Source organism: Rousettus aegyptiacus, unplaced genomic scaffold (genome assembly GCF_014176215.1).
Source record: "Rousettus aegyptiacus isolate mRouAeg1 unplaced genomic scaffold, mRouAeg1.p scaffold_m13_p_10, whole genome shotgun sequence".
Taxonomy (NCBI): Eukaryota; Metazoa; Chordata; class Mammalia; order Chiroptera; family Pteropodidae; genus Rousettus; species Rousettus aegyptiacus.
In genome coordinates this window covers 53,647,506-53,791,684 of record NW_023416285.1, presented here as the reverse complement: position 1 = coordinate 53,791,684, position 144,179 = coordinate 53,647,506, and the positions used below count along the sequence as shown (strand labels likewise).

The following is a 144,179-nucleotide window of genomic DNA, read 5'->3' as shown; positions in this document are numbered from 1 at the left end:
ATCCATGTTGTCGCGAATAGCAATATTTCATCTCTTCTTATATAGCTAAGTAATATTCTATTGTATATATGTACCATAGCTTCTTTATCCAATCATCTAGGACACTTTGGTTGCTTCCATCTCCTGGCCACCGTGAGTAATGCTGCTATGAACATTTTACACCCTTCTCACTTGCTTACAGGACATCTTACTTACTTTTCTAATTCTCTCTTAGTTAACTAAATATTTCTTAAGAATTGCAAGCCCTACGTGATCTGTCCCTGTCTAGTTGTCAATTGTTTTGTATCTCACTTTTTCCTTCTTTTATTGTTATTGCAGTTGTTGGCTATTGTAGTAGCTTTTAGTCCCTGGACTACATCGATGTCTTTTCTGAATCTAGACCTTTATAACAAATACTTTACCTTCCTGAAATGTGCTTTCTCCAACTATGTGCATGGCCATAGGTCTCAGTTCAGAGAAGATATCCTTAATTGTCAATCTAAAGTAAACTCTCCTATTGTTCTCTGTCATAGAGCCCTGTTCTTGGATACATAAGACTAATAATATTATATATTGTTAGCTTATTTACTTAGTTAATGTTGCAACATTATTGTAAGCAACTTGAAGATAGGACATCTAATTTACTAATCATTTTACATCTCGCTTGTTATTCTTAAAATTTTTTTTTTAATTTTCAGTTACAGTTGACATTCAGTATTGTTTTATATTAGTTTCAGATGTCCAGCATAGTGGTTAGAAATTTATATAATTTACCAAGTGATCCCTCCAATTACTCTAGTACCCACCTGGCACTATAAATAGTAATTACAATATTATTTACTGTATTCCTTATGCTCTATTGTATATAATCTTGACTATTTTATAACTACCAATTTGGAGTACATCACTTTTAGAACACTAAATAATTATTTGTGGAATAAAATATGAATCGTATTAATAATAAGTTTTATGTTTTAAGAGAAGTTGGTACTTTTTTACTTATGTATTTCTCTATAGTAATGTCCTAAATTAAGAGCTTATTGCTCTATCTAATCTGTCAAATTTTACACCAAGAAAGTCAATAAAAGATAAGGATGATTTTTTTATGTTATCAGTCAAATTTTTATGTTATCAGCCAATTTTGTTGTTTTCTCTAAAATTCTTCTGTTTTCGATTATACCTGTATATGTAATGTTCTAAAATTCCAGTTTCTCTATATACCTTAGTTATTGTACTTTCAAACTTCCATTTTATGTTACCAAATCTATTCTATTTTCTTTGAATGAAAATCACAAATATAATAATTAATATGCTGTGTGAATAATATTATAAAATTATAATTCCCAGATAGTTTAAAATTACCTGAAATTGTTAGTCCAGGGATAGCCATTTCCAACATTGGAACTTTAACAGTTATAACATCTCTCTTACATTTTTCAACATCTCCATCATTTAGAACCATGTCCACAATTTCACTTAGCCAAGTGGTACCTGTGGCAAAAGGCAACATTTTTTATAACAATCACCTGGATCTGAGGGAAAAAGTACTCTTTGGAAGTCTGCCATCTCAATACATTCTGTTGCAAACTTAATTCTGCAGTTTCCCTATCTATGTTCCAAGTGCTCATTCTAATGTACTTGAAGTAGATGGCTAGACTGGCTAATAGAAATACTAATTTTATTTAGGATGATAATGATTTTATAAGGAAGTCGATTTATAGGAAACAAAGGTAGAAGTCAGACCTGCATTTTCAGGCCACAAACTCACCTGATTTGGGGTAGGTGGCTATCACAATGTCATCTGGTCTGCTGTGGAACTGTTCACACTTTTCCAAGTTGTTTGCAAAAGCATAGGTAATGGGATAACCGTGGACCATCTTCAAATTTTTTCTCAGCACATCTTTTGGTGAAATCATTTTTGTATTAGATTGTGCAAGTAGTTAATAGAATATTTATTGACAATCAAATCATGGAGAAATAAGGAGGATAAAAATCAGAAGCCGAGTAATTTTCTTCTTAAGACACTGCAACTTGACACAAAGTAAATTTAGCCTTTAACACACTGAGCACATAGAGATCTAAATACAAAGGGCATTTTTGTGGTTTTAAAGCCCTACTTTACAAGAGCAGCAACTGGCTCAGCTACAAGCAGAACAAAGGTCATTAGTGGAAGTTTGGAAAGAAATGGAACTGTATATTCTACTTAGAATTAAAAATCACATGTCACAGAAATATGCCAAAAAGTATCTGGACTTAAGACAAAATAAAGCCATCACTTACCATTACATTTCAGTTTACCTAATTTTTCCTCATGGGAAATCTATCTTTCTTCCATTGTTTTTCCGTACGTCATGCACCTTTTTTCTCTGTCTGCTTGTAAGATTTTTTTTTATCACTGATTTTGAGCAATTGAATTATGACGTGCCTAGGTGTGGTTATTTCCATGAGTGTGTGTATGTATGTGTGAGCTTCAGGATTACCAAGCTTCTTAGATTTGTGGGTTTACAGTCATTGTTTTTTCAAATGTATTTTCTGTCTCTCCTTCTTCCTTCTGAGACTCCAGGTCCCATATAGTTGTCTATAGAACACTGATGCACTATTCATTTTTTTAAATCTTTTTTCTCACTTTGTATTTCTTTTTAGATAACATCTATTACTATACTTTCTTATTCACTAATCTTTTCTTCTACAGTGTGTAATCTAATGTTAATTCCATTCAATAACACAATAACATTTTTTTTTTCTCAGACATTGTAGTTTTCATCTCTAGAAGATCATTTTGGGAATGATTATATTTTTTCTGTGTCAACTTTTTGAACATATTTAATACAGTTACAATGACTGTATGCAGAGTCTGCTTAAAGACACAAAACAAGTAAGTGGCAACTCAGAAACAGATTTAGTTCTCTCAGCTCTACTCACTTGATCATAATGTAAGCGCACCATGAGTGGGCTTGACTCAGAGTCACAAAAAGTATCTCTAATTTATCTTAGTCACAGTTCGTAAGGAACTTTTTCTTTGAAAAACAAACTTCCTTCTGACAAAAAGCTCAAGCTCTCACACTGCAAAAATATCAGAAAAGAATGGCTATGAGTAACAATATAAAAATAAGGCAGCTGATTCTGGATGTAATCAATTCAGGAACTCGGAGGATTAGTCCTGAATTAGTATTGTTTCATTGTGACCAATGGATGACGACAAGTTCAGAATTATATGGGGAGATGAGTGTAAGGGGGAGAGCTGGAAGACATAAGATAACTAGTGTCATTGAACCAGATACCTTGGAAGATGGTTTATAAATGATATTTACTTTCCAATATAAAATTAGTTCATAAAAATCTTTTAAATCTTACAAGGAAGTAATAATTTATGTGGTTATATATTATAACCTACATGGCACAGCTAGTCTTGCTATTTAAGTTAAGTCACAGACTGAAAGTTAAAATGTTGAAAACTTGATTTTAAATAAGATTAATGGAAAAAGAGAGAAAAGTGAAATACAATGGATCTCTTAGGGAAAACCAAGTCATCTGACATTAAAATTGAATGATCCTTCTAATGAGAAAAAAATAATTCTTTTATTTTACCTTATACAATGTCCAGCTTTATTTGGTACATATCAAACCCCAGCTACTTAAATAAATATAATAAATAATATAGTCTATATTCTCAAAAGTGCCTTAAAGTAGAGTGTGTGTGTGTGTGTGTGTGTGTGTGTGTGTGTGTGTGTGTGTGTGAAGGGGTGCAGGGAAGATGGGAGCAGAGCAGTGAGGACTTGAAGTAGATTCTTTCCTCCTTATAAGGCTTAGTGTTTCACTAGAAGACAATCGGGCATGTTTTAGAAAAATAAAAGTGGTCATTGAGAGCTCTGAGAGATTCTGCATAGCATAAACAATATCTGAGTTTCCTGTGGGAAAATTGGAATTAGGCAAAAACATACTCAAAACTCAATTATAAACATACTCAAAACAGAAATCATTCACAGGGCATAATCTTTTGTAATGCAAGACAAAAACTTTAAGAAAAGAGATTTGAAAAGTAAATTTTATCTGACAATTTAATCCCCTTTTAAAATTTTCAGTTGATAGTGCTGTCACTTGCTGAAAGAAACCTGGGAGCTGGTTGTAGTCCTGGAAGAGCAGGGCTGGGGAGCCTAGGGAGGGGAAAACAGTAAGTTCAAGGGTATGATCTGAATGTAGTTAGTGACTTCACAGGCAATTAAGGTATCAAAAGTTTGAGCTACACGCACATATATACACATAGAGGTAAGCTCTGCTTAGACCCAGGAAGCACTGAGAAGGAAATGGATCAGGGTAGTAGCCACAAGGAAACAAAATTAGTGATTGCCTAGATTTGAAGGTTCCCATGAGGCTTTCGAAAGATCTGAGAGAAATGAATAGAGAAAGAACGTGAAAGGTCAGTGGGTGGAAAATTGTTGCTTCTTTACAGTGTAGAAGAATATCTTCTATTAATTTTGATCATGATGAAAAGTCATGGTGTGTGTGTGTGTTTTCATCTGAAATAACATGAGTTCTCAATATCATGGAAAGAGCAAACATATACTAAAGACGAAATAAAAATTTTGGCAGCAGGAACAGAGAGTGTAGAACTAATGGTCTTGGAATGTACTAGCTTTCTATCACTTTAATCATTTCTACAACTTCTCAGCATTTTTTTTTTTAAGCTGAGGCACAGATACACAGAGAAGGAGTAAACAAGAAGCTTGTGTGTGGAAGAGAAGAAATATGCTTCTATTCTCCCCCCCACACACACTCAACCACCCTATAAGATTCTCTTATGATCTAGTTTCTGGTATCGAACCTTTTGTTAATGTCATTTGTCACAAACTCAGATACATCTACAACAATCAAGTCTTTGTTGTGGTGGTCATACCTGTGTAGGCCGGGGGAAGTCAGAAAACTCAGAAAGAAATGAGCACATTCTTTTAGAACCTCCATTTTAATTACATATTTTTAAGAAGTTTTAAAGACATATTGTGTTTCTAAAAGACCTTGTGATTGCCAACAGATTTTTTATATATATATTTTGCCAACCAGCATTCAATTTTTAATTTGTATGGAGGGTAGAAGTGTGTGAGAGAGAACACAAAGGAAAAGTATTTACGTATACCTGGCTGATATAGTGGTATTTTGTTTCAGTTGTGGGGATCCACAGTTCTCAGGATGTCTGGTACAATCTGGAGAGCATACAAATCCATAATGTAAATATCAGTCTGACTTTCTTTGAGAATTTGGAATATCTGATTTTTCCGAGATATTCTCTAAGCTAGTTTGTTCATTCTTTGTATGATTTTGTGACTCTGTAGACTAAGGTAGTCTTTTTTCTTCCTTTTGATGACACTTAAAGACATTGGTTCCCACAAATCACTTCACCTTCCTGCTACCCATACAATCAGATAAGATGTTCCAAAGACACTGGGTCAGTATAGTTCTACCACCTGTAGCAGTGGACTGCCAAAAACAAAAGTTCAGGAAATTATATTTTCAATTGGGTATACAAATCTGTGATTGAAAGTTAATCTTTTCAGTGTTAGTTAAAAACAAATTGAAATAGGCAAGGTATTAATGGACATCTAGACAACCTGATATCAGGCAGAGTTTGGAGACCTGTGGATTCTCTTAAATTTATCAGTGTAACAGACAATGGTACATTCCAGCCACTATTAGTGAAGCTATCCAAAACCACAGCAGGCACACTGAAAGCAGCAGGAAGGGCCTAGTGGGCAAGAGTATGGGCTCTAGAACCAGACTTTATGGGTTTTAAATCCCAAACTCAATAATTTATCAGTTTTGTTAATTGGAGTTGCAAATTTAACCTCTGTGAGCCTGCACAAGAAAAAGCAAATTCTAACAAAAATACTTAAAACTCACTTATCTTAGTTGAAGTCAACTTTAAAATTATCTTGTGATATGAGTTTATGCATCTTAAGATCATAAGGGAAAAATGACAAAGCCCCCATGTTGTAGATATGAGTCATGCTGTTTGGGCAACAAAGAGAAAGGTGTGTCCATTAACTCAATTTGTTGTGTCAGATATATGAAAGGTAAAGAAGCCCTGATAAGGAAATTTTCCATACAATAATTAGTCTCTTGTTATTCTTATTTGTTTTCATAAATGTACACACTGATAAATGTGTGTGCATATGTACTAATGTAATGATATTTTGTACAGAAACAAAATACCGTGAATGACTATATCAAAGCAGTACACACAATGTACCAGTATCCATTGGACGGCCTACTTCTAAATATTGGTCTTATTATGTTTAACAGATTTGTTTAAAAGGAAATGCCCCTTTCTCTTCCTGACCCTGGCACTTCAGGAGCCATGAGCTTTGACCAGAGCAGCAAAGATAGGGCTGGCCTATAAGCCCAGTTTGGTCTTCCACATGCAGATACATCCAAGTCCAAGAACCATACCATGTCAACCAGTCCTGAACACAGCACAGAAATGGCATCAAAAATCCTCAATTACAAACATACGAATCTCTTAAGGGGGTGCGTATGTGTGCTGAATCACATACAGCTATGTCTGTTTGGCTCTAGCTGCACCATCAGGCCTTTCACGTAGTCTTTCCAAGCTTCACCATCTGCCTATATACCATTCTTAACTGTCCTTTGTCTTACCTGACCTACTCAAAGCCCACAATTTTTTCTCTACCCAGCCAGCTTTTGCCTAAACTTGAGGCTTTGCCAGACCTATAATAAAGCTTTATTTGGCCTTTTCCAGCCTAGAATGCAAACCCCTGGTCAGGTGTAACCTGCCTCCTGAAGGCAGTTTGTCTGACTATCTCCTTTGCTCACTCATAGCACTTCAAGGGAAGGAATGGCCTTGTCTGTGTGTATTGGGGACCCTTTGAGCCTTCCATTCCACATTGACCAGCCACCGGGCCTTGATTTTACCTGTTAATGGCCTTGAGAACAGCATCCCTTCTAGTACCAGGCAATTGTAAAGATCAGCTGGGAAGGCTATAGGGTCTGAGTAGAACTGAGCTCTGTTTCCAATCTACTCCTTCTCTGTACCCTTAATCTCTGATCTGTGGAGTGAATCATTAAATCTCTGATCCTTGGGAAAATAAATAAATAAAATAAAAAGAAATACGTCATAGAAAGGATTCTTTCTTTCTTTCTTTCTTTCTTTCTTTCTTTCTTTCTTTCTTTCTTTCTTTCTTTTTTTTATAGTACAAATAGCCTTTATTGGTTGCAGCAGGAAGTGGCGGAGAGAAAGGGACATGACAGCTACCCCTCTTGAGGCAGCTCCATAGATTGTCACATCCTCTCAAAAGCAAAACCCTGTTTTGTTTTTTTTTTAAGGAGAAAAATAGTGAATATTTACCGTACTATACCAATATTAATTTGGTGAAATTTCTTTATTTGGGTTGAATTGTCAGTTTTTTCCCCATGAGGAAAAATAATGTTCCAAACAAAGAATAAATCTCTGAAACAATAAATTAATTCATCTTTAGAAAATATACTAATGACCTTTTATTTTTTTAAAAGACAAAATCTCAAGCAACTACTTCAATATGAACCTAACTTTTTTTCCCATGGGAAAATTACAGCGAAACAAATTAAGTTAGTGGTTTGGAAGAAACTGTGGACATTACGAGAAGTTTAAGATTAAATTTAGAGTACCATGCAAAATAATAATTTAAAAAATGTTATCATCAACAATATTCCCTCCCTAAAAAATCCTTATATTTATAAAGAAAGTAAAAACCGACCCATGGATAATTTTTATTACCATCACCAATTTATGTCTTCTTTTCTCTTCCCATGCCAAGGGTCACATTTACTTTCATCTCTTATTAGAGGATCTGCAACCATAACTTTAAGAAGCGTTGATGTGTGTCTCGAGTTGCAAAAGCAAATACCTATGAACAGGGTGACTTATAATTCATCACCGAAACCAAGACACTTTGGAAATAAACAAGGTGCTATGAATGATTATGTCCCAGACAAACTGGAAAAATGAATCAATCATGCATTAGTAGACTGTTCATGAAACAGCTTGATATTAAGAAAGACAATATCATAAGCAAGATGATAAACTAATATATAGTTTATGAATTAAGAAAATAGTGTGATGATGATGCTACAGGGGCTGTGGTCTAGCGTATTCTTACCATGCAGAAAATCGGATAAACATTGTTAGAGATCTAAATTATTTTTGTGAAATGCTCAAATTTTAAATATTTAAGTACTAACAACCAACTGTAGCCTCAAACAACATAAACATTTTTGTAAGGCACATGCCAAGAAATGTAATTTGCAAACTTTTCTACATTAATTAATTTCAGAAAAACCTATTTAGATATTCACGGTTGCCCAGCAAGCACATTTTCAATTAACTTATCAAACTATCAATCAGCATATACAATGGAAACAATCTAAAAAAGAGATTCTTATATATTAGTATGCTTAAGAATCATTTTGAGGGCTCGATAAACACAGATTACTGGGCACCAATCCCTGGTGTTTCTGATTCAGTTGGCCTGGGATGGAACCTCAGAATTTACAATTCAAACAAGCTCCCGGGTGGTGCTGATGCTACTGATTTGAGGACCATACTTAGAGAACTGCAAATGAAAATTTGCTCTTGCTTTAAGGGAGATACTAATATATTATGGTTAATTCATTTATTAATACATATGTCCATTTATTATTTATTCAGTTATCTAACCTATCATGTCCCCAACACTACACTAGGAAAATAAAAAGGTGTTGTTTGTCTTGCTGATTATTTATTGAAGGCATTCTCGATCTGTTAATAGATCAAGTTTTGCCCATGAGATTCTGAGATTCTAAATGATTTGTTAAGATCTTATAACTATTAGGTAATGAATAAGAAAACCACTCATGACTTCCAAGTCATGTAGCCTTAACAGTGAATAATAGAGATGGAAGAGAAACTAAAACTTAACAGAAGAGATTAACTTTTTTCCCCTGAAATGCGTGCTGCATGCATATTAACCAGTATTTAAGAAGTTTGGTTCTTTCAATGTCATTAAGTGTAGAGTAAAATAAATAAATAAATAAATAGATAGATAGATAGATAGATAGATAGATAGATAGATAGATAGATAGATTCAATGAGGAGTTAAATAAAAATTACAAAGTTATTTTGTGGTAGGTGGAAAAGATAAAGTTTTAGAGACATTCAAAATTTTTAAATATTTGCTTTTTCCATTTATAAAGATCATATTGGCATGGTGCTAGATAATTCTAGAAAATGCGAAAGATATAGATTTAATATTTTTCTAAATTTTACCCACAGAAACGACCACAATTAATAATTGAGAATTTACAGAATATTCTAAAAGATTTTACACATATTTTCACAAAAAAGATATTTTATTATACATACTAGTTATAAGCTGGATTTCACTATTAAGAAAACTTATTTCCTACTTCTGAAAAAAATTTTAGAAGCAGAATTGCTAAATCAGAAGTATGTACTTTTTAAATTTGTACTAATTTAAATTCTCATCAGCAGAATACCAATGCACATTTTATTCATCCTAGTGACTAACATTTGATTTGGAAACTTTTGTGATGTTGTATAATCTTAGAGACAAAAATTGTCATCTCATTGTATTGGTTGATAGTTCTTTAATTATATCAGAGCTTGACATTTTTTATGCTATTCCACTTTAATAGTGTTTTTTCTTTTACTGTTATTAATCTTTTGCTATTTTGGTATTGAAATATTTACATTCTTATGATTTTAAGCACTCTTTCTACATTAAGGACCACTGAAATTTTTCTTCCATAAATGGGATAACCATTTCCCCAAGTCGCCATTTTAATTTTTTTATTTTTCTCACAGGGATTGTGGTATGCAACTTAGCTTTGCATAATAACCTGATATTTACAGGTGTATTTTTATTTTTTATTATTTATTTCATAAGAAGATAAATTCTTTGAAGACAGAAACCATGTCTTATGTTTTTAAATAATTCCATATTCAAAACAAATACAAAAAATGCTAAATTCATATTTTTATAAATGTGTTGGTGAGGAAAAGGGCCTTTAAATTATAGCCACACATGCTTATAATGAATACAGTACATATTATTTTCACTGCATTTTTATAAAAATAGTACCCTCAAGTTGTGAACCTAGTACTACTGAATAAATGTTCTAAATTTTTTTAAGAGCAAGTTGAAAAATGGGAAGTGAGAAGAAAGGTTGGAACTGGAAATGCTATTTTTGTCTATATTTAACACAAGACAAAAGTGATGACAGTTTTTCTCAGATTATGATGCTTTTTCTAGTTCCCTTTTACATTTTGAGGACAATTTGTTTTTATTTACTTTATTCAGGAGTATGCATTAACCAATGTCACTCCAATAAATTTAATAAAAATATATCCTAATACATACCTATTTATGCTCTCCAAATTTTTTTGGTCTTCTGCCAGAGGCTTCTGCACATATAATATTTTTCTGTTACCCTTCTTATGAGTCCAAAGAAGAAACCAGTCTTCCTTGCAACTATTTACTTCCCTTTAAATTCCTGAGCACTGGGTCACCCTATTCCACCTGTAATAGAAATAACGGTAAGAGTCGCTTCCCTGAAATTTTTTGTGTCATCGTAACTTATCTATTTGAGAAGGCAGGAATTAAGATGGAGATGAATCTACTTCCCTCCCTAAAGGAGGGATACACTGACGGTAGTCCCAGAATGCTTTTTCCTCACTTCCCCTTCAGATTTAGAGAAGTCCCTTATCTGAACATTGACATCCCTGTATAAATTCAGTTATTTGTAATGACAAAAGATGATAACAGTGAAGGAATACTATTAGATAAAGAAATATCCATCAGAAATAAAAAAATATATATATTGACTTTGGAAAATAGATGAAAATATCCAAAAGTAGCCTGACAGAATCTGATATTCTTTCCTTAGATACCTTCAAAAGCAAAGGAATCCACTGTTCAACACTATTTTGAAGTCCCTTGATGGTGAAACTTGAGGATTATTTCTTTTTATAAAGTAGTTGTCTTTCAAGGTTCAGTCATAACACTGGGTTGTGTAGCACAATATGAATGGTACTTCCTAGAATTGTGGAGTGCACAACATGGGCAACTGAACTCACTGGTGCTATAGAATAGCATTAATCCTGACCCTTAGAATGCATTTGATAAATGTTTTGATGAACAAAAATCTTTAGCTTTATATAATAATCTTTAAGTTATACAATGTGTTAGTGAGATACTTTAGTCCTAGTACAGTAAATAGATTAATTTTATTTAGTCAATTGTGCTTGGTAAATATTAGGATACAATTAATCTCATATTGTTTTATTTCTAACTATTAATTTGACCTGTAGTCTAAGTAATCCACCTTCAAAGAGGAGATCATGAATTTTGTATCTGTGAGACAAACTTGAGTTCCAGTTTCTCCCAGTTGTTCCTTGTTGGGTAAACACTATTAAAACCAAAATGAGCACAAATGTCAAGTTCTCATATACAATTGCCACCAACCAAATATAGTTTCTTCTTCCTCAAGAAAGGGAGGATTGTTTGTTTAGGCAAGACAAGGTTCTTGGGACTGTGGATATGGGTGTATAGTCTTATTTCTGTATTACTCACTAATAAAAGTAAGTTTATAGAACAATAGACACTGACTATCTCAGCACCAAAGTTGTAATCTTGGGTGCTATAAGAGTGCTTATTTTTTTGGCTATCAAAGACAAGAGCTGTGGTTTTTGTATATACAGGTATTGCATATTTTTTGAAAGTTTATTTTAGACCACTTCACTTTTATAAAACACCAGCATTTGTACCTGTTCTCGCTAACTGAAAGATATCCAAAGAGGCATTCTGCTTTTGTGAAAAAAGATGAAAATAGTTTTAAGCATTTGTTCTCAGCCTTTACAGAGTCAGCAGGCATCCTGAGCAGCAAAAGTGGTCCCGCCAAGCTCCATCCCTATGAACTACACTTAGCATCTCAGTATTGAGCCATCGGAAATTTGAAATGTGTCTGTGAGGATCTGTACTTTGTCTCAGTTTATTTTGTGTATCCATTAACAAAGTCCTCCTTTGCTTTATGTCATTTCAGTTTATAAAAGTTTTCATAGGAAGGTTCTACTTTAGCATAGCAAGGGAAACCTCTACTCTTAACTTTATCTTGCCCCTGGGGAAAGAAATAACAAACAAAATCTGTAACCTGATGTCTAATCTCCTTCCCATTTATACCTATCCCACTCTCAAAACACACACACACACACACAGACACACACACACAGAGACACACACACACATGCACGCACGCACGCACGCACGCACACACATATACACACACCCTTTCCAGGAAGGAAAACAGGACAAGCCTTACCTTCCTGGGAACCAGACCTACATGCACTCCGAATCACAAAAGTATAGGGACGGTAACCCCACACTTGTTCACCATAGAGTCAAAGTGCTTGAATTAAAGACCTTCCCTTGTGTTTTCCAAGATGAGGGAAGAAGTAGAAGCAGCAGAAATACAAGAAGGTGCTTTCTTTCCTTTAATAGCCTTGGGAAAGGTGAGCAGCTGCCTGTACTACCTATACTTCTGCCTGGCATCTCCATTTTCTGAAAACAAATAGGCAAATGAAAAAACGAACAAAATTTATCTCTCTTAAAAAAAGCTGTCTTTGGCCTAAGACCTCATAAACTGCCTTAGCAAAACATAAAAATGATATTTTCTATTATCATGTAATTTGCACATTATCCTCTCAACCTTTATCCCATCACTCCTCCCTCCCTGACCTTTACAACTTTGCAGATACCTGCCCATATCTGAACTTCCTCCAACCTCAACTCGATAAAATATATGGCTGGGCAAGAGTTCCTGTGGAATATAGTGTTTGGAATAAGTCTTAAAAGATAATATTTAATGGTTTGTTTTTCCGATTGAGTAGTAGCTCTTTGTGCAGATATCAACAATGGAGTCAAAGTACAATATAACTAATTTTTAAAATATATCTTTAAACATTGTGATTTTATAACTGAATTAGTCTTTAGAAGAGTTTTTTGCTATCTTTTAACTACCTACCTTCTAGACTTTTACCCAAATTGCTTCTGCAGATAATTGCTGTCATTTACTGTTTTAGAAGTTATGTTCTCAATGCCTTTGAGATTTTTGACATTTAGAGCTGGATAAGGTGAATACATATCAAAGAACAACTAGTCAAGATGGCTGTTTAATGACCACTTGAAATATAAATAATTGTTTTGATTTTAATTGCATTGTGGTGGCTGAAAAATTGACTCTTACTGGAAATTACTGTTTGACTATTGCTATGGGCACGTAGGCCTTTGATTATAGGAAATAACATTCTAAATAAGCTTGCTGCTTCTGTAACTCTGCTTACGTACCTGACCTGTGAGTTGACAGGTAGTGAGTGAATAGAAGAAAGATAGCCCTTTGTGTTTAGACAGAATGAAGAATGAGATTTTGGGCTCAAAAACCTTGTACCTCTACATTTCGGGGCTGCTTAATTTAGGGTCTGCGTACCCCTGGTAGACCCAGCTCGCTAAATAAAGTGTGTTTCCTATAACTCACTCACTGAGTTCTGGTGGTCCGTGTGTCTTTCGGGGGCTGGTGGCTACACTAGCATAAAATAAAATAGATTTTTCAAGAAATAATAATATTTTTATTCTGGTTTTAGTAAAATTAAGGCGCTATTATACTTTATAGTTATTGAACTTTCCCACGTTTATATTAACTTGAGATCTGTGAGGTCTTTTAAGCTTTTATATATTTTACATGTTGCAGAGTTTAGGATTTAAATTCATGTCACCTGGCTATACAATATTTTAATTGGCATAGTTAGGTGAATGCACACCCTCTAAATATCTCAATATACTAACAAATAATTAAGAACTTTAACCAGGAAATAAATACAGATTGATGATTCAGAATTCTAGAAATACAGGTGGTTTGTGTATTTGCTATTCTGGCTATCATTTTAACCTTTCCTGAAGAATTATAACTTCCTGAAACAGGCTGAATGCACTGAAAATCCATAAGGGGTAAAGCTAAAGAATGCACAGAATGATATATTACAATACACCTTTACCTCATGCACAGAGGTCTTTTGCCCAGGATGTAGTGATTTTATTTTTAAATCCCCTTCACTTTCTGGTTTGCATTTTCTAATTTATAAAGCACTGACTTTGGTCAGGATGACAAAGCAAAATTGATTAGATCCAAGTTCAATTTCTTTTATGTTTAACATTGATTAAACATTTACATAGTTTATGAAACGATTCCCCTGATTACTCTTTCTCTCTGGCTCTACACATAGCCATTACGTTACTGCTGACTACATTCCCTATGCCATGCTCTGCATCTTGTATTTCAGTTTTATACTACATAAAATAGAGATAATTCTGTAACAAATTAATAAAGGCAATATGTGCATTTAAAGAGGTGTCTGTGAAGCACTCAGTACAACACTCCATTGGTAGTGCTACGCAGGTGTGGACTTTTATCATTAGTATTCCTGCATTGCCTTTGTAATTTAACAGCAGAATAAGCTAGAAAAATGGATATGGTTTATGCACAGTAATCAGGCAGAAATGGGCTATTTAGTTAAATTTTTAATGAGCCAGATGTAGTTATGCCTACAAAGAGTTTTGCCCACAACAGTAGTGACTTTATCCCCCAGGAACTGCCTTTGAGAGCTGGCTTCCCCCTCAACTAAACTAAATCTTTTCTTTAGAGGGCATCCCTAGAAAGAGTATTTGACCTTTCCTTTCCATTTCCTCAGAAAGCTCTATTAGGATTCCCACTACTGCTACTGTATGCTTATATTTATATGTGTAAAACTCTCATGCATGTCTGTGATCCTTCTCTTCTTTAGCTGTCTTACTATCCTCTTTTTTTTATAATCCCTCGAAACCCAAAACTCAGACACCATAAATATCCACAGGCTCCATTGCTCACTACACTGTTTACATTTGTTTTTACCAAATTTATTCTCAGGAATTTCTAAGCCATCATAGAGTCTTGGTCATGGAAGCTTTTACTACAGACACAGAAAATTGTAACTTCTGTTTTATTGAGAATTTATTTGCTTTTCAAAGAAAAGAATTCCTTGGATTATTGAGTCAAACCATGGTTTTGATTTGTTAGACCTCATTATTACAGCCTTTAGCAGATACCTGACAAAGGGGTATAAGTAGAACACACATATTGTTGGAAATTATTTGACTGTCAAAACCATAATGACACAAATGTTATTCTTTTCTGACACTGTCTTAAATGAGGAGTGTTGGTGGTCTGACAGTAAAGCAGAATGCGTAACTTCATAATTATTAGAGAGAATGCACAATTATTTGAACTTGCTTCATATAAAACTGTTTCTTTTCTTTTCTGAATTTTGTTCCAGCTAAATACTAATTGAGTCCGGTTTCATGGGTACATTTTGGGGAGTTTTGCTTGTAATAAAATTCACCATAATCAATCAGGAAGTTCTGCAATGCCGAAGCCAGGGCTGTTTCATATTTTGTTTCTAAAACTTTGCGTGGTCCCTGCTTTTTAAGTTTTTTGGTAAAATATGCCTAAAATCTTTTATTTTGTGCCAGTCACCAGCAGTTCCTAAAAATCAGAAAGAAAAAGTGAAAACACAAAACAGATTTTTAAGTGTGACAAACAAAATGTTTAAAACATCTTTCCATGATAAAATAGAATTTATTACAACAAATATTACAAAGCTATTGAAATCAATAAAACCACAGAATGAAAGCTTTCTTTCCCTGAGTTGATAATATTAATAATAACAGTACATATGAAAAGATGTTTCTCACCATATGTCATCAGGGAAATGCAAGTTACATCAATGAGACGCCACTACACACATATTTGAATGACCAAAATTCAAAATACTAACAACATCAAATTCTAGCAAGCTATGGAGTTATAGGAATGCTGTTCATTGCTGTTGGGAATGCAAAATAGTGGAGCCACTTTGGAAGTCAGTTTGACAGTTACTTACAAAAGCAAACATACTTTTACCATATAATCTAGCAATCGTACTCCTTGATATTTAACTTATTACTAAGGGAACGAAGAAAATCTGGAAAGGCTACATACTATATGATTACAACTATATGACATTTTGAAAGAGGCGAACTGTGGAGACAGTAAAAATATCAGTGGTTTTCTGAGATTAGGAAAAGAAGGGCTAAATAGGCAAAACGCAGAACTTTTAGGGCAGTGAAATGATTCTATATGATACATAACGGATATATTATATATAAAGATATATACGCAATATATATAATATGTAAGTGTATATATATATACTAAAATATTTATATACATTACATATATACATAATATACATATACATTTTATGTATATAAATGTCATTATGTTAGGTAGTTAGGTAGCCATGAGCAATGGGAACAAAGACCTGGCTCTGTAACCATAGAAATGACAATATCAATAGCTCAACTCAAGAGATTGCCCCTTAGCCCTACCAGAGAAAAACTCATTTTCAAATAACAATGCCCCTACATCCTGGAGTACAAGGAAATAAATGACCAGAGCATAGCAACCAGTTTAGGCCAGCAACAAACACTTGTAGAGTAAGTAATACTCTGACTTTTTTCACTTCAGCTTCATTATACCATCATTATAATGTCATGCATATTCCCGGAATTTCATCAATCTAACTATAACAGACTGAATTCAGGTAAGGAACAGGCACTGTTAACAATAGGCCATATAACAGTCAACCGTCAAACAAAACGACCTCACATATTGATCTGCTAGCAACACCCTTGTAACCACCTGTCACTGCCCAAATATGACAGACCTCCCCACCTCCACAAGGCTACAGACCTCTCTGGTGTAGCTAGTTTCTTTCTTGAAATGTACTTCAATAAATCTTGTTTTTCCTATTTATCACTGATCCATAATTCTTTACTGTGTTGGTGGAAAGTACTGAGGTCCTCAGCACCATTGGAGGAACAATCGACTTAGATCACCCCCAATCGTGACAATTATACCAAGTTTATACATAAAATACAATCCATTGTTTCTTAAATAACAAATTTGACCATGTCTATATACTATTTAAATTTTTCAGAGATCCTCCATAACTTTTAGTTGAAGTTATGAATCTTTATATATATACATAAATAGGGTCTTTCTTAAAGTCCTAGGTTGAGATTAAAAAAAAAAAAGTAAAATATTTTATTTCTTCAGCATAGTATTCTTAAGTTAATTCCACTTTAAGAAATAGAAACACAGACCATACTAATGAGCAGGACTCATAAAGTTAGTTTATTTGGGGTTTAAACTGTTCAAGGACTGATATATAATTTCAAAACTTGTTAAGAAGGCTTTATTTTGATTTCTAGTGTAATAAATTTTATCTCCCTAAGAAAGATAAGGAATAAGAAGAAACGGGATATAAGTTTCACCTTCCCACTTTCCATGCAGGAGTCTTGAGGGACACAGACCACATGTATTAAATAAAATGGAATCTCTCTCATATCTCTCTCTGTCCCCTCTTTCTCTCCTTCCTTCCTCTTACCTCTTACTAATTCTTTAAAATTATTTTCATAATATTTCTTTCAGTTTTGCTACTTAACATTTAATGTAGAAATCTTGATTTATATAAAATTATTGTTTTGATTTTAATAATTTTCCCCAAATTTTCTTAGTCCCTATCTTTTGACATAAAGAGCAATGAGAGTTTAATGTTTTAGAAAATTAATTTATAAAGTCCTAAAGAAAATGCCCCTCTCTCTCCTTACAGAGACAAAAGGTAATATGTAATCTGTCTCTTCTAGCTGATATAAATAACATATCGGAATTCCAGAGACATTTAATGTCTAAAGAAGGCAATTAAATACATAACTTGCAGTCTCACATTTCTCTTTGATTTATTCATTTGTAAGCTCCCCAAAGACAGAAAGGAGCCATGTTTTGTTTTGTTTTTTAATTTGTTTCTAACTTTGACTAGTATAGTGATAGAACGTAGATCTACACATTCATTAATTGGTTGATAGAAACAAGGAACCAACTCTAGGAAAGTATAGTTTAGCAAAACAGTCTCTTTTAATGATTTCTTAAGAATTCTGTTTATTTATATGGCTTTAATTTTTCAAGTGTTGCCATTATAAACAGAATATGAATGGATTTAAATCATAAGTATTTATATTTATATTTTTCTTCCCTAGTAACAACTCCAATTTTTGTCTTTCTTTCCTTGGGTTCTGTAAAAACAATAAATATTCTAAGATATATCACCTAGGGTTGCTGTAGTGTGTGTGTGTGAACAAATATGTGTATTTATAATATTGTATCATTACTGAATTTGTGAAAGATTATACACATTTTATAAAGTTATTTAAACACTACAAATGGGTCATTTAAAATTATGTATCAGTAGGTTATTGCTTTGCTAAATTAATATCACAAGAAAAATGACTACATATCATTCACTGTAACATGAGACTACTGTTGCTTTGAGCAACGACTTAGTCTTAATCTTGAATATCTATTCCTTATATCTTCATTTTAGCTTTAAAAATGTCATGTGGTTGTATTTAGAATGGTATCTGACTACTGTCTTATAATTTGTTTTAAGTGAATGTGAGACATGCAAAGTAAAACTATCACATTTCTTAATAAAGATCAGAAACATGCCATGCTCAATTATTCAATGCTTAATTTCAATAAATTGAGATTTCTTATCTTTGATGGTTATTAATAAAATTAGAATAGCTGGGAGATAAAAGGATCTGTGGTCGAAATCACCTGAGATTACAGCGTTTATCAATATCCTTCACATCATCTGTACATCAAATGTACATTTTAGATAAGTCCATTTGAATTCTTCCATTTCAATTGAGTGCTGTAAATAGACAACATAGTTTTAAAGCTGAAAGTGGTGTTTTTATGCTGATTAAATCAAGAATTACAAGTGCAGTGCCAATGTTTTCTGAATCAAAATACTGGCAATGTGATCTGAAAATTACTTGTCTGTATATGAGAAAAAGAAGGCAAATATCTGAAATGAGAGCTATTATAGAAAATTCACTGTGTGTGGTTATTGTTGTTCATGGCATCGCTTTCCTTATCAGCACATGATGTGTTTCCAGTTGCAGCACTAATATTGAATGGGAGTTATTTTCGTCCATAGCTACATGTTTGGCTATATTTTCTATAAATATGAAATGTGTTTGATTCTCCACTATTGTATAAAAACAAAACAAAACAAATAAACCTGAAAGTTAGCATACTTTAATCCAAAAATAATATCTTGATGTATTCAAAATACAATTTTAAATCTTAATTGAATAAAAGAAGGGACAGGGCATAGAAGATGTTACTAGAAAATTTAGGATGTCCTCTGGTTCGATTCAATGACTTGAACTGGAAAAGCAGGAGTCAGTTATTTGTATTATAGAACACATCTCATTGCTTTCTAAATATTTAATTTTGAAAAATCATTTACCTTTTTTTGTGATACATTTTCTCTAATTGTAAAATACTAATTGTTAAGAATATCGATAGTGTGAAAAAAAGTGAGGGATTCTTCAAGATGTAAGGTAAGTCAAAAAAGGAAATAAATGTGGATTAAAAGAAGTTTGAAGACTCACTTTTAACACTTAATATGGATTCCATTATCATTAAATTTCTACTGTGTATATTTATCAAAGAGAAGAAAAGATAAAATCCAAAAATAATATTTATTCTGACTTGAAAAATTATAAAACAAATTAATTTTTTTCTTATTGTTTCAAGATTTGTGTGTTCCACAAGAAATCCATTTTCTTAGTAGCAAAGCTCTGCAATGCAAATGGTATCTTTCTTATCTGTCAATATATAAAGTTTAGTGCTGGCTCATTACCAATTATGTCTTAAGAACAAGAACAAAAGTTACAGTTCAGTATCAAAGAAAGTTCTTTTGGAGAAACAACATCCTGGTATTGTCACATATTTAAATGAGGATTTCCATTAAGTAATTATTAAGTAAACCTTAGATTTTATTAAATAATTGTAAAATAAGCATTAAATTACTCATTAATTGGTTATGAAATTTTCTTATTTCCAGTAAATGCAAACATAGCTTTCTCACTTCAAAACATTTTTTTCTATATTGAAAGAATGAATTTCTTATTTGTATATTTTATTTGAATAGATGAACACAGTTGAACAAATCAAAGACAATAAAAAAATATAATGGATGTAATTAAACTAAGGTAGATAGAGAACTAGCCTAAATTATTTTTGAAATATTATTTTTAAAATGTGGCATTCTAAAATTTTAGAATTTGATGCAAAAACAGCACTTTTGAAATAGGTAGAATATTTTATTTCACTTTGTAGAATGCCTTGGGAACCTGAAAAGCATTTATTTAATGAGTGGCAAAAGTGTAAGTAATTGAGAAGAACAAATAAACAATGAATCTTGCCCCAGGAAAGGAAAGATTGACCTTCTGGTTTAAAAGACTCAGTCTCAAATCTACAACATGGATATATTTCTTCTCCTTTTTAAATGGTCTGAGTGTAGATTTTTTTTTCTTCCTGGAAACTCAATCTCTTTAATCAGCTTGCATTAAACTGACTTCCTGTTTTGAGATTAACAGATAAATCATTGGATCACTACTTTGCATATAATTAAGTAACATGGGGCCATTATTTAAAAACCACCAGAATGCCAATTGGCATCATTTTTCTATATTTGTTAGTCTACAACAACTGAGGAGTCAAACTATTAAGAAAAATATTTGACCCAACCTTACTTCAGTCAAGGTCATCATAGCAGTTATAACAAATTTTGATGTTTATTCTTTAATATGTGTCTGTGAATATCATAAGACTATTAATCTTCTATGACAAGGGCATATTTACCTCTGTATCCCAGAGCTCAGAGCTAAGAGAGCCCTGTGAAGAGGTAGCCAAGTGCCCAGTAACTAGCAGATGACTTCCTTTTTGGAGATTCTCTTCATCGCCACTTAATCGAACCTTAGAATCTTCTTAAACTGCACAATAATTGGTTTACTATAAGTAAGTTTTATGTCAGGCTGTATTTTCCACAATTTTCTTAATTATGATATTTAAACTTTAAGATAATTGTAGAATCGCATGAAGTTAAAAGAAATAAACAATCCTAAATGCCCTTTACCTAGTTCTCCCCAATGGTAACATTTTGCGAAACTATGGTATAATATCAACACCAGGATATTAATAAGATACAGAATATTTTGATCACCACAAGTTCCCTCAGGTTGCCCTTTTATAGCTTCATCTACTTCACTGCAGTCCCTTCCTTAAATTCTGTCAACCACTAATCAGGTCTCCATCCATTTCAGAAATTTTGTCATTTCAAGAATTTTATATTTTTAACTTTAAAATAAAAAAGCCAAAGTGAGAGACAATAACAATTTATTTGAAATCAAAGGATTGCAATCCTAAAAGCACTAATTCAGGCAGAAACCTAAACAGGGTTCTGATTTCACGGTGAAAGCAAAGAGTTTTTATGAGAAAAGGGAAGGTAAATAATTAAATGAATAAAAGAAAGGAATTTATGTTTATGTTAACAAGCTAAGTTTCTCTTGAGCTATGTATGTCTGGTTACTGATTCTAAAAAATGTCCATAATCATTTTACCTTGAGGTCAGAATGTTTGCTTTCTTGTTAGCTTTACAAACAATTGTTTATAAGATAATGCTTGTTTGACCTGGTCCAAAGATTATTTTGCCCCAAATATTCCTAAGGGTTCAAGGAATAAGACACGCAAGGTGTTTCCTTTGGGATAGTGGCTCCAACTCCATTTTGACATGGCTTTGTTTATGTCATCCTCCACAATATAAATAAAATCATGTAGTCTTTGACCTTCAGAGATTAGATGTTTTTACTCCACATAAGTCTCTGAAGAGTCTTCCAAGTTGTTTCATGTATCATCGGCTATTTGCTTCTATTGTTCAGTAGTGAATCTTGAATAAAACGTTTTGTACTACGACTAAGAATAGTTAATGTGAGAGGAAGAAATGTTGTAGCTGAGTACTCTGATGTAGACCAGAAGCCAGGTAAAGAAGAGAAGCAGTCCGACTGAAAGCTGATTCACTGTACATGAAAATCCTGACAGAAGTGATCCAAATATGACTAAATATTGCAACAAAATGTTGGTCATTGCCAGGAATATTTTGAGCAAATATCACCAGTTGCAGCAGCAGAATTTCACAATAGCTTCGATATAAGACATGAAAACTAAAAATGATTGGATCATTTCTAAACTTCCTTGCTTTAGATGTGACAGTATCAGAATAAATCAGTGAGTTATTGTAACCCTTGTCTAGATGGTGACTTAAATTCTGGAGTCAAAAGAGCATCCTTAAAAAACATGAGTTCTAAGAGCATGAGAAACTAAGTAGAGTTATGGGAAATTCTCAGTTAGTGAAAGATAGTTTTATGTGGAGTCTCTGAAAATAATATATCGATGATAAAGAAATGTGGAAGAAACTAGTTAACAATTCTTCTTCTAAGGCAGTGAACAAGTAGAGGATTAATATCTTTGAATTATAAGAATGGTCTCCGAAGTAGCATGTATGAACTACACAGAGCACCAAAGTCAATGAAACGCGATTCAAGAAAAAATATTTGTATATACTTTTTTATTAATTTATATATGGGGTGTGTGTGTGTGTGTGTGTGTGTGTGTGTGTGTGTGTAGCGATTACATATGTATATATTATGTATAATTATATAAGGACAAAATTTTAAAATATTGAGCTTTAATTCAATACAATTTTTAGGTTCACATTGGCATTCTTACTTTGTCCTTATATCAGATAACCATGATATGTTAGTACCATAAATATTATGAGGAAACGGGAATTCTAGGAAGACAGAGGAGTTAACAATGGTACTCTCAGTTGTTTTTAAAACTGAGATATAATTGACATATAATATTATATTAGTTTCAGGTACAACATAATGATTTGACGTATGTATATATTGTGAAATCATTATCATAATGAGTCATGTTATCATCCACCACCACACATAGTTATCATTCTAAGCATATAAAGAAGAGAAATTAAAGCCTTTTAAGGGGATATTTTGGTTCTAATTGATTAATCTTGAATATCCCCTAAACATCTTCTTTACAAGTCCAAAGACAAAGAACTTGAGTTTAAAAAATAAAGCAGATAAATTTACGGCATTTAAACTTTCTTTTATTATTTAGTTTTTAAGAATAGTAAAAACATTGTGGATAGTAGCTAAAATCATAAAGATAGTATTGATTTTTCATACTTAGACTTTGAAATTATTTGAATATTCTATTACAAACCACTAGTATTAATAAACAAGGAAATATCACACAGAGAGTTTTCTTTTCTAAATATTTGAAGAGGTTTCTTTCTTCAAATTTAAGCTCCAGTCAATGAGTTGGACAGAGCAGGTATTTCTGAGATCTCTGAATGAAACGGCAGTGCAGACCCTCTCATTTTCTTTTCACAATCTTCTTCAAATTGGGCTACAGTGAAATGATTCTTCTAGTTTCCTAAAATACCTGAAAAGAAAGATAAAATGGTAAATTTGAGTCTACTTTAAATTTCCTTCTAAAATTAGTTTTAATTTGGATCATCACAGTTATATTTTGAGCCTTTAACTTTAGAAAATCTACTCTATAACTTTTTCCTTACCTCCTATTACCATTCCCAGACTCCTAGATCTTCTTAGTTTTTCAAAAATTTTCATTCTTATATAAAGAAATAATTTTTTAAGTAGCCTCAAAAAATGTCACAGGGAAAAAATCCAATGTCTCAAAATATTTACCCTTTGGCTTTAAAAGCTTTGTAAACAAAGGAAACAGAGAATTTTTCTGTCCTTTTAAAACTATATTTTCCAATACCAAATGATAATTTATGAAAAATGTTCTATGATCAAGTAAGATTTGGAAATTACTGGGTTAAATGTAATTAAATATATGTCTTAATTATAAGATTAATCAATCTTCAAAATACTAACCATATTTAAAATCTTGAAAGAAGGATACAGGACACAGCATTTGTAATGCGTATATAATAAAAATGCCATATTTGTAGATTGTCTCATAGGGTAACTTAGAAGGGACATCTGGAAGCCCAATCTTCAAGGAAAAAAGAGAAGAAAACATGCCAAAATAACTGTCAATCTGGCTCAGGAGTTCTTAACTTTGGCATTTTATTTTATTTATATCTCCACTGTTGACATCTGAAGCCAGACAATTGTTTGCTGGCAGGCGATGGGGGGCGGGGTACCCTGTGTGTTATAGGATGTTTATCTGAATCCTTGGCCTTTACATGTTAGATACCAGAGCATACCCCCATCATGACTGTCAAAAATGTGTCTGGATGTTGCTAAATGTTTTCTGGGAGGTGAAATTATAACGAGATGAGATCCAGATGTGCCAAGAAGGACTTATCAATGATATACTTCCAAGCTTTCTTTGAAAAAAATCCTCTAGAATACATGAAAATACATTATAATTAAAATTACCATTAATAGTTTCTTTACAAGCTCTTAACAAAACACTTCATTTCATTGTATTTCACTCTCTCCTTACATCTTTGCTAATTGTCATGTGCTATGTGATTCCTACTAGCCTCATTAACTTTGGGCTTAGATTTTTGGTATGTATTGGCCAACGGAATTTGAATAAAATATCTCATTAGAAGATTTACATGTTAGGCTTACAACAATGATAGAGTTTCTTTGCACAAATTATTTCCTCTAATGTTTTTTGTTTTCCTAAATTTTTCTCTACCAGCATACTGAATTTCTTTTCATTTCTTATAATATTGCTCTTATTTACCCACCTACACTCTCCATAATGTGACAAGCAAACTGTACAGAAACTATTATATAATATTCTCATTCTTTCTCATGAAGGGAGACACAGAATGATCTATTTCTATTTTTGGTTGAGTAGTATAATTTGCATTAGGATTCTGCTTTATCACATCAAAAGAGTAATGATAGAAGTTTTTATTTACAGTTTCTTCTGGCAAGTCTTTACCTAGAAATTTTAACAACATCTGAATTTCACACTTTAGATCCTAAATAAATTATAAAGAAAAGGAATTAGTTCAGGTAGATATAGTCATGAAGTAAGCAATATATTTAATAAGATTCTACATATGTCAATGTGGTGAAGGAAATTATTGCACTTTTTATTTTCCTTTCCCAAATACTTGTCCTACTCTTGGTTATACCAGGTAACCATCTGCTAAAAGAAAGATTAAATTTTGTTTCAAAAATAGAATTAATAATAAATAGTAATTAAGCAAACTACTATTATCATAAGGTATAATTTTCACATCCCTTAGTCTGTGTTTTTTGTTTTTGTTTTTGGCATGTCTAACATCAAGAATAGATTATCTACTAAACATTTTTAGAAAGAATTAATATGTCTTTCTCAAAGTTTTAAAAAATGTAGGAGGTAATACTATTAAATTCATTTTACAAGGCTAGCATTACCCTGATACCAAAGCCAAACGAGGGCAGTATAAAGAAAGAAAATTACAGACTAATACTCTTAATGAACATTAAGGACAAATACAAGACAAGCAAAATTCAACAGCACTTTAAAAGGATCATACACCATGTTCAAGTGTGATTTATTCCAGTGATGCAAGACGGATCAATATCTGTAAATTGAAGTAACATACCACATTAACAAAATGAAGAAGAAAAATCGTATGATCATTTCAATAGATGAAGAAAAAGCATTTAACAAAACTCAACATCCATTTATGATAAAAGCTCTCAACAAAGTAAGTATAGAGGGAACATGCTTCAACACAATAAAGATCATATGTGACAGGCCTACAGTTTAACATACGCAATGATGAAAAGCTGAAAGTGTTGCTGCTAAGATCAGGAAACACTGTTAACCATAGTTAGTAATAAGTGTATTGGATATATGAAAATTGTTAAGAGAATAGATCTTAAAAGTTCTCACCACAAGGAAAAAATTTGTAATTATGTGTGATGATGGATGTCAGTTACACTTATTCTGGTGATCGTTTCACAATATATACATATGTTAAATCATTATGTAGTATACCTGAAACTAATATTATGTTATATGTCAATTATGTGCCAATTATACCTCTCTCAGAAAGTTCTTACAATGTAAAGATCACCTTGAAGAGATGGTTGGTAGAACTATGATGCTAAAGGTGATTCTGGTGAGGACTCAGAAAAAAACAGAGCTGTAGACAAAGTTCCTATTATCTTATGATACATATGTCATTATGAGCAGAATGTTGACAGAGATATAAACATTAAAGGCATTTCTGGTGACATCTCAGTGGAAATGAGAAACATGTTATTAGAAACTTGAGGAAAGGTTATTTTTCTTATAAAATATCAGAGAACTTGACAAAATTATATTTTAGTGTTTTGGTGGAAAGTAGCACTTATAAGTAATAAACTTGGATATTTAACTGGGGAGATTTCTAAGCAAAGTGTTGAAGGCATGGCCTGGTTTCTCCTTGCTTGTTATTGTAAATATAAGACAAGAGAGATACATTGAAGAAGAAATCATTAAGTAAAAAGAAGCCAGGACATGAACATTTAGAAAATTCTCAGTGTATTCATATTGAAAGAAGGAAAGAAGGAAGAAAGAGAGAGAGAGGTGGGGGGGGGGGGAGGGAGAGAGGCGTAGGACATGCAGTAGGAAGGACTTAGTGGCATACGTCCTCCTGCACTTCCGTCACTCTGTAGTATTTCTCTCCTTTGCTTCCTTCCCCACCCCCGCCTCTCATTCGCCGCTTGTTTTTTTTCTTGCCGCTCCCTACTTATAGAAAGAAAGAAAAAAGAGAGAGAAAGAAAAAGAAAAAATATGCCTAGAAAAAACACCAAGAATGTGGCTGGACAATATTTATTTAACAGATTAGGTGTGTAACTTGTGGCTCCAATCTTCAGTCTCAGCAAAAACACTGTCAGTTTGGACTGAAGGAAATAAATGGCTGGAGGAAATGGAGGAAGATTGTCAGAATTCTGAGGTTCTACCAGCAAGAAATGTCCCAAAAGAGGTATCTGTTTTCAAACATGTTTTGTCCTTCAAGGAAAGGGACATTAGATCTTGAATAAGTTCAGAGGTTGGCAGGGCTGCCACTGCCTGCATGGACCCCAGAGAACATGAATCTGGGGTCAGGGCCATGCCAGTGGGCCCAGAGGACAGAGCATCCAGCCAAAGATGACTACTCTCAAGCCTTAAAATCTAATGGAATCTGCCCTGCTGGGTATCAGGCTTTCTTCTTTCTGATTTCTCTTTTTCATATGGGAATGTCTATCCTATGCCTGTCCTGCCCTTGTATTTTGGAAGGAGATTATCTGGTTTCACAGGTTCACAGCTGAAGAGGAATTTTGTCTCAGGATAAATCATACTTTAACTCTCACCTATATCTGATTCACATAATATTCAGATGAGATTTTAGATTCAGAGTTGATGCTGAAATATTTTAAGACTTTTGGGGCTGTTGAGATGGAATGAATGTATTTTGCATGTTGAAGACATGAATTTGGGAGGTGCAGAAAGCAGAGTGTTATAGCTAAATCGTGTCCGCCCTAAAATCCATGTGTTAAAGTCCTAAGATCAGAATGCAACCATATTTGAAGATAGTGTCTTTAAAGAGACAATTAAGTTAAAATGAGGTTATTAAGATGGGTTTAGAATAAGTGTCCCCAAGATGTGCCACTCAGGCATGTAGATTATTTCAAGCTCAAAACACTCAAAGCTCAAGAAGAAATTTTGGTCTTCCTCTTTACTGCCTCAAGGGAGAGATAGTGTAGATAACTATAGTTTAATCTGAATTAGGTACGGTAAACAGGAAGGAACCTAGCAAAGCCCATTGATCTAAGTCCTCCTTCTGTCCCATTGTTTCAAGATGGCCCATAAACATTTACTTACTAAACATTAACTCTTTTCATTCTTTTGTACATTTGCCTTACTTCCTTTTCCCCCATTCTTGATCCGGAATGACATATATACCTCATTTTGCCTTACTGCCTTTGGAATTTTCATGCTTATGTGAATCTCCCCATGTGCACATGTAAAAATTTGATTTTCTCTTGTTAATCTGCCTTATGTTATTTTAATAATTCTACTAGCCAGAACTAAGAGGAAAAAAGATTAGTTTTCCTACTCCAAACAGGTCCTAATCCAATGTGATTGGTCTTATAAGAAATAATTACAACCCAGACATTTGTAGAGAGAAGACCATGTGAAGACAGAGAGAAGATGGCTATCTAAAAGCCAAGGAAAAAGGCCTCAGAAGGAATAGACTCTGAAGACACCTTGATCTAGGACTTTTAGATTCCAAAATTGTGAGAAAATAAATTTCTGTTGTTTAAGCCACTTAGTTTGTGGTACTTTGTTGTGGCAGCCTGAGTAAATGAATACAACTTCCAATAAACAAAACTAAAACTATAAGAGCAAGATGACAGATAGAAATGCAGACAATGAGTGGTACAGAAGTTCCCAGGAGAGAGAAAGAGGGAGAGAAAACAGTAGGGATGTTGAAGTTAGAAAGGGCCAAGGAGGAAGTAAGTTCTAAGAAGAGTTGGGCTTTGATAACAATGAGTAGACATTGTAAAGACAGAGAATAGTCCAAGCAATGACAGGAGTAGAAATCTGTAAGATACTATTGAGATGTATTTGTCTTGAAAAGAGACTTTTTATAGGAGAGTGTTTATACGAGAATTTTAAATACAGTTACTACCATAGGTATGAGTATGTTTCTCTGAAAGAGCGGATGCACAGATAGAGAAATAAAGCCTTGAGGATACAATCTTCATTCAAGAAATTTTAGTTAATGGAATAAAAATAAAGAAATGGTAGAGAAAAGAGAGTATAAGAAATACGTATAAAATCAAACAATACAATGACATAGAGGGCATGAGAAGAAAGAACCTAGCAGTAGTCACCAAGTACTAATGAAACAATGGGACTAAGGGCTGAAAAATCTGTGTGTCACATAATCCCCAAAAGTCCTTAAAGTAGGAGATGACTATGTATTCTGCTTCTCCTATTGTCTTCCCAATGCATTAGTAGAGTGCTGGGTTTATTATAAATACAAAATTTATATCCAGAGTTTATATCTCCTTGCAAAAAAAGACTTTTCATTATGGGAATCCATGATTAAAGAAAGAGTTGGACTCACCTTTCCCTGTCATAAATTTATCCAGGAACTCTTTCCAGGTACCAGACTCTGGGTGAATTTTTACCATTTGGTAGAACTAATAGTAAGAAACAGTCACATCTTTAGCATTCCATACCACATAAACCATCTGTGGGAAGATACTGAAAATTAAAATTTGTTTCTACTTTTTAATAGTTTGTGAACTTTTCCTTGCCTTGACAGAATGCTTATTTTCTTTCTTATTTCCTGATCTGGGTGTTTATATCTATATCCTGACATAGGATATTCACAACTATATATTATTTTAACACAAAAACTTCTCATCTCTCACACTCTTGTGTTCTCTTTAACTTTTGAAAAGAACATCTTTTGAAACATGGAAAGTCAAGTATAATAAAAATTACAGTAAATATTAAATTAATAAAAATGAATACTATTCTCAAATTTAAATGTTTTCCTGTATTATCACCTATTAAAACTAATAAAAAGAAACAGCACTTTTTAAAGCTGAAAAATGTCTTATTTTTATTCAAAATAAACTATTTATTATAAATAAATAAATTTATTAAAAATTATTATTTGGGTAAATTTTGTCAATAAAGATTAAACATTCTCTCCATGATCATGGCTACATAACAATTATTGTGATTTTAATGATTGATATGAGATTAAAATTTATTTTATGTTAAAGCCTTCAAGTCTGCACAAAGGCAGACATTTTGAACATATTTTCCAATAGAAATAACATTGTTATTCCTCATTGGTAATTAGGTTTTTAGTCAAGTCCACTGAAATCCATTAAGCTTACTTTTCCCCTGAAGCACACCTAATAATACTGAGGCTCCAATCACCCATGCAGTAAATACATTTATAAGGGAAAATGCATTCAGGAAGAAATCTCCTTTTAAATAAAGTAAGAGTTTCCTTCTTCCTTCCAACTCAAGGGAAAGGGAAATTAGAACTTTTGTATTCTTAAGTTACTGGTAATAGTTCTCACATACTGGGACCAGAATGGAGGGATGAAAGGAATGACTGGAAAGGAGTTTTTCAAAAGATTGATTAGAGTTCCAAGAAATGAGTCTCAACTCTTATTACTAATTACAAAAAAAAGAAGTAATTGGTAATAAGAACATACAAATTACTTCTTATTTTGATATTGAGGCTATATAATAAACCAACTTTTTTTTTTCTTTTATCATCACCTCTAAATTCCTTAGTGTGGTCTGCTGCCACTTGCCTCAGTGTGGACAGAAGGCTATACTGAAGCTATTTCCCAGTTCTCTTAATAGAAAGTCCATGTGTTTCTGGGGCCATCTATGAATTTTTATTTCTGGAATTAAGATGAAGCTTATTAATTAGACTTTGAATGAAAAAGGAAGTCACACACAAACACATGTACATAGACTTTTTGAACAACAAGTTTGAAAGTATAATCAATCAATTTTTCAAAAGGAAAACAACAGCTGTTTTGGTCATTCTGTTAAAAGTGCTGTGGTAAAGGCATACTACCAAACATCTTTCTCAGATCTAGTGTTGGCGACGGCCTACCTTCCAGATTCATTTTTAATTATAGTGAACCACTTGTAAAATTTGACACAATCTTGCTGTTTCACGTTAGCCTACTTACATGTAGTTTTCTCTCTGTAAATAGCCCTTGCACATCTGAAAAAACTCCTATGCTTTCTTTAGGATGCTGATTTAATTTTTCTTTATCTATGAGCTGTCATCCCATGGAATCTTTTTACTTCATGTATTAGTACTTACTAACATGTAATTATTCACATATATATTTTTCCTGCTATTTAAGGCAATGTTATTTTTTCATATATCAACACTTATCTTACTAATATGTAATTATTTTTCATATATGTGTATTTTTTCCCCCAGCTACTTGAGGTATTCTACAGGGTCATATGCTATATAGGGCAGAGGTCCCTGACTATTTAAACCAGTGCATAATATAGCATAGAAAAGTGATTGGCAAGCAGACAAAGCTTAAAGTATTTGTAGAAATTAAATATAATAACATACTTTAAATGACAGAGAATATCTTATTTGTATTTTCCTTTATAATGAAAATCATAATATCTGGTACATGTATGGCAGGACTTCCAAAAATATTACTGATTATATAATTTTTGAATGATTTTACTTATAAAAAACTAAAAAAATTCCAAGGAGAAATAAAGATATAGTCAGACTTCAATATCTTTCTCTTAAAAATTGGTAGAAAAATATGAAAAATGAGAAAGGTGATACAGTACAAAGACTACAAATATAAGTATATTAAAGAAATAGCATGAACATCTTTATTATAAAAATTTGACTATTTAAATTACATGAACCAATTTCTTGAAAGACATACATTACCAAAGACCACGTAAAGAAAAATGTATAATCGGAATAATGCAATTTCTATTAAGTACATTGAATTTGCAGTAAAAATTTGTTTCAGATAAAAAAGTTCCAGGCCTAAATAGCTTCAATGGTGAATTGTACAAAACATTTAAAAATGAAATAATACCAGTTCCAATAAAACTTCCAGAAAATTGAAAAAGAGTAAATACCTCTTAACTCATCTTATGAAGTCAGCGTTACAGTAATACCAAAGGGATTATACCCTAATGATGAATACAATTAAAAAAAAAAAACCCTACAGACCAATATCTCTCATGTTCAAAGATGTAATTTTCTTTTAAATTAGTAAATTGAAACCAATAATATCGTCATTAAATATAAGGTATGCAAGGTATTTTAACATTTGAAAATCAATTGATGTAATTAATCATATTAACAGACTAAAATAATAGAATGTAATATGATGTCTTAATAGACACAGAAAGAAACAATCCAAAATGCATTCCTGATGAAAATTCAACAAATTGAACTTCCTCAGCTGGGTAAATGGTACATACAAAAAACATATAGATAACATCATACTTAATAGTGACATATTCATGTATTTTACATAAGGTCAACAGTAAGACAAAGGCTTCTACTCTTACTACTTCTTTTCAGTGTTATTTATAGTAAAGGTTATGCCCAGTTCAATAGATTAAGAAAAAGAAGTAAAAGTCATTTGGATTGGGGGAAAGGAATATTTTTTTCATTTACTGACAGCATGAGTATCTGTATAGGAAAATGAATAGAGTCTGCAAAAAAAAAAGGTACTTAATCTATTAGGTGAATTTAGCAAGGTGTTAGGATAAAAAAATTATGTCCATATACTAGCAATGAACATTGAAAAACTAATGTGGGTGTGGTTGTGTATGTGCGTAGGTATGTGTGAGGAGAGAGTGAGAGAGAATGTCAATTACTATTATATCAGAAATTTTAAAAAATCCACTTATATTATAGATACTAAATAGATATTTAGATGTAAATGTGATAAATGAAACAATAAAGTCTATAGCAGTAAACAAAATAGAGACTGTCTTTATGATTTTGGGGATGATTTTTTTTTAAATGAATACAAAAGGCTATAACCATAAAGAAAAAAATGACATGTTTACCAGCCTCAAAATTAAGAACTTTAAAAGATATTATTAAGATATTGAAAAAGGAAAAAGCAGAGTGAATTAAGATATAAAGAAACTGAATTATATAATCAAAGGACTTATATTCAGAGTATATGGAGAATTTCTACTTTAATAATAAAAAGAAAGAAGCCCCTTTAGGAACAAAAGCAAAAGACTTGAATTGATAGCTCAGAAAAGAAGATATCTAAGCTGTGTAAAGGTTCTCCACCTAATTAGTCGTTAGAGGAATACAGTGTAAAACCTTAATGAGATGTCACCAGACATCTAGGATGGCTAAAATTAAATATTTTAAACCATATTTTGTGTCAAGAAGGATGTGGAGTAACTTTGACCACTTACATACTGCTGGTCAAAAGTGTAAATTAGTGTATATGATTTGAAAAGATGTTTAAAATAAGTATTAAAGGTGGACAAATGTACACCTTAAGATCGAGCAATTCCATCTCAAGATATCTAACCAAGAAAAATTTTTACATATGTATGTGTGTTCAATGAAAGACTTGTATAAGAATGTGCATTACTGCACTATTTTAATTACTGACAACTAGCAACAACTCAATTGTCTACCAATAATAGTACCATGGATAATTAAGCTGTGAAATATTCACATACGCATCATGAATTGCGTTACATCAGTGGTTCTCAAACACTAGTATAAATCAAATTCACCTGAAGGTTTAATTAAAACTCAGGTGGCTTGACCCTAACCCCATACTTTCTGGTTCAGTAGGTTCTGAATTGGGCCTGAGAATTTGCATCTTTAACGAGCTATTTTTGCTCACGGTACCACATTTTGTTATCTAGAAGGCTATATTAAATAAAACAGAAACAAAATAACAAACATAAGAATTGATCTCACAAACATTATGTTAAATGAAATAAGTTAACTTTATGATTATAGACAAAACAGGCAAACTAATTCATGGTGAAAATATTCAAGAGAGTGGTTATCTTTGGAAATAGGGATTCTTGCTTGAAAATAAGCAGGAGTAGAGCTTTCGGGGTGATATAAAGTTCAATTTCTTGATCTGGGTGCTGGTTCCATGGGTATGATCACTTTGTGAAAATTCATCTAGCTGTAGATTAGGATCTATGCCCTCTAGATGCTATGCTCGAATTAAAATGATTATAAAAAGGAAGCCTGAAACTAATTTATAAATATATAATTACATTTAGTTTCTAATCCATAAATTACGTAATTATATATTTATAAATTGCAATTACACTGAATTCATGAAGAAGCAGTTGTGGGGTTATTTAGATATCTATTGTTTATAAATAGACAGTGAGTAAAGTGATGGACAGGAAGACAAGCATCTTAGAGAGCATAAAACCTGCGAGAATCTCAGGGCTTGGGCATTGAGTGTAATTCCTTATCTGCAACACTGGCTTCCATTGGTGGTATTTTGAACCTTATGATACAGGGACCGCATTATTATTTTTGCGATGATTTATCAGGGAGTTGCAATCTCTCTCCTTAATATCTGCATAATTAGTAAAAGAAATTACAACACAAATAGAGATTTTTTTCTTTAAAATTTGCTAACTTGCAGTTATTCTTCCAAAATGAAGAAGGGAGAAATTGAACAGGTAGGTGTGTTTTCACCAATCGAGAAGACTGCTTGTTTTTCAAATTTTCAATACGTAAAGCACAAAAGTTAAACTACATTATAAATGTAGAATCATAAAGGTCAACTACAGTATAATCTAAGACTTTGTAAACTTTAACCCCACTATATGGCTTGTAAAGACCATATGGCTATATCACCTCATAAATTCCTAGTGAGATTTAAAAAATGATCAATTCTGATTAGTTAGGCTGCTTTGTTGCCTATGAGTAGTAGGATTTATTATCTTTATAAGTGTCTATAAAACCCTCAGATATAATATCTTATTGGGGCAGAAACAGCAGGAGGTCAATTGGCAAGGTATCCAAATTTTTCCTTCATCTATCTTCCTTTTGGTCTCATTTACAGTGTAGTGAAGTTGAACGAGAAGATTTCAAAATCCCTTTCCAACTTTTTTGTTTTGGGCATTTTAATATATTTAAATTTTTTTCAATTACCATTGATATACAATGCTATCTTAGTTTCAGGTGTACAACATAGTGATTAGACACTTATATACCATTCAACGTGATCACCCCGATAAGTCTAGTACTCTTTATATACCCATGAATAATATTATAGCTGACAATTTGTACTTCTTGATCTTTTTTCAGCTTTCTTATATTAAAATTCCGAGATCAAATAAGCTGTGAGTTTTATAGCTAATTTAAAAAATTTTAATAATATAAGATCATATATTTCCATAATTCTTTTCCTGGAGTCTGTGAACATATGATAATTAGCAGTAGATACAATTCTAAATTGGCTCATACCCTGAACTTCCAATAAATAATGATCACACAATGTTTATATGTTAAAGACTTCTGCCTGCCCTATTTAGAAAAAATATATTCATCTAAATTTCTTCTTATGCAGATATCATCTTTGAGTGGAAGAGGATTATAATATAGTTATTGGAATAACCAAATTTTTACTCTTCTATTATAGACGCTTATGATTCAACTGTCCAAGCTCTGCCTGTGTCTTTTCCATCATGACACTTCCGGACACTAAAAAAGACAGGGGAATTTACTCCTGTGGTGAAAAGGACATTAAGAGAAAATACCATTTGTGAGTTCAGAAATTATAAGTTGTATATTGGATTCCATTTAAATTTCTCCACATCCCATTGTTGTAAATCAACTTCAACATTTTGCTGATGTAGTTTCCTGAAAAAAAAAAAAAAAGAAAGGAATTCAAAACTTTTCTGCCAAAGAGAGTATTGAGAGAGTCACAAGAAGTTGTGTAATATCAAAAACAAAAATTCACTCTTCATTTTCATATTCTTTTTCTCTTCTTTCTTTTTCTAGGAGACATCCTTATCTGTCTTGAATATATACAATTGTATCATCGGTGCATAAATTCTGATCAAAATAATCATAAAAGTAAAACTTGAAAAGGAAATAAAACCTGGGGTATGAAAGAGACATAGTGTACTAAAGTACATGGGCATATGGTCTTCTTAATTGTCTATGCACTTGATTAACAGGGTGCCAAGGTACTGCTAAAAAAAAGCAATTACAAAACATATGAGAAAAATATCTTAACTGCTCCCATCTCTTTCCTCTTTACAAAAAATTTCATTTTGGTAACTAAGTTGGATAATCATTGGTGAAAACTAAATAATTAAATTAAATAATTAATCTATACAAACAAAAATTTTGAATAATGATCTGTACGTGGATACTCCTTTGGATTGGTTTTGAATATTAGAGTACTTTAGGCCTCATTTTTGTTTCTTTCTTTCTTGTAGACAATCTTGCTCCTCTTGTCCTAAATCATGAGTACAAAACATTCTCACCCATCCTTCTAACTCAAATTACAACATTAATAAAACAGTGGGTCAAATAGATACTATACTTTTTTAATAATATATTTTTAAAATTTTTAATTATAGTGTACATACAATATTATATTAGTTTCAAGTGTACACCATAATAATTAGACATTTATGTAACATAAAGTGATCACCCTGATACATGGTGCCCATCTGACACCACACATAGTGATTATTATATTATTGATCATATTCCTACGTTATGCTTTACATTCCCATGACTATTTTGTAACTACCAATTTGTTCTTCTTAATCTCTCTTTTTTATACCTCCCAAATCCCTTCCATTTGGGAACCAACAAAATGTTTTCTGTATCTATGAGTTTGTTTCTGTTTTACTTGTTTACTTCGTTCTTTATATTCCACATGTAAGTGAAACTATATGGCACCTGTTCTCCTCTGACATACTCTACTCAGCACAATACCGTCTAGGTCTATCCATGTTATTAAAGGTTGCAAAATTTCATTGTTATGGCTGAGTAATTTGTATTATATATATGTACTATCTCTCCTTTATCCATTCATTCATTGATGAACACCCAAATCTTGGTTAGCTATTATAAATAATGTTACAATGAACATATGGATTCACATGTCCCTTTAAAGTAGTATATAGGGTTTTTTCGAATAAATACCCGGAAGCAGAATTACTAGGTCCTTCTTTATCTCAAGATATCTTTGTTTTAAAGTCTATTTTGACTTGGATATGTATTGCTACCTCAGTTTTTTGTTTGTTACCATTTTCATGAAATATCTTTTTTCATCTCTTCTTTCAGTCTGTGTGTGTCTTTTGATCTGAAGTGAGTCGCTTGTAGGTAGCGCGTGTAAAGTCTTGTGTTATTCATTCAGTTACCCTATCTTTTGATTAAGCATTTAATTCTTTTTCATTTAAAGTAATTGTTGATAAATAAGTAGTTATTGTCATTTTATTATTCATATTTTTGATATATATTTTCTTTTTTTCTTCTTAAAGAAGTCCCTCTAATACTTCTTGTAGTATAAAGTTGGTGTTGATGGACTCTTTTAGCTTTTTCTTCTCTGGGAAACTCTTTATTTGTCCTCAATTATAAATAATAATGTTGCTGGGTAGAGTAATCTTGTTTGTAGATCTTTGCTTTTTATCTCTTTGAATATTTTGTGCCAACCTCTTCTGGTCTGTAAAGTTTCTGTTGAGAAATAGATTGACAGTCTTATGGGAGCTTCCATGTATCTAATTAATTGCTTTTCTCTTGCTGCTTTTAAGATTCTCTGTATGTCTTTAATCTTTGGCATTTTAATTATGAAGTAGGCCTTTTTGGATTCATCTTGTTTGGAAACCTCTGTGTGTCCTGGGGTCATATGTCTATTTCCCTCTCCAGATTAGAGAGGTTTTCCATCATTATTTCTTCAAGTATGTTTTCAATTTCTTGCTCCCTCTTTTTTCCTGCCGGTACTCCTATAATGCAAATGTTGGTATGCTTGATGTTGTCCCAGAGGCCCCTTACACTATCCTCATTTTTTCAGATCCTTTTTTATTGTTGTTCTAACTGGGTGTTTTCTGCTTATTTTCTATATTGCTGATTTGATTCTCTGCTTTATCTAATCTGTTGATTCCTCCTAAGGTATTTATTTCACTTGTTGTATTCTTCATTTTTGACTGTTTTTTGTTTATGTTTTCTATCTTTATTTTTATACTTTCTATATTTTTGCTAATGTTCTCACTAAGATCATCTACTCTTCCCTAAGTTTATTGAGCATTCTTAAAAACGGTGTTTTGAACTCTGCTTCTGTTGGATTGCTCTTCTTCATTTTGTTTCAATCTTTTTCTGGAGCTTTGTTCTGTTCTTTTATTTGGGACATGTTTCTTTATTTCCCATATTGCCTGCCTCCTTGTGTTTCTATGTATTAGGTAGGACTCCTATTTTTTATATTTACAAAGCTATATATATATATATATATATATATATATATATATATATATATGAAGTTCTGTATGGCACATTTATTTACTTTCTAGTAGATGTCCTTTGCTGTCATGCACTGTTTTTTAAAGTTAGCACATCAGAATTCTCCACATTCAGGGATTTCTTCCCAGGACTTGTTACATATTTCTCTGATGTCATTTTAATATTTATAATCTAAAAAAGATCAGTGATCTGTATACTTACTAAAAATGACTTTTCCTCACATCTTTTATGCAATCAAGCAGTAATATAAAAGAAACTTAACTTTAGAGAGCTTAGCGATTAGAACGGTTGATTGATTATAGGCTCAAGTAAATTAATTGAACAAAAAAAGAGAGAGCCTTATCTCTCTGATATTTCTCTGTACATCTGTCACTGGATTAATTGGGAGACTGATTAAAAGATCTGGAGAAATAAAAGTTATCAATTCTTATTAAGTCATCTTAAATTCTCTTCTCTGAGACCATTACTGAAGTTGGCAGTTGTTTAACTTTATAATAATTTTTAAACATGTAATAAATATTTGATAAAATATTAATGCTTTATAAAATATTTTTAAAATATTAAAATGAACAATATTTAAGCATTAAAATTATAGCAGGTATATATACACACACATATGTTTATATTCTAATGTAACCAAGTCATTTATATATCAGTTTTAATTTTTATTTGAATATAAAAAGGAAAACATGACAATACCTTTAATTTTCCTTCAGATAGAGCCTCCATTCAATTGTGGCACTTTCAGAATAGCAAGTGAGTTTGTTCAATTTGAGACTAAACTATTCCAGCAATAGCTACAATGTTCCCTTGACTAGAGATCTGCAGCTCAGTAAGGTTATACATATGGATCAATAACTAATCAGCAGGTACAGTTGACCTTTGAATAACACAGGGTTAGGGATGCCAACCCTAACTTATGACTCTCAAAAAACTTAACTATATATAACCCCTCCCCCAGTATTTATAGGAAATTGGTTCTAGGACCCCACGAATTCCAAAATTTGTGGATGTTCTTGTCTCTTATATAATGATGAAAAACGATGAATACAGTCAGTCCTCTATACTTACAAATTTTCTGTCTGAGGTTGGTTGAATCTGAGGATGCAAAACCTGGAGATATAGATGGTTAACTGTATATTGAATAAAAAGCATAAATGAGAGACTCCGTGCAATTAAAACTCATGTTGTTCAAAAGCTAACTGTACAAATAAATGAAAATATCTTACCATATTTGGGGTAAGTTGTGACCAAAAGGTCATCTGGTTGGACTTCAAATGACTCCATATGGGATCACTCCTCAGCAATGCTGCCGAAGAGAAGGACACCCCGAACATCTATTAACTCCCTTCTGAAGACATCCAGCTTGTCATCCATTTTTGAGATACTAGATTTTATACAAAGGAGAGCATATTTAAAAAGTCTTTGTTTTAATATATTAATTTATTAATGTATTAATTTATTTAATAAATTAATATATTTTTACTCTAGATCCAGCAGCATCGGATCATGGTACTGGGCATTATAAATCAGTGAAAGAAAAAGTATTATAAAAACAAATGAAGACTTGCACAATTTATTTCACGTGTTTATATGTTAAATATCATCAATACTTTACATCTGTGTACCCAATTGTGTACAGCATTTCCTCAGGCAAAGATTTCTGAGGTATGTAATAAAGTCACTGGACTTTAGAGTCAGGAGAAAGTGTCTTAAAATCACAGCTCTGCCAATTCATTGCGGTAGGAATCTGAACAAGCCATATAAGTTGCACTGGATCTTCTTATCTGTAAAATCAGGAGTGCCTAACTTATTATCTCCCTCCCATATATTACTGGGTGGATTGGTAAATTATTCTATCTAAATTAACTACAACAGACCATAAGAATGAAAGTGTGTGTGTGGTGGGGGAGGGGGTCAAGAAGAAAAACTAAATGACAAAAAAAGATAGAGTAAAAGAAAAGAAGTTGAGGCAAGTGGGACATTGGAAATACATTGCTCTGATGATGTTTTTAGCACTTGTGATATCATATGTCATTTTATATTCTGTGCAGGTCTCTAATGAAGGTACTCTCGTTCTCCTTTAGCTGTCGTATATAAAATAGAAGAGCTGGAAATACATCCTACTATTCCAAAACATGTTGTTTCCCAATTTAACATGACCTGTGTTGTTTTTGCTTTCTCTAAAATTCTAGAAAAATTAAGCCAACCTAACAAACTAAGGTTTAAAAGGCTTCCTGATTCTAGCAGCTGCTGAATCTTCTTTTTCAAGAATTAAAATCAGGAGGCTCTGGAGTCAATAGATATGATTTAACCTGTAACTTTTCTGAAGTGTAATTTCTTACCTCTTTTTTATTTCTATTGTTTTCAAGTCCTTCCAATTTCATTCCTACCCTACCTCATCCAAATACCTATTTCAAAATATTGTGAATTTGCAGAGCATAAAAGCAATACATAAAAATCTGTTGCATACTTATAATAACAAACTATTTGAAAGAGAAATTAAGTAAACATTCCCTTTTGCAATTGCAACAACAACAACAAAAAAGTAGGAATAAATTTAATCAAAGAGGTGAAAGACCTGTACACTAAAAACCATGACATTAATGAAAGACATTGCAGAAGACACATATAAATGGAAATATATTCTGTGCTCACGGATTGGAAGAATTAGTTTTGTGAAAATGTCTATACTACCCAAAGTAATCTACAGGTTCAATACAATCCCTATCAAAATTCCAATGGCATTTTTCACAGAAATAAATAATCCTAAAATGTGTATGGAACCACAAAAAACCCTCAAATAGCCAAAGCAATACTGAGAAAGAACAAAACTGTAGGCATCAACTTCCTTATTTTAAACTATATTAAAAATCTATAGTAATCAAAACAGCATATTGGCATAAAATAGGCACATAGATCAATGGAATAGAATAGAGAGCCCAAAGTAAATCTATACATATAAGGTTTATTAATTGATGATAAAGGAACCAAGAATATACACTGGGGAAAGGACAGTCTCTTCAATAAATGGTAGTGGGAAAACTGGACAATTATGTGCAAAAGAATGAATCTGGACCACTATCTTACACCAACACAAAAACTTACTCAAAATGTATTAAAGCCTTGAATGTAAGACCTGAAACCATAAAACTCCTAGAAGGAAACATAGGATTGTTTCTTAATTTCTCTGACATCAGTCTTGGCTGATGATTTTCTATCTGATACCAAAAAGCAAAGGCAACAAAAGTAAAAATAAACAAGTGGAACTTTATCAAACTAAAAAGCTTCTAGAAAGCAAAGGAAATCATCCACGAAATGAAAACACAACTTGCCAAATGGGACAAAATATTTTTAGATCAAAAATCTGATAAGGGGTTAATATTCAAAATATATAAAGAACTCACACAAATTAATAGTAAAGCAAAAAACAAAACAAACAACAACAACAACAAAAAACACAAAGTGATTTAAAAATGGGCATTTTTCTAAAGAGAATATAGACATGACTAAAAGTACATGACAAAATATTTGATATTACTAATCATCAGGGAAATGCTAATCAAAACCACAATGAGATATTATCTTACATTTTTAGAAGAACTATTATCAACAAGAAATAACAAATGTTGATGAGGATCTGGAGGAAAGAAAACCCTTATGCACTGTTGGTGAGGGTACAACCATTACGGAAAAAAGTATGGAGTTTTCTCAAAAAGTAAAAATATAACTATCAAATGATTCAGAAATTCTGCTTGTGGTATTTATCTGAGGAAAATAAAAACACTAATTTGAAAAGATATATGCACTTCGTGTTTATTGCAGCATTATTTAAAATAGCCAACAAATGGAGATCACCTAAGTGTCCATCAACAAACGAATGGATAAAAAAGATATGGTATATATACACAATGGAATACTATTTAGCCATAAAAAATAATGAAAATTTGCCATTTGTGATAAATTGGATGGATCTTGAGGGTGTTACGCTGTGTGAAAAAATCAAAGAATGACAAATACCATATGATTTCACTTATATGTGGAATCTAAAATACAAAACAAAGCAAAAATTTAGTTCATAGATACCAAGAATGAATTAGTGATTGCCAGAGTTGGGATTGGTGAAGTGTACAAAATGGGTGAAGAGTTTCAAAAGGTACAAACTTCCAGTTATATAATAAACCAAGGGAATTTAATGTACAGCCTGGTGACTATAGTTAATAATACTGTATTACATATTTAAAAGTTACTAAGAGTAAATTTTAACAGTTCTTATCACAAGAAATACAAATTTTATAACTATGTATGGTGGCAGACGTTAACTAGACTTATTGTGGTTATCATTTCACAACAAACACAAATATCAAATCTTTATGTTGTACACCTGAAACTAGTATATGTCAACTATATATCAATAAAAAAAATTGTCTAATTCCTCAAATTAAATGAACTTACTCCTATTTATAAAAGATTATGTTTTAAACTACTTAACAATTATTTTCTGATTAAAATCCAATTAATTTTACTTCATAAGAATGTCATAAAAGAGCTGCAACTTTAACCTAAGTAACTCAGTCTATTATGAACGCAGAAAGCCTATAAATTTATATGATAGCCCTCAGATATTTTTATGCTCCTCTAACCTCTTTATCCCCTCATCCCAACTTAAGAGGTAAGAAAATATAAAAACAGGAAAAATTAATTTTAATATTGTTAAATTTAATTCATGATCTGATTGTTTCCCTGTAGATTAACTTTTCAAAGTAGATAAGGATTTTGCCACTACTTTATATTTCTTAAGTCATTACCATGTTCTTTTCTTTTTTATATATTTCTACTGTTCATGCCTCAGCTTTCCAAGTACCTGGCTTTATTTCTTCCTAGTTACTCTAGTTACTCACAGCTTCTTTCACAAGAAACATTTGGCCGGCTGATAGTACAACTCAGGCTTCTCTATTCAGGATCAAGTTTTTAAATTTTTTTCTTTTCTAGTACATTAAAAACCATCAAAATGAGAAATGTTTTAGGGCATTATTGCTATATAGTATATAATCAGCACTTCTGAAACCAATATGTAAAAGCTCAGTGCAATGTTGACCATTCCTTCTCAATCCAACCCCTGTCACAGCCCCATTAAAGCTGACCTCTTTTGCAATACAACCTATGAGTTATAGGTTTTTTGTACTTGGTAATATGACCACTTACATTAAATGCACCTATGCTGTAGGATTTCTAGAAGAAATTTTATAATCTTGGAAAAATGTTTCTAGAAAGTCCTTCACTATTTATTCAGTTCATTAATGTTTATCAGATTTTCTCTTTGCTGTGAAGTAGGGGTATATCCATAAATAGAGGGAAATTGACAGAGTAAACCTGCTTAGAAATGTTTCCCCTGTGGAATAAGCAAGAGTTAATTTAGAAAAAAAGGAGAATTTTCCATCCAGGAAATAGCATGTACGAACACTTGTGATGGGAGAGAGAAAAAAGGCCTGTGGTTTTGGGGTGGAGAAAGAGAGGCATATGAATACTTTGCCAAATTACGTGGTAAAAATTTAGAGATTTCAGATCTATTTCTGGGTTATTAAGTATGTCTGAGAGAAACTGGGTTTCTGACTAGTCTTCCAGAGGATGGGGTGTCTGCTGTTCTGCCATTACGCAGTTTCAACAATAACTCTGCCTTAATATGAAAGGCTGGTGACATGTGACTGATTCTGAGATATTCCTGAGTATCACGGGGGAGGAGTATTTAATTAGATATTAGCTGTTGTTTTTTGTTTTTGTTTTAACCAAATGTCTTGGGATTTATAAATAACATAAAGTTTCAATACCGGTAGGAAATAATAAGTTGATTCTAGTGTTTCCTATATCTCAAAAGTAAATTAATGACAGCATTGGGCTATAATTTAATTGTGTTGATTTGACACTCTTTCCTAAATATTTGCTAAATTTCATGAATATCCGCCAGAAAAATAGAAAGCTAAGAGTTAAAAAATTCAGAGGTTCATTTTCCTCCCTCTCTCTTTTTAAATAACAAATACTGACATATTTACTTAATAGTATTTTCTGGGAACTACTAGGTAACAAAAGGTATTCTGGGCCCTGGTGATAGAGCAGGGGCTGCGGCAGAGAAAATGCTGTGTATTCACAACCCCTTTACCTCTTTCTAAGCATAAAGCGTGTATTTTTCACTTTTTCTTGCAGTTAAATTGTGAGCGTGTGACTGAGTTCTAGCTGATGGGCTGTGGGTATTGTTAACCCTTTCTTCCACCCTCCAGGCCTTTCTCCACTGCAATGGAACCCTTGGAGTTTATGTGTTCATATGCCTAGATATAAGATTGAGGTGATCTCTTCACTCTTCTTCAGACTGTGACAGTGAAAAATACTTCATTATTACATTAAACCATTGACATATTAGTGTTTGTATTTTTTGTTGCTGTATAGGTGATCATATTATGGATAGTACAGGAAAATTCTTGGAAAAAATATCTCTTCTTATAGAGCTTACAGGCAATAAGAAGTTAAATAAACAAAGAATAGGTATTATAAAATACATAAATATAAGTACCAGGAAAAAAAAATGTAGTGAAGTGTAAAGAATGAAGAGTTAAATGGTAAGGAAAAAATAGCTAAAATTCATACATGAAGGGAAGATAAATGAGTGTCCACACTGTAAATATAATAAGACTTACAGGTACCTTTAGCATTCTTATCTACTCTGTAAGTTTTCTTCAGTGATTTCAGCCAATTCAAAGCTTTGATATACACATATAAATGTCAGTATAACCATCCTGACATATACTTTCTAAACATTTCCATGAATGTCTAGACTGTTCTGCAAATTCAAAAGTTTTAATTCTGTGATCACCCTTTTCCAACAGACTCTGCTATTCCTACCATTATTAAGGCTAACTTAACTATAAATCTCTTTAGAAAACACACTAACAGCAACATAAACCATTCCCTCTGAGTTTTAATATATTTTCTGATAATTTAAATTAAATTAAATTATGAGAAATGAAAAGCAATTTTCTGAAATGAGATCTGCTCTTCTAAATAGTAGATACAACTTCTGTCTCAAATATCTCAAATAGATATGTTCTTTTTTATTTAATATTTTAATTTTCAATTATACTTGACATACAACATTATATTTGCTTTGGGTATAAACATAGTGATTAGAGTTTTATATAATTTATGAAGTGATCACTTGATATCTTTACTACCCATCTGACACTATATATCCATAGTTATTATAATATTATTGACTGTATTTCTTATGCTATATTTTACATCTCTATAACTTTTGTAACTAACAATTAGTACTTCTTAACCACTTTCCCGTTTTCACTCACTCCAAACCCCCCTCCCATCTGGTAACTATCAATTTGTTCTCTATATCTATGAGTTTGTTTCTCTTTTGTTTGTCTATTCTATTCTTTAGATTCCATAAGTGAAATCAAATGGAATTTGTCCTTTTATGACTTACTCCGCTCAGCACAATACCCTCTAGATTTATCCATGTTTTGCAAATGACAAGATTTCATTTTTTTATTATTTGTTTATAATTATGACCAAGTAATAGTCCATTGTATATGTATACTGTCTCTTCTTCATCCATTCAACCATAGATGGACACACTTGTTGCCTCCAAATCTTGACTATTGCAAATAATGCTGCAATGAATATATGGATGCACATGTCTCTTCAAAGTAGATTTTGGTTTTTTTTCCAATAAATACCCAGAAGTAGGATTACTGGGTCCTTCTTTGTCTCTTGTTATAGCCTTTGTTTTAAAGTCTATTTTGCCATTTTCAACATATATTTTTCTATCCCTTTGTTTTCAGTTTGTGTGTGTCTTTCCATCTGAAGTGAGTCTCTTGTAGGTGGTATATGTGTCATGTTTTCTTATTCATTCAGACAGCATATCTTTTCATTGGAGCATTTAATTCTTTTTCATTTAAAGTAATTGTTGATAGATATGTAGTTATTTCCACTTTATTATTCATATTTTTGATATATATATTTTTTCTTCTTAAGTCTCTTCAACATTTTCTGTGATACTGGCTTGATGGTGATGAACTCTTTTAGATTTTTCTCATCTGGAAAGCCCTTTTCTCTGTCCTTCAATTCTAAGTTATAGCTTAGCTGGATAGGTCCTTGCTTTTTTCACTTTGAATATTTCGTGCCAATCTCTTCTGGCCTGCAAAATTTCTGTTGAGAAATCAACTGACGGTATTATGAGAGCTCCCTTGGCATTAACTAATTGCTTTTCTCTTACTGCTTTTAAGATTTCGTTCATCTTTAAGCTTTGGCATTTTAATTATGATGTGTCTTGGTGTTGGCCTCTTTAGCTTCATCTTGTTTGAGATTCTCTTAGCTTCCTGGGATTGTATGTCTATTTCATTCATCAAGTTAAGAATGTTTTTTCATCTTTATCTCTTCAAATAGGTTGTCAATTTCTTGCTCGCTCTCTTCCTCTGGTACTCCTATCATGTGGATGTAGTTATGCTTGTTATTGTTCCAGAGGCCCCTTACACTATCCTCATTTTTTGGGATTCTTTTTTCTTGTTCCTGTCCTAATTGAGTGTTTACTTCTACCTTATATTCTAAATCACTGATTAAATCTTCTGTTTTATCTAATCTGTTGATTGCTCCTAAGATGTTATTTATTTCAGTTACTGTATTCTTATTTGTGATTGGTTCTCGTTAATGTTTTCTATCTCTATCTTTATGCTTTCTATCTTTTTGTTAAAATTCTCACTGAGATCATCTGCTAGTCCCCTAAGTTCATTGAGGATCCTTGTAACCAGCATTTTGAACTCTGCGTCTGTTAGATTGCTCTTCTCCATTTTGTTTAGTTCTTTTTCTGGAAGTTTGTTTTGTTTTGCATTTGAGGTATGTTTCTTTGTCTCCTTATTTTGGCTGCCTCCTTGTGTTTGTTTCTACGCATTAGGCAGAGCTCCTAAGTCTCCCTAGTCTTACTAGGGTGATTTTATGTAGTAGATATCCTGTGGGTCCCAGTGGTAGAGTCTTCCCTGGTCATCTGAGCTGGGTGCCCAAGGTGTGGCCCTTATATGAGTTGTGTGTGCCCTCCTACTGTAGATGAACCTTGGTTGCTCTTTGCACTAGGGCTGATTTGTTGTGAGAGTTGGCCAGTGAGGAGCTGACCCTAAGAAGCAGTATTAACTTTAGTAGAGCTCTGTTATCTGCCCAGTCTGCCCTCAGGGTGTGTCCTTCTCAGATGCAGCCCTGCACGTTGCTCCAGCCCAGTCAATCTGGCTACTGAATATGCCAACCCAAGGGACTCCAGGGAGGGGCCCAGCTGCAGGCCAAGTTTAACTGTAGCCTATGCACTACCTAGAGCCACCTAGCATGAGCCTCCAAGTAATCCACAGATGGCCACCAACCATACTGAGCTAGAGATGCCTCGAGAGGCCACCCCAGAGCACAACGAGAAGTGCGGGGCACACCAAGGCCAGTGTTTTTGGGGTTTTGTGAACCTTTGAGAAATTTTAGAAAAGTCCTTAGCATGAACCAACACAGGACATTTTATGGAAAAAAACACTAGAGTCAGTTTGAGTGGGCCCACAAGTTAAGAGGGCAGGGTCTCAGGAAATCATCTGGGCGGAATGACCTGCGTTAGTCAGGTTGATGGAGATTAAGATATGGTGACCACCTCCATCTGCATGCTAGGAAGGGGAATGCTGAACAGAGCAACAATGGATACTACCAGTACTTCTGTCTGGGAGAAAGCCTCCCCTCCAGACCTCATCTTGAAGTTAGACAATTTAGGTCCTCCCCATATGTTCTTAGCATTCCTCAAGCAGCTGCTTCAGCACTAGAGGTCAGAGTGAGTGAATCTGTCACTGAATAAGTCCATCCATGGGCCCTTTAAGAGGAATGTCTGTGACTCTTGCAACCTTGTCACATTCGGCTACAATCTCTGCTGGTTTTCACAGCCAGAGGTTGTGGGGATATCTCTTCCCATCACTACAGCCCTGGACTGGGTAGCCAAGTGGGGGTTCTGGACCCCTAGCTCCTTTGGGGGGACCTCTGCAGCTGAGACTTTTTTACCGATTCTTAACCACCATATGCGGTTGTGGGACCAGCACATTTTGCATCTCTGCCCCTCCTACCAGTCTCAAAGTGGTCTCTATGTATGTCCCCAGTTGTAGGACTTATGTTAACCAGATCTCAGGAGACTACCAATGATGGTTGTTCTGCAGTTTCATTGTAATTTTAATGTGGTCATGAGAGGTGGTGTGTACAACATCTACCTTCTGTGCCATCTTGACTGGAACTCAAATAGATATGTTTTAAGTGACACTCTTGATAATGTCCATTGGGTGATAGCATCTCAAAGGTATGGTTGAAAACAACTATTTCTTGCCTACAGTGTTGAAACTGGCTTCTTTTCATCTCCCTGGTTAGTCATATTTTCCCTCCTATATAGACATAATTTTTTATAGGTTGCTAAGTATTTCAGTTCACCTCTCTGACCTTCCACTTTTCTTCTATAAAATAAAGGATCGAAATATGTCTGAGAGCCCTTCCAAATCTATCCTTCCTTGAATTTGTGAGTATTCTTGAATAATGAATTGTGAAGTACCTAGCATGGGAATCGGTTTATGGTCTGCATTACCACACTGAAAAAAATCGAACCCAACAGATGAATTATACTCAAATGCATCAGGTGATTTTTCAAGAAATCACATGACAGTACATTTACATTGTTATATAACACCATGTGAAAGAAATTGAGTTAGTGAAAGCTCAAGAAATTTAGAAAATAATCATTTCCTTTAGGCCTCTTTTGCTTACTTCTCTAAAAATATTCCTTGAAATATAACTTCCTCTGGAGGATAACTGTAAGACCTAGGAAACAATTTAATATCTTTCAGACTGTTAGAGTCAATGTTAATCCATGCTTACTTCAACAAAACTATTGACCCTCAGACCCATTAGTGAGTTAAAATAAGGAAATATTGTACCTAAGAATATGATGTGCTTTAATCATTAAGAAAAATTGAATATATTAAATTGATAATAATCAATCAATACATTATTCTCTTAGTAAGTGATATTTTAATATTCAACAGATTCTTGACCTAAACAGAACAGATTTTATTAGCTCCTTTTAAAATCTATAAAAATTAAAATATTTTAATTATAGGAATGTTTATGGGTTTTTTTTAAGCATGGTATCAAGAACTGAAAGAGGCATTTGAGTCCAGTTTTTCCACAAACCAGCAGTATGAAACTGAACTACTTATCTCATATTTCTGAGCCACGTTTTATCTATCTAAAAATATTGGGAAACATGCAAAATGGTCATTCCAGTTTGTTTTACATCTAACATTATACAATTTTAAGTGAAATTAATATTGTTTGATTATCAAACTATATTCTTTTAAGTCACAACAGTAGAAACAGAAAGAAATAAGCACTATTTTTTTTTTTAAGGCAAGGCAACCATTGGTTGACCTCACAGATTGCAAGGACCTTGTCAGCTTACAATCCCTTATTTTTTATTTTTTACACCTACAGCACCTGGTTTTCCTAAGTGGTCTCCCATCGAAGTATTAATCAGGCCCAAACCTGCTTAGCTTCTGAGATCAATTGAGATCGAGCTTGTTCAGGGAAGCATGGCCATAGACTCCTGAAATGAGCACTTTTATGGACCATTCTTTTATTGCTAAAAAACTCCATTAGGATACTACTAATTAAAATGCTATTTCACATTTATAAAAACTCAAAGTACATATTTATAAAAGCTTCTCATATGTAAAAACTCAAAAGAAATACAAATTCTATTTTGTACCTGTGGCAGTTTACCTGTGCAATAGATGATCTAATTACATGGATTTTGATTGTTGTGTTTTGTTTGTTTGCTGTATACCTAGAAATGAGGCCATGTTTTTTTCCAACAAACTGTATCTTATAAACAATCTTAATTTATATTATAATTATCAAATTTAATTGCTTAAAACAACATGGGGAAATATAAAAATTAATATTTATTGATCACTTATAGGCACTATAATTTCTATGTCATGTATTTTCACTTCAATTTAATAATAATAATAGATTTGGAATTCATATTATCATTAAAAATTTTCAGAGTTTATGTAACTTGTTCAACTATAAAAAAAACTGTAAATGGTAAAATCAGGTTTCAGATCCTAGGAAGTAACATACCTACCAACGAAAGCACTTAGCTTTGTCACTGGAAAGGCCACTGTTAGAAAAATCTAGAACTTAGCATCTATGTAGCTTTGGGCAAATAAACATATTTTTGAGCACAGAATTCTTCAGCTTAGCAGACAGTATCTAATTCATAGAATCCTTGTCATTGTGTGATCTTCAGTTTTATAATCTCATAAATGAAATGACTTAATGTATAAAAAGATGCGGCTGCTGTCTGGCATATAAAAGTTGCTTAATATAATGCTTAATATTAGTAAATTATTAAATATTACTAAAATTGTGATAGTATAAAAACCATTTATATTATTATAATTTCAAAGTTCATGCTTTTTTAAAAATTTAAAGTGTCTCAAATTAAAAGAAAAATGCATTCTGTTTTACCTACAAAACTACTTTCCATCCTTTACTCAGTCCCCCACACACACACAAAATGGGTCTAAATTTTTATATTTAATTTTTGCCTTATAATTAGTCTTGAGCAGGTCATCAACCCCATAAGTACTTGGAAAGTTTATTCTTTAAGAGGAGAAAATTGTATTTACCCATCTCCTCCATCTCATACAGAAATTCTAAGTTTAAATAATACCCTATTCTCTGATATCCTTAGATAATTCATTTACATAGTCAGCACATATTGGATGCCATTTGCTATTAGGTAGTCTTTTATTGTCAGAGTATTTTAACATGGGTATTTGATAATTAATTTGAAAAATTAATTATACTCTTCTTCATTTGAGATCCCTTGGGCCTAATAGAATCTAGAAAACACTGTTCCAGTACCATAGCAATGGAAGATATTGGTGAGCTCATCATCTCTGCTCCTGAAAGCATAAACAATTCTGCCTTACAATGAGCTTTGCTTGTTTGTCACTTTAATGAAATATATATTAGAAATGAAATAAGAAGCTTGTATTTTTATTAAAAATATAGTGCATGTGTGTTTGTACATGTCGTTTTTTTAAAAATTTATTTTGTCTTTGTTTCTTTCTTTAATGATTTGTTTTCCTGTAACTATGGTGTTATATAACTTTACCTGAAATTTTAAGTAGGAGATTGAGTAATAGATAATATCTTGTGGAGGCGGTTGTAAGACAGGTTGAGTGAAAGCTTCCTATTTCATAAAACTGAAGTAGGCAAGAGTAGACAGGTTGAGAAATAAACATTTATGGAGTATCTACTATGAATTGAGCTAAGTTTTTAAAAGGATCTTTCAAGTGTGATTTTAAATAATTTATGTGTATTTTCTTTCCCATAATATTCTCGTCTGTAAAATGAGGATTTTATATTTCATGGCATTTTATGAGAATAAAATTAATAAAGTATGTAGAGCAATGCTTGATTCAGAGTAAAGATAAATCAAATAATAACAACAAAAATAACTATAATAATTATTTAGCCTTATAACAATTTTTGAGATATATATTATTTATCCTTATTTTACAGAAAAAAGAAACTGAAGCTTGTTAATATATATGTGTATATATACATACACATTTACATATATAAGTATATCTAGTTTTGATTTTTAAACCAAAATGAGTACTTTTACTAACAGAGATATTTCATTATTCTCTTTTAAAATGTTTCCCTCTCCCTTGCCCATCTATGACATCTATGAGTACAGTAACTTTCATAGCATGAGTTTCTTTTGAGAATAGGCTACAAAATGGACTGTCTTTAAGAAATAGTGGTATTTACATAGGCTAAAAGCACTGAAAATTTCTGCTAACTTGAGGAGACTAGAGTTAGGGTTAATTTTAAATCCACATTTCCAAGGACAAAGTGACCCACGGTGGGCTGAATAAGACTTAAAGAAAATTAGCTGGGCAATGTCAGATCCCTTTGTCTCCAAATCTTTTCCCTAACAGTGACTTTCTCTTCTCTATGAAAGAAAATGTTATCTTCACTCTTCTGCCTCTTTAAAATCTATTCTCAAGATGTAGTGAGAAGAGCTAGGATGAGATGTATACATTGTGAATCTTGATAAAGCTACTCTTCAGTTCTTTATAGAAGTAGATAACTGCCCGCTTTAACCTACTGGTGTATCTCAGACAGTCATATTTTAGATTCTGCCTGGCCACAGGTTAGTGAAAGTATTCTGTAAATTTATAGACTTCTGAAAGCTACTTTCTGTCAACTTTTGAAATCAGTTTCAAAGACTCTTTCGCGGTTTTTGTATCAAGTTTCAGAACACAGGAGGAAGTTGCTCTTAGGTACAATAAACAAAGCTATCAATTTACTAACATTCCAGAGAGAACAAAGAATCATTTGACATTGAAAAATGCTCTATAAATAATGTGGGCCATCATGAAATACTAAATGAATCATGTGACCAAAAACAAACTTTTTTTAATTACATAAAAACTTAATATATCTGAAAATTGATCTATATAACAGCATGAGGCTTTAACTATATTATCCCCATTTAAATTGAGGATGTAGTAATTTTAAAGTCTAATATTACTTTATCCATGTTGATAGTTAACAAAGCTACATACTATTAAAAAAAATAAGAGTCCACCAAAAACTAGAACTGATCATAGAATTCGATAAAGTAGCAGGATACAAAATTAATATTCAGAAACTGGTCGCATATTTATACATCGATAACAACCTACCAAAAAGAGAAATTAAGAAAACAATTCCATTTTCAATTGCATCAAAAGGAATAAAATAGCTAGGAATGAATTTAACCAAGAGGGTAAAAGACTTGTACTTGGAAAATTATGATACTGAAGAAAGAAATTGAAGAAGATACAAATAAATAGAAGTATTTATGGTGCTCATGGAAAGACACAATTAACATCTTTAAAATACCTATACTAAACACACAATGCAATATATATATATATGACTTACTGTTGACTTGTACACTTGAAACTTATTGGACTTTATTAACCAATATCACCATAATAAATAAAATAATGATTATTATTTAAAAATAAATTAAAATAAAATACTATTGAAAGTTTAAAAAAAAATCTATGCTACCTAAAACAATCTAGAAATTCAATCCAAACTTTATCAAAATACCAATGGAATTTATCACAGAACTAAAACAAATAATCCTAAAATTATATGGAACTATAAAATACCCCAAATAATCAATGCAATCTTGAGAAAGAAGAGCAAAGTCAGTTACCATGCTACCTGGTATTGAACTATACTATAAAGCTATGGTAATCAAAACAGCATGGTACTGGCATAAACAGACACATAGATCAATGGAACAGGATAGAGAGCTCAGAAATAAATCTATACCTATATGGTCAATTAATCTATGACAATGCTTATTTGAAAAGCTATGTGCAACTCTATATTCATTGCCACATTGTTTACAATTGCCAATATATGGAAGCGATCTAAGTGTCCATCAGTAGACAAATGGATAAAGAAGATGTGGTATATATATATATATACAGTGGAATACTACTTGGCAATAAAAAATGAAATTTTACCTTTTGTGACAACATGGATGGACCTAGAGGGTATTATACTAAGTGAAGTAAGTCATACAGAGAAAGACAAATACCATATAATCTCCCTTATGTGTGGAACCTAAAGAACAAAATAAATGAACAAACAAAACAGAAACAAACTTGTAGATACAGAGGACAAACAGATGATTGTCAGATAGGGGGTTGGGGTCTAGGTGAAAAGAATGAAGGGATTAAGAAATTGGTAGTTACAAAATAGCCATGGGGACATAAAATACAGCATAATAACTATGTATGGTGTCAGGTGGGTACTAGACTTAGGGAGGAGATCACTTTGTAAATTATGTAAATGTCTAACCACTATGCTGTACACCTGAACTAAAATAATATTGAATGTCAACTGTAATTGAACATTAACAAAAATAAATAATATAACTTTGGAACTTTTTCAGAACATTGGCTTATAAATTTCAAATCTATAATTTTTCATGTATCTGAGGAAAACACTGAAACTAAACAAATAATAATAAATAAAAAAATAATAATTGCGAAGCATTTATCCATTGGAAAAAAATCTTGTAATGACTGGTAACAAGCATTAGCCTAAATATTCACTTACACAAGAGAATTGTTTTAATTTAAAATATTTGGATTTAAAATATATTAAGCCTTTTTTATTTGTTATTAAAATATAATTTTAATATTTTGATTACTAAGATAGACAATTAAGGATATCACATAACTTTCATTTATGAGGGTTTTTTTTTTTTTTGTACTGATGTGGGGTACTTAAAACATTGCTTTTGATACAGGCCATTATTTACAAAATGTTCTCATAGGACTTTTAATTGTGCTTTTCGAAGTATTTTTTGATACTACTAAGTTTTGCTGAGGTTTTTATTTTCTTTCTCTGGGAAAAAGTCCCTCCTCCTCTAATTCAGATAATTACCCTAAAACTTACAGCTCAGATCTCTGATTATTGATTAAGTAACTCAGGTCCTCTGGTTATTGATGAAGGATCACTGAAGCTTAACCTCTGGTTCATTGTAAAGAGAAATTATCTTAGACAAGGCAGGGCCATTGTTGTAATGGAGAGGAGGGGACCCTTAACCCAGAGATTGCTTTCTTTAAGTAATGCATTAACCAACTCTGTCTTTCTTTATTAAGCTTATTCTTTTCACTTAATAAGAAAATCAATAATAATAAAGTTAATAGATATATGATTTAAATAACAAGTTTGCATCTTCCTTTCTTCCTTGTCTAGTGACTGGGCGGCATTTTGGCAGGATACATTCTCTGGCAGGAGAACTCGAGACCCCTTCTGACTGAGACAGAGAGGGAAAGAGCTTCATGAAATCAAATTAGGCAGGAACTACAACCCTCCTCAGCAGGAAGCAGATACAGAAGAAGAGACTTCCAGTCCCTCAACATTCATACTGTTAAGTCGTTAGTCAGGCATGAGCTACAGGAGTGAAGGCCCAGCTCTATACTTATAGAAACTTTCCTTGAAGACCTTCCTTAAGGACCTCCTAGAAATACCTCCCTTTTAAGGTTATAATTATCCCAAATCCAGAACACAAAGTCCATAAAAGCTGCTGGCTGAACTGGCTACAAACTCATGAGCAGAAGGTACTACCCTAATTTGCCCACAATCTATTGCTCATCATACTATCATTATAATACTGTGTTTATGCCTGGAAGTTCATAAATCTAATTATAACAAATTGAATTCTGAGTAAGCACATGTGCGGTAGGCAAAAAGTTATATAGCACTTAACTGTCAGTCAAGGTGACCTCACATATGGATCATCTTGGACTTCTATCATGGCCCAAATATAAACAGACTTTCCCACTTCTTTGTTGTTACAGTGCTCCTTGCTGAAAAACTGCTCCTTCTTTTAGGATATATTGTCTTATCTCTTCACCTTCCAAATTCCACAGGGCTGCAGCCTCCTTCTAAAATGTACCTTCACCAAATCTTACTTTTTCTAAATCTTGCCAATCTGTAATTCTTTACTGCATCGGCAGGGAAGAACCAAGGGACAACACATAATACCACTGTCCACTGTCTTCCTCCTCCTTCCCCAGGCCTCTGGGGCAACTCCAGATTTCACCTCACCCCAGTGGGGACAATACTAATAAAAAGGGGTTCATAGCTCTTAGAAAGAAGTTAGGCAGGAAAGATATAGGGGGTTTCGGGTCTGCTTGCAAAACTCTGAGGCCATCCTATTCTAGAAAAGGCCTGCCCCAGTCTGCCCAAAACTAAGTAAGCCAAAAGGCACTTTTAGGCTAAAAGGTAACTTCCACAAAGAAACAGGAAGGCAGAGAATCAGCTACAGGTTTAAGCCAGGCACTCACACCTCAGCAACTGAGACCATAATGACCTTCAACTAACCTCAGTCTAATTATACCACATTATAATAAAATACATGTGCCCAGAAGTTCATTAAAATTATTATAACAGACTGAATTCTGGGAACAAACATGAGCAGAAAGTAAATGATGAGTCACTGAGTCCCATCCATTTTAAATGCCCAGTAAGAAAGCCCATTCCTCTAAGAAAAGTAACCACCCACAGTAAGAGATAAAAACCCCAAAGCCTTTGTTAATAGGCCCTAGAGCCATCCTTCTCTTTCTTGGGCCACTTCTATGTCTGAAGGTGTAGAGTTGCTTTACTCTCCTTTCCAATAAAGCTATTCTTTTGCTGCTGTACTCTGATGTCTCGTTCAATATTTTGTTCGAGACATCAAGAGGCTGGATAATGTGTCAAAAAGGGAACAGAACACTCTTCGGTAATACTTTGGTAATAAATCCAAAGGAAAAGACAAAACGATGTATAAGAGATCATATTGAAGTGGTTATTTATTAAAGTGACAACAGGAGGGTATATGTGAAAAAAATAAAATAGCTAAAATCTTGTTTTAAATCTCTTTCAGAATGAATTTCTAGAAATTTGAAGAGCACAACACTGTAGTGGTTCTCCGATTTAATGATTAAGAAGATTGACTACATATTGCAGTGAAAAATATTTCATATAGTCAAAATATTTCTGAAATAGGAAATAAAGCAGTCATCAGTGGGAAATGTATTTATCTAGTATCCATACAATGCATTGTCTTTGGTGATCTTGAGAAGTACACAAAAGCAGATTATGAAAACCATATCTTTCTCGAGATCTGATTTTCATATTCCCACATTCAGAATTTTTAAGAACTCATCTTATCAATGAACCATGCAAGAATATTCCTTTGAATAGCCTTTAAAATTATTTCGGCTTATTAAACCTAAAATTAGTAGAGCAGACTACCTCAACACATTTTTAAATATGAAACATAATCTTATAAATTTATGACAAGAAATCTGGGCATAACAATTCCTAAATATTTTCCCTTTTATGGCAAAACATCTGTATTACAATTTTCTATTTATTATTCCCTAAGTCTTCAATTGTCGAATTAAGTTTTATATAAAATATGGGCACTTTAAAGAGAGTTGATGAATCACTTACCAGATGCCTGTCTAGAGGAGCTTGAGATCCAGATTTTGTTTCTACAGTAATTGGTTAATGGAAGTTTCAGTCATATGTTGTTTCAGTTAACCAAGATAATCTGTTTTGTACATTAGGAAGGGAAAGAATACAGTCTGTAGAGTTGCATAATAATAATTAACTGGTACAAGTCTGTAGTTGTTTTAAACATTACAGGCTTAAGAGAAGGCTTTTTGTAGTTACTTGTGGGAAGAAATAGAATTAAACAAAAAGCCCATGGAAAGCATCTGGAATTAACTGCTGTCATATAATTATGTATTGCAAATAAATTTTTTTTTGCTCTTGATTTCAACTCTAAAGTCAAGTAAAACATGGGTGACTATAAAACACATGGCTCCAGTGCTTCTATTAGAAACCTTCCCTTAACAGTTACCTGTACCTTTAGAACTGTACTGGCAAGTTTGACAGTCAAGAGCATGCTCCCTGGGTAGGAGGAGCAAAGGGAAAAGGAAATGCAGCCAAGATAAGGTGGAGCACATTCTGTACCTTAAATTATGGGTGTATTATCCTGAAACAAATCTGTATATCATCTTTCCTAGCCACCTGGTAATAGTGATGAGTGTGGTAAAATGCCTGTTTCAAAATAGAAAAACTGATTTGAGACGCTTGTTATTATCCATATTATCAAAATACTTTCTCTGACATGGTTCTTTTTTGTCTTCTTTTTTTTACCTTTTATTTTAATTAATTCATTTTTTTAATTTAATTTTATTATTAGTTTCAAGTATACCATGCATTGGTTAGATATTTATATAGTTTATAAAATGATCCCCCTAATTGCTCTTTCTGTTCTCTGGCTTTCTACCTAGCCATTACATTGATGCTAACTGCATTTCCTATGCCATACTCTTCATCCCCATAGATGACCATCTATCATTTGCTAATTTGTACTTCCGAGATCATGATGCTGAAAGAGGGCAGTTTTTAAAATATATGATTTTATAGTTCTGTACAATAATGGAATTTGAAGTTGAAACCTCTCATTCAACAAAATATGAAGATGTAAATATTTTATAATATCATCCTCTGTGAATGTCCCAAACATATTTTCTTTGAATCCAATGGAAAAAATTAGATTAAAAATTTTTCTTGTAGTCTGCTTCAGGGAAGAAACCAAGAAACAACCAGAACATCACATTGCTACAGAATTATAGGAAGGCAAAACAACTGGAAGCAATTAGATGCTTTTACAGATTAGTCTGAAAAAAAAGAGAAGAGTATTTCTAGTTTGCCTCTGCACATGCCTTGTAACCAGAAAATTATCCTCAGACTCTCAGCTTGCCTCATTTCTGCCCCTTGCAGGAAATTAGAGATTTATGTTCTGGAAAAATTGTAATAGAGGGATAAAGCTTTAGGGTCACTAGATATAGTGGAGAAAAGTATGTCATAATGAAAACAAGTAAATTAAGTGAGAAGATCTTTTCATTTGATTTGATTGAATTTTGCAGTCCACTTGATTTTACCTCGTGAGAAAGATACGGAAAAAAAATCAACCTGACTTTACTTTTCCTCATCCTTCAGATATCCCTCTTACTATAAACTGGATGGCCCAGAATCCTGTTAATGTAACCCATACACATCAGCCTCCCAGGGCATAAACCAGAATGGAAAAAGGTGGAGAATAAATCTGAAGGAGTAACCTAATAATATCCAGCACTTATCCCATGTCAGAGGGCACACCCTAACCAAACCCTGAGTATTAATTTTCTAAAAACCATTGTCAATTTGATAGCCGAAACAATATTTCAAATATTTTTCTGTAGGGTTACATTTTATAAATAAACATTCTCTTAGTAATAAATAAAAATTTGCAGAACCTACAAGTGTGTAGGCATATATATATATATATATATACACACACATATATACACACACACACATATATATATATATATTACATGTTTGATTATACACACAGAAATCAGAGACATAAATCAAGATTGAAATAAATGGAAAGACGTGCTTTAGTCTAAAGATGGATTTACATAGCATGAGACTATGAGTTTTTGAGGGAGGGTATTACATCAGTGTATTTCATCACTATCCTAGTTCTGAAAAGACTGAATCCATGGGCAAGATACCTCAAAGCATAAATTTCTAGTTTCTTATAACTACACTAGCTTTGGCAGTATGTACTATAGATAATCATTAAGTTATGGAACAATTTCATGGTTTCACCATGCCCCAGGAGTCTCAAATGTTTCAATTCTTTGGACCAAACACTGGGAATCTCAGAGGACTTCAAGTGGATACTATGTGATGAATTCATAAACATTTTCATTAAAAGAAAATGAATAATTCTGAGTTTTAGGTGTATCAGGGGGTTAAGAGTGAAACTGGGAAGTGCTTAAACTCTTGATAATGCAATTTTCCTGCAATTTTTCAGCTGTCCTGATTATGAAAGCCTATTAAGAGGTAAGAGAAGACCATGGGAGTTGATTATATCGATGTTGGGAAATTCACTATTTTCCACTTTGCCTGTGAAAGAAGTATACTTTTCTGCCCACTGATTTTGAACTTACGTATATCTTTGGTTCATTAAATGTAGCAGAAGTGAGAACACACCAATTATGCTTTAAGAAACATTGAATCTTACAATGCATCTCTTGTTTTTAACTCCTGTTCTGTTCTGTTCTATTCTATTCTATTCTATTCTATTCTATTCTATTCTATTCTATTCTATTCTATTCTATTCTATTCCATTCCATTCCATTCCATTCTATTTACCTATTTATTGTCTACTTTTAGAATAAACATGTCTCACAAAGGGACTGCTTCTTAAGCCTGCATCTCAGAATGAAAAACATGTGCATTCATTTATCTATAGATAGACACCTTGGTTGTGTCTATATATCAGCTATTGTAAATGATGCTGCAATGAACATGGAATGCATATATCTTATCAAATTAGTGTTTTCATTTTCTTTGAATAAATACTCAGAAGTGTAATTTTGGGTCACATAGTAGATCCATTTTAAGTCTTTCGAGGAAACTGCATACTGTTTTTCATTGGGGCTGCACCAGTTTGCAGTCCCACCAGTCATGCACAAGGGTTCCCTTTTCTCCACATATCACCAACACAAGTTATTTGTTGACTTTTTGATAATAGCCATTCTGACTGGTGTGAGGTACTCTCTCATTGTGATTTTAATTTGTATTTCCCTGATGATTAGTAATGTTGATCTTTTCATTTGTTTGTTGGCCATCTGCATGTGTCTTCTTTGGAGAAATGTCTTTTCATGTCCTCTGCCCATTTTTTAATCAGATTGTTTATTTTTTATTATTGAGTTGTATGAGTTTCTTATACATTTTGAATATCAACTCATTATTGGATATATCATTTGCAAATATATTTTCCCATTTAGTGGATCGCCTTTTTGTTTTGTTGGTTTTCTTTGCTGTACAAAAGATTTATTAGTTTGATATAGTCCCATGTGTTTATTTTTGCTTTTGTTTTCCTTCCTTGTGAGGATGTGTCCAAAAAGATTCTAACTTAATGTCGGATACTTTATTTTCTATGTTTTCTCCTAGATGTTTTATGGTTTTAGGCCTTACGTATAAGTCTTTAACACATTTTGAGTTATTTTGGGTATATATGGTGTAAGAGAGCGGTTCAGTTTCATTTTTTTTTTGCAAACATCTGTCTGGTTTTCTGAACAGCACTTGTTGAAGAGACTGTTATTACTTTAGAGTATATTTTTATCTCATTTCTCATAGTTAGTTGACCATGTAATTTGTTCCATTGAGCTCTGTGTCTGTTTTTATGCCAGTGCCATACTGTTTTTGTTATTATAGCTTTATAGTATACTTGGAGATACATTGATAGATGAATGGATAAAGATGTATCATGTGCATAGAATATTATTCAGCAATAAAAAATAATAAAATCTTGTCATTTACAACAACATGGATGGATCTAGAAGGTATTATGCTAAGTGAAATAAGTCAGGCAGAGGGAGACAAATACCATATGGTTTCACTTATATGTGGAATGTAAAACCAAAATAAACAAAATGAAAATAGACTCATTGAAACAGAGACCAAAGCGATGGTTACCAGCAGGGAGGTGATATGGAGATGAGTGAAAAAAAAAGGGGGGGGATATATTTATAAAATATTGTGTTACATAGTGACAGATGATTACTAGATTTGGTGGGGTGATCATATTTTATGATATGGAGGTGTAAGATCACTGTATTGTACACATGAAACTAATATAAATCAATATAGGATTATATGGCAACTACATCTAAAAATTAATTTAAAAAAAAAATCTTACTTCCAACAATGTGTCTGTCTAGATATTCAGAAAGACAATCAAAAAAGAACAGCTAAGTTCTGAATAAAAGATTACTTTTGGTACATTCCTGGGCTTTCTAAAAATAGACATCTTACATTTCTAAAAATAGAAGAAAAATTATTATCTAAAGGAGGGGCTGGCAAACTACAACCCTTAGGCCAAATCTGCATTTCCATTTGTTTTTGTAAGTAAATTTTTATTTTAACTAAGTGTCATACTCATTTATCTGTGTGTTGTTTCCTATGACTGCTTTTAATGACAGAGTTGAATTATTGCAACAGTGAGCATATAGTCTGTAAGACTGGAAATACTTTTTATCTGATTCTTTATAGGAAAACAAGAGCTTCAGGAATATTATAGAGTTTCTGTATATTCAGCATTCATTTTCTCCGGCTATTCACCACTTACACTACTATGGTACATTTTTTACACATTAATGTACCGATATTGATACATTATTCTTAACTAACTCTCATACTTTACTAGAATTTTTTTTGAGTTTTTACTTAATGTCCTTTCTTTGTACTAAGATCTCATCCAGGATACCATGTTACATTTATGAGTTGTGTAACTTTAGATTCCTCTAGACTGTGATGGTTTCTCAGATTTTCTTTTCTTTTTTTTTTTTTTTTGGGATGATATTGCAGAACAGGCATACTGGTCATATAGTTTGTATATTTTCTTTCAGTTTTGTTTTATCTGATGCTTTCATTCATGATTTTGCAATGATTATAGGTTTGGGGGAGAAAGGCCAGCAAGATAAAGAGCCATTTTCATCATATATCAAGGATCTCTATTATCAACCTGACTGATCATTGACGATATTAACTGACTGAGGTAACATTTGCCCAGTTTCTCTATTGTAAAGTTTCCCTTCCATCTTTGCCCTACTCATAACCCCTTTCATACTTTCTAGAAGGAAGTCACGACGTGAATACCACCCTTAATGGATGTGATAGAAGTTATACATAATTAGTTGGAATTCTCCTGTATAGAATATTTATCTATTTTCCTCCACTTAATTATTTGTTCAATCATGTATTTATATCAATGTGGATTTGTGGGTATTAATTTTATACTATTGGTTATAATTCAGTACAATTTTATTTATTTTGTTGCCCAAATTGAATTCTCAGGTATTTTAGCCATATAAAAAATTCTATTGCATTGGTTCAAATTATGTGTAATTATAACCCTCTTAAATAAATGCTTACTGAGCACTTTCTAGTCCTAACATGGTATCAATTGATCAGTTAGTCAACGAGCATTTATTAAGTGCTTCTAAGTATCTAACACTTGGCCCGAAAGCATTATTCAGGAGATTTAATGATTTGGAAACCTTAAACAGTAAAGTACCAGAAATCTCTAGCTTTCTTAGAAGCATGGAACCAAAGCTACACTGGCTACCCTTGTGTACTTCACCCTATGGTGCTGTTCTAGTTCTTCATTTCCAGCCCACACACACTTTAAAACCACTGTGAGAAAGATGCCAAAAAATATCAAGGGGGTTAAAGTTTTTATTTGAATTATAAGCTAGATCTCAACCTCCTTCTTTCTCCAAGAAAGTTATAGAAATGTATGGACAAGCTGTGGGGGAATGTGATTGGTCCAAACTTCAGTCAGGCCAATTTGGAATATGTTGGTTTACAAAGAACTAACGTTAGAAAGATAAGTGAGTTTATTCTTGTTTAGTTACATGTGGGTGACACCAACTATGAGTTTTATAAATTATGAAATTAAGAAGCTTTTATTATATAATTTAAGGTTAAATTAAAAAATCATGACAAAATGGTTATTTAAGAGATAAATAACAATTGTTGCCTTCAATGATTTAGATTTTGTTTCTCATTCCACCAAAACTAATCCTAACATTTTTCATGACTCTTAATTTTTTCATAATGCATAACTGTTATACGTTTTTTAAAAAGATTAGCTTTGATTCTTAACGATTCTTGAAGAGGGTGTTCTGAAATTCCTAGACTTTTCTCAGAAAAGAAAACAAACAGTTTTTATTTCTCCTTAGCATTGATCTTCTAGGTTAGGAATTAAGGATGTAATATTCTACTAAAAACCCATAGTAATATTTTCATTATCTTGTGTGTCATCTGATTTAGATAAAGGAAGCATTGATGGTTAACAATAAATGTAGTATAGGAAAAAAGTCATCAATAGAATGAATATAGAAGAATAGAAGACATAAGCCAAAACAATTTTATATAAAAAATAATTTTTTCCTTTTGTTGTTGTTTTATTTTATTGGCAAATATCACATTATTTAAATTTCTAATTTACAGAGCTTACATTAACTGCATTATGTTTAGAAGGAACTCTAATTAGCCAAAGACATTCAAACATAAATAACACTCGGGAGTATTCACAGATATCTGGAGATTAGTTCAGTTATGGTCAAAATTTACATTAGATTAAGATAAATTCCAAATCAAACCATTTTGTAGAAAGCGAAAAAATTCAGGAAAGCAATAATAGGCATAATTATGTTGAAATGCTTGACTATTTTTAATGAGTCTCTGACAAGTCAAACTATCTCTGTACTACTACATCATTCTATAGATTATAGCTTTGTGTAATATTTGTAAAAATAAGGAAAAGTAGGAGGAGTAGAGAGATCAGGAAGAGGAGATGGAGAACATGAAAGAAAAGGAAAAAGAAGAAGTTAAAGAAAATAAAAGAAAACACAAAATAAAAAGATAATAGCAGGAAAAAATCTTTAGGTCTCTTTATATGAAGATCTTAATAATCATGTGAACCTGACTTTCAGATGACTCTTTCTCTACCAATCTAATATAAGAAACATTGATGAATGATGAGAAGAAAGTTTTAATCTCAGATATTTAGGAAAACTCTTCTTAGATCTCAGTCCTTAATTTCAGTGTAGACCCCTTCATTTGCTGCTCATAGTGCCTGTCAAATTTATCATTCAGGGCTACAGTAAAGTGATTCTTCCAGTCCCCTGTTATCCCTGTAACAAAAGAGAAAAACAATGCATATCATGTCTTCAAGCCAGAATCATGAAGTTTTCTAATATTCATCATCATTAACATCTAATCAAATTTTATTCTTGTGACTATCAATTATAGGAACAAAATATATACCATAACTAACATACATATTTGAGCTTGCATGGAAGTATTTGTTGTGATTGTTAAAACAACAACAAACAGCAATTTTTTTTCATTGACTCTTCCCTTTAATGTTACTTCACCGAATTTTCTTCTCCAATTTCCTCTCAAATGTCGGGGCTTCTACGATGAGATCCATGTTTTACCCATTTCCAAGATATTAAATATTATCTTCATGCTGATAACATTCAAATCCAGATTTTTGTTTTCATATCCAAGTGTCTACATGATATTGTCACGTGGATTCCATACAAGTATCCCAAATTCAACTAGTTCAAAAATTAATTCATCTTCATCCCTACCAAATTGTGTTTTATTTATAATAGTCTGATTAATGGTGACCCTAGGTATCTAGGGCATAAACTTGGAAGCTGTCTCCTCGGCCCCTACATCTATTCTTTATTTATATTCAGACTTTGTTCATACTCATTACCTTTACTCCATTTCTGCTGCAGTGGCAGAGAAACTTCTTAGTGTTTTCCACTTGGGTTATTATAGTAGTCTAGCAGGGCCTTCTCTTTTGCTTTTCATTACATCCAACCCTTCCCTGGCGGAAGGGAGTCACTTATATTTTAAATTAGTTAATAACTCACTTACCTCTTTAGGTCAAGAAGCTCTAAACTTTCCCAGTAAAATAATCCAAAAAAGCAAAAGAGAGAAAATTTGTGTCCTGGGTAGGGCTTCAGGATATAACAGTAAGTAACCCTTAACAAGTGTGACAATTAAATTCTAATATTTTATCTTAAAAATATATGTGGACAGTATAGGAAAAGAGACTGAGATAATCTAAGAAATAGATCATTAAAATGTAATCTGTGTGTTAACTCTCTTTTCAGGGGTTCTCTGTTTTTACCCAGTGGCAGGTTTGTTATTCTTAACATTTTAAAAATCCCCTAGCCTTCTCACTTACAATTTAATTCAAAGAGCAATATTTTATCTATTCTGTTTCTAAAAAAAACAAAAGATATTTTCTCACTTTTTTCCTCAGTACATAAAAGTATCAGTAAGACCAGATGTCCCAATACCCTACATATCTTATGTGCCTTTGGATTTATAAACTGACTATATCTCATCAGACTATGTCTTTTCTCAATAGAATGTCACTTCATTGTATTTTGATTTTTTGCTAAACAGATCCATATTTGCTGCTATGGGCTTTGAAACTTAGTATTTTTTTATCAGCTTTATTGTATAATTGGTATATAAAGAACCACACATATTTAATACATATATATAACTTAGTCTTGAAAAATGTCTGCCACTTGGACAAGGAAAAACTAATTGTTCAAAGCTTGTTTCCTCATCTCAGATAATAATAAAAGCTCATTTCTGAGTATCTGATTAAAATGTAAAGATAATTTGAATTTTTAAATTATCTATGTTTATATAATGTACATGGTAGAGCATCAAGGCACACAGGCTTAATAAATGATAGTAGAGTGCACTATTAGTGCTGGAGCTGAGGCTGCAGTGACTGTTGGTTACTTTAAATATGATATGCTGCACATTCTAAGTAATCATCAGTAATAGCAAGTATTATTAGTGTTAGTAGTAGTATTAGTGTTTTATATCTCTGAAAAACTGGTAACGCAATAGAGTCCTCAAATGTGAAATAGCTCTGAAGAAAACAAATTGAGTCCACAGGCATAAATAATCTTCAATAGATGTTCGCCTATAGCTATTTCAACTTGTGACTTTTCATAGCAATAGAGGCTAATCACATTATTAACTCACCTTTTCTCATGAAAGGAGATATTTTTTGGTTCATGACTTCATCTGGTAATGTTGTGTAATTGGTAAATGGATTGTTTTTCATCTCTTGAAATGAAGTATGTTGTACAATCCTGTCCACAAGCTCCTCTGATGGTTTCCTTCCCAGGAATTGCATCAATTTTATGACCTCTCTTCTGATATCCTAGAAAGAAAAAATAAACATTTTGAAGACTCAATTAATAAAAGTTGAATACATTACTATTTGAATTAAAAAAGAGAAAGAGAGAAAAAGATTTATCATTTCCCTCCCCCCTACTGGTATTGGAATTGGCTTCTATTGAAGAAAAACACTTCTTGGGGAAGTGGTATTTTTTTAACTTCTCTAAGCATAATTTTCCTCATCCATAAAATGGACATAAAAGATACTTCACACCATATAATTTCTTAGACCATATACAAAAACCACTTTCTTGTGCCGTATACAAAAAATAAACTTAAAAAAGATTAAATACTTAAATGTAAGACTTGAAAAAATAAAACTTTTACAAGAAGATATAGGCATCAAACTCTTTGACATGAGTGCTAGCAATACCTTTTTGGATATGTCATCTGTCAGGAAAGGGGAACAAAAGTAAAAATAAATAAATGGAACTACGTTAAACTAAAAAGCTTCTGTGCAGTGAGGGAAACCATCGACAAAATGCAAAGACTGAATGGAAGAAGAAATTTCTAAATAATATATGCAATAAGAGGTTAATATACAAAATATATAAAGAACTCATGCAACTCGACATTAAATACAAACAATCTGATTAAAAGCTGGGAGAAGACATGAATGAATAGACATTTCTACAAAAAAAGGCATACAGATGGCCATAAGACATCAAAAGATTCTAAATATTATTAATAATCAGGGAAATGCAAATCAAAACCACAGTGAGATATCATCTTATACTTGTCAGAATGGCTATTACCAAAAAGTCAACAAATGACAAGTGTTGGCAATGATGTGAAGAAAAGGGAACCCTCATGCACTGTTGGTGGGAATGTAAATTGGGGCACCTACTAAGGAAAACAGTATGGCGATTTCTTGAAAAATTAAATATAAAACTACCATACGACTGGTGATTTCACTTTTAGATATATATCTGATAAAAATGAAAACACTAATTCAAAAACATATATGCACCTCTATGTTTATTGTAGCATTATTTACAATAGCCAAGATATGGAAACAATCTGAATGTCCATTGATAGACGAATGGATAAAGATGTGATACAGACACACACACAAGAATATTACTCAGCAATGAAACAAGGAAATCTCACCATTTGTGACAGCACGAATGAACCTAGAGGGTACTACATTAAGTTATATAAGTCAGAGAAAGACAAATACTGTATAATTTCACTTACATGTGGAATCTAAAAAAAAACAAATAAACCAATAAAAGAAACAGACTTATAGATACAGAGAACAAACTGATGGATACTAGAGATACTGGAGGTGAGGAGAGTGGGGAGATGGGTGAAAAAGGTGAAGATGAATAAGAGGTACAAACTTCCAGTTACAAAATAAATAAGCCATGAGGGTGTAGTGTACAGCACAGGGAATATATTCCATAACTTTGCATATTGACAGATGGTTATTAGACTTCATAGTGATCATTTTGTAAGGCATATAAATGTCAAATCACTGTGTTGTACACCTGAAACTCATATCATACAGTATGCCAACTACAGTAAAAATTTTTAAAAAGATACTTCAAAGATTATGAAGTAAATGAGATGATGTTTATAAAATAATTATTACAGTCTTTGATGCATAGTACACGCTTAATAAATAAATACCTAGGAATATTTATATACATTCTCAAAGGCTACAGTCCCCTGTGATAGATCAAGTTTTGGGTTGAAAACATACAAGCAACTTCAATTTTTCTCCTAATTTATTAATGTAACTAGTGAAAAATGAAATAGAAAGATTAAGAAAATGTGTAAAAAGTCAAATATTCAACATGTAAAATCATCTGTAATATATGAACTATAGCTACAAATATCTCCATCTCTATGTATGTCATTCCTACAGTGTACTCTATTATCTAGATAAATCACTCGAGACAATTATTTATAATACAAACTATAATGCTAATTCTGGTTCGTAGTTTCCTCTACATAGAATGTTGTTCTCAAATTCTCTGTCTTACAATTATAGCTTGCTTATTAAACTTCAGTATAAGTATCACCTTCTTTGGGATGATGTCTTTGACTATTCCAATTTGAGTTAGATAACTCTATTTTCACTCCCATAAATTCTCATATAAGTCTATTGTGCTATATCATTATTCTCATAATATTTATTTACTTGTCCATCTTCCACAAAAAAGATTGTGTCTCTATGTATAATGTCAATATGTTTTATTCTGTTTCTATTTGATATTTGTAGAAACAAGAGAACATTCACTTATTTATTCTTAGACTCCTTATTGATTCAGATATAAAGCAAATTTAAACCTGGTCATTATTAACCAAAATAGTGAGTAAATTGACTTAAACAATTTTTTCCTTTGGGTGGGGGTGCACAGGTTGAGATGATTGGATTAACTAATAAATTTTGTTTGTGTGCCTTTTAAATTTACTGTCTTCAATATTCTAGTTACATAACATGGTATTGGATAACGATAACTACAGATGATGGCTGTTTCTTATTCAAATGTGTTCTAGTGTTAAATTCTATAAAGAAATTATAATTCAACTTCTAAAATATTATAATTTTATTTTAAATGTATTTATCAGAACAGCTATGGGACTACACCAACATGGGTTTTAATAATTGTACAAAGATGTGAACAAAATGTGGATATCAATTGCTTTCTTGGTGCTAATAAATGAGGAAAGAAGATATTTCTTGTCATTTAATAAAGATATTCAGTATTTTGTCTGTTTTTTAAAGTGTTATTTAACATATGTACATCTGTGCTTTAAAGAATAAAAATAAATACAGCACCCATTACTTGCTACTCAATTTATGGAACAGAGTATTCAAAATTTATTGAATTTTTCCATTTGCAAGTTCTCAACTGCATTCCTCTCAAGTTCTAGTTCCATTCCCACAAACGAGATCAACAAAAGACCTGCTGGCCTAAATTGACCTAAACAATTTTCTGCTTTACTTTATACTTTTGATACTTACGTATATATCTCTAGACAACATTGTATATGCTTTTTTTTATCCAATTGATGTACATATTTGAAGTTTATTCCTCTTCATTGCAATATAACATTTAATAGGAGTACACTAATATATACCATGTATTTATTTTTTAGTTATTTGTGTATTGGAATTGTTTTCAATGTTTATATTTATGGAGAACAGTGTTATGAAGATTTTTGTACATATAACCTAATGTATACAAGTCAATTTCTTGAGAGTATATATCTCCTAATGAAATTTCTAGGTCTTAAGTTGTGTTTGCTGTTTGTAGATAATGATAAGTTGTTTCCATAATGTTTGTATCTTTTTACACTACTATCAGCAGTATGTTACTCTTACTAACCCACATCCCTAATGTTTATTATTGTTAGACTTTTTAATTGTTGTCAGTCTAGTGGGTATGAAATGGCATCGCATAGTAATTTTTATTTTGAATTATCCCGATTAGTAAATGAAGCTAGAGAAAAACTATATTATAAAGACATTTTGAAGCCATCAGACTTTTGCAATGTTACTGTTCCAAGCATTCTTTTTTCTCACTTTTGAAAATTTAAGTCGATATATGTGAGACCTTATCATTCTATCCTACATAGCCATTATTCTTTTTCTAAAGTATTCTATTTATCTCAGTGTGGTAACTTCTATGGAATTACCTTAGCTTCATCTTCCACATTACTAATCCATGATTTAGCCATGTCTTATTTGTTATTTAAACCATCTCTTAATTTCCAATTTTAATTTATTATTTTAGAAATTATTTTGCTATTTTTTCCAATCTGACTTCTTAATTTTAGCAGCCTCTTGATTTTTTGTAATATTTTTATTTTTTTCTTTTATTTCTTTAACATATTAAGCATAGTTATTTTGAAGGTCTTCTCTGATAATTCCAAGATCTATTTGGATTTGGAGACCAGTTGACTCTTCTTTCCCATTGTGATTCCTTGTGTGTGTGTGTGTGTGTGTGTGTGTGTGTGTGTGTGTGTGTGTGTTGTTTTACTTTGTTTTATAAACTCAAGTTCTTTCAAATTTTAGCTTTGGTAATTTTTTAAGTCTTGGCTTTAAACATTTATTCACAGAAGGTTTTTATTTACTAGCTTTAAATTTGTGCTAAAATATCTGAACTGTAACTTTTGAAGGTGGCTGCATTATTTATTTAAAGGCAGATTTTGTATTTAGAGTGTTGTCAAATTCTAACATTTTAGAAATTACTAAGTTTCCCATGTTTTCAGTTTCTCACCTCTTTCATGTCTTCATAGAAAAGAAATAGCACATGTGGATTCTTTCTCAATTCCCACCAAGATTTTGCATGTTCATACCAGGACCCATAAGGAACTAAAATTAAAGATAAAAACAACATAAGGGCATAGTATCATCATTATACAGGTTGAAAATGAGTGTTAAAACAACAGTAGCAACAAATAAATATAAATAAACGATCATGGAATGAAAACTAGAGGTCATACTTCTTAAGCAAATTTCCCTGCAGTGAGGCAAATTATGTTGAATAAGCCATATACAGAAACATTTCCTCAACTTCATTATGACATGGTTTATGGCATAGAGAAAAAGTGAAGGAAGTCCCTCTCCCATCAATTTGATTTAGAGCTTATGAAAGCATTTTTGAAACTAGTGTGGGGTGTGTGTGTGTGTGTGTGTGTGTGTGTGTGTGTGTGTGTGTAAAATCAGGTTGTCAGTGAAGGGAGTTGAGTTTGTGAAACTATCAACATTTACACGGTCAGAATTCAGTGTAGGTCTCAAATTTGCTATTTATAAATTAGCCTTGGCAACTGAAACTATCAAGCATGTACTGGCTTATTACAGCACTTGCAATTTCTTGATAAGGAGTATTCTCTTAGGAAATTTTAGTGTCATTCTTATTCTTAAAAAGTTAGAAGATTTTGGAGATGATATGTTATGACCAATTGTTGTTTCTTCCTTTCTCTTCTCTTATCTTCTCTCATGGATATACAAGTGTTTTATGCAATAAAAAGCTTACTGAATGATATAATATTGTGTGAATGAAAGTATTCTGCTTTACATTAAAGCATTGCTTACCTCTTCTGTTCTTTGACTTTATTGACAATTTTTCTTTACAGAAAGAGTTATATAATGATATTTATACAGTGATTTTATTCATCTATTTTCTGGAGGCCCAACCTTATCTTTCTCTGCCTTACTATGTGGGTTTGATGATCTTGAGGCATATATTTTATTCATGATGCTTTAGCATAAATTTTCCCAAAAGTTGCAACAGACATAAGATACATATATTCTGCTTTTATTGAGTCAATATTACTTTCTATAGATATTACACTAGCATTGCATCATTTTCCTTACAATTATTACTACAGGATTACAAAGGCCTTCCTCAGTTAATATTAAAGTCTCCAGAACTGTTTCTTCCTCAAATATGAATATTCAGTTGTTTTAGTCTGGAGTTAAATAAAAAGGCAAAATTTCCCCAAATTTTTGTCCGAGTAACTCTTGTACTATTCTGAGAACTCTAGCTGAATCATTCAGATTGTACATTAAGTAAAATGAGTAAGGATTTTACCTTCGTGCATTCTGGCCCTTTGTAGCACCTCTTAACCAACAGAGTTGTAATAATACTCAGTGAAATATCTTTCTAATTAAAAAAAAAAAAGACAAGAGAAAGAATTGGACACTCAACTGTTACCTCCCAAACATACTTCTATACATTTATTTTTAGGCATTGAACTGAACTGTCCATATTTTGCAATTTGCAATCCATATCTGCAAACCCTATGCTTGCCCTAAAGCTCAAGGGCATCTAGAACTTTTGTGTTTTAATTAAGGATCAGGCAAGATAACAGACCAGGAAAGACAACAAAACTTTTTACTCAGAGATGTCATTTGTTTTGTACCATTTACTTTGAAATAATTTAAAGAATAGGAGCCATTCTTACCTTGTCCATCCATGAATTTCTCCACAAACTCCGGAAAAGATCCAGGATTTGGATGATCAGCTACCATTAGAAAGAAATAGTAATAAGAAACAGCAACATCTTTGGCATTCCGGCAAAGGTAGATTATCTAAGAAGGTAAAAAAATATTAAATTACCTATTTTTTCGAAGATGGTATCATTAAGATTTAAAAAGAAAACATTTATGCTTTTCAACTATAAACATAATATATATTCATTTTGGAAGTGTGTAAAATTCTAAGGAAGAAAAATTTTTTGATAACCTGAAGTGATAGCATCTTTTGTAGTGTTGTTCAACATTTGTTCTCACTTTTTCATTTTTATGCCACTTTCACATATAACACCTCATTTGAGTGTCACAATTCCATTAATATTAATTGGGCCAAATAAATTATTATCCCCAATTTATAAATGAAGAAAGTAAACTGAAGTTAGTCAGAATACGTTATTGAGAGTAAATCAATGAGAGTAATGATTCGTTAAATCATTTGGTCAACAATAAAGTCCTCCGATCTTTATACTATACCAACATTCTGTACACTAAAGAAAAAAAAGTCCAAAATCCTGTTGCTTCCTTACTCACGATCTTAAAAAAAAAAAAAATGTTTATGAGGGTTTATATGCACACTGATCTTAGTAAAAATGTAATCATATATTTTCATGTAATCTTATATCAATAAAATATAATCACAAACACCTGGAATTTACCTATGGAGGAAACACCAAAAATTGATAATCAGAAAGCATTGTTTTTAGTTGCTAGTTTTGGCACTAAGAAATTCTATCATCTTGTGCAAAGCACTAATCATTTTGGACCTAAATTTCTATCTATTAAACAAGTCAGCTGGGTCAGATCTCTATTGTCTCTTTTAGGTCAGGAGAAGTTCTGCAAAAGAAAACTCCTCCCTGTGGTCTTCCACTTCAGACCTCAAACGCCTGAGCAGTACCACTGAGGAAGTCTGCTCTTGACTTCTCTACTGTTGATTGGATATGATTAGGCTCATTAACTTGTCTTACTAAAGTCAAACAATTTGAAAGAAATCTTCTATTTTATTTTTAGGAGTATGGATCTCAATTATAAGATCCCGCTATAAAACCTCCAATTACTAATGAACACAAGTGAACTTTCTTTTTCTTATCAAAGCTATTATAAGATGTTCTGAACTTTTCCAATTTACAACTCTCCCTAGTTCTTTTTGCCTACAAGTTGAATGGAACTCTGCCATGATATCCATAAATTTATTTCAGAATTTTCACCCCTTTACTTTTTTCTTGCTATTACCTCTGTCTTACATATTCTCTGCATGTCAAAATACTATCCATATTTAATGCTGGGCTCCAGGTTCTCCATGAAGCTTTTTATTCTTCCAGGTTGGAGGACAGGACAGCAAAAGCAATCCCTCTTCCCCTAAACTTTCATTGATTTCTCTCACATTCATTTTGGCAGATCTTATTCTCTACCCCAAACTTTTTAGTGCATGTGTTTTTTCTGCCTTTTAGGAAAATCTAGCTCTTTCTTGAAGATACATTACTTTTACCACAGCTCTCTACAATCGGTTTACCATAATTCAATCATAATTCATCTTTAAAATACTACACTTGAAAAACCCCTGTTTCTATGATAACTCATACCTCTCCTAGCTGATTTCAGTTCTGGCGCCTTATCCTGCAGCATCCTGTTTTCTTCCAAGAAAGTTCTGCTTTTCCCTTCTTCCCTATCGGTTATTTCCAATAGACCTTTCCTGCAACCACTCCTAGGCCTCAAATCTATTGCCCTCAATTATATATTATCTATTAACCTGTTTCCCCCCACTTTTTTTATCACTTATATTTTTTGATCCACACTTTCATACATACTTTTACTAATAGTCTCAATCCATCTGTCTTGTTGTTCCTCAGCGAATCATCTTGGGAATACTCAGAACATAAATCCATCCAATTATTTACTACTTTTTGAAGATCTCTTTTATGGTAAGAAGTTTTGTGAAGATGGAGACTATTGTAAAAGTATAGTGTCTATATTCATTTGAAACGTTATCATCAAGACTATAATCCATTCTTTGAAGGGGAAAAAAAAGTGACTTGGTCAAATATCTTGAAAAAAAATGGTAATGACACATTTGGAAAATATCCTAAAGACTGTTTATGTATGGAATTTCAGCAGAATGTATGTGGACTAGCTAAGATTGTTTATGAAAAAAGCAAACAAACAAATAAGAAACATTGGGATCTACAGAATTTGGGACCATGGATCTCCAGAAAAGATCAATTATATCATGTAATATCAAAGCACAAAATGGACATGTTTCATGACTGTGATAAATCTATTTTTTAGTTAGTAATGATGGCATATAGTACTTTAATATCTCATATGTGTAGTATGGGTCATAGTGTATCCTAAAAAAAGCTAGAAAAGATGTTAAGGAACAGCTTCAGTAGTCCAAGACTTAATGTTTTGCCTATACTTTGGGATTACTCATATAGATTTTTCTAAAAAATGAAACTGATCATATTATTCATCAACTCGATATGTCTATAACTCCTCATTATCATTAAATGGAGTCCAAATATCTTAACTTGACTTTGACATCTGTTATAATCAATCCATAACTTATCTTCCTTCACTCATCCAGCCTATATGTACATTTGACTGTCCAGCTAAACCAGTTTCAAATCCCCCTTGTGTTGCCTCTGGGATTGTATAGACTAACCACTATAGATTCTGCAAATATTAGCTAAGATGTTACTTGTTCCTGATGCTTTCCCCACACTCAAAGTCTAGTCTAGAATTCTTCTCTTATTTGACCTATGATGATGCATTGTCTGTTTGTCTTTTCCCCTCAATGGACTATGTGCCTATGAAGACAAGGATTTCATGTGTCTTAATTGTCATATTGGTGGTACATAATAGGCAATCAGTAACTAATTATTATATGATATTTGACAGGTTTATCCTTTTCTAGTTTATTTTCATTCCTCACGTACATTCAATACAATCAGTAATAACAACAAATGTAAAAGTAGTCACCGTTTGTTGTTTACAAAGTGCTAGGCACTATGTTAGGCAGTTTACAAGCATTATTTCATTCAAAACTTATAGCAACTCCATGAGGAAGATGCTATTATTATCCTTCTCTTACAGATGAGGAAACTAGCTTAGAGAATTTACTTGTATTTTTTTTTTTTTTAGAATCACCGCCAGAGTTGGAATTGAAATCTAGACCCTCTGACTATACCAACTATAATTTACATTTATTAAATATTTATAGATTAAATGAAAGAATAAACAATCAAGTATGTATATGACACAGTTATGACTTGATTATTCTAAAATTTATTTGAGTTAGATAAAGTTTTAAGAATACTTGACTTTGATCACCTTACAGTTCTTTTCCCAAAATGAGGCTGGAAGAAGCTTCACTGACAGATGAGTCTTCACTATTCTAGGAGATGCCATGTGTTTTAATTGTTCTATTCCTGATTTTTTTAAAAATAAAGGTTAGATAACTTTGAAAATTAAAATATTTATATGGATTTTATAGGAATTATTAAAATAGAAGTAACTATAGCATTCTATAATATTAATAATGATAATAATAATAATAATAAATGTTCACTATGACTGAAGTTTTGATAGAGGAAATAACAGAAAAACAATATATTCAAATAAAACTTTATCTCTTTAGAAAAATTATTATTAACATTTTAGGAAACAGCTTTCTATATAAATATATCTATATGCTCAAACCCGCAGCCATTCACACACAGATAATATTTTCTAATTACTGTTCTCAATGTTTTATACTGAAACTGCAATGTCGGGAAATATATGACATCCTAAATTTTTAATTAATTTTATAGTGTTATTATATCATTTAAAAATATTCTTTTGTTGACTAATATTTATGGTGTTTCTAATTTTTTACAACAGGAAAACAATCTGTAATGAATATCCTTTTGCATAGATCTTTAAAAGATGTACAGATATTTTCTTAGTGTTTAAAATATTATCACATTTAGCTCATAGAGAGATAAATGCTCACATATTACTAGACTCTACTAAAGGTATATAAGATCTATTCCTATTCAACCTTCTAGACACATAATAAACCATAAACTCTGTCAAGATTTAAGTTGAAATTTACATGCTTTGCTATATAGAAGGCATAATAATAATTTTTACTCTTGTTTACAGTCTCTTACATCCACACTTTAATATATATGTATATACTTTTAAAATCAACTTAAACATTACCATTCATCACCTCTTCTTTTCTGCATTCCAGGAAAGGTATTCGATTAAAAATGACATCTCTTTTGCACTTTTCCACATCACCCTCTTTATAGATCATGTCTATAATTTCACTAACCCAGGTTGTACCTGTAAAAATTAAACATTCCTGAGTCTCAATGTTGGGCTGATGATAGAAGGGATGAATTTATTGCTGGATAAAGTAGAATGTATCAAGCAATAGTATTTGAAAGATGTCACAATGACCACAGGACCCAAGAATTATTTTCTCTAATATTTAATCTTATAATACTCTAAAATAATGTCAAAATATAAGAACGAATATTATAGTAAAACATACCTGTGATAAGAGTTTCAATTTGTCCATGATAAATTGTGACATTGTGCAAGCTGATAACAATTTAGATTTAAATTTTTATCTTTGAAAAGTAAAGAGGCTTGAATAACAGAAGATATACTCAAGCATTCTCTCAATCACAAACTTTACCGATGGCTTCTTATGCCTCAAGTTTAGTCTTAGTTCAGAGGATATAAAAAAGAATAAATCTGGCCCCTGCCTTATGTTGATCAAAGGTCCTTTGAAGAGTCAAAAACAATGTTCAATAATTACATTTCTTTTTTTTTTTAATATTATAATACGAGTGGGCACAGGGATTTAAGAGACTGCAAAAGAGGAACATCTAATTTAGTGTGCTGCTGCTGATGCAATGTTTCAACAAGAAATGCTTTTAAGAGAATATAACAATTGAGCTTAGCCTTAACAAGTTACTGGGATAAATTCAACTGTTTTGTGAGGTAAAGAAGAGTTTCGCCAGGCAGAACTTTTTTTTTTTTTATCATAGGTCAGATACTGAAGAGTAGTAGAGTGGTGAGGAAAAGAACTGGAAATAGATTGTAAACCCTAAGTCAAAGAGTCTACCTGAAGAGGCAATAGACAAGAGACAGCAAGCATAAAATGCCTTGTAGTTCATACTAAAGAGTTAGAGTTTTCTAAAAGTCTGAAAAGGCCTGACATAATTTAGGTAAGAGAGCAAGATTATCAGGACTGTGTTTTGAAGAAGTGGCAGAGTAAATAAAACAATGGAATGAGGAGTCAATAAGAAGAGAGACCAGAAACTTGTAAGAGACCGACTATGAAACCTTTCTATAAGACAAAATGGGGGAAAATTTTTGATTGATCGAATGTGGGAGATGAAGAAACAAGAGAAAGTGAATCTGAAATAGCTCTCAGGTTTCTTTTTCGGATGACTGCTATTGAACTGACATTGATTCTGACAGGGAAGAGAAGTGGAGGAACAGCTTTAGAGTCAGAGTAGCCAGACATATTTAGTGTTTGACATATTTAAGTGCTAAATGGAACAACAAGATAGAGAAATGTGAATTGGATCATTCTAATCCTAAAGATCTATGATTATGACTCTGAACTAAAATTAACAGTTGAGCTAATCTCAGAAAAAAAGGATATTGCTTAAAAATACAGTTTTGGAAGCTACTCTTCTTTGAGGCTGCCCATTCTCACCATCTTGAGAGTGTACTATCTTTCCTTAATAAGTCTACTGCTTGGCTTCAAAATTGATTAATTAATTAAAAATAAAGTTTTGGAGATAGATTTGTAAAGAGAAGCTGGTTAGCTAAAAAAGATGTTTTTTAAATCTGTGAAAATTGCTTATACTTTGTTTATACAACAATGACAATAATGACATAAGGTAAATAGTTAATAGTTTTAAATTTTAGTTATGGTTCAATACTTATTCCTCTATACCACATAATTTTCTAAAGTGGCCAACAATGCCCATTTTTTAATATGCAATTCAGATTATAGTCTTAGAAGAGAGCTACTATATGTCACTTTTTCTGTCTGTATCAAACCATTATATCGTCCTTATTTGACATGGAGAATATGTGTTCAGGAAGTGAACAGCTTATATTTACCAAGACAGGTTTGTCATTTCTAGGAGGAGAGGAACCACTTAGACATAACAGGGAGACTCACCAGATTTGGGATAGGTGGCAATGACAAGATCATCTGGTCTTGCCTCAAATGCCTCCACGTCATCCCAATATTTGACAAAATCTTTATACATTAGAATTCCATGGACTCTGTCAAAGTATTCAAAGTAGTCATGTTTGGAAGAATCCATCATAGAGTGATACACTGGAAGAAAATAAAAGATGTATTTTTCATTTGTATTTACTTCAAAGTATTTTGACAATGATAGCTCTGAGGTTCTCTTGTCTATCATTTCTTAGCTATTGAATGTATGAGGTAAATGTATATTAAAGAAATATATAACATAGTCTTGGTGCTTTAAGAATTTTTGATCCTATTAAGGAGATCAGTCTAACATATAAAAGAATGATAAAGCACAAGACATTATAAAGTAAAATGTTTAAAACTGCAAAAATATGTAATACATTTATATTATCATAATAAATATTTATTTATTTACATTATGTATACATAATATTTATACATAATATAAATAAATAATATAAATAAATTTTGTAATAAATGAAAATGATAGAGGCTTCAATTTTTCTGTTGAAATTGCTAGGCATATAAAAAGACTAAAAGGTTAAGAAATACAATAATATTTTGGCAAAGAATCACTTTGATTAATTATGTCTACATTAAAAACAATAAATATCGGTTGATGGTACCATTTGATGGCTGTCACCAGATCTCAAAGTCAAAGCTTCCTTAGTTCCTGAATATTTTTCATTTAGTGAAAAAATTCAAGTGCTTTGTGAATGTATTTAAAAGATGAAATGAATGGCGCTGTAATGGATAACTAAGAAAAGGATTCTTGAGAGTACAGAAGATTCCTTTGTGACTTCTGACATTACCTTTACTTTTCTCTCTCACTTAATCATCAGTAAAGTAGTAGACACTCTCACTGAGTGATTTGTCTGAAAATTACAAGGTTAAAAAAGTGGTTATCATTTGATAATTCATCTCCTGATTCTGTGATAACCTATTTCGTATTCAGGGTTATTGTAGCATGTTTAATTAAGTAAACTTTCTTTCAACTTCTTTTACTACATTTCCCCCCCAACTTACTTAATTTTGAGTTTATGATCACAGAATCTCAACAAATTTTGTCTTTTTTTAACACTATCCTTTCTAGACGTCCCTTTTATTCACCCTTGCTTCAAAAGCTGCCTGGTGAGTTGTTAAACACTCACATATTTGTGACTCTGTAGCTTTTATCGTGTTTTTCAGAGAGTTCGTATTATAACAGGAGGCTCTTGTAAGCAATAGTTCTTTTAGCCACCTGTTGTGTTTCCTTTAATATAGAATCTCAATCTGTGAGAGGAGCATTGAAAAGAGGAGATAAAATTAGTAGATATTGTAATAAATGGATTAACCCAAAGGAAAAAATATCAAATGGTAAAAGTTTTAAAAGATAAATGTCCTACAAATCAAACCAAATAATTAGACCATTGATGTAAACTGAACACTCCTTCTTGTAGTGTTTTCCGCACTACATTTCTAGGCTGCACATTATAGAAGAAAACTTTCAGTCTCTGAACTCTCTCATCAGCATCTAACACTCAAACCCACTGATTTCATCTCTGTTATTTTCCTCCATATTCTATCATTATGGTCACTGTCCTACTTAGAAACCATTGATTGAATATGAAAATAGCCTTCCAATTGGCCTTCCTGTGAAAAATGTGTATCTCTTCTTTCTATTACCACTAGAGAAAGGAAAACAAATATTATTTACTTACTTTGTGCCAGACTTAAAGGTTTTATTTTAAAATCTTATTTATAAGTCACAAGTTTCTATGAAAAAGCAACATTGTTACCAATTAGATTAAGTTTGTTCTGCACGAGACTCTTTGAGGATGGACCCTATTTGTCTTATATAAAGAAGGATAAATATGCACATATTTATGCATACATGTAAACATGTGCATATAAATATTCTTATTTTTGACCCAATTGTTAAAAATTTAAATAAATATAGAGCAAATGAAAGTTCCCTCCTTACTCTCAAGAGATAATCACTCTAAATAGCATTGTATTTATGATTACAATTATTTAAAGATATGTTAAAATTTACACATGCATATGCTTTGTACTTTATTTTACATTAATTGGTAACCTATTATTTCACTGAACTATATAATGTGGACGTATTTAGGTGTTGATATGTAAATTCTCTTATTCTTATAAATGACACATAGTAGTCCATAGTATGAAAGTAACAAAGATGATTCAATTCTTTAATGATAAAAATTCCTGTTTTTTGAATTAAGTACTACTTAATGTTTCTGAGCACATGTATTTTCACACTTTTTTTTATAGTGCCAATGGAATTGGTAAAATAAAAATTATGACATGTAAAGTGCTAATAAATATTTTTAACAAATCACTGAAATATTGTACAAATTTAACAGTATATGAAATTGTTTTTTTCTCACACCCTCACCAGTACTGAAATTTATTTGTTGTAATCATTCATAATTGAATATATATATTTAAATTTTATTTCATAGACATTTTGTAATTTTTTGTGTTTTCACATTTTGTAAATTTATTGGTTATTTTCATCATTTTAGTCCATTTTATTTATGAAGAATATTGCTTTTTCCTAATTGATTTATAGTTAGTAATTTATTAATGATTTATATGTGGAGGATATCTGTAGTTTTTCCCCTTTTTTTAATGATGTTGTATAGAATCTTATTGTTCATATAATCAAATGTGTTAAATTTTTGCCTTATAATTGATATGGATATCTAAATATTTAAATGTGCTCATATAATGAGAAACACATGTGTTAAAAGGTTATATATTTATATTGATTTATATAATTAATGTGTACATAACAGAAAATAGTAATTAAAAGTATGGGTTCTAAAGTAGACCATCTTGTTTTAAATCCTAACTTTGCTTTTGGAAATTGTATGATTTTGGCAAATTAATTTGACTGTGCTCCATTTTCCCATCTACAAATTGAGGATAATAACAATGATAATACTTACCTGAAAAAATTATCAGGAATTAAATGAGTGGATAAACTTGGCCAATTACAAATGCTTAATAAGTATTAGCTTTTGTTGTTATTATGCCACATCTAAATGATAATGTAGAGGAGTCAGACAGTTGGACTCTTTCAGTAACAGTATACATTACATGGTAATATCCCTGTTCAAAGCAGAGGAAATATTTGTTGTCCAAAAAAATGACCAAGAATGTTAATGTAAATTTATCCAGAGAAATTCATAGTCAGTGATCTGGTGTTTTGCTGTTGTTTGTTTGTTTGTTTTTTACTGGAGATGGTAAAAATGTCCAATGTGAATTTTGAATTTTGTTCCTGTTTATTTGTCTAAAGTTCTCTGGGACAACCTGGTATGTGATTCATTTCATTTGGGTCCCAGATTGCACAACAGAAGAGAGACACAATAAAAGAGTTTTTTAAAATTTGTTTGTTTTTAACCACAAAACAGTTTAACATGTGTCTCGAAGACCACAGAATAACATTTGTCACAGCTGTTATTACCAAAAGGGAAAAGTATCCCAATCCACAGAGAAACTTGACTTTTTCAAAATCTCCCTCTCAGATATACCAGATATAATATCACCAAGATTATATTTTGATTGAAAATCAGTCTTCTTGATAACTTAGCTTGTTTCCCAAACCATCTGTTGCTCTCAGAAAAAAGAAAAAATGTGATGAAAGTCATCGCTCGCCCAGCCTACTGATTTGTTTATTCATGTGAACAACTTTCTTGGTGTTCTACCAGAATTGCCTTTGGTCCATTGGGAGTACCCAATTTATCATTAAAGGGTTGGCTGACTTTCGGCTTCCCCGTCATGACCAATTTTAGACTCAGAGTTAAACTGGGTTGCATATAATAAAATCTCTTTCTTTGTTTAATTACTTTTGGTAAATTATCTTATATCACAATGTAAGGATACACTCTCTAGCTACTCTCTTCTTTCTCAAAAGAGATATTTCAATCAGAAATTGTCAATTTTATTTTCTGAGTATGTAGGTTACTTTTGTCTAGAAATGTCAACAAAACTATGGTTAAAATTGTGACTAATACATTCAATTGAATTCAGAAAGAGTTTCTTCTTTTTCTCTACATTTCTTCTTTTCTTACTCTTTTTCTCCCCTTGCCTTTTTTTTTTTTTTTTTTTTTTTTTTGTCCTTTCCCTCCTCCATCACCAGCCTGCCTTTCACCTAGAAAATACTCTCTGTATGAGTTCCTACTTTATCCCCAGCCTGGGATACCATGGTAAGTACAGATACATAAGGCTCACTCAGTCCTCACCAATTTGGACTTACCTGGATTTGGGTAAAGAAGCTAAAACCAGAGAATATCCTTTTGTACATCATTCTGTCTCAGGCCTCAAAACTGTCATAAAGTGGATGCTCAAAAGTACTCATTAAATTTGTTGGATCAAATCTCTCTAAGTTCTCTAGTCTACTAAAGACTCCTAAATAAAATAGGTACTATCCTGCCAAAGATCTACCTGTCAGTGATTTACCAAAGACTTGTATTTCTGTTATATTTACCCAAAGTCTCTCACTTAAAAGTGACAGTAATGTTTGTATAGCCCATGGTAGTTAATAGGCGGTTTCTGACATATTTCGTATAAGTAAACACCAGAAGTCAGTCTTCATGCTGTTTCTACCTTGCTTGCTTTGTTTTCTCAGCAGTAAAATTGAGAACATGTACAGCAAGAAAGACTTACAAGGCAGCTATGATTCTGCAGTTTTGTAGTAAATCTCTTTAAACAGTAAAGCACTACATAAACGTGAGGTGTTATTTTTAATGACAACCAAGTGATTTAAAAAGGCTTTAAACACTTTACATTATTAAGCGACTAAATATTGATAAATACTCTTTAAACAGCTTCATGCTATACAGTTTGCTTTTATGTTTCCTACACCCAAATCTAAATATTAACATCAGTAATAATAATAAAAATACAACCTGTTCAGATGATCCAGTAAAAGAAACAGGGTGATCCAGTGTAGTTTTCCTCAAATTCCCACTCAGGTTTTAAACTGCAAAAAAAGATGAGAATCACTTATACATTTGGAATGTTTCTGAGGAGCTTTTATTCCAAAGGCCAGAGGAAGGGGCGGAGATTCATTTGTGGGGCTTGGCTTCCGGAGTCTCATGCAATGGAATAACACAAATACAAATACATACCTCCAAAGGCATTCAACTACACACAGTTATATTCATTCATACAGAGATGTAGAAGGGCTCTGCTGTTATTTTTTATTCTTGGTTCATAATCAAATTCTTAGATCTGCCAATAGAAATCAGTAGATTGGGGAGAGGGAAGGAGAAAAAGTGAAAGGGAAAATGAGAGAGAAGATTGGAGAAAAATATAAGACAGTTTAGGAAGGGAAAATCTCTTTATTCACTCACTGATGAATAATAAAATGAGCAATGTTGGCCTTCAAAAGAATAAACTTGCTAATGAGTGAGAGGAGAGAAGAAAATGAAATGACAGGGAAGAAACAAGAGGCAGTGAGGACCCTGGATCAGCAGAACTAGCTCATTTTACGAATACCTGCCAAAGAAAGCTTTGTAGTACTTGGTTGTGTCCTCACAAAACTATTGGAAAATACCTTCTATTTAAAATCTCTCCTTTAGCTCTTTAACAACCCTGAAAATCAAAAACAGGTGACAGCTCAGAAAAGAATGTAAACATCACTCAACTCTGTATTATTATCTCAAAAATCTCATTTTTCTCTGCTCCCAATCCCATGCTGAATGTAAAGCTTAGTGTGAAATTTTCAGGTAAAATTATCTATTAACATCATTGGAATTTAGATAAGAAGATGAGAAAAATAAGTCTCTGTACCTACTCTGTCTTCCACTGAGGACATACTCCCTTAAGCCACACCTCCACCATCCCCACCAAACCTCCAACCCCATTCCAAACCCGATCAGTTCTCATTTGTCTCTGAATTTTAATTACATTGCACTTCCTTTGAAATGCCTATAACAAGACTGAATTTTCCTCTGTGTGACTTTAAAACCCTGTCCTTTCTCTTATCTCTTAAATTGCCCTTTTACCATGTGCTAAAGTTCAAATTTGCTTGTCCAGCTTCCTTTTTAGAGGATTTGAAGAAAACTTATTAGACTGTATATAGCTTAAAAACTTATTAGACTATAATTAACACTCTGAATGACATTGAGAGTCTAGGTATAGAACATATGGTAACCGAATAAAAGTGGCTGATGTGTTCAAGAAAAATAAGAGACCCATAATTGTTAATTATAGAAGATATTACTATTCAGCACTACTCGAAGTAATAAAGAACAGTTAAGTGACTCCTGAGATACAGGGTATTTCATGATAGAAATTCAAGGTGGTGAGTGGGAACTCAGGGGCTCAAAAATACATTTTATATTATCTGGCTTTATATAGTTGGTTATTTTAATTTTTATATTTATTTAAGATGTGTTAAAAACATTTAATCTTTAAATATACAAATTCGTTATAGACCAATTTTTTAAACCTGTTTCATAGCTTATTTTTTTATTTATATCAATGTTTTAAATTTTATTAGTTTCAAGTATACAGTACATTGGTTAGACGTCGATATAGTTTATAAAACAATCTCCCTAATCGCCCCTTCTCTCCTCTGGTTTTCCACCTAGCCAATATATTAACGCTAACTGCATTACCTATGCCATGTTCCCCATCTCCATGACCATCTATCAACTACTAATTTATACTCATTTAACCCTTCACCCTAACCTCCCAGCCTCCCAACTCCTTCCCCTCTGCCTGTCACCAAATTGTCCTCTATATATGTGAGTTTGTTTTTAATTAGTTTGTTCTTTTTGTTTCTGAGATTCTGTATATAAGTGAAATCATATGGTATTTATCTTTCTCTGTCTGACTTATTTCATTCAGTATAATAACCTCTCAGTCCATCCACGTCATTGAAAATGGTAGACTTTTTTTTTAATGACTGAGTAATATTCCATTGCATATATGAACCATAACTTTTTTATCCAATTGTCTGTTGATGGGCATTTAGGTTGCTTCCATATCTTGGCTATTGTAAATTGTGCTGCCATAAATTTTGGAGTGCATAGATCTTTATCAATTATTGTTTTGGTTTTCTTTAGATAAAAACCCAGAAGTGCAATTGCTAGCTCAAAAGGTATATCCATTTTTAACTTTTGAGAAACCTCTAGACTGTTTTTCATAGTAACTGTAATCCCTCCAATTTGCAATCCCACCAACAATGTATGAGGGTTCCCTTTTCTCCACATCCTCATCAACACTTGTTGTTCTTTGATTTATTGATGATAGCCATTCTGACAGGCGTGAGGTGATATCTCATTGTGGTTTTAATTTGCATTTCTCTGATAATAGTGACCTTGAACATCTTTTCATATCTCTATTGGTCATCTGTATTTCCCTGTGAGGATCTGTGAGGCTTCCTTTTTGTTTACCAAAAACATTCTTTTATCTAAAATGTCAGGACGTAAGCACAAGCAAATCTGAACAGGTTTAAACTTCACACTATCTCTCTTGTCTTTTATACACAATTGGCTGCAGGGATGCTACAAATGTTTCTACATCATGTGATGCTGACAAACATCAAAAGCCAAAATACACTTATCCTTAAAAATTCTTCTAAATAATAAAGATTCACTAATAAGAATAAAACAATAGGCAAAATAGACAGCATAACCTTTATTCTCCTCCATGAGCAGTGAGTACAGAAGAAATTACAAAAATGTTTGAGTCCTTGGTTTGACATTTTCCTTCTTTGTACACTCAATCTAGAATAAAAAATTCTAGATAAGGGTCTATTTTTTAAATGTTTATCTTGATTCTTAGAATTTGGGCAGATCTGATAACATACTACTGTTATATTCTAAAACACTAAAAACAAACATGGAATTGGCATCTCTGTGGGACAAAATGTTTGCAAGACAATCATTGTTCCTTATTTGTGACCATTGAGCTTTTCTTTTCCTTCTGTATCACACACTTACTTCTCTTGGGTCAAGTTTGAAGGCCCTAGCATTTGTTTTATAAATGACAAGATTTTAATATTACTAGAGAAAAAAAATAAGTGGCAGTGTGACTAAACATTTATTTAATTATTATTTTTAAAAGATTTTATTTTTAGAAAAGTTTTAGTTTACAAAAAAACTGAGCAGTTAGTACAAAAAGTTTTTCGCCCCTGTACAATTTCCTCAATTTATTAACATCTTGTATTATTGTGGTACATTTGCTAGAATTGAAGAACCAATATTGATTGATACAGTAGTATTAAATGAAGCCCATAGTTTACATCAGGTTTCACTTTTTGTATTGTACAATTCTATAAGTATTGAAAAATATATAATGTCATGCACCCACCATTATGGTATCATACAGAATAACTTTACCACTCTAAAAAATCTCGACCTCTTTATCCTGCCTCTTGTCAATTTAAAAAGCATTCGAATTTGTAGAGAATTTTTATAAGCATTTATTTGATCCAAACTGATGACATATGCTAGGAAGCAAGATCTCAAATGCTCTAGAGAATAAGTTTTGCAACTTCTTTTATGTATTTGAAATTAAGGAAGGAACTGAAGGAAGATTACATTGAGGAGGGAGAAAACAAGGCAGAGATTGAATTACAAGATTGTCAACAAGATTATGTGCTCTTTTGAAGGTGGTTACACCTCTGAAGGGTCTGAAAAAAGGCATAACTCTGACATTTCAAAGGCGTATTAACCTAGATGCACAAGAACAATGGGTAAGGCTTGCTAAAGGCAATCCTTTTACTAAAGAAGTTATATGCCTGTAGTATGACTGACTACCCACCATGAACTGTCCAGTTAGGAATTTATGATTAGATCACCCTGTGGGATTACTTTTGGTCATATTTAGTCATATTTAGTCATATTTATTGTATCACTCTTTTTCATCTACACCTTGGCTGCCTGTCAGTGGAGTATAGTTCTCTACTCCAATAGTTTTATAGTTGACCATGTAAGTCAGAATATGAGCAGACATGACAGGCCATGTCTGAGCAAAAGCTTAGAATGTCTTCGTGTGTTTTGGCTATCACTCTTATTCTTATTCTCTACCATAAGAATATAATGTCTCAAACAACAACTCTTCTTTCACCTTCATTCCCTGAATAAAAAGACACATGAAATTCAGCAGAACCCAGCTACATTATAACTGAGTTGTAGCCCTCAATTAGCATGAGCGAAAAATTAATTTTTCTCGTTGTACATCGCTGATGTGTTGCAGCTATCTGTTTTTTCAATTAAAGCCATCTAAAATGGAAGCCTTGGAAAATAAGCCTGTATCTTTCAAATGCATATATTCAATTAAATAAATAATGGTCACATTAACATAAATCATGATATATGTGATATAGGTTAGTGTAAGGGAAGGACACCACATTTTAGCAAAATATTACAAAGGACACTAAAATAATCTAGGAGTTATATTCCTTTGCATTGATTTAAGAAAGAAATCATGGTTCTAACAGTACAACAAACATTTCTTGTTTTACTTAGAACATAAGGCATATATAATTACTAATGAGGAACTATTGTTAAAGAACAAAAATGCAATAGAGTAAGTTTAAAGATTTAATTGATTTTATGGAATGATTCATGAATCAGGCAGCATCCCATCTAGTAAATAGAAAGGTCCTCCAAGAATTTGTACAAAATGGAGGTTTGTTTGTTTGTTTGTTTGTTTGTCTGTTATAGGAAGAAAGAGGGTAGGACAAGGAAGTTTAAAAAGTGGATTATTTTAGGAAAGGTTACATTCCTTTAGGGAAAGGCACTGGATCTTATAAAACAGATTAGCTCACTAGTATTGAAAAGGAAATTCCAGACTGTTGGTTTTAAATTCCACTCCTGGGAGACCTTGAAACTGCAATTAGATTAGGTATTAAGTCTTGGTGGGGCTTAGCAAAGGTGACTCTACTTGGGACCTGTCATTGTTGTTGTTTTTTTAACATGATAAGAAGCTGTGAAAGTTCAGAGCTGATATTTGGAGAAAATAAAGCAACAGCAGTTATTTTAATACTTAGAACTAGAAACATGAAAATATCAAGGTCAGATTAATATTTTAAAGGAATATTTACTCAGACAATGATATGGATAATGTCCCTTCTAGATTGTGATATTATAATGTCAAACAAACAAAAACGAAAACAAATCTGGACTAAGTAAAGAGGGATTTTATTAGAAAGAATTATCTGTAAAGTGGCAAAGGGCAAGGATGGAGGGAAGGACTATTGCAACAGGGGAAACATTCTGACCATATGATCAGCAAGCATCTTAAGAGTTAAGAAAAATAAATAGTACATGATCTTACTCATGTGTGAAATCTAAGAAAGTCAAAGTCATATATTTTTCTGCTTCAGAAATTAATAATTGTTTGTTCAATGTTCATGGATGGTTGTTATGATTGCACTGTATTTCATTAATATAAATGTTTATAACACATTTAATGAAAAAGTAGATATTATCTCTAAGTTTAACTTATATTCAAGTTTAAAAGTGTAGTACTGACTTTCCAAAGCTTTCTATTGTAAGTTTAGAGAGGATAGCAACCCTCAGAAAGTTTTTAAGAAAATTGTATTGGTGAAGATACCATTGGTTAACTAAAAGAGACAGAGGCAGCTCAGAAAGAAAAAAGATGTTTAGGCCCCCAACTCTTTATCGATCTTTTCTTCATAATTGTACTTTTCTTAATCCATCCTCTGCAAACAAAAAGATTGTTGTGTCAAGTATCTATTGCTATGTCTGGGGAGAGGGGGTAAATTGAGAGATCTGGTCAAAGGGTACAGACTTCCACTTATGTGATGAATAAGTCTGGGGATCTAATGCGCAACACGGTGACTATAGTTAATAATACTGTATTGTATATTTGAAATTCGCTAACAAAGTAGATCTTCGGTGCTCTTACCACAAAAACAACAAAAAAGGTAACTATGTGAGGTGATAGATATTTTTAATTAATGTGACTGTAGTAGCCATTTGACAATGTATATTTAAGTCAAATCATCACATTGTACACCTTAAATACATACAATTTTTATTTGTAATGTGTATCTTGATAAAGCTAGAGGTGGGGGAGAAGTTAGGTAAAAGCATTTTTCTTTTGTGCAAAGAAATCAATAAGGTTAAAAAGGAACATGTATGGAGAAGTAGAATGAAAGGATGACATGGAGAAATGGAAAATAAAAGAATATTTGACCCTTCAGCAAAGCTATTCTTAGGATGGTCTGCTAAGGAAGGATTTACAGATTTAGGCTGAGGGTAAAACAAAGTTTAGGGTCCAGGGGGAAAGAAGAGAATCTTAACCAAAGTTTAATTTACAAGCATTTTGTTTCCATTGATCAGTGAGATGGGCAGTTCAGTGAATCATTTACAAGGCAAAGAATTGGAATTTGGAGAGTCTATGTGTGGCCTTGTCACCAGTAATCAAGGCGACATACATGAGTCTTACTAAGTTATGTGGAGAAGGGTGTTTATTTGCAGTAAGCCTATTTTTAGAACACAAAAAGGTGAAGAGATTTATTTAACCTTTATTATTTTTCAGGAACACGGGCCTCAGATAAAATTTAACGTTGTCAGAAATGTCAAAACTGTAAATACATTGAGATAAGTAATCAAATGTTATTATCCTTGAAGTTCACAGCTCACTTCATAGAGTACTGTGGGGAAATAGAAAAATTTCTCCTTCCTTTTACTGGTTCTTTTGGTTAGTTGAATAATCAAACTGACTTAAGACAAATCAACTAGAGAAAATCAAATTCAATTTGTGGACATGGGAACCCTCCATATATGAGAGTGTCAGAGACCTTTTATAGAGGTTCAGAGATAGAAAGGGAAATTGAGGTACATATGACATTCTGAACTAGAGATGAGATAAGGCACGTTGGAGCTCAGAGGGAAGGAAGGTCATGGTAAGATGAAAAGAATAGATGATCTGTAATTAGTTTGCCCTTCTATGTAGATATGGCAAAAAAAAAAAAAAATGTTATCTCTGATCATTTCTTATGTATACCTGCCACTATTTAAATTATTCCAGGTAGTTTCATGGGGTCAGAAGTTTCTCTTGAGCCCACAGGGCCTCAGCTGCCTTTAGCACAAAATAATTCACATACCACAGAGGCACATACTGGAGTGACTTGTTCTGAACCTTTATAATAACAAACAACACAGGATAGTAAATGAGAATAGACCTAATAGTGAGTTGGTCTGCTGCACTTATTTTAAACTGAGTAATCCAGGGTAATCAGTTTAACTACTATTTCTTAATATAAAAGATAATATAGGAGTAGAGGAAATCTTCTCATCTTCCTTTTGTTGATGAACTCAAAAAGAGTCTCGAGGAATTATCAGTCCTGCATTCTTAGCTCTACGGTTATGCCAGAATGATTGTCAGTCATTTGTCAGGCAGTCGGGATGGTGGTCTAGAAGATGGGTGCCAGGAATTCTGGTCAGGTCTTAGTGGTCTGAATAATGGACACCAAGTGGATGTATCCATGAGTTCTTCAGGGGGTAATCAGGCGAACTAGATATGTGAGTCTTTCAAGGGATAATTGGGAGGTTATTTGGAGGTCTGAATATATATCCAGGCATTGATGCAGGACTAGAAAGTTTAAAAAAGTATAAGTTCCCAGCTAGTTAGAACAAGAAAGGAGTCTTTCCTCTTGCCTCAATCTTCATAATATTAGTAATTTTAGCAGCGTGGTTAACTGACTCCATTTTTTATATTCTTTAACTTCACTCTTACCTCACCTTCTAGGTTTCTTGGCAGGTCAAATAATTAAAATGACATAGGAGATAAAACAAACAGGAATTTATTGGCATCTATACCTCCTGTATACATGAAAGATAACGAGGAAAACTGAGTAACAACCTGAACTGGCCAAAGACATCACCTTAAATACCATCCTCAGCTAAAGACATAGGAAGATGTTGGGAATGGGGAATTAGTTATGCAAAGTTACCAGGAAAACAGAGTGAACAAGTATGCAGATTTGTCAGTGCCTTCTCCATTGATAAGATACAGAGGAGAAGGCACCTGACAAATGGAGATTTCCCTTATACATGTAAATGTATCTTACAAAGAGATAATTTTTACTTGGCTTTTTGAGCATTTCCGTGTCTACGGTTCTGAACAATAATCAGCCCAAAATAATCCTATGCCAAAGAGACATATTTTGGTGTGAAAAGTCTACTCCCCTGCAATAATAACTCTATCTCTTTTCACAATATGAAATGGGACAAATACTAAATTTTTTGTAAACAAGATTTGTAAACTGCAAAAATTATACATGTTATTTTAGTATGTGTGAAATGAACATTGGCTGAACAAATGAGTGAGTGCAGAGGTACAAGGGGACAAGAAGACCTCCATTTTCTCTTCCTAGTTTGTCGGAACATACTGCTTCCTATCCTCATGCTTGCCTCTACATCTTGCTTAAGCAGGAAAGAACAAATTAGGTTTAACTTGCCAAAGGTAGTAACTTGGAATTCTCTGCTGTCCAGTACTAATCAAAAGCCTGATTATGATAAGCAATATTTATGGAGAGTTGCTTGAAGGGAGTGAATTCTACCCTTAAATTGAGCCAGGCCATCAAAAGTTATGTATTAAGACTAAATTATTTTTTTCTCCTCATAGAAATATTTCCACTGAGCCAAGCCTCCACATTGGAGTATGACAGAGATGATTATAGTTTTGACTTTAGACTTAAGGGCAGACCTGAATTTAAATCCCAGCTCTATCACATCATTGTTACTTGAGCAATTTATTTAACTTTTGTTAACCTACAAATAAAAAGCTAAATTGAGAGACAAGTATTTATTTGAAATTTTAAAAAATTGCAACTCTGGGAAGCACTGATTCAGGAAGAAACTCAAGTAATATTTCCTTTAGAAGGTAAAAGCAAGGGGTTTTTATGAGAAAGTGGAGGGAAATAGTTACATGAATAGAAGGAACAAATTTCTATTGGTGCGATTAAGCCAAGGAAGAAATTTCTATAGGTACAAATAAGTGAAGTTTTTCTTTAGCTATACATGGTGGTATTAATTCTAAGGAATGTCTTCAATTTTCAGTCCTGTTGTTAAAATGTCTATGTCAAGGAAGAAGAAATTTTATTCTGCCATTCTAGGTTCTTTTGGCCAGTCTAATAATTAAATCAACATGAGACCGATTAATGAGAAAATAACAAAATTCAATTACGTGTGTACATGTGGGAACCCCACCTACATGAGAGGTTCAAAGACAGAAAGGTAAAAATGAAGTATATGCAACATTTTGAGCTAAGAATGAGGGAAGGCACTTTGGAGTTTCAGAGGGAAGGTCATTTTCAATATAAAAAGAACAAATCTTTAGTAATTAAAAGTTTGCCCTTCCCTGTAGATAGGTCATAAAAGGTTATTTCTGGTGATAACTCTTATTATGGACAAAGCCCCAATGTAAATTTTTTAAGGGAGAGGTTAAAGTTTTTCTTGAGCCCACAGGGTCTTAGTTGTCTTCGGCTCAAAATAATCCACATGCCAAAGTAGCACATTTTGTGGAAACCTGTTCTAAATCCTTTTCTTCTGCTTTTCTGTTAGCTTACAAAAGTTGTTTGGATTGCATTGTTAGTTTGACCCTCTCCAAAGGTTATTTTGCCCAGTTCAAAGATTTCAAAGACTTGAGTAGTAACACAAGCATAGCAATTCCTTTAGGATGGCAGCTCATGGCAGCTCAAACTCCATTTTGAAGTGGCTCTTTTATATTATTTTTCATACTTTCTTGATCTTTATAAATGGGGTCCATATAGATACTTAGTTACATAAGGTTTCTGGAATATTATATGAAATTATATTTTGAAAAAGATTATCACAACATCTGGAGAAAATAAAACTCTATTAGGGTGTGTTTCCAGAATTATATTCTAAACTCACCAGAATTAAAACCTTGACAGTCGATTGGCCACAGATGGTCGAGGAATAATTAGACATTCCCATAATTAGGGCTAATTAGAACATGAGTAAAAATCTTAAACTATAGGTTCTAGACTATTTTGAGCTCGTGTTTTGAATATTCAAGTCAGGGCAAAAGAGTACCCAAATTTCATTTGCATTGTGAATTGTAGAGTAAAGGAAGCCCCACAGAAATTGGAGAAAAGAGCAGATATGAGAAAAAGATAAATTCCTGACAGCTTTTCTCTTTCGTCTCTAATGCCTTCTAAAGCCTGCATCCAGTCCTTGGGATCTAAGAGTACCCTCCTGGGAAAACTGTGTATGTAATTTCAGAAGCTATATATTCCCATAACATAACCTTTTTTCAATTATTTATCCTCTTTTTATTTTTAGAATGTACAATTTTAAGTTGAATCAGAATAAAGTAAATGTAAACAAGACACTAAATGTATGATCCATGCATCCACACGAGGAGTGCATTTTACAGATGAAAGCGGCATCAATAAATTAGTAAGGTGGCATAGCTTACATCCTATGCTACCTTACTAATTAATTACTTTAAATGTAAATCAAGAGATACTTAACAATTACTAAATTCAAATATTATCTCAATAGATTTATTCCCATCAGGCTTAAACTTATCAACACAAACTTCTCTCTCTCCACTAAAAAATATCTAATTGCAAAAGTCAGTTTATAACTGAATTGTAGCCAAGTGAGAAGATAATTCCACTCAAGAGGGTTTGACTGAGGACAGTTTAATGAAGAGATTATTTATAAATACGTAGGCAAGATTAAGGGAGCTGTAAAGAATAATGAGGTATCCAGAGACTTGCTTTAGTAAAAGGCTATCATAACTGCTGGTCTGAAGGGACAAGAAGAAAGGGTATTACTAGAACCCAGTGAGAGCTGGAGAAGGGGCCACCTTGCAGGAGCTTTTAAGCATGCTATTCTCGTTGACTTTTCTATATGACCTTCCTTAGAATCAGCATGTCTAATTAAAACATGAAACAAATGTTTATTTTTATCACTTATGTTTATTAAATAACTTAGGAAGAATTGTTAAATGTATGAGTTTGTGTCTTCCTGTGTAAAAATAATAGAAGCTTTCAGCTACTCAGGACTTAGTTTGCATCCTTCTGTAGGTTTTATCAGTTTTTCATACATCTTACACAATTCCAGCAACATGGGGAAGGTATTTAGTGTATGTCGTTGTTATTGTTCTTGCTATTACTGTTGCTTTGTGAATATTCTCTCTGTACCAGTGGTTCTGTGATTAATTGCAAGTTTTTTCACTGTAGTTACATTTCAAAGTGAGCCTTTCATCTTTAGAAGTGATGATGGTTACTAAGTAGTCACCAGAGGGTACTCCTTTCTATTCTTCACTTCTTCCCTATCAGATTTGCCCAATCTCAACTCAAGCAAACAAAGTTTCCCAAGATTTACATTTTAATTTAAAAAGACAAACATAGTCATTGTACAAAACAAAAACATGCACAAACCAAAAATATATGAAATAAATATATGAAATAAAAAACAAATGTATTTTATACTTCCTAGAAATAATAACTCATTAACTGATTTTATTCTTTTGTGACATATATATATATATATATATATTCAAATGTATCATAGAAAAATGGTATGTGAATAAGTAAATATAAGTCTTTTCAAACTTTTGGCATTTAGGCTCTTGTTTAGGTCTCACTATCTGAAAAACGTTTGAACAAAATTGATGCAATGTTAATACCAAAAGAAAAGGTCACTTACTAATTATAGAAATATCAACTCTTTGAGAATAAAATTATATCTTTTTGCTATTTGATTTTTTAATCCATACAATGCATTTCTTTATAAAGAAATAATTTATTGTTAAAGATTTTGTGTCATTTGTTCAACCCTAGAATTTTCTGAGGATTTAGACTATGCTAGGGTTAAAGAAAAAAAATTATTCAGGAGACTTGTTAAAGATGGTAGGGCAGATTTTATTCAGAACTAATCAGGCTTATTGCAATGGGGTTTGGCTGTAAGGCAGAGAGATTGGGCTCAGATCTTAATACAGTAAGAAAAGATGGAAATTTAAAGCCAAAGAGCAGCTTAGGAGAGGGGAGATGGGGGTCAGTGGATGGAAAATTACTAAGAGAGTGTGATGTAATTCTTTCCTAAACTGACCTCACAAGATTCTTGCTCAAAGTGATCAGATATTACCTGAGGGATGATACAACATGAGGAATTTGATCATATCTTGAGAATGGGGCATTCTGGCTAAATGAGTTTAGTCGGATTCTTGACAAAACTAGACTTTATAGCACTGAGACAAAGGCCAAGACCAGGCCCAGTCATGTAAATCAGAGGAGCCTGACTAAAGTTTGGTCAAGGAGTGAACCTCTGTCACTGGAAGTATAGGGTCATGCTGCCCTCAAGCCACATATCAATATCTTCAGTTACTTTGACTAGGCAACATTATTTCATTTTTGGATTTCTGGCTCAGAGTATAACAAATACCAAAGATCATTAGAAGATTTAAAGGTAGTCAATTCTATTCATTGTCTGTTGTTTCCTTAAGTTCTGTGAGAAGGAATAAATCTAAGTCTTATTTTGTGAGGCAATTCAAATAGTTATTTAAAAATCAATTCCAGAAATAATTCCTTAGCGTTAACCAAGTATCAGGCATTGTATTAGTCACTGAACAAACAGATTTTTTATGAGAAGTAAACCTTACCTTCAAGAAGCTCTCACTATAATAACATTACCAGAAAGTTTCATTGAACATGATGGTAAAGTACAAAGAAACTACAGAGAAGAGTAAATGTATTCACTCTCCCTATCCTTGATCAATTTCGTTGAAAAAATTTTCATCTACTGTGTCATTCCCACTAGTTCTTGAACCAAACTTGATAAAGCTTGGTAGAAGAGAAGAGGTTTTAAATTATTTTTATCGCTTTAAGATTATTCCTTACAAAATATTTTTTCTTTATTCATTGTGTTACTACAGCCTTTCCATTAACTTCAAAAGTGTGCAAATGTACAGGAAACTACTTCTATAGTCATATACTGGGACAGGAATTCTGTGCTGAACTTCAGACTAATTGGAAGAAATCCTGACCTACCCCAAAATCTGTCTTTTTTAGGATCAGATGCTTTTCCTAGTCACTAATTAGTGTTGCAAATCTTATTTCAAAGTAAGGAAAAGCATTATAATCTCTACACACAACCCTCTCCCTCCTACCCACTGATTTATAAATATCACCACTGCCAGTCACAGAGTCTCACCTAAAACCCTTCTCTCCCATGGATATGAATATTGACGACAATTACACGCATTATCTACTGGACTTTGTATTTTAATTAGTGAATGCTCCTCCAGGAGTACAAGCCCTACAAATAGTTCTGTTATTTTAATCCTATGGTTAGTCCTTTTTTTCTCCCAGTCTTGCAGGCCATTAGAGCAGAAGTTAACATGGCCTGAATGGAAAGAAAAGGCTTCACAAAAAAGACGGCAGATCAGCTAAATTTTAAAGGACAACTCTGATTTCTCAAAAGGGCAAAGAAAATGAGAAACAACATTCTAATTAGGGAGAAGAGCAGATACATGACATCTAACTATCTGGAACTTAAAAATAATGTATACATGTTGAAATGAAGTCATCTATAAGATATTCTTGAGTGACAAAAACTGGGGAAAACCAATTCACAGGGAGCGATCATCTTAAAGTAAAATGAACAAAACAAAATTATATATTTCTTAAGATGTATATGTATATGTATATGTATATGTATATGTATATGTATATGTATATGTACATGCATACATGAAAGCAAATGCTTGCAAATTGATCTGGAAGGATCTCAGTAAAAGAAGGTGAAATTGGGTGGCACCAAATAGTAGCCTTGTTTTAGGTAATTGTTTGAATATATACAATGTGATGGTGTAGGATTGTGTGTATGTATTAGTGTATTATTTGGGAAATTAAAAACAACTCGTAGAGAATAAAGAATAAAGTAGGAGAAAAAAATGAGCATAGATAAAAACAGGCCAGAATGGCAGAACTATAGAGAAAATATTTTTATATTTTTATAGGGTTAAGACTTTCCAAACAAATAAATCTGAAACATAGGTTAACAAACAAAGCTTGGAAGTTAAAAGATGACTAAACAGATAGAGAGAATTGAGATTTATTCCCCTTTGAAATATAAGTACATACCCCCTGGAGGTATGTGCTTATATTTCAAAGGGGAATAAAACTTGGTAACGAAATTTTCTTGGGCTTGTAAAGCTGGAGACACTTGGCCTAGTTCCATCTCCCTTTCCCAGGAAATTCTTTACATTTCAAAGGGTAAGAACATTGTAATCCTCTCCATTTCCCAAGTGTGTGTGTGTGTGTGTGTGTGTGTGTGTGTGTGTGTGTGTGTATGCGCGCGCGCATGTGCGTGCGTGTGCGCGCGCATATATATATAGTTACATATATAGTTATATATATATAGTTATATATATATATAGTCGTTATATATAACAACTATATATATATATATAGTTGTTGTTGTTGTTAAGGAGATTAAGCTCCTCTTTCTTTCTCAGGACCTCAGGACCAGAGAAGGGCAACAAGGCAATATGTAAATAAATTCCTAAATCCATATTTTTTGGGTTCCTCTACTTAGTGCAAAAACTGCCTTTGGACTTGCAGATTTGTCTGTCTGGCTTTTTGCTTCAGAAGGAGAGGGCAAGGAGAAAGGAAAAGGGGTAACTGCTAAGGTCATCACTATAGATAATAGTACCTCTGATCTCCGCTCCAGAAATTTCCTGTTTACTTTCAGATAGTATGAACAAATACAGGTATTAAAATTTTAACACAGCTCCAATATTCAATTTCATTGGGAGGAATAGTTTTGTGGCAAGATTGAAGGTGGCTATCTCCCAGGTTTGTTTTTTGTTTGTTTCTTTGTTTGTTTAATTTCATAATTTTCAGAACACAGATTGAAAGATAGGACTTTTACTTCATTGATTTCATGCATATCCTTTGAAGGTACTAATAGGCACCAAGTACAGCAGAGGTTACAAACAGGCCCACACCCCCACAATACGTTAGGATGAGGAAGACGGTAGACACAATAAATAATGAAACATTTAGAGTGGCATAAAACATTAATTTCTAAAAACTAAAGGAAGATGGTTAGGGTGCAGAGTAGTTTATTTTAAATATGGTAACCAGGAAAATTCTTTCAGAGGAGGGAGCATTTGAACAGAGCTCTGAATAAAATAAGTGAGTGAGCCATAAATTTGGGAAAGAGTATTCCAGAAAAGAGGTCACAGCAAGTCCAACACTATCAACCCAAGGACATGCCCAGTATGTTTGGGGAACAGCAAGAAGGTTGGTATGGGTGGAGGAGAAAAAGCAGCAAGTAGGAGAAGATGAGTTAAAAGAGATGAGGAGCCAGATCCCCAAAGGGTTTGCAGCCCACTGTAACTTCTTTGGGCTGTTTTGGGAGGACTAATAATAGGGATCTGAGTGGAGGACTGTGAAATCTGAATTCTGTTTTATAAAATTTACTCTGGCAACTTCGCTGAAAATAAAGATGAGGTTGGAGGTAAGGGTAAGAATAGAGACAAAAAGAATAACTGGGAGTTTTTCAACTATCCAGGCAATGGACCATGCTGACTTGAACAAAAAATGAAGTGGTGGATTTTGGTAAGAAGTGGCCATAGGGCCAGAAAGATTCGAGAATGGTAAGTGAAAAAATGTAAAGGATGAATCCAAGATTTTTAGGCTGAGCAAATCAAAAAACGTTTTATTTGAAATTTACTCACTTGGGATACAAGCTTTAAGGAGGCAAGGATAAGAATTCAGATTTAGACTTTAATTTTAAGATGTCAGTTAGACATCTATGTGGAGATGTCTAGTAGATATTTGATTTTTAGAGAATTCCCAAACGGAGATAACACTCTATACTACATAGATGGTTTATTCAGTTCTTTATGAGATGTAACTTTCATTCAGTTCTTTGCCTAAATATCACTTCTATAGGCATTCTAGATAAGTGTATATCAAATAGCAACCTTCCTCAAATCTTAAGCCACTTAGTTCTTGTTGTGGTCATTCATAGAATTTATCTCGGTATGGTGTTTTACACATTTATATGAATGTGTTTTATTCTTTTTTTTTTCTCTCTCCCACCATCATGATAAAATATGGTTTTCATGAAAACAGGATATTTATTAATCATTGCAGTTTCCCAGTTTATTGCCTAGCACATAATAGTTGCTCAAAAAATACTTTGAAAAAATTTATTTTTGCATATTGGTTAAGTAAGAAGGCTAAAAGCTTGGAAGGGTTATTAAACAGAGAACTTTCTGAATATTGAGTAAGAGAGTACACAGACTAATTCAGTTTCCTAATATCCATTGTTCCTACCCTTCCTGGGCATTTGGAAGACTACAATTTTTAGCCACTTTGGAGTTAAATGGGGTCATATGACTTTTCATTTCCAGGGACTACAAATCCACACATGCACAGTTGAGCAAGCTGAGAATTGGCTAGTTCAAGGTCTGTGAGAACCGATAACTTGCCTACTCACAGATGATGTCATGGATGGGATCACAGATCGCCTACTTCATTGGGCCACGTAAGTGCCGAGTCAGTGAGTGGTGCCCCGGGAGAAGCAGCGCTCCAAGGCCAGGCTGAAATCTCTGCGAAGGGCCTAGAAGGGTATCCTGACTCCAGAAGAAGCCAGAGCCTTCAACCTAGTCGGAAGTTGGAACAGTGATACCCATGGGCGCTCTTAGAAGTGTGCTTGAGCAGAGTGCAAGCCCCTGTTTGGTGGAAACCCTCCAGTGGGGGGCGAAGAGATTCTACATTAACACTGGGAGATTCTGTAAAGGAATGCCTCTTTCTAGGCATCACTACATGGCTTGTATTGACTCTGTGCATTGATGTGGATTTCTAGGGGTCTTCTTCACATACTTTATTCATTGCATCAGTGTGTTTCTCCTGTTTCCTTGACACTTCGTTTAGTAGTTTCAAAGCATGACACCTTTTCTGTGCATGGCAGCCCTTCTAAGAAGCAAATAATTTTTGTCACAGTTACTATGATTATATGAGACAATTTGATTAGATTTACAGTCCGAGTCTCTAATACCGAAATATCCTAATGTACACTCCAAATCTGAACACAAAAAGCACAACTTGTTTACCAGTTGTAGATTTTAGATATACTGTTTATACAAAATCATAAATATACACCATGTTTCAAATACTAAATAGAGTTTAATGCCCAAAATAAAAGTGCACACTTGATTTTTTTGATATCTATACCTCCTAAGAGGATACATGAATTAAATGAATTTTAAATTTTACGTTACTGAAATTGTGGGGACTGTTCCTTATAAAACATGATTTTTGGTGTTTCAGGCAAATAGTACTAATTTGTTTAGTTAACTTTTAAAATTCTGAAATTTAAGTAAATTAATTTTAACATATATTGTTTCTGTTTCATTAATATGAATTGTAAAAAAAAAAAAAAAAAAGTTAATTTGTTCCTAAAGTGATTTTAAGCTTATTTTTATTGTGTTTCCCCATTGGGAATCAATAACTTTTCCTAGTGTCTGCTTTACCTGTTAAAAAAGCAATTTGATTTTGGGTGGTGAATATACAATGTAATATATATATGACATATTATTGAATTATACAGTCGAAATCTAGGTAATTTTATTAACCAATGTTATCCCCAATAAACTTGATTTTTTAAAAAAAAGGAAATTAGTAACTTTCACTTGGTCAATCAAGAAAGTGTTTAGTCTTTGAACTGAATTCTATGAAAGACTCGACTTGTGTAGAAGTGAAAATACTTTGGGCTACATTAGTGTACAATTATGAATAAATGTATATTAAAGTTGATTTATAGTACTGCTGCTATTGTTTTTAAGTTAGTGTTTATGAGTTTTCTGAAAATGTAGTAGACCGCCTGGGATAGGAAAGCTTAAAGGGGACTTTGAAATTTAAAAAATGTGAGAAGAAATGAGGACTGTGAAAACTAATGACTAGATAAATTTCTCCTTTTTAGACTTAACTATGATCTTCCAATTCTATCAAATGTTTAATTATAAACTTTATCGTATTCAATTATAAAATGAAATTACTAATCTCAATATCTATATCAATAATTTTTAAGATCCATCTTTCTGTCCATCCGTCCCTTCTTTTTAAAATACTAAGATACCCTAGAAAAAAAGATGTTTGTGAAGTTAAATTGGGTAAAATTTAAATAAAGACAATTTTGTAAACTTGGAAATTGCACATTTGCTGATTGTTTCCTATTAGTTGTTAAAAAGAAGACCTATATACATTTGTGTCAAAATTCAGTGTTCTATATTTTTATTACAAGTTGTCTCTAAGTGAAAGATAACAGATAGAATAAATAGCTTTTGAAATGTATTTTAAAAGCCTGTCTTAATTTTTTTGGTTGGTTTCACCTTAGGTTTCTCAATTTTATTATTCTTCACATGTAATTAAATTATGACTTTTTTTATCTTACTTTATTAACTTCCGCTATTATTTCAGTTTTCATTTTTTTATTACTTCTAAACTTAATGGAAGACTTCTCAACTGAGATCACTTCCAAAAAACATTACAGAAAGTCTTGAAACCCTTCAATTTTTTCAAAATCAGAATTGTGGGAGCTTTGAATCACATAAAAGTAGAGTTGAAAAGCCATGTATTTAAGTTCATGGATATACATATAAAGAGGTAAAATTACCCTAGGTGAAAGGAGACTGTTTTAAAAATATTTGTTTTCCTGAAACATCTATAAATTCTGCATTTAGCAATGTATCGAAGTATACTTTTATCTTTTAAATAAATGTTCATTCCATTCTTCATATCAGTACCATGCATACATGATCTGTATCATAGAATTTCTTGTATTTTAAATTCTATTAGTATTGTTTCCTCATTACATATCTCATTGCTATCCTCTTCATTTAATGAAATAAATAATATTTAATTATATAAGTAATTTAGAATAATTATAATTTAGCACAGTTTGCTTTATTTTAACCTTATTGAAAATTGTTCTTATGCTTTGATCATAAATGTGTGTGCTAGCTAAGCTATTTCCAGGCACTTTCAGGAATTTTTAAACTTTAATGTACATATGAATCATTGAGGATCTTATTAAAATGTGATTCAGCATACCTGGAGTAGGGCCTGAGATTCTACATGTCTTACGAGCTCCTAGGTAAAACCAATACTGCTAGACCATAGGCCATACTTCATATAACGAGGGTCAAGAGAGAAGATTCTAAATCATGTATTCAAATCATCTTTTAAAACTGAGTTAGTGTAACATATTTGGAGAAAAGAATTCTAAAATATCACAAAATCTCTTCAAATATAAAGAATAAAGTAGGCTTTAAAAATGACAAAAACATAGGCCTGAATATTAAGAAGGTATAAAAACATGGTTTTCCAAATAATCATTCAGTATTTCAGTGTGGACCTTTTCCACATAATGCGTGTCAAGCTTTTTATTTTGAGTAACATTGTAGTAATTCTTCCAATCTTCTAAGGTTATTTTTAGAAAAAAAATAATAAAAGAGACATTAAATAATTTGTTCATTTATTTGTAATGTCTTCCTTCCTTCCTTCATTCTGAGTGCCAGAGCTCAAGACCACCTTCAATTATTCTTAAGAATGTCTTACCATTTTTAGAAAGTACTGAATATAACAAGATTTAAGGATTGCTTTGTGTATAAAGGTAAAGGCAAAAATAATATTAAAATGATTTCCTAATTCCTTTTCCACCAATACGTGATATTAAACAATTCTTCTTATCACTAGTACTTTATCTGTGACACAAATGCCACACATTAGAACTCACTTTTTGTTTTGTAGAACAACCATTAGTATGACATGATAGAACACAAAATACTAAACAGGAGATAAGGTTTGAGAGATAAAAGGCAGTTAATTGAGAATGGTCCTCTTTGCTTGACTAAGGAAATTTTATTTAATTTTATAGATAAATATCAGTGAAGATTTACTGAAGAAGACTGAGGTTGGAAAAGTAGAAAAAAGACATGTTCCGAGTTTAGAACACTTCAAAATAAAGGCAAGAAACAGAGGGGTTAGAACAAGTTGGGACAGCAGAAAGGTATGAAATATGTGTAAATAGCTTTGTGAGCATGAGGAAAGATGAGACGACAATGTTCCATAAAAAAGAAAAAAGATTACTAAACGAGATGAAAAGATTTCTTAGTTTTATCTTGAGTTAGCTCAAAAATTCCAAGATTCTAATTGCTCAAATTTATCTCAGTATCTCCTACACACACGTACTCATTTTTCTCTTGCCCAATTGGGATTCCATCCAAGGTCACATTATCTTAAATATCATAACTTGATCATAAACAGTGTAAGATGTTAAGGTCAATTTGCCTTTGATTTTAAATATTGCTGTAACTCATAGCTAAGTCAAACAATTTCTTATGTTTTCTACCAGGCTTTGATCTCAATTTCTACCAAATTATTCTGAGCACTTCAAAAAGAACAGCTTTGATCCTTTGCACGTAGCTTGACTTTCCAATATTAACTGGATTTCAAAGTCTCTAAAGTCAGTGCAGAGAGAAAATTTATCCTTAAAGGAAATTTTTAAAAATAAAAGCAATAAGAATGGCAGAATAAGAAAAATCAATATTTCTCAACAACTCAGCCTAAATCAAGGCTAAAATTTTCAAAAACAATAACACCATTGTTTAAATGGAAGTCTGCCATCCTCCAAATGTACTGATTAATCAGTATCCCTAAATATGAGAGAACCAGACAATATTGGTTTCCTGAAGTGATGCAATTTGAAATATATAATTATTTATGAAATATTCTTGAAAAAAAAGATAATTAATTTAACCTTAGATCTAACTCTCAGTCTACAAGAAATATGTGAGATAAAAGAACAAGTTAATAGCACAAGGAAACAACCTGCAAAATATCAGAATGCAAGACTCCTTTAAAATTTGGAAAGACCTGGTTTCTTCAGTGAGTCAAGACATATAAAAAAGATAGTAGGGAGCACCATCAGTAGGGAATGTTCCAGGCTCCAGGGTGTTAGGTGATAGGCTCCCTGTAACCATAGCCTTGGGTTGTGCCTTGGCAAGTGCAGTATCTTGCTGCCAAGAACCCAAGCAGCTGCCAAACCCTTCCTGTGTTGCCACTGGCATCTACAGTCTGTACTTTTTGATGCTGTGTCCTGCATTGTGAGCTGTTCCTTAAAAGGCAGAACCTAGGAGGGTATATAAATATAAATTTATTTATTTATTTATTATAATATATAAATATATATTATGATATATATTTAATATAATATATATAATTGTAATATATATTGAAAATGATATGATTATGATTCAGATCTTTTCCTATAGTGCACTCTCGTATATGGAGTTTAAATATTAGAAAACCTTAACTACTACAAAGCTGGGGTTTTCTGGTCATGTGTACAGATTAATAACTGGATCCACTGTAGATGTGACAGCAGTTGTCTGCAATTACATTCTTGACACAGTTAAGGTACCTAGTGGGGCTCTCCCCTCGGGGTCCAGGGAAGCAGGGCAGGACTGGCCGCCACACCGGGAGCCAGAAGACTGCAGCTCACACACCCTCCTGCATGCAAGTCTGTCTGGGGGGTGGGGGGAAGGAAGAATTATTTACCATGGTGTTACACAGGCAATATTCTATGTATTTGATGTAAACCATGGACAAATGCAATTAGGAACCATTTTTCAGAATCTGAAGAGTCTTACCATGAAAGAAACAAATGAACCATGTCTGTGAACACCATGGAATTCCAAAAGATTATATTCTGGTTTATCACTTAATTACATTAGTGGCATTCCTTTGTAAGATTATCTTTTACAACATATGAACTTATAAAACAGTTTTTCACCATGACTATAAACAAAATCTTGCATCCCTTCCGTTCCCTTTAATAAGCTGTCAAAGACAGAAATAAGATGTTACTATAATATTCGGATGGAACATTTGGTTGGATTTTAACCAGGTCACAGGAATCACTAGTATTCTAATTCTTCCTTTTTTTTCTTTTTCCTTCCATTCTTCTTTTTTTCCTCGCAAATAACAAGTACTTACTATACTTTTTTTGATTCCAAAAGTTGTAGCTGTATTGGAAGATTGTTAAGCTGATGCTAGATAATTTGTATTTTTTGAAAGACCTTTAAAGTACTATTTGAAAGTAGAACTAATTTCAACGTGTTGCCTTTAGTTTGATGTTGTTCCAAGTTTTTATTATAGTCATTATTTTAAAAATATTCTAATATTAATTATTATAAAATAAATAGGCTTGGTTATATTATTGCAGAAAGGTGAGAACTGAATTTTTAAGTTCTGAAGCTAACATTGAAGTACTAGTCTTAGTTTTCTTCTCATAACTGTATGCCTCTAGATAAAAAAAGAAAACTTTTAAAACATATGTTTAACATTTTTGACAAAAATATTCTTCTTAAAAAAATAGCCATGTAAAGAATTTTCATTCAAAGTATACAAAAAAATGAAAAACAAAAAACTCTTAAAGCTGAAAATTCAAATGACCTGGCTAAGAAATGGACAATAGATCCAAACAGACACCTCAGGAAGCAAGACATACAGATGGTAAATAATATAGAAAGATGCCTAACATCATATGCCATTAAGATATTGAAAACTGAAACAATAATGAGGTAATACTACATATCTATTAGAGTAGCTAAATCCAAAACAATGACAACACCAAATGCTGGTGAGGATGTGGAGCAATAGGGACTCATGTTCAGCGCTGGCGAGAATGCAAATAATGCAGTCATTTTGGAAGACAGCTTGGTAATTTCTTACAAAGCTAAACAATCTTGCCATCCAATCTAACAATCATGCTCCCAGGTATTCACTTGAATGAGTTAAAAACTCAAAAACTTTCTCAGCTTTATTAATTGTCAAAAGTTATAACCAATCAAGGTGTAATTCAATAGATGAATGGATAAGCAAACTGTGGCACCTCTATAAAATTGACTATTATTCAGCAATCTAAATAAGTAAATAAATAGAGCTAAGCAACCAAGAAAAGACATGGAGAAACCTTAAATTCATATTGCTAATTGAAAGAAGTCTGTTCTTTCAATGGATGCAGCCTGTATGATTCCAACCAGATGAGAAAAGGCAGACAATAGATATGGTAAGAAGACCATGGAGTCAGGGGGACAGGAGAGGGATGAAAAGGTGGAACTTAGGACATTTTTAGGATAGTGAAACCATTCTGTATGATACTATAATGGTGGATACCTGACATTATGTATTTACCAAAACCCATAAAACTGTACAACACAAATTGTAGTGAACCCTAATGTAAATATGAACTTTAGTTAATAGTAGTGTATAATATTAGTTCATCAGTTGTAATAAATATACCATGATAATTTATGATATTTATAACAGGAGAAACTCAGGGAGGTGGATATATTAGAATTCTGTACTTTCTGTGCAATTTTTCAGTAATCCTAAAAGTTATCTATTAAAATTGCTTATTAAACAAACAAAAAGTAGTCGCATAGTGTCTCAACCATAATTGATAGATTTTGGGGTATTATTTAAATGTTGTTACCAGTTACTATTGGTGATTCACATGTGTTTTTGAAAGTAAATATATTTTCCAAAGACGGTAATAATAAATATTGAATATCTTTGCTCTCCAAAATGTGATTAATGTCAAATTTTTGTTCCTGTTTTTGGAAGAGTTGGTATATACTAGATTTGTGAACTGTGAAATATTCATTAATGTAGATAAAGGATTGTATTATATCATGATACAATTAATTATTTCACGTAAAGTCATTTTAATGCAATATAAATGTAAATAGAGATGTAGAATAAGACTTGAATTATCCTTTATTTTTAAAAATAGTTCAAAATGTTAAAATCCATTTATCTTGTTGAGTCATTTTCTATGTTTTATTATTAGCATGACATATATGAAACAAGACCAATGTAATTTGTAGAGTTGTTATTTTTAAGGCATTAGACATCTAAGTCGAAAGCAATTTTTCTCCTTTAATTTTTACTTTCAGCAAAATATTTCTTACCATTATCTTAGTAAAAAATGTGATGAACTGATTTCATTTTTTAATGACTTTATTTTAAAATAAATTTTTATCATTTTATGATTTATAAATATATTAGTGGGTGAAAATACACCTCCCCAAGGTTGAAAATCCAAATACCATCACGTTGGGCGGGGGGGAGGGGGGGAGGATTTCAGCATATAAATTTTGGGTGTATAAACATTCAGTCTTTAGCAGTACCTTTCAGAAACTCACACCACAGTGTTAAAGGGACAAATATCTGAGATTTGTTTTAAAATACTCCAAGAGAAATCAAACTGGGGATGAGATACAAGCTTTTAAAACGTTGATATTGAATATGGGTGATAAGTAGATGGATTTTTTAATTTTCTATTTTGAGTATAATTTAAATTTTTATATGAAGTACTTTTTAAAAATCTTCGATCGGTACTAATTATTTCTGTAACATATTTCAATCTTTAACTTCACTTCCAAGTCATCGCCAAAAATCTTAATTCCACCAGTTCGACATATTTTTACCTTTACACATGCCTTGTATTTTTCTGATTCTATGCCTATGTTTGGGATTTTTATGTTTTAGAATGCTCTCTTTATCTTGTTGAGATCTATATTAAAGCCTCAAGAATGGACTGCACTGACAGTTATCTATTAACAAAGATTTGTTAATCCATAAGACATAATTGAACATCATTAAACATTTTCCCCAGAACTCTGAAAATCAACTTGGTACGTAAGCTTATCATTATCAGTCATAAATTTGTCTAGCATATCTTCTCAGATTCCTGAATCAGAGATCTTTTGCCCTTTGGTAGAAATAATAATATGAAAAGGTCATGTCCTGGTCAATTATTAGGTGTTCAGAAGAATTTTTGCAAAAAGAAAAACTCTGCTGAGCAAATTGTTTTCAAATCTAATGAGATATTTATAAATAAAATTTGTATTAACAATTAAGGAGATTGTTAAGTTTAGTAAATATATTTTTGCAGACATTAATAGCTTTTATTATGTAATTTTCTTTTTGAATTTTGGAATAAACATTAATGTTTTTTCAGATGCCAAAAAATATAGGAAGCCCTTGAAAAGCTTGGAGGACATTGTATAGTCACGCATTTATCATAGAAACATTGAAGAGAAATATGGAGATCAGTCTGTAGTGCCATAACAGCTAATGACAATTATGGTATAACAAACTAATGTGATGAAATACGTCATCTCGAGTCCCATATTTATTTACATTTGTTTGTTTGTTTATTTATTTTTTATTTATTAAATTTATTGGATTGACATTGGTTAATAAAATTATATTAGTTTCAAGTGTATAAATCAATAATACATCATCTGTGTATTGCATTGTATGTTCACCACCCAAAATCACATCTCCTTCTGTAGCTATATATTTGACCTTTACTCTTATCTAATCCCTCTTCCCCCTTTTCCTAAACTGTTGTGTTTTTATGAGTTATGGCTTGTTTGTTTGTTTCTCTTGTTTGTGTGTTGTTTTCAGTTTTATATCCCACATATGAGTGAAATTATATGGTTCTCAACTTTTTCTGTCTGTTTTATTGTGCTTAGCATGATAATCTCACAATGCATCCATGTCGTCACAAATGGCAGTATTTCATCTTTTCTTATGGCTGAGTAATATTCTATTGTTTATATGTACCATATTTTTTTAATTTAATCATCTATCAAAAGTACTTTGATGGTTGGTATGCCTTGGCCGCAGTGAATAATGCTGCAACAAATATCGGGGTGCATATATCTTCATGGATAGTATTTTTAAATTTTGGGAGTAGATACCCAGAAGAAAGACTGCTAAGTTATATGGCAATTCTATTCTTTTTTTTTTTTTTTTTTTTTTTTTTTTTGAGGATCCTCCATACTGTTTTCTATAGTGGCTGTACCAATTTACATTCCCACCATCAGTATATGAGAGTTTCTTTTCCCCACAGCCTCTTTAAAACTTGTTATCATTTGTCTTATTGATGATAGCCATTCTAAGGGGTGTAAGATGGTATCTCATTGTGTTTTTGATTTGCATTTCCCTAATTGCTGGTGACATTGAGCATGTTTGCATTTATCTGTTGGCCATTTGTATGTATTCTCGAGAGAAGTTCTATTCAGGTATACTGCCCACTTTTTAATTGGACTGTTTGTTTTATTGTCATTGAGTTGTATGAGTTCTTTATATATTTTGGGTAGTAACCCCTTACTACAGGTATTGTTTGCAGACATCTTCTCCCATTCAGTCAGTTGCCTTCTTGTTTTGTTGATGGTTTCTTTTGCTGTGCAAAAGGTTTTTATTTTTATATAGTCTCATTCATTTATTTTTGCTTTTACTTTCCTTACCTTGAGGCCAAATTTATAAACTCCCCTAAGACCAAGGTCCATGACTTTAGTACACATGTTTTCTTCCATGTAGTTTATTCTTTCAGGTCTTATATTTAGGTATATAATTCATTTTGAGTTAATTTTGGTGTATGGTGACAGATAGTGACAACAAAAACAGGAGAAAAAAACGGGGTAAAGGTCTGAATTTGCAAAAGGGAATAGAGATAAAATGTGTACAGAAGAAAAAGCACCACTGTACATATGATACTTTCTTTTACATAAACTTAATGATAACCATGCATAAAAAAATCCGCATTTAGATGTTCTACTAGTTCACTGTATTCATCTTCAATTTTATAGATTTTTAAAAATAGTTTGGTGTAAAAAATAAATATCAATAAATGAAATATGTCAAATATGTCTGATAAAACAAAACTCAAAATAACTGAAGAAGTGATACAATTATGCTGTTAAAAAGGTATGAAATGGCAAGAAATCTTATCTAATGAAGTAAAGGAAATATCATCTGTAAAATGCATAAATACAAAATCAAATAACTTTAAACACTCTTACATCTATTCATATAAAAATTAAAATGATGGGGATTCCGAGGAAGATGGTGGACTTAGGTAAAAGCAGGGTTTGCTTCCTCCCAGGTCAGCATTGAAATTATAACCAAATTATAAAATAATCAATGTGGAGAATCACCTGAAGTCCAGCTTATCAAAATACGTAAGTCTGATAATATAAAAAAGAAGCCACATCGAAGACAGTAGGAGGGGCAAAATTGTGAATAGGGCTTGATCCACTCCCATGGCTGGTGGAGGATCGGTGGGAGAGAGAGAGAGGCTATAGAGGCTCCCCTGAAGGAGAGGGGGGTTCTGGCCTCATTCAAGGGCTCCCCAGCTCAGAGAAGAGGCATTTCAAAAAATCCCAACTACAAAAACCAGAGGGGATTTTGGCCATCTGGGTGAGACGGAAGGAGACTGAAACCCTAGACACTCCTTTGAAGGCCCTATGACAGGCTCTCTCATCTGAGGACATTCACCCAGGGAACTGGTGGTGGGTCAGAGGCTTGTGCAAGATTCATACGGGGAAAGACTACATTACCTAGAACCAGAACGAGGGCTGGACAGGCAACTACCATTATGCCTTACTTAGTTGGGCCCCCTAAGGGGCAATCTACAGACTGTGCCAGCTTGACTATGCGGACCTTTCCCACATTCCCACAGGGCCATTAGGAAGCACTGGCCTGAGAAGATTGGCCCTTCCCACCCAACCTGCAGATTGCCCTGGGGCTTTTGTTGCTGGATGACTGTCACCCCCTGCACGAATTCAGAGGCAAACATGCTCAGCTGGCAACCAGCACTGTGAACTGTATTTTGGAGACAGTTTCAGGCAAATCACTGCTGTCAACACAAACTTGAGTGGATCTTGGGGATCTGTAGGCCAGTCCCAGACAGCAGTTGGTCTTGCTGTGATCTGAGACTTTTGTAGGAGCATGCAAATGGTTTCTGAAGTTGCAGCAAGACTGAGGCTGTATTGATCTGAGGGCTATTGTCTCCTTGAGACCTTGCCCCACCCAACCCACAAATTGCCCCAGGCCGCCCATTGACAGTCAACCTCCACAGTCCTGCCCCTTCCCCCAGGTCTCTCAATTCACACAAAATAAAATTTGGCTAGCACAGCGAGGGCAGTGCAGGGAATCCAGTTGCAGGCAGACCTCTGCTGTCCACAAGAGTTGCAATATCGCATGGGGTCTGTGGGACAGCCCCACATGGCAGCTGGTCTCTCTGTGATCTATGACTACTGCAGAAACTGTCAGGCACAAAAGTTTCATCAAAAGTGAGGCTGTATTGGCCCGATGGCCCTTGTCTCCCTTAGATCTCCTTTCACCTAAGCCACAAAGTGCCTGCAGCCCATTGACTGGCAGCCTCACCTGCCGTGCTTGGCTCTAGGGTTGCACAGTCTGTGCAGGCAACAGAACTTGGCTAGTACAGTGAACACATTTTGGGGAAAACAGTTGTGGGTAGACCACTACTGCCTGTACGAGCTGCAGTATCTCTTGGGGCGATCACAGGGGTCTGTGGGACCACCCCAAACAGCAGCTTGTCTTCCTGTGATCTGTGACTACTGTAGGAACATGCAGACACAGAAATTGAAGAAAACTGAGACTACTGGCCTGACAGCCCTTGACTCCCTGAGCTCCTGCCTCATCCAAGACACAAAATGCTCACCACACTTAATAGACAGCTCTTCCTGTCCAGGAATGGTACATTCTGTGCAGTCAACAAATCTCAGCCAGCAAAGTAAGCAAAGTTCAGAGAATACAGTGACAAGAAAATCACTGCTGCTAGCTGGGGCAAATCTCAGGGGTTTTGTGAGTCCATCATAGTCAACAGTAGGTTGTACAGTGATGTCTGAATTTGGTGGGAGACTTCAGTACCAGAGCTGGCAGTAAATCTGGTGCACTGTAGGCCTGATGGCCCTGTACCTCACTGAGATGGATGCCCCATCTAATCCACAAGTTACCTGTGGCTGGCCCACTCTCAGGCAACCCTATCCCAACCTGTGCTTTTCTTGAGTAATGAATTCAACAGCAAACAACAGCACTGAGTTCGTGCAGCCCACGCAAACTTCATTCATCTAGGAGAAGCATTTGGTGGTGGGCCACAAACACACACCTACAAGCTTCAGTACTTCTTAAATAGAGCTTGGGTGTTTGCAGGCCCTAGGTAGGCAGCAGTTGACCATGCTATTATTGGAAACTTGTACAGAAAGCTACAGAGACAGTGCTGGCATGTAAACTGACATTGCAGTGGCAGGGAAAATTTACTCGATAGATCCAGGAGACTCCTGGGATCCCTGCGCCATCCAACAATCATATTACCCAGAGGATCTTCCAGTTTTAGAGACTTACTGGCAACTGATAGGCAGTGTCAGGCCTTGAGGAGCACTGGTCCCTCTGCTAAACTGCCTTAGGTCAGGGACAAGGTATAACCAGACTGCTGCCTAAAGAGTTGTTCCTTCCACTTACTTATAGATCCAGCATTGGTAACAACCATCTATGGATTGCTTTGTAGCTCCCAACGGGTAGCCCTGAGCAATTGAAAGCAGTGGTTGACCTTCCTGGGGAGCCACTCCCAAAGGGCCACAAAACCAGTGAATCCAGAGGCTGGCACCAGATCACAACAGAGCAACTCCTGACTGGTCCCATTAGTGGTACACACAAAGGGTGATTGTAACAAGTACATAAGCATGCTAAGGCAAATCCCATCAATGGGGTCAGTCCCCACACAGCAACTCTAACCCTGTGGGCTCAGTCACTTCCCATAATTAGTCAGCCTGAATGTTAATCCGATCCACTGATGTACTAACACCAATAAAGGTTTAGCTACAATAGGAGATCACATCCAAAATGCCGACATAGAGGATCAGGAAGAGTATGCCACTGGGCCACACAGGATACCTTCCACATAAGGCCAATGCTGAGAGACAAAACAAATATTCCTAATACATAGAAATGAACACAGAGAGGCTAATAAAATGAGAAAACAAAGAAACATGCCACAAACAAAACAAAGGGAGAAAACTCCAGAAAATAAGCTAAATGAAGTGGAAGCAAGCAACCTGCCAGACACAGAGTTCAAAATAATGGTTATAAAGATGCTCAATGAACTGAGGAGGAGAATGGATGAACACAATGAGAACCTCACCAGAAGGATAGTAAGTATAAAAAAGGATGTAGAAACCATAAAAAAAAAAAAACAGACAGAAATGAAGAATACAATAACTGAAATGAAGAATACACCAGAAGGATTCAACAGTAGACTGAACGAAGCAGATGAAATGAGTGAACTGAAAGACAAGGTAGCAGCATACATCAAATCAGAACAACAAAAAGAAAAAATAATTTTAAAAAATGAGGATAGTTTAAGAGAATTCTGGGACAACATGAAATGTAACAACATCCAGATCATAGGAATATCTGAAGGAGAAGAGAGAGCAAGGGATTGAGAATCTATTTGAAGAAATAATGACAGAAAATTTCCCTAACATGGCAAAGGAGTTAGACATGCAAGTTCAGAAAGCACAAAGAATCCCAAATAAGAGGAATTCAAACAGATCCACACCAAGACATATCATAATTAAAATGCCAAAAGTCAAAGACAAAGAAAGAATCATAAAAGCAGCAAGAGAAAGGCAGCTAGTTACTTACAGTGGTAACCCTATAAGAATGTCTGCTGATTTTTCAATGGAAACTTTGCAGACCAGAAGGGACTGGCAAGAAATATTCAAAGTTCTAAAAAACAAGAATCTACATCCATGAATACTACATCCAGAGAGACTTTTGATTAAAATGGAAGGTGAAATAAAGAGCTTCCCAGACATAGAAAAGCTTAAGGAATTCATTACCAACAAGCCAGGATCACAAGAAATGTTAAAGGGACTTCTGTAAAAAGAGAAGGGGTAAAAAAGAAAAAGAAAAAGAAAAAACAAACACGAATAATAAAATGGCAGCAACTATGCATCTATCAGTAATCACTTTAAATGTAAATGGATTAAATGCTCCAATCTAAAGACTTAGGGTAACCAAATAGATAATAAAGCCCATGCATATGCTGTCTATGAGAGATCCACTTTAGATCAAATGACACTCATAGACTGAAAGTAAATGGACGAGAAAAGATATTTCACACACATGGAAATAAAAAAAAAAAGCCAGGAGAGCGATACTTACATCCAATAAAATAGACTTTAAAACAAAAATTATAATAAGAGACAAAGGAGAACATTACATAATGATAAAAGGATTGGTAAATGAAGAGGACATAACCCTAGTAAACATATATGTACCCAGCATAGTGTGGTGGCTGAAAAATGACTGCTAGAAATTTATTACTTGCAGGAAATTACTGCTTGGCTATCGCCCATAGCAATATGGCTATCACCATGGGAACATAGGCTATCACTCATAGGAACGTAATACTCTAACAATAAGCTTTCTGCTTCTGTACTTTTGCTTGCACAACTGACCTGTGGGTTGACAGGTAGTGAATAAAAGAAAAATAGACCTTTGTGTTCAGACAGAATGAAAAATGGGATTGGGGGCTTAAAAACCCTGTACCTCTACATTTTGGGGCTGCTTAATTTGGGGTCTGCATACCCCTGGCAGACCTAGCTGGCTGAATAAAGAGTATGTTTCCTATAACTCACTGAGTTCTGGTGGTCTGTGTGTCTTTCAGGGGCTGGTGGCTACAATAATAGCAGCACATACATAAAGCAATTATTGACTGACATAAAAGAAGAGATAAACAGTAATATAACAATAGTAAGAGACTTTAACACTCTATTGACATCAATGGACAGATCTTTCAGACAAAAAATCAACAAAGAAACAATGGTCCTAAAAGACACACTAGAGCAGATGGATTTATTACGTTTAGAGCATTTTACCCCAAATATTATGTTTAGAGCATTTTACCCCAAAGCAGCAAAACCGACATTCTTCCCAAGTCCACATGGAACATTTTCCTGGACAGAGCACATGTTAGGACACAAAATAAGTCTCAGTAAATTTAAGAAAATTGAAATTATGTCAACTGTCTTCTCCGATTACAATGGTATAAAACCTGAAATCAACCACAAGAAAAAAACTGGAAAATACACATACACATGAAGGCTTAATAGCATGCCATTAAACAGTGAATGGGTTATCAATGAGATCAAGGAAGAAATTCAAAAGATACTTAGAGACACATGAAAACACAGCAACTCAAAATCTATGGATCACAGTGAAAGCAGTCCTAAAAGGGAAATCCATAGCAATACAGGCCTACCTCAAGAAACAAGAAAAATCTCAAATAAACAATCTAACCTTATACTTCAAAGAACCAGAAAAAGAACAGCAAACAAAGGCCAAAGTGAATAGAAGGAAGGAAATAATAAAGATCAGAGCAGAAATAAATGAAGTAGAGTCTAGAAAAACAATACAAAAGATTAATGAAACCCAGAACTGGTTTTTTGAAAAGATAAAATTGACAGACTTTTAATCAAACTCATCAAGGAAAAAAAGGACTCAAATAAATAAAATCATAAATGAAAGAGGAGATAACTATGGACTCCACAGAAATACAAAGGATTATAAGAAAATACTATGAGCAATTATATGCTAACAAATTGGACAATCTGGAAGAAGTAGATACATTCCTGGAAACATACAGTTTTCTAAGACTGAGTCAAGAAGAAACAGAAAACCTGAACTGACCAATTACCACCAATAAAATAGAATCAGCAATCAAAAACCTTTCAAAAAACAAAAGTCCTGGAGCAGATGGCTTCATAGGAAAATTTTACCAAACATTCAAAGAAGAATAAACACCTATTCTTCTCAAACTATTTCCAAAAATTCAAGAAGAGGGAAGGCTCCCTAACACCTTTTATGAGGCCACTATTACCTTGATTCTAAAACCAAAGACATTATGATAAAAGAAAACTCTTATGAATATTGATGCAAAAATTCTCTACAAAATATTAGCACACCGAATTCAGCAATACATTAAAAATATCATACACCAAAATCAAGTTGGGTTTATTCCTGGGATGCAAGGTTGGTGCAATATTTGCAAATCAATTAATATGATACACCACATTAACAAGTTGAAAGATACAAATGATATTGATCATATCAATAGATGCAAAAAAAAATTCGACAAAATCCAGCATCCTTTTATGATAAAAACTCTCAGAAAAGTGGGAATAGAGGGACAACATAATAAAGACTGTATATGAGAAATGTAAAGCTAACCTAATACTCAATGGGGAAAGACTAAAAGTGTTTTCCTTAAGATTAAAAAAAGACAAGGATGCCCACCTTCACCACTACTCTTCAACATTGTATTAGAAGTCTTAGCTACAGCAATAAGACAAGAAAGAGAAATAAAAGGTATCCAAATTGGAAAGTAAGAGATAATACTTTCATTATTTGCCAATGACATAATACTATATAGAGAACCCTAAAGGTTACACCCCAAAACTGTTAGAACTGATCAATTAATTCAATAAAGTAGTAGGATACAAAATTAATATTCAGAAGTCAGTGGCACTTTTACGTATCAATGTTGAACTTTTGGAATGAGAAATTAAGAATACAATCCCATTTACAATTACTTCGAAAACAATAAAATACCTGGGAATCAAATTAACCGAGGAGGTAAAAGATTTGTTCTCAGAAAATTATGTCATTGAAAAAAGAAATTGAATAAGATACAAATAAGTGGAAGTATATACCATGCCCATGTGTAGAAAGAATCAACATCATTGAAATGGCCAGCCTACCCAAAGCACTCTATAGATTCAATGCAATCCCTATCAAAATACCAATGACATTTTTCGGAGAACTAGAACAAATAATCCTAAAATTTTTATGGAAAGAAGAACAAAGTTGGAGGTATCACACTATCAAATATCAAACTATACCACAAGGCTACAATAATCAAAATAGCACGGTACTGGCATAAAAACAAATACGTTGATCAATGGAACAGAATAGAGAGCCCAGAAATAAATCCACACTTATACATTCACTGAATATATGACAAAGGAGGCAAAAATATACGATGAGGTAAAGACAATCTCTTCAATAAATGATACCGGAAAAATTGGACAGATAACATGTAAAAAAGAGAAAATAACTACCTTCTTACACTGTATACAAGAATAGACTCAAAACGGATTAAAGACTTAAATGTAAGACCCAAAACCAGAAAACTTCTATAAGAAAACATAGGCACTAATCTCTTTGATATTGCTAACAGTAATTTCTTTTTGGATATATCTCCTTGGGCAAGGGAAACAAAAGAAAAAATAAACAAATGAGACTACAGCAAACTAAGAAGTTTTTGTATGACAAAGGAAACCATCAACAAAACAAAAAGACAATCAACTAAATGGGAGAAGACATTCACTTATGATACATCTGATAAGAGGTTAATATCCAAAATACATAAAGAACTCATACAACCCAACAACAATAAAACCAAAAATCTAATTTAAAAAATGGGCAGAAGACCAGAGCAAAGAGCTAAGACTTCTAATACAATATTGGCCATCTGTATTTTCTCCAAAGAGGAAATACAGATGGCCAATAGACATATAAAAGATGCCCAAGGTCACTAATCATCAGAGAAATACAAATTAAAACCACAATGAGATGTCACCTCACACCTGTCAGAATGGTTATCATCAATAAATTAAAGAACAACAAGTATTGGCAAGGATGCGGAGAAAAGGGAACTCTCATACAATGTTGGTGAGATTGCAAATTGGTGCAACCACTATGAAAAACAGTCTAGAGGTTTCTCAAAAAATTAAAAATGGATATATCTTTTGACCCTGTAATTGCACTTCTGGGTATTTACTCAAAGAAAACCAAAATAATAATTCATAAAGATCTATGCATCCCTATGTTCATGGTAGAATAATTTACAATAGCCAAGATATGGAAGCAACCTACATGCCCATCAATAGACAATTGGATAAAGAAGTTATGATTTATATTTACAATGGAATATTACTCAGCCATTAAAAAAATAAATCCTTACATTTGCAATGACATGGATGGACCTAGAGGTTATTATGCTGAGTGAAATAAGTCAGACAAAGAAAGGTTAATAGCATATGACTTCACTTACATGCAGAATCTAAGGAACATAAAGAACAAACTAATGAAAAAACAGATCCACAAATATAGAGGACAATTCGGGGATGACTAGAGGAAAGCGGGATTGGGGAGACTGAGAGGATAGGGTGAAGGGTGAAATAAGTACAAATTAGTAGTCGATAGATGGTCATGAAGATGGGGAACATGGCATAAGGAATGCAATCAGGAGTAATGTAATGGCTAGCTGTAGAGCCAGAGTAGAGAAAAAAACAAGTAGGGGGATCTTTTTATAAACAATATAAATGTCTAGCCAATGTACTGTATACTTGTACCTAATAAAATAAAATATTAAAAAAATTAAAATGGTCTATGAGCATGCATGCCACTCTGAACAAGCCCGATCCCATCTGATCTGGGAAGCTAAGCAGGGTTGGGCCTGGTGAGTGCTGGATGAGAGACCACCTAGGAAGACCAGGTGCTATAGGCATAAAAAAAAAAAAAAATAAGGGATTGTAAAGGTCCTTGCAATCTGTGAGGTCAAGCAAAGATTGCCTCATCTAAAAAAAAAAAAAGTTAAAATGACGGATCCATGTTTCAGAATATTCACAAATTCATACTAATATAAAGGGATGAATTAATGACTGATTGACTACACAAACAAACAAACAAGCAAATAAATAAATAATAGGGGAGACAAATCTATGCAAAAAATGTTCAAGTAATTTGTGTAGTATTTTGCCATTAAGACGATAGAGCAAATTTTCCCATTCCTTAAGCTTGAGGGCACATAATAATTTTTACCGAGAATACAATAAAACGAGACAGAAAGAGTTTTACAGTGGAGAAAGCTGAGAAACACTATCTCAGCTCATGATCAAGATCAAGGTTAACACTAACAATGATAAACCATGGTTTTAGCACCTACCTTTAATATACTGAAATGAAACGGTTCTTTACCTCTGTGCTCTTCCTCCCCAAAACCCATGACTCCAGTCTAATGATGAAGGAATATCGGACAAATCCCAGTTTAAGGACATTCCACAAAGTGACTGAAAATTACTCCTTAAACCCTCATACACTGCTGAAGGGACTCCAAATTGGTACTATGGAAACTATGGAAAACACGGAGGTTCCTCAAAAAACTAAAAACTGATCTACCATATGATCCAGCATTCCCTCTACTGGGTATTTACCCCAAAGACTCGAAAGATAAAGATATTTGCACATTAATGTTCATGGCAGCACTATTCACAGTGGCCAGGACATGGAAGCAACCGAAATGTCCTATGATAGACGATTGGCTAAAGAAGCTGTGGTACATATATACAATGGAATATTTCTCAACCATAAGAAGAGATGAAATACTGCCATTTGTGACAATCTGGATGGACCTAGAGATAATCATGCTAAGGGAAATAAGCCAGACTGAAAAAGTTGAAAATAACATGAAATCACTTACATGTAGGATATAAACCTAAAAGCAACAAATGAACAGGACCAACAAAGACTCATGGACATGGACAATGGACTGGTGGATATCAGAGGGTAGGGGGTGGGGGAGGAAGGAAGAAGTAGACAAGGTAAAGGGGGTTAAATATAAGGAGGTTGGGGGAGGGTTAAGTGGGTAAAGAGATCAAATATATGTTAGCTGAAGGAAACTGGACTTTGGGTGGTAAGCACACAATAAAACATATAGATGTCAAATGATAATGTATACCTGAAAATTATATAATTGTATTAACCAATGCTACTCCAATAAACTTAATGAAAAAAAAGAGAGAAAATTACTCCTTAAAACTATCAAGATCATGAAAATAAAACCACACACACACACAGCCACACACACAAACTATCATCCAGGAGGAACCTAGGAGACAATGAGGACTAAATGTGGTAACCTAGACAGGATCCTAGAACAAAAAGAGGACATTACGTAAAATTAAGGAAGCCTGAATCAAGTAAGGACTTTAGTTAATAATAAGTGTTATCAATACTGATCCTTTCATTGTGGCAAATGCAATATAATATTCATGTAAGACGTTAATATTGAGAAAATTGGATGTGGGGTATATGAGAAGTCTACTATTTTCGCAATTTTTCTGTAAAAGTAAAATAATATAAAATTAAAAGACAAATTATGAGATCATAATTTACTTAAAAAGCTAGAAAAAAACATTATCAGAATATAAATTCAAAGTATGCAGTACTCAATATTACAAACAAGATCAGAAAATGAAAGAATGTTTACAGAAGAAAAACAGTCATACATTTTTAAAAATTTGATAGAAAGATTAAAATTGAAGAAATTCAGGCAGAATAAACTGTTAAAACTATCACATATATAAAAAATATTGAAAATGAGAATGAATGATATATAAAATGAGAGTGATGAGACATCTATGAACATCTTTATTTGTCAATAAATTAAAATAAAGATAAAATGAAGACAATAGACACAATATAATTTTTATCATAAAAATACAAAGAAAGATTTAAAAACATTAATTTTGATTACATTTCTTTAATGATTACTGAAAACTATACTACTACAACCATTAATAAATTTAATAATTTAAAAAACAATTAAGTAATAGCATAGCCTTTAAAGAAATTTAATAGGTAATTTAATGCTTTATGGAAAATAAATGAGAGTAGATGGTTTGATAGGAGAAGTCAATTAAATAGTCAAAGAAAAAATTGTTGGTGATTTTAATTTGTTGGTGTTAAAAATGTTAGTCTCTTTAGTTCCGGTAGGAGGAGGTAAAACCTAAGGAATTTTAAAGAAAACAGCAGCGAAGAAACTGAAAGCCAAGTGGAAATCCAACAGCTTTGTAAGAAATGCTCCAAGTTTTAAAAAAGATCAGTTTTGCTTTCTAGATTAAGTGTTTTTTGACCATTCTATATAAAAGTATTTGAATTTTGGAAGAGTGTGGTGACCAAGCAACCTGAGGGGACTTAATCCCCTATCTACCATATAGATTTGAGAAGGGATTATAGATCTGTTTTGGCTTTGACCCCTTTCTTTCCAGAAAGGAAGTATCACCTTTGATCATTAGGTGGCATCAAAGAGCAATAAAATATGCTCAGATGAAAAAATGCAAAGTAAAAGAGAAAAACTAAACAGGCCCTGCAATAAACTATTTTGTTTAATTAAGCAGGCAGTCACTCTGGATTGAAATAATATTAAACAGATTTTTTAAAATTTCATGAAAGATAACCTGTCAATCGTTAAAAATCATAACAAAATACTTGTTAGTTATAAGTTCTATACTTACATAAATGACTTTATCATATGATTATTTTATTTTTGCTGAAAAAAATAGCATTATCAATTTCATTTGTCTAGACATTTCTATCATCAGTGGCTTAAGCCTTGGACATTTAAATTCATTAATGAATTTAGGTGTTAGACATCAAAGCACACACATTTGTTGCCTATATCATATCTTAATTTGTTCCTTTGAGTCTATGTCAAGGCTATGGGGTTAGGAATAAATAGAAAATTTAATTAAAAATTATCAATTTATGGCCAAGTCTATTTCAAGTTCTGGATACAGTAATGTCTATCTTTGCCCTCAAATAATTCACAATTGAGGAGACAAAAATGTAAATAGAAAATTAAAACATGGTGCTGATAAAATACAGTGTCAATCACACAGAAATTTTGATCCTCCTTCAACAGGCTCTGCATATCACATCCCAATGATCTCAGACAAGGGTCACTAAACAAACAGTGAGGGGGAAGTGGTGACAAAGCAGAGATAGTCCAGGAAGAGCAGGAATGAAGTAGAGTAATACAAATGGGAATATTCTGGGTGAAGGAAATTACATGTGCATAGGGATGGAGGATTTGCTTCATGCATTCTCAAAACTAAAAGAAGTTTGTTGTGGTTATATCCTTGAGAAAAAAAATGGGGATGTGTCAGGTGTGGAGAGATGAAACTAAAGATGTTAACAAGACTCATATCACGCAAAGCTTTATAGATGAGTTTAGGTGATCAGCTATTATCCTATAAGTAATAGGGACATAATGAGAAAAAAAATGTTTTTAATAAGGTAGATACCACAATCAGCTTTGAAATTTTGAAAAAATTGCTTGGGCTAAAGTGTGGGGCACAAATTAGATGGGCATAATTTCAGAGGCAGTGAGAAAAGGGAAGAGACTAGACTGTTCCAGTAAGATGATGGTAGTGGTTTAAGAATTGAGACATTCGGTAGATAGCTTCAAAAAGATTTAATGACAACAAATGAACAGGACAAACAAACAGAGACTCATGGACATGGACAATACACTAGTGGTTACTAGAGGGTAGTGGGGAAGGGAGAAGGTAGATGGGGTAAAAGGGGTCAAGTATGTGGTGACAGAAAAAAATCTAACTCTGGTCGGTGAACACATAATGCAATGTATATATGCCTTCCTGCTAAATTGTATACCTGAAACTTATGTAATAATAATAATAATATTTAATACTAGATTGGCTGTTTGGAAAAGAGACAGAGAGGAGGCAAGGATATTGTGCAAACATCTGAACTGAGCAATGCAGAGAATGATGGAGGGGAATAAGAGCCAGGCTCAGACAGTAGGTGCCATGCTCCTTTTAGACGCACTCAATTCGAGATGTTGGTAAGGCTTTCCTTTAATCTCTTTAATCCATTCTCAATGACTCTTTTATGTAAACATTATTGTCTCTTTTTTAGATAATGCCAGAAGGCTCTGAATTTGTCTATCTGCTTTCACTATTTCCCTACTGAAATTTGTTCTCCAGTCTGAAGACAGAGTGAGCTTCTTGTACATAAATCTGATCTTGTCACCTCCCACCATATTCCAACTTAAAACCTTCCAGTAATTTCCTACTGTTCTCAAAATAAAGGCCAAATACTTACATTGGTCTATAAATTTCTTAATGGCTTGGCTCCTAACTTTCCAGCATCATATACTACTTTAACCTTCTCCATATCCCCATTCATTTCCACTCCAACCAACACGAGTTCTTTTTAGTTCTGCAGCTGCATCTTGATCCTCCTTCAACAGGCTCTGCATATCATGCTTTGATTTTTCCAGAAATATCCATTTCAACTCTTTCTCATTCTATTGGCTGCAGCTTTAAAAACCGTTTCCTCGAGGAAAGAAAAAGCTTTTACTGACCTCTACCTCTATAGACCAAATACCTCTTTTATAGGCACCCAAAGCACCATGCATCTCTGTTTGCTGTACTTATCAAAGTGGCACTTTTGAATATGTTTATGCAATTATGATAGTGTCTCCTGATCCACTAAGCTCCAGGTTTCATGTAGACAAGACTGGGTTTGATTTTAACTCATCCTTCAGTTTTCAGAACCTGGTCTGGTAAACACATACTTTCTTACCTGTTGAATGAATGAATGTAAGCAGAGAAGTACAGTGAGCACTCTATATATAGATATGAAGCTTAAGAGACCAGTCTGGGTTGTTATGATTCAGCTGTCTTTAGAATATAAATAATGATTGTAGTTGTGGGAATGATTCAGATTACATATGATATTCACACAGAGAGATAAAAAGGAAGCAAGGGAAGGGAAAAGAAGCAAGGAAGGAAGGGAGGAAGGAAGGAAGGAAGGAAGGAAGGAAGGAAGGAAGGAAGGAAGGAAGGAAGGAAGGAAGGAAGGAAGGAAATGAAAATAAAGGCTGTATTGACTACTGTTCTGGGTTTCTAACATAAAAACTTATACTGTTTATAAGCCAGAAAATTTATTGAAGGCTTTTCAGTAGCTTACAGAATCTGGTTCAGCATTTCAGAGCTGAAATTAAACAGGAGCAGTGCTAAAACCTATTATGGAGCAATTCTAGGGAAATACCGAAGCTCACACAGGTTCCGAAAGTTCTCTGAGGGCTTGAAGTTTATACAGACAATACTAGAGAATAAACACCAGAAGTCCTGCCACTCTAGCCAGCAAAGAGCTAGAGCCCTCAGCCATCACACTCATCGAGAAGCTAATTTCCCACATATTTGCTTCTTCATGTTCACTGAATTTCGAATTGTAGTACCTCCAGAGTGAATCTGATGAGTAAAACATAGGTCACGTGCCTCATTGCAAGAGCAAAGGAAGCTCATAAAATAAATTTTTAGGCTTCTATCTTGAGAAGATGAGGTATATTAACATGGGAAATTACCAAAATACAGAAATGTTCTTCCAAAGAAGATGAATACCTGCTACATATAGCAAACATCTGCTACAATGACTCAGAAGAAATTCCTGAAAATATCAATATATAAAAGGTTGTTAAAGAAGCTGAGCTATCTGAGGAAACCAGGGAGATAGGAGAAAAACAAGAAATATGTTTTATTAGAGACGATATATATAAAAAACATTCCTTCAAAATAGGAGTCTGTAATATCAAATGCTGCAAGGAAATTTAATTGCATACACAGACTGAGGAGTACCCACAGGGAACCAGCCAGAAGAAGGTCATTAGTGACTTTGGAGGGGGCAATTTCTGAGCATAATGAGGCAGCAAGCAAATTATAGTACTCTGTCCTTATTCTTGATTATGCTTTCCACGGGTTCAGTTATCTGTCATCAACCACTATCTGAAAATATTAAATGAAAAATTCCAAAAATAAATAATTCATAAATTTTGAATTTCACACCATTATGAGTTCCATGATGAAATCTTGCCCCATCTGCCTGGGATGTAAATCATCCCATTGTTCAGTATATCCACACTATACGCTCCCTGCCTATTAGTCACTGTGTAGCCATCTACGTCACCAGATCAACTGTCATGGTATTGCAATGCCTGTGTTCAAGTAACCCTAATTTTACTTGTGTTCAGGTAACCCAAAGTGCAAGAGTAGTGATGCTGGCAATTAGGATATGCCAAAGAGAAATCATGAAGTGCTTCCTTTAAATGAAATATCTAAAAGATATTTAGAAAGAGAGAGAGACTACTTTTATTACAGTATATTGTTATAATTGTTCTATTTTATTAGGTTTGTTACTATCCACAATTTTCAGTATCCACTGGGTGGTGGGGCTTGGATTATATTCCTGCAGATGAGGGAAGTATATTTGGGAGTGAATGGGAGGCAAGATTATAAACAGAGTAAGTATAGGGGATTATTTGAAGAAACTGTCGAAGAAGACCTAGCAGTAGACTATGGGATGAAAAAAGCTTTGTTGTTATTGTTTCTTCCAAAGGGAGAGACTTCACCATGTTGAATGAAATCATTAGAGACAGTGGTTGAAAATGTTCAGAGAAGAGAATGTTAATAGAGCAAAGTTACTGTTATGATTCTCGGCATAGGTGCGGGACTTGACTTTAAAGAGAAAGTGGGTCACTAGTTGTACTGAAAAGAGAGGGAAAGAGAAAAGGAAAGTGCACATGAATGAATTTGCAGGTTTGCTGGCAGGAACAGTGAGGGCAGATTTGGTGCAGTTAGGTTTATGTCAGGTAGAGAGCATTCGAAATAGCAGAGTGGAAAATAGGAAATGTATTCATTTTTGTGGGAAACATTCATGGTGCAGATAAGTTTGGAGCACAGAAATATACAATGACATCTATGTGCATGATTTTGTGGTTTTCTTCTGTGGAGTTCAATAGTCCAGTGTTGGAATAGATAATTCAGACCAAGGATGTCTAATAAAACTTTTTGCAATGATAAAAATATGCCATTCTGTGCTGTTCAATTCAGCAGCTACCAGTTACACATAGTTTTTAGCATTTAAAATGTGGCTAATGTAACAGAAGAACACAATTTTTAAGATATTCATTTTAATTACTTAAAATTTAATTTTAAATAACCACATGTGGCTAGGGGCTACTTCATTACACATTGCAGATTGCAGGTTTTTCAATTCACCTTGAAAGGACACTGGAGCTAAGGTTAGCATGTTAGCAATAGAATGGTTGAATGGACCATGGATTTTAAATGACTTAGAAAATAGTTAATAGAAGGAAGAAGAAATATTGGTGTTGCAGAAGTAGATGTCCCTTAAAATACTACGGTTGTAGAAATAGTCAAATAAAAGAACTAGAAGCTTAGGAAGTTAAGATAAAAGACTAACATATTCAAATCTTTTAAAAGTAATGGAATTTTAGGTAATTAATAAACATTTATTGATTCAAAGTTAAGATTAGCCTTAATAACAGGTTGCAGAAGTGAAGTGGAGGTGGAAATTAGGAGGAGAAAGAATTGAAACAGTGGTTATTGACTGAATCGGCTAAAGTTCCTAACTCTCTCTAATAAGAAACACATAGAAACATACAGAATTGGTTTTGAATATTTACAAGATTGGGGAGGGGTTGCTACTTTAATTTAGGGGCAAGTCAATCATTTCTAATATCTTAAATAAATGAAACAACCCAAGCAAAAAGAGTATTCCTTCTAAAATGCAGCGGACCCCATAGAGAAGCAATGCCTAGGATTTTGAGTGAATCGTGTAAGACTGTTGAATGAACACTTATCACAGTAGAACTTGGAGGCAAAAGGAAGATTTTGAAGAAGAGATCATAGTCCTCAGTGACTAAGTTCGAGATATGAGGAGTTTGGTAGATGACAGTGAGAGAGTAGGCAGTCACATATCAATAGTGTAAGTTTCAGAGGATCCGACATTTTACACTGAATGGAGAATTAGAAGCTTGTAAGCAATATTAGAAAGTGAGGAAAGTAGAATCTACGTCTGGACCACATATAAAAACATTAGTTATACTCTCTTAGGTGAATTTCAGGAGAGACATGTGTCCTCCAGGTGAAAACCAGATTTCTTTTAAAGTATTTGAGGGCATCCATTTAAAAGGCTGACAGTAACGAACAGTTATGTTTAACATTAAATTATAATAGCAGCAGACTTCAAACAGATAAGTACATATATGGGGCTCATGAAGATGTTCCAAGGGCTGAGACAGGTTTATTTAAGAAATCAATTTACAGATACTCAGCTTTCAAACATACTCTTCCCTAAACTGTTGTACTCAGAACACATATTGGAGGTACATTGCTGGTCTTCCTTTCTCATCTACTCTTTCACGGTAACAGCCTCTTCATTTAAAGAAAAATAAAGGCAATTGGCATGGACCCTCGGGCAGAGGCAGTGGTCCTCTCTTGTGGAGTTAGGCACTCTGTGTACACCTCGACTCCAGTGGCTCCTCTCTGGAACTATAAAGTTCAGAAAATATGTCTTGAAGATGTGACTTCCGGACCATGATATTTTCTCCAGAAGGTCACTTGTACCAAGTTGAATATGCTGTGGAAGCGATTAGATATGCAGGCACCTGTTTGGGAATTTTAGCAAACAATGGTGTTTTGCTTGCCGCAGAGAGATGCAACATCCGTGAGCTTCTTCATGAAGTCCTTTTTTCTGAAATATTTATAAACTTAATGAGGATATGGCTTACTGTGTGGCAGGCATAATTTCTGATACCAATGTTCTAGACTAATGAACTCAGGCTCATTGTTCAATGGCATTTATTACAGTATCAAGAGCATTTCTTTGTGAGCAGCTGGTTACAGCACTGTGATATCAAAGAAGTTCATACATGGTTTGAGGAAATATGTTCCTTTGGTGTTGCACTGTTGTACATTGACTGGGATAAGCACTATGACTTTCAGCTCTATGAAAGCAACCCTACGCAAAAATTATGCGGAATGGAATGCCACATGCATTGTAAATAACAGTGCTGCAGCTGTGTCAATATTGAAACAAGACTACAAAGAAGGAGAAAGGACTATGAAGTCAGCACTTGCTTTAGCAGTGAAAGTCATCAATAAAACCATGGATGTTAGCAACTCTCTGCTGAAAAAGTGGAACTTGCCGCACTAACAAAGGAAAGTGGAAAGATGATTATCAGTTGATCAAAAAACATGAGGAAGAAGAAGCTAAGATTGAGCATGAAAAGAAAGAAAAAGAACAAAAAGAAAATGATAAATAGAGACAAAATCAAGAATTTTATAACATTTGGGGCAACATTTCAGTGTAAATCTGTCTTATTCTTCCACATTGAGAGAGCATTGACTTTGTAACTTGTCTATTTGGGAAAATAGGCTGGTGTTAATTGAATTAGGTCCTCAATTTTTCTGTCCAGTTGAATATTATAATGATGATTACTCTTCACTGACATCTTAGTCCCTCCTCCCGCTCCCATTTTTAAATTTTTTTTGGAATAAAATTTAGAAAGAATGGAAATGGTGAAGAAAAAGAAAAAGAAAGTCATTCCCTTACTCAAGCCAAATTTAACTATGGTACACATCGCCAAGATGGGGGAAAAAGACACGAAAAACTTCGGAGTATAAAACAAAAGATTAAATCAAGCTATAGCTGTCAGCACAGCCTCTTTTAAACAAGGAACCATAAAGCTTACCATTCTTATAATTATAGAAAGCATTTTCAATACAATTTCTGATAATCACTAACATAAGTAAATACATATATGTTGGTTTGATCACATATGTAAAAACAACTCAAGCTATAAGTACATTTTAATACTTAGAAAAGCTTTTATGGTCACTGAAAATTAAAACCACTAAATTTTGATGTATTAATATATTTCTATTATATTCTAGAAAAGGTATAAAACAAATGGTTGTTTTCCTATACAGAAAAGTTTACATCAAGATAAAAATAGACTTGAAAACCCAAACCAAAACACAAGAGAATTTTTCTGAATTGATTTGGTTTCCTTAGAGAGAGAAAAGAAAATTTAAAAATATCAAAAGATAATGTCTTTTCTTTATGTAAATTCTCATGTTTATACAATAAGATAAATCAAATATTTTAGAGACTTCTCAAAATAAGATTCCATAGACTAATTAAAATATAATTTTATATTTTAATATTTGGACTTTAAAATTTTAATATTTTTTGTTTGAGGGGAATTCTTATTTATAGATAATTTAACGCTTCATGATTGATCCTTAAATGTAATATTTTTTTCTGTCTTGGTTGCTCTCCTTCATAATTGATTTATTTTTTTTTGTTTGAATCCATCTATCCTAAATACATACTTAGCTTAATAAATTATTTATTTTGAGTTGTCTCAGAATTTGAGTTCTCCAAAATTTCAACAGAATGAGTCCTGCTCTGAACCGCAGGACTTCTCCTACACCAGATTTGTGGTTTCCCAAGGTGCATTTTCCTTCCATCTATAGATATCCTTGTCAACACATAATTTTCTTAGAGCAATTATTTGTTCACTCTTATTTAACAGGACATATCACATATTAAACAGTATAGATTTTGCATAAGTGAATCTTTCTTTACAGAAGAAATATACAAAATAGAAAATGATTTGAATATAACACTTTACATATCATTTAAACCTATACTTTTTATTCCATTTCACAACACAATAGTTTGATAGAGAAATTGAGGTCAGGAGCCATAAGACCACATCTCACAATGAGGTAAGTAACCTTACTTATAAGGTTAGTTTGTAACCAGAAAGAATTAGGCAAGTGATAGTAATGTTGGAACATATCTTCAAATTCCTTAAGATTTCTTTGCATATTCATAGAGTGAAATGGAAACAAGACAAGAAGTTATATAAGGAGGACATGCTATACGTCTTTATTAGAATGTATATTTGAAAGAGAATTATTTCGATCTACTGTATCATATGTAGAAATTTGTTACAATGCAGATAATTTGTAGAAAAATTATCTTTGAGCTTTATGGAAGATTACAATACACAGGTTGTATTGTACGTATTGTATGTCAGGCTCAGAAGGAATTAAAGAGGCTTCTGGGCCAATCATTTATATGCCTAAGATCCTTCCTCAACATCTCCTTTAAGAGATGACCTATCTAGGTTTGAACACATTTATTGGAGGGATCTGATCTCAACATACGGTGTTTTAAAATGCCAGTGGGAAGACTAATTTACAAATATTAAAAGTCTGTTTAATTGAATAAAAAGAAATAAAATAATATGTATGCTTTTATATATTTAAAATAGATCACATTATTGTAGTACGTTCAATTCTGTATGTTCGATTTTAAAAAACTGAGCACTCTATTGGGATTAAGGAAACCAAAGGATAAAAAAAAATGACTTGAGGATTTTGGAGTAAAATTTAATAAAAAATGATCTCAAATGAGAATTAGGTTATACTTATATCAAAGATACTGTCTTCTATTATGCATCATTTTACATTTCTTTTCAGAGGTACCTTTATTTACCTTTTCTCAACTGTGATACAATGAGGATAATAATGTATTTTGTAGGAAGCAAATTCAGTTCCCTGGAGTCATATTTAGAGCATGTGATAAATTAAATTGGTTTAGTATGGTAATGTATATATTTTCTTGTCTCTTTTAAAGTATTTAATTTTAAGTGTTAAATTCGTTAACTTCTTTTTCTTTTTTATGTATTCACTCAACAATTATTTACTGCCATTTATATAATTCATAGGTAGTTCCTCCCTTTCAGGAACTCGAGGTCTTAGAAAAATAAGTAAATGATCAGTATAGTGAGATAAGTGTTGTGATAAAGATAGGCACAAGGGATTGAGAATACAAAGCAGAGGCATCTAACAAGCCCTAGGGATTGTGGAAGGTTTAGAGGTTTAAACTGGAGAATGAGGTTTTCTTATTTAAGCTTTAGAAACATCACTGAAATTGCAGTATGAAAAAGTCAAGTCCAATCAGGAGGTTACTCCAGCAAACAGAGGTGGAGATGGTATGAAGTTTTTAAAAGGGAATGGAGAGGAGGCAGATTTGCAAGTGACTAAAAGGGAAGATTTGATGGAACTTGTGTTTAATTGACTGTAGAAATTACTGAAAAGTGATGAATTAAAGATGTCACCATGGTTAGACCTCTGGTTACTGGTGACATTTATTGTTTGTTAAGAATAATATCATAAAAGACAGTGTTTTGCTAACCCAATTGATTAATATAACATATTTTTTTTGCTTAAATTTTCATTTATTTAACATGCCACAGTAGGTTGTATTAAGATGCAATTTTTTATTTCAAGTAAGTAATTTAATGTTTGACAGGATAGGTCACAGGATATATTACACTTTATTGTATATTTTTCAGCACAGTCACCTGAGAATTCAAAGAGGGGAGAGAAGTGCTATTAATTTCTAGGAAGGAGACTTAAGAGAATTTAACAACCCAGATGAGACTATATGTGTCTTTGACTAGTCCACTTGTGATGACCCTGGGTTTGAATGTCCCTTCCCACTGATAAAAAAAATATATATATTGCTATTGCAAATACAGTCATTATATCTCATAGTAGTGTTAGGTCTGAGGTTGTATAAGTCTGGATTCAAATCCTGGCTCTGCCACTTTCTTTCTTGCCATGACAAGTTGTTTAACCTCTCTTAGACTTAGGCTCCACATCTGTAAACTGGAGATAATTTTACAAGATGTTTGTAAGGATTAAAAGGCATAATTTGTGTAAGGTACTTGGAAATTTATAATTATTCAGTAAACATTATGTATTATTATTATTATTATTATTATAATCAAATGTCTTTTCAGGTGCATGGAAGAGGGTACAATGTAATTATTAAAAATCTTAGAGATTTTTCTAATAAAATGATGGAATTTATATATACATATGAGAACAGTGATGACTATCAACATAATCTCTATGTTTGTATAGACCATGTAAATGTCATATAAATGTAATACACACATATATACATTATATACATATATATACACATATAAACTTAAATTATTTGAATCTAATGTCTAATATCGACAGTCTTATAGACAGATAATAAGATTTACCTCCTCAACATAACTCCATAAATATATATTTGCCTACCCATCTGTATACCGAGTTTCCATTCTGATTATAGTCTTATCCATCAAGCTTTCTTGATAAGTGTAGTGATAAAGATAGGCACGAGGGGTGATAATATAACTGGAAATATAGTCTGTCTTTTATGTAGTGAAAACATCCCTAGAAATGCTAATCTTTTTCTACTTTTATTACGGTAGATATTGTGCTCATTTATTTTCCTTTCTACATTCTAATCTCCCTAAAGACAAGACCCATATTTTAAATGATTTTTATATAATCTGTATCAGGCAGTACAATATTTTTCACTCTAGATTATTAGCAAATATTTTTGAACAGGTGAGTAAATATCACTTTAGTGATTTGGTTTAGTGCAGTCAAATTTCTATGTGGCCAAGCAATCAAACCAAAGAAAATGAATGAACTAGGCTATGTGTACATTAAAAGGGTCTAGTTGTGTGTTAAATGAAAGTGCATAGCTTATTTGAAGCACATAATTATGGTTTAACCATGCCAATATAGTCCTGTAGAAATGCAGGCCCAGTACTGTCAAGTTATCTGATTTATCTAGAGAGACTAGATTACTGGAATATGTATGAAATTTTTTAATGATGCAAACATTTGAATATTTCAAGCCAAATCAAATATTCAGTCTTTCGGAAACCAGTTGGCCATTTCAGATACTGTAAAGTGTGCTGAGTAAACCAGACACTCAAAAGTTTATCTTCCATATTTTTCTTCCCTCTCTTTCTTCCCTGAGACTCCTAATCCTGATGTTATTTTTTTTTCTACATTCTTACATTCTCTCACATATGGAATTCCTTTCTACTCTCATTTTGCTTATTTTTGGTGTTAGGGCCCAAAAGCAGAGATAAGTCTATTAGGAATGTCATCATCATTTAGCTACTCATAAAACCAAATGTGTGATCTGCAAATAGGTGGTCACAGAAGAGGAATTTGCAGACGAAGGCTCCAGAAATTGAGGAAGATTTTTGGATCATTGATTGAATTGGGAGAAAAAGCATAGTACAATTCATCTGCTTAGTAAAGGGAAAATGTAGGTTTGAACTCCATGCAAAAACTTGGTGAAACTGATTTCTGATTGATTGCCAGGGTTCTCCATAGATGTTGTGTTCTGTGTCAGCCATTTACTGGTTAGATATTTACTGGTTAAATATGATCTATGGTTGCTAATCAAAAATTTCAATCATATTTATTAACCATGTTTGTTTAATAAATGCTAAATATAAACATTACATTTAGAATTACATTTTGAAATGCAAGGATCTTTTTTTCTCATTATCTTAAACAATTGATCTATGTCTATGTTCCTAAGGCATTATTATTAGAATAAACAACATTATTAATAATTTTTAATTATGATGTTATTTTTTGTGCCTCTATTACTTTTTCATATATTAAAGAATTAATTTTTTCTGAGCTAAATTTGGCCTCAAATCTTGATAGGGATAAATATTAATAACATTTGTCAAATTACGTTTTTTACTGTAAGAGCTGGTTTCCCAAAATTAGGAGATTAGTAGTAGAGTTGAATTCTATTAAGATACACGATTTGATTAGATAGGTTCCTAGTCCATTCCTCTCTAATATTTTAAAATTCCAAATTTAAAGAGCACATGTGAAGTAATTACAGTATGTCTTTAGATTAAAATACAATCTATTTTAGAGTAATTTGTTCATTTTTATATTTGTACATTTAATTTTGACTGAAGAAAGATACTAACACTGGAGACTTTGTGTCACTGAAATATTACTTTAGCAAAGAATTTCCTGGTTCTAAGTCTACCTGTAAATAAATGCCAATGAGTTCAGAATATTTCTAGGAAATGCATTGCATTTATTTTTCCAAGCACTTTATCTGTGACATCTCCATTTCCCAATGCATCATCTTAACCCTTTTTATTATTTTAAATTTGTGGATGATTAAATGCCAAAATATAAATTTTTTCATCACATTTATCTGGTTTAGTATTTTTTAAAACTCATATAATTTTATAAAGAATGATTCATAAGCATAACATGTTTAGAGATCAAAAAGTAATTAATATACTTCTAAACTATGCACATCCAAAAAGTAACTTTAAATCAGTGGAAGTAGCTGAAGCCATAAAGAGAAAAACAAATTTGACATCTTAAAATAAGAATAGTTTTATGAAGTACGGCACTTAAGTGTAATGTATAATAACCTTTATATTATTTAAGAATCTCTAAATTGCTATTTTAACCATGTTTTTTTAATTTATTAAAAATCTACTTATTGGCCAAATACTGTGAATCTGGCACTTTTTTAGGTACTTATTTACATTAGTGAATAACACTAGTAAAAATACCTGTCTTGTAGTACTTATATTCTATAGCAGGCTAAGGGAGATTGGTATGTTCAAATGTCCAGGAAGAAAAAAGTTGTAAAAACTTCATTGTGAGGGTAGGGTGCATGCCACATAGTGGGCATTAGTTAAATGGAAAATGTAATTAATTCTCTTTTCTATCAATTCCTTTATGAATTCAGTTAAGAAAGTATTTCTGTAAAATTAGGTCTATCTAACATCAGTGTACACAATGTTCTCTAGAAGAATAGATTTGGACACTTCAAGGGTTATCACATTTATTTGGTTATTTTGAAGTTCCAGAATGAAGTACATGCATTTGGAATAATATTTGTTTGGTTTTAGATAAACTACAAGGGACTATTTCTGTTTACATGCTACCTGAACATAGTTCAAAATACAATCTTGAGTGGCAATGTTTTTTTTTTGTCCAAGAGCTCAAGTCAAATTTTAATTATGATATCATCAGTTGGGTTTGTCTAAGCAGTTCAACTTTTTTTGTAACAAAGTAGTTAAATGGTTTTCATGTAAAATTGTCTAGAACTTTAAAAGTTTACTGTGGATTATTTCACCTCCCTTTCTATTATTTATTGTATCTCTTTTCATCTTATTTTTCTGCTTTCTCTTTTGTGGCTAGTGCATATGCCAAACTTCAGGTTGTTAATCATTGAATGATTGAATAATTGAATAAGTCTGTCTGATAGGAATGATATGTACTGGAGAGACAAAAATATATGAATAGCTATTATTCATAAAGTATTATCACATTTGTTTCAGATTTATAAACTAAATAATTACGGATTGGAAATTACTGTCTCTGAATTACAAAATCATGGTACATCTCAATCCAAGAAATGTAATACTTTCATGTTTTTAATAAATTTATTCCCATATCTGTTAAAAAATATTGCATTCCTATTAGATGTAACACATGTTGAGGGTTACAAGAATAAATAATAATGTTTAACCTGTCAGATAAAGAAATAGAGAGAGAGGAAGCAGGAAGGAAGAAAGGAGGGAAGGAAAGAAAATAGATAGGAAGGAAGGATGATAAAAAGAAATAGGCTATACGAAATTTATCTTTTAGGCATTACAATCCTTTAATAACTTAAATACTTTAATAGATGTCTGATGTACTATAAAAGTATAAAGTGAGCATAAATTACTTCCAAATGAAGCAAGCAAGGAGGGTTTTGTGAATGAAAACAGTATTCTTCAAGGGGAGAGGAAGAATGAGAAAGAATAAATTTGTTATTTCATATATATTTCTAGAACTTTCATAGATTTTATTTCCCTCCATGTTTATAACAATACTAGGAGTCATCGTAATCCTAATTTCCACTTCTCAGGTAAATGATATTCATATAGTCGAATTCTCCAAGGTCACACAGTGAGTTTTCTCCTTTTTAGAGATCAACATTTTCTGAAAACATTTTAATGAGATAGATACATCAAAATGACATTCTGTGTGATCATAGGAAATTGAGACCCCTCCAGAATACTGCTAATTGTTTTTCTAAAGATATTTTCCTTCATTCTGAACAGTTGCTCCTGGCATGAATTACAGCAATTGCATCATGATTTCTTCATGCTGAAGCCTTTTTACCTTTATCTTCTTCCGGGCATGAGCACATGCTTTTTCTTTTCCTCGAGACATCATTCACCCAAGGCTGTTGAATTTGTCAGAATTTTCTTGCAACTTAATGATGTTAGAAGGGGACTACAGAATAAAAATAAAAAAAAACACTTAATCAAATTATTATAAGTGCCCTTAATGTCCATTAGTTAAAATCGACAACGAGTCTTACATGACTTCATTTTTCTTGATCCCACCCAACCTTCGGTTACATGCTGTGGTTTGCCTGTCATATCTAGCTAGATTCAAGGTCCCTGTGTCCTTGTCTCATAATACCTAATAATAGTCAAAAATCAACTAGCATGTAAATATATTTTTCACCCTTAACATATTCTTTTATACTATTTTGTTAAACAGTTCAACACCTCTTTAACCTCAACTTTTCCAATTAAGATTTTGCAAATTTAAACAAAACTAAACACATTTTTAGGAGTGATAAGAGAAAAAAGAAATGTCTGCATTTTATTTTACATTAAAGACAACTTTTCTATCTTGCCTAACTATGCCAGTATAAAGAGCATGGTGTGAACTGAGATCTATTTTACACCAGATCTCATTTTTTTTTCATTATGTCACTTTTTCACATAAAAGTAAGTATATTTATTAGTTTGGAGGAAAGAATCACAAAGGCAGAGAGGGGAGAAAACTAGAAGTAAGTTTGAGAAATAGCAATAGTCAAGTTGAATGAAGTAAGGGTTATGTTTTGGAGAATATTGTGAGAATTGTTTGAAAAGATAATTTTGTTTTCAGTCCATATGTGAATATTTAATACTAAGATGTTTGGACACAATTCATCAGATGCTGAGTAGCCAACAAAGTAGAAACTTCAGAAGATAAAAGAAGCAAGGTATAAAAGCTCCGCTGCCTAAAGTGGATGGTAGAATTGAATCAATTGTGTCCTGACCATGATCTGAAACAATATTCTGTTCATCTGCAGCATTCCATATAACTGCACACTCATTCCATTACCTTCATTCCAACTTTTGAATATTCTAGATATTACCTAGACACTAATGCAATATTATTTTTATCAATTTAGTACCTGTTCTATCTTGGTCCTGGTAGATTGGAGAATTCATTGTCTTTTGCTTCCCAAGATTACCCCTCACCAGCTACCTTAATTGCCGTGGGTAGAAAATTAAATATCAGATGAAACAGTATGCCTAAACTTTAGAAAAGTTATGTTAAATTAATGTAGTTAAATGTTTAGTTAATATTTTCTCTCTCACCACATGCTCTTTTTTTTTTTTTTTTTTTTTTTCCGCCATAGGTTTTCAGGAATGCATCAAAGATGAGAGTATTTTTAGTTTTTCTGTTATGGCTTCTTACCAGGGAGTCTAGTTTTTCTCAGAATGGTTCTTTGTGCACTATTTATTCCTTATATAACTTACCCATTTGCTTTACCTCCTTTAACTATAGAATGAACTTGGCTCAGGCACAGGTATATATTCATATTTTCACTTATAATTTTAAGACCTCCTCCTCATTGCTCTGGTTCTTTCAGGCCAGTTACATAAAATAATACAATATGGAAATGGCATTGTATTCTTTTATTTCGGCATAATGTGAACAATAATACAAAAAGTCAGGATTAAATTTTCTACTTTTCCTTTCCCAGAGCATGTGCCAACAACATGGTGGCCATCTTATCACCATCCAAAATGTTAATGAAGTCAATGACATTGCTGCTTTGATAAAACAAATGAGCAAACATACAAACAAACAAAACAAACAAAAAACTAACAACAGAAGGAAAGCATCTGGATTAGGATAGAAAAACCTTTTCAAGTATTGCTAAATTATCTTTCTAAAAGGTGATTGTATGGTGGTATTAGGGGTCTGCTCATTGACCTAGAGACACATCTTTTTGCTCTCCTGATTTTCACAAGATTTTCTAGTTTCGAGAGATTGAAAAATTATTAAATTCCACATTAAAAAAAAATTTAATGAGCTCATAAAGAGTCTGAATTTACTAATGGTGTAAAACTTGGCATCTTAGTGATCCAGGTGGATCTGGTAGGCCGCAGGGTTTTTCCTAAGAAAAGTATGATCAATATACAATGTTTTGTATTGCGTAACTATGGATACTACCTCTGTAAGGAGAATCAGTATCATTTCTGCAATATTTGCTAAAAAATTTTGTTTTAAAAGCTAAAAAATACTCTATAAAGTGCATTAATAACCTCTAATCTACTTTTGCATATGAATCTTGACTTTATTGCTACATTATATGAATATAATATAGAATAATTCTATTGTTATGATAATTTTATATAAAATTTTTTCTACTATAATATTACAGCCAGAATATTCTAAATATTCAACTTAAGAAATAAGATGAATACTGGGACATTAAATCTCTATAAGCAGTTTATTTCATTATAAATATTTTTTTGACCTTTTGTTCTTAGGGATTATGACTTCAATATTTTAACTAGTCTTCTAGTTATGAGTTTGTTCATTAAAAATAACATATTTGTTTAATCTATCCACATAGTAATTGACATCTATTATAATTGTTAGAATTATAATTATTAGAATTATAATTTCAGCTATGAAATAATATAACTTATAGACTATACCACATCCTGGAAAGGTAAAGTTTTATATTATGCTTTACAAATTCTAAAAGCTCTTGCTTTGTGGTCTACACCATAATTGTATTATAAGATGGCCAAAGAATACTCTATGTTTTAATAATTTCCAATTCATTAACTAAAATTAATTTTTCTACTGGGGATTCATTTTATTTTAGAATAGGCATTGGAAAATTATTCATCAGTTTAAAAACAGGCAACATAAAACACTGGAGGGCCAGAAAGTCACTATAAAAAAAGAAGTCTGTGTGGAACTTGTAGCAACAGAAGGTGAGAACATGTAATAAAGTAACTAATTATTTTTTTTTTAATTCTGAGATGCACCAATAAGGCCTCTTTCTAATTATATATATATATATATATATTTCCAAAAATTTTCCAAGATGTAATTGATAGGTCAAAAAGTAAAGATTTTTTTTGTTTTTTTATCAAATACATTTTAGAAGTACTACATTCTACACCTTTCTCTCGGAAATTTGTAAAACATATTAGTGAAAGGCTCTGAAACCTCTTGCAGTTAAAAACAAAGAAAGAAAAAAAGCTTTTGATAGTCCTTAACCACTTCCAAATGTATTTGATCACAGATTTTTTTTTTCTTACATAGTAACATTATGCAAAGTGGTATTTTGCAAAATGTAGATTTGGATTTATCTATTGGATACCGCAGAGCAAAATATAAGTAATTTCCTTAAGATTGTTGAAAAACCACTGATTGTCATGCACTTTTTAATCTGTTTTATGCAAGATTCTTGAAATGGAATGACCCCGACTGCCAAGGAAGAAGGCCCTTCTTGTGTCAAACCTTGTAAGTTTCTCAAAGGTTGCAGTTTCTCATTCAACCTTCTTGGAATTTGGTGAAAACCCCATAGTAGACTAACTATTCTCATAGTTATAAAAATAAGAATGCATTCCATGGTGAATAAAATACACAAATACTGTTTTAGTGATTTCTTTTTATAGATTTGAGTAGAAGCCATATTTTTTCTAATCAAAGAATTAGAAATTAGAATTAGAATTAGAAAGAAATGTTTCTTATGAGATCAAAAGCCAGAAAGTCAGAAATGCATGTATGATTCCAGGGCACGTCAAGTTTCAAGTCAATTAAGTTAATTATAGTACAAGTATTATTGTGTAATATGAGACGAACTCAGAAAATGAAATTCAGAGAACTTATTATTCCTATCTTATCTAAATAGGGAGATATACTGATCTCTATTCAGCACATACACTTCCAAGAATGGTGCTAGGCATTAGATTAACACAAAAAGGATCAATTCTCACATTCTAATTGAGAAGCCAGAAAATAAACAAGTGAATAGATAATTACTATGATTAAGTTTATAAATAACATGTAGATATGTGTTATCTATATTCAAACTCTCTTCTGGGTTATTTACTCCTTTTCCAAGAAATGCAGTTCTACTCATAACCTAGGCATCCTGGTTTGCTATAATGTATCACATATAAATAATTTCCAGATTATCAAGCTACTAATTTTCATCAGCACTATTGAGGAAATTTCCATCTGTGTTTGAGTAGGGTTTAAATTGTGTAAATCCTCAAACTTTCACTTGTGAAAAGTTCTCTAAATTCCTTTTGGAAATATTCCTTTCCTCCATTCTGTGTCGTCTTAGTGTGAGGGCCTGTGCACATGCCTGGTTTTCCACTGTGGAAGCTCGAGAACCAAATGCTAATCCCCAATGCTTTGTTATAGCCAACATGACCCAAGCTTGATGATCAGAACTTTCCTCCTGAAATTGTGAATCTTGAGTGAGTAACCCAAAAGTGAAGACAAATTTAAATATTTTGGCCCAGCTGCTGTAGAGAGCTCAGACTATTTCATCTAGATGCCTTGCTGTTCTATCTTCTACCATTCAAAGCTACCTTGGTCACTTAATATTAAATTCTCTTTTAATTCTGAATCCTCCTCTCCAGCAATTTTTTGTTCAAGGTAACCAGAGCTGGTTTCAGGGGGTTTGCAACCAGGAATCAAAAACTCCTGGTGTTTGAGAGATGCCTGACTTCCTAGTTCTATAATAAATATATGGAAATTTAGATACAAAGTGAGAAATGATGCCTGTGGGTTTGCAATTAGATAAAATGGCAAAATAACGAGTTAGGCACTTACCCAGTCTTTCTCTGACCACATTGGTGGTCACCAATATCACCAAGTACTGAATAACTTTATGTTACCCTGGGCCTCCCATAGTAGTATACCGCCCACAAATCTACATGAACCAGCCACTTTCATCTGCCATTAACCTTTCAAAATCTTCCCTCTACCAAATTCTAGGTATCCTACATCTCTCACTGGCATAATCTTAATCTCTCCTAGGTAATCTAATCTAATCTGGAAAACAAAAACAAAACAAAGTTCACTGAGTACAGAAAATTTAGATAGGAGTGATTAAACACACTACTTTTGCCAAAATTCAGGATTTAAAACAGGTGAATTTGCCATTTTTAATTAAGCCCAATATCATACTACATAAACATAGCTACACAGGGCTAGCTTATTTATTGTATGTCTTTTTTTGTTGTTGTTTAATAAATTTGGGAATGTTTATTAAATATAGCATATTTGTGACTTTGAGGATAAAGTCACAAATTAAGCAAAGTAACTGAAAGTAATGAAAAAAACAAGAACTAAGAGTTAATCAAATATAGTGGTGGAATAAGAGAAATAGAAATAAACACAACTAAGAAAGATAAAAAAAAAAAGGGAAGCCTTTTCACAAATATAAGTTCATAGTTCATTTTATTTCTTCTGTTTATTCGCCTTTGTACATTCCTTTCCCTTTTTTTCTCTCATTGCTCTTTCTTTTCTTCATTTTAGGATTTTTTCTTTCAAATTTGTTAATATTGGTATACAAAATGACCAAACCCAAAGGGCATGTAATCCCCAAAATTTAACTTCTAACTGGCTAAAATCTGGTATAATTATGAATAAAACTGAAAACCTTGGTTCACTGCTTTTGAAAAGTTTTGATAACTTTTTTGAGAGATGTAAAGTACTTCTATATATAAAAATGTTTTTTATATATCACCATATTGGTTTCCAGATGCTACGTGATCAATAATTTTTCAAATCATATTTATTTTGAAAACTCCTTTATGCAAGTTTATGATTTAGGGCTGTAATATCAACAATATTCCAAGACGCTTAAGGAAATTATTTCTATGATAATTATCATTCTCTAAGGTAAATTTACTTTAGTTAGGAGAAAGAGCTTTGGCACTATTCAGATGTTGTTTTCAGTCTTGTTTTTTGCTATTTCTCTCATAATGTCTTATTTTTTTTCAGAATCATTCATCAGAGAAAAATTTGATACCATTTCTGATGGTTTCCCTGGTATTTATCTCCTTTCTTACTCCCTTCTTTCTCAACATCAAGAACCCAAAACAAGATCTGCAAACTTAGCTCGCTTGATATGATTTCCATTGACTGAACTTTAAAGCACTCTAAAATGTCTCAAGACCTCAGTCTCAAAAACTTTAAACAGTCTATGATTTCATCCTACATATAAGATAACAAGATAGCCTTCTACAGTTTCAGGGATATAAATAGAAGACATAAGACTACTGGAAACAGGACAAAAGACTTTATTATTCACAGCAATCATAGTAGAGTATCAGCATTTGCACTGGCTTCCTAGTCCCAATTTTTGTCGTGCTATGTGAAGAGGACTAGGGCACATCTGAATACATGCACAAAAGGTTATTTTACAGGGGAGGAACTGCAAACTTAGGGAATTTATGAGTAGTAAGCTTACCTGATTTTGACTCTGGAGGGATCCGTTATTTTTACTATAACTAAACAGTAAATAACTCTGTCTTTATTTTGAAGGGAGACACTGCTTCTATTTTCCTAAGATGTTTACTATAAAAGCACCCCTGAAAAGATAGTTCGAAACCAAGGGAGCTTGTGCCTCTACTAGCAAGATAAGCAGAAAAATAAGACAGTTCTCTCTGTGAGGTGACTGTCACTTAATATTTGGTGAAGACTCAGAGAAGGTGTTCAAATGCTTCTAGAAAGGTAGACTCTAAACCAAACATTTCTTATTTTTCCTTTTTTTTTTTTTAATAGTCCTTATTTTTAACTTTATATCTTCTCTGCCAAAATGCAATCCAGATTTTAATACTGGTTATTAATGTGCTGGCTAAAAAATTATTGCTTGGTTATTGTCCATGGGAACATAACGCCCTAACAATAAGCTTTCTGCTTCTGTACTCCCTGCTTACACAACCTACCTGTGGGTTGACAGTTAGTAAAAAGAAGAAAAATAGATTTGTGTGTTCAAATAGGATGAAGAATAGGGGTTTAGGGCTTAAAAACCCTGTACCTCTACATTTCGGGGCTGCTTGGTTTGGGGTCTGCTTACCCCTTGCAGACCCAGCTGGCTGCATAAAGAGTGTGTTTCCTATAACTCACTGAGTTCTGATGGTCCATGTGTCTATCGAGGACTGACAGCTACAACATTTGGAGGCCTCAGCAAGATCTCAGGGAGTGGCCCTGAGATCTAAGACTAGACCGGCCTCCAAAGTGGTTGCTGTCCCTGTTATGGACTCAAAGGGGTGGCCACTCTGAGATATTCCAGGGCCCTTGAACTCCACGATGAGGTCAACGCAATAATCAAAGATGCAACTTCTAGGATGCACTCTTTGTTCCTGATCCTGCCAGGATTCTCCGTGGCCTTGGTGCCTGGATAAAAAAGTACTTTTCTGTTGACCGGTTGTTGGAGGTCCGTGGAGAGACTGGATGCAATCATATCTTCCGGACCGTTGCCAGGCCACAGGATGCCACCTCCTGTGCCTTGTTATCAGGTTCTGATTACTGTCTTTGGTCTTGTCTAGGTTGCAGATGGTAGACCTCTCCAGGTCCACCTATATCCCAGTAATTGTTCTCATCTGAGTATCTGTCTTGTGTTTTCTGCGCAAGCGATGGGGGAAGGCCTGAGTTCACAGAAG

At 32.9% G+C, this 144,179-nt stretch overlaps 2 protein-coding genes and 2 pseudogenes across 2 annotated transcripts in view; 1 reads left to right on the top strand and 3 right to left on the bottom strand.

The window, feature by feature from the left end:
- SULT1B1 (sulfotransferase family 1B member 1) overlaps positions 1-2,066 on the bottom strand; it is an 18,578-nt gene extending 16,512 nt beyond the window's left edge. The window contains exons 1-2 of the mRNA XM_016123381.2: positions 1,748-2,066; positions 1,342-1,470 (exon numbers count right to left, since the gene is read on the bottom strand). Of these exons, the coding sequence (XP_015978867.2) occupies positions 1,342-1,470; positions 1,748-1,895 (277 nt within the window). The 5' untranslated portion in view covers positions 1,896-2,066. The remainder of the gene's footprint in view (positions 1-1,341; positions 1,471-1,747) is intronic.
- A 47,552-nt stretch (positions 2,067-49,618) lies between these two features.
- LOC118609221 lies at positions 49,619-49,737 on the bottom strand (annotated as a pseudogene).
- A 14,072-nt stretch (positions 49,738-63,809) lies between these two features.
- SULT1E1 (sulfotransferase family 1E member 1) lies at positions 63,810-83,911 on the bottom strand. The gene is made up of 8 exons (XM_016123380.2): positions 83,793-83,911; positions 78,829-78,990; positions 76,839-76,964; positions 75,963-76,060; positions 72,566-72,692; positions 70,876-70,970; positions 66,446-66,626; positions 63,810-64,551 (listed from the first exon to the last, which is right to left on the bottom strand). The coding sequence occupies exons 2-8, from the start codon at positions 78,977-78,979 to the stop codon at positions 64,439-64,441; spliced, it is 891 nt and encodes a 296-aa protein (XP_015978866.1). The 5' UTR covers positions 78,980-78,990; positions 83,793-83,911; the 3' UTR covers positions 63,810-64,438.
- Positions 83,912-128,049: 44,138 nt separating this feature from the next.
- On the top strand, positions 128,050-128,804 carry LOC107499303 (annotated as a pseudogene).
- Positions 128,805-144,179: the final 15,375 nt, after the last annotated feature.

What these genes read in the sequence shown, in the direction of transcription:
- SULT1E1 (XM_016123380.2), bottom strand. Translation starts at nt 78,979, where the DNA reads ATGATGGATTCTTCCAAACATGACTACTTTGAATACTTTGACAGAGTC. An exon ending in TGCCACCTATCCCAAATCTG is followed by an intron (nt 76,965 to 78,828) that starts GTGAGTCTCCCT and finishes TAATTTTTACAG; the next exon opens with GTACAACCTGGGTTAGTGAA. An exon ending in TTTGGGAAAAGAACTGTAAG is followed by an intron (nt 72,693 to 75,962) that starts GTGATCAAAGTC and finishes TTACCTTCTTAG; the next exon opens with ATAATCTACCTTTGCCGGAA.